Raw genomic sequence first — 144,179 nt, 5'->3', positions numbered from 1 at the left:
TTGTCCAATCAATGATGTTAACTAGATGTTAGTTTGGAGTACTAATTTCTGATTGTGATTGATGATGCAAAAACTAAAACCATGTCCCTTTTTCATACACAGGGAAGTCTCAGCCAGGAGGTTGCCGGGCCAAGCCGCCTGCCTGATATGCCGGTCCCTCCCCAACACCTGGAAAGAGAAGGTGGCAGGAGGAGGAGTGCCCTAGAGGAGGCTGCCATAGGCCTCTTTTGGAGGGCTACAGAGGCCCTGGGAGCACCACACACCGTGGAGGAGGACATTGCTGCCATCATTGCCTCTAAAATGCAGAGGATGGAGGAGGGACAACAACTCATGTGTGAGTCGCTCATATTGGAGGCTCTTAATAAAGGTATGAGGGGCCAAATTACATCTCAGACACACCTTTGCGAACTCACAGATGGTCTTCCTCCTCCTCCTGCAGGTCCTCCTCCTGCTCCTCCTCCTTCTCCTCCAGGTCCTCCCAGTCCTCCTCCTCCTCCAGGTCCTACTCCTCCTCCTGCCACATCTACAACAGCAGAGCCACAGCCCGGAATGAAGCGTGGAAGGAAGACCACAAAGTGAGGACCCTGGATCCAGTCTGGTCGGCCAAAAGATGCAGCCTCTTGTGGTACCACAGCCTGGGGACACAGATGTCATCTGCTGCTTTCTGGATCTCTGGGACTTCTGGACCAGACTGCCCTCCCTTACATATGGACTCCTCAGGCCACCAATTTTGATGTTCAAGAATTGATGTCTGCCCTGGGGGTCACAGGCTTCGCTAATTTCTCCTGCTGATCCAGCGTTGCCTCCCTCTTTGTTTGGTTCTGAGCCCTTAATAAAGGAATTTTGTTTTGAATTATACTTGCCTATGTGTGTTTTACTTCAAAAAGGACAGTTGGTTTGTGAGGATTCAGGTACATTTCAAAAATACAATGTGAAATTAACAAGGAACACCAACAACAAACAATCTCCTTGAGATTAAATAATAAAAGATATCAATGGTGTTGTGGTAACTTGACACACAAAACACACACAAAAATAGTCTGTAGTAAAACTAAAAAGAACATTAAACAAAGATCAGCCTTGGAAAAAATACAAACATAAAATCTAAACCAAAAATGGCTTGAAATCACAAAAAAAAGAAAACAAAAAAAAAAAAAAATTCTGTCAGATGTGACAAATAACAATATATTCCGGGAATCCCAAGAAAAAAACACAAAAGTGTGTGTGAATATAAGCAGCAAAACTACTTAATTCTTGTCACATTATAAAGAAGAAGAGAGTGCGCTGTATTAAACCATTTTTAACATTACAGCGTAACGAAAGTGCTGTATCCATTGCGAACGCTAATTTTACCTGACCGAGCTGTTCCGTGTCGAAATGTATTCTGAGCATGCGTGGCACTTTGTGCGTCGGAACAGGCCACACACGGCCGGAATTGACGCGATCGGATTTTGTTGTCGGAAAATTTTATCTCCTGCTCTCAAACTTTGTGTGTCGGAAAATCCGATGGAGCCCACACACGGTCGGAATTTCTGACAACACGCTCCGATCGGACATTTTCCATCGGAAAATCCGACCGCGTGTACGGGGCATTACACATCAACACTAAAGCCTAGTACACACAATGAGATTATCGGACGAATGATCGTCCATTTTTTTTGGATGCTAATCTCCATATCAAAAACGAATAGGTTTCTAAAGTACGAAAATTCTCGTACGACATAATAAATAATTTGGAAGTGATGTCACTCTAGTGTATTTGTATTGTATTTTTCAGACAAACTGTACTGATTAAATGAAAATCGTGCGATCTGGTATCGTACCAGAAATGTTGTGTTTGTCATATCGTAAAATTTAGGATGACAGCTGTGTACTAACGATCAGATTATCGTGCGATCGCTTTGAAAGCAGTATTTTTGGTATGATATTCTGATTGTGTGTACGGGCCTTAAGTGCATTAGCAACAATCAAACTACATCTACTGATATGCAGTGAAAACATGCATGTACATTAGCCCAGAGGAAGACATCTCTAAACTACTTGCTTATAAAAATCTCTTTTCTTTCCTATAACTTGAATACCATAGAGATGCATTGTTTCGACCCCCTTACGTAAAATCAAGAGGGTCCCAGAAGGAATTTTCTGATGTACCCTGATGGGAACCTGTCCCCCAAGGCACTTTACAGAGGCAAAACACAAACACTTTAGATTTGTATGGAGATCCCTTTTAGTATGAGATAGATGGAACTTACACATGAAGCCTGTGTGTGGGATGCCAGATTTTGCCTATAGTTTTTTCCTACACTCTATATTTTAGACTGAATGAGACACGTTCTGTCTGGAATCCCCACCCACATAGTTCCCCCTGGATCTCACACTGAGTCACCCAATGCCAACCAGCCAGTGTGACACAAATGTCACCAACTGGTCTTAGTTGGGTGTCTCATGTCACCAAATTACAAACTCCTCATCCAGATGGAAATGTAATGCTGATTCATACTCTCCAGCTGTGTATTTTACTACAAGCTGCGATTGTGTTAACTGTAATATTTAGCTCAAAACAGATATAAATATCTTTAAAAACATTTTTTTTTGGCTTTGTGGTCATTCGTTGCTAACTGTATGCTGTCAGACTCTATGCAACTTTAGGTGCAGCAGCAACAATATACTGGCTCTGTGAATATTAGGCTTAGATGCAAATACGGAATGTTACTTAATATACAGTCATAATACAGTCACTGAACATTTTTAAGGAACACCTGCCTATAAATGCAATTATCTAATTAACCAAGCAGCACAAAACATTAAAATCACTGTCCAATTTGGGATTGGCTTAGACTAGCAAAAACAGTGAAATCTTAGCACACAAAATAAATAAAGGGTTAGTTCACCCTAAGGCCCCTTTCACGCTTGTACGACCTGAAAGTTGCATCAAAGTCGGACCAGAGTATTGTAGGGACTACTTTGAAGTTGCTGCGACTTGAAGTCGCACAGCTATGAACGGTACTCAATAGAAATCACAGGGTACGACTTGTCATGCAACTTTACAGTCCCAAGTCACAGGACAAGTTGCACAAGTGTGAAAGGGGCCTTACCAAAAAATTGCCTGTGCAGATAAGGGTCTTTAGATAAAAAAAACAAACTGTGCAGCTTTGTCTAAATAATGCTCCTGGTGTAGGCCATTAAGATACCTCATAAAGCCTGACCTGAAAACTCCCAGATGTAGCTAAGTGACGCCCAGCTATTAGGCTTCATTCACACCTGGGGGTTTTGGGAACGTTGCAATTGTGCCCACAAGCTCAAAACGCACTACAAAGGCAGAAAAGGTTCGGGTGTCATTATTTTCAACGGCACCTAAAACATGGCATGCTTTTGCCGCGATTGCTAATCAATAAATCCTGCGACAATCTTGGCAAAACCTCACCGCATTTGACGTGCCATTGAAAATAATGGCACCTTAACCTACGTTTTGCCATTGTAAAGCGCCTAGGTGTGAATGAAGCTTTACTGTTCACCTTCTCTATCACAATAGTGAGCTCTCAAATGCTGAGCTTATGCTGGCAATACACTGTACGAAAAATCGGCCGAACACATTTTCGAAAAACGAACATTCAACCGTGACCGCAAATGATCGTGCCATCATGTAATGACCGATAAATCGTTCAGTGGACATAAATAATTTTTTGTTCGTTTTTTTTACATATACCTAGTGCAGACAGTTCGGACGGGAAAAACCTTGCAATTTATCGTAGGTTCGGCAGAAATTTTCCAAACTTGCCGCTCGTTTTTTTTCCACAAAAACGTCACAAACGATTATCGATTTGTGCCCATTAACTTGCCGAAAAACGAACGAAGTGTCTATATGAACGATTTTTCGGCCGATTTTTCGTATAGTGTATGGCCAGCATTAGAGCTACTGCATCAGGAGAGAGAAAGAGCATGTGAGGGGGTCTGAATCAGAAAAAGAGCTCACTCCTGTGATGGTGAAGGTGAACAGCTGGGTCTTGTTTAGGATTGTCTTAGCAATGTCCTGGGAGAGTTCAGGTCAGGCTTTATGAAGTACGTAAATGGCCTTCACCCATAGTAAGGGCATTATTCAACTTCAAAGCTGTGCAGTTTGTTTTTATCTACAGATGCCACTTATCGGAATAGGCAATTTTTTGTAAGGGTGAACTAACCCTGTAAGGGTAAAACAACTACTATCAACATGCATAAATTAAATAACTCTACAGCTACATGGAATTAAATCTTTATCATTTGTACCTTAGTTTTGCTACAAAGGCTAGGGGGGCTTAAAGTGATATTAAGGGCTATTTTTTAAATTGTATTTAAATTAAATTAAAAAGGATGTTATACTTACCTGCTTTTGTACATGTGCCCTGGGCGCTAGCGAGGAACATTCTGCTCCTTACTAACGGGAGTGACTACAGTGTCACCCCTGTCAGAAGGAGCAGTGGCCATAGCTGCTGGAGGGATGATTCAACTTTCCCCTCCCTCCAGCCTGCGCGGGGCATTAGAGAGCCAGCCCTGAGAATGAGAACTCACCTCAGTCTCAGCATGGCACCGCTGGCGAGTGAGTGCAGACTGCCCTTCCTCCTCTCTCCCCTTCTGTCAGATGCATGTGCGCTCCTCCTCCATCATAGCTGCTTTCAGCATCCTGGTTTTGGCTATGGCATGCTCCTTGTCTGTCTGTCCACCTGCAATGTGATTAATGTGGTCAGTCTCTGGGTGGAAACTAGACCTGATTTAAGCAAGCCAAACCATTATTCTCATGCTTGTGATAGAGAGTGATAATGTGTGTATTACCTGATCAAGCTGCCTGTTTTTCTGCCCTGCTCTGCTAGATTGGATTTCCCTGTGTATGACCTTGGCCTGTCTTTACCTGGACTGTCATTGAACCACTCTACCTGTCTGACCGCAAGTACCCGTTTGCTTGCTCAGTTCACGCATGCGGTAGCCAGGCACTATAGCATTGTGTATAAGTCTAGAGGCAACCGAGTATCGGTAGACCTACTTGCCTTATGGAAAAGGGGGCTGCTATAGGTGAAGAACTCAGTAGCCAACTATAATGTCTGACCACTTACGTTTGGGGTGTATTTACTAAAGGCAAATCCACTTTGCTCTACAAGTGCACTTGGAAGTGCAGTCGCTGTAGATCTGAAATGAGGGGAAGGTCTGCTGATTTTATCATCCAACCGTGTACAAGCAAAAATGCTGTTTTTTTTTTTTCCTTGCATGTCCCCCTCAGATCTACAGCGAGTGCACTTCCAAGCGCACTTGCAGTGCACTTGTAATGCAAAGCTGATTTGCCTTTATAACCCCTCCCCCACCCGTCATGTGACAAATCACATGACCAAAGTGCATTAGAAGAAGCTTCTTTCAAGGTCCGGGTGGGTACAGTCATCTGTGTCACCTATGAGTACAAAGGAAGGGAGATAGGGAATAACTCAGTCCCAGAACTCCTCTCTCCTCCTCAGAGCTCCTTAGTCTCCTCCCTCTCTTTGTCTACATTCACATTTGTGTTTTACAGGAACGCGCGCAAAATTGCGTGTGTTTCTGCAATGCACAAAAACACACAGCCCTTCTGCAGTTGTGTGATGGTGCCATTAATTGCTAATGCACCTTTGCTAATGTGTGCTCATTCACCTGTGCCAAAATGCGAGGTAACAAAGTACCATGAATTTTGGTGGAGCCCCATTTTTAAAAAAGGGTCACGTGCTTGGAACAACCCATCGAAATGAACGGTCTGCTCTAAATATGCTGCGCAAAAACACATATGCTCCGTCTCACCCTCATAGTTGTGAACTGAGCCTTATGGCTAGTTTACACTTCCAGTGACCCTCTGACAAGCAATTCACATTGGAGCACTCTTCAGAGGGCATTTGACAGTGGTGAGGAGGCGATATGTCACATTCTCACCACTTTTTTTTAACCTCATAAAATCGCGCACCACTGCATGCATTGCATATGGTTCCGGGGCAGTTGCAGCTCAGCCCTATTCACTTGAATGGGTTGCGTTCAGCAGGCAGTACTGCCTGTCAAACATGACGGGGGATCATTTTTGCAGCGCATGTGTATGCTCCCATATGCCTGCCTTTGCAGCTCGGGGTGGGGGGGGGGGCAGTTGGGAGTCAGTAAAAACACAGTTCAACTGCCTACTTTTACCATCTCTCCCAGACACAACCTTTTGCTTGGATGGCAAACATATGATAGTAGACCTTCCATGGTAGGGACAGTGTTTTGAGGAAGAAAGTGTACTATGTAAATTGTGTCATAGCGCTGCAGTGACTGGCGGGTGCTTCCAAAGGACATGGTTTATTCATTTCACATCACCACTTCCAGCATTAGCTTTCTTAGTGGCTTTAAAGATCAAAGGTACACAGATTGTTTACACTCTTCTTATGCCGCGTATACACGAGTGGAATCCAACAGAAAGAGTCCGATGGGAGCTCTTCATCGTATATTCCGACCGTGTGTATGCCCCATCTGACTTTTTCTGTCAAAAATTCAGACGGACTTAGATAGAGAACATGTTCTATATTTTTCAGACGGAAAAAAATTACTATTGGAAAAAACGTTCGTCTGTATGCTGTTCCGACTCACCAAAAATGACGCATGCTCTGAAGCAAGTAGGAGACGGAAGCTATTGGCTACTGGCTATTGAACTTCCGTTTTCTAGTCCCATCATACGTGTTGTACGTCACCTCGTTCTGGACGGTTGGAATTTGGTGTGACCGTGTGTATGCAAGACAGCTTGAGCGGAATTCCGTCGGAACTCAGTTGGAAAAACCTTCAGAGTTTATTCCGACGGGAAAACCAGTCGTGTGTACAGGGCATTAGAATTTATTGTACACTTCTCATTAATAACTTCACATAGTGGGGTACAACAGGACAGGGTAGGATTGACGCATTTTATGCTCTCACATCGCTTAGTCGTAACAGCTTATGACTGATGCCCCGTACACATGATCGGACTTTTCGACAACAAAACCGTGGAATTTTGTTCAAAGGTTGTTGGCTCAAACTGTCTTGCATACACACGGGTCACACAAATGTTGGCCAACAATTATGAACGTAGTGATGTACTAGACGTGCTACATGTTTTTTCAGCTCCTTAGCACCACCCTTTGGGATCCTTAAGCTAATTTTGGGTTAGTAGCAGTTTGGTGAGTGTTGATTCGCGCTTTTCTTTTTGCGTTTTTTATTTTGCGCTATTATTATTATTCTTGATATCACTTGAAAAAAAAAAGCCTTTGAAAATTTGTTTGCAATAACTCCATCAGTATCACCAGCAAAGCAGCCTCATTATTATCCCATTAAAGAAGAAGAGAATTGTGCACTGCATTTGGAGATTTCCTAACTTGCCACGTCACGAATGTTAATTCTCCATTACGAGTGCTAGTTTACAAGACCGGCCGCTTCTGCGCATGCGTGTACTTTTGTGCGCGGACTTGTGTACACACGATCGGACTTTCCGACAACAAAGTTTTATTGTTGGAAAATTTGAGAACCTGCTAGCAAACATTTGTTGGCGGCAAGTTCGACAGCAAATGTTTGATGGATTTTCCAACAACAAGCTCACAACCGACATTTCCCGTCGGAAAATCTGACCGTGTGTACGTGGCATTAGAGCTGTCAGAGCGTAAAATGCATCAATCTTCCCTTGTTCTGTTGTACCCCACTATGTGAAGTTATTAATGAGAAGTGTACAATAAAGTCTGAGAAGAGTGTAAATAATCCATGTACCTTTTGATCTTTGAAGTACGACTAGCGAGCTAAGCTAGCATGTGGGAGGATTTTCACAATGAATGCATGGTACACACTACAAGTTTTTTTTCATTCAACCAATTTGAACAAAAAAATCTGACAGCTCCGGTCGGAGCCACTATACCAACCATCCAAAAATAGTACAGCAGTCTCCCCTGCTAAACTGTTGTGTTCTGACAGGGAGACCCCCCCCATCAGAACTCTCGGATAAGAGCTCTCTGCCATAGGCTGAGAGTGCTAATCGGGAGTTGGTCGACTGCTAGTTTTCCAGCATGCTCATCCTACAGGAGCCAACCAAAAGGCCAGCTTTTGTTGGACAAATCGACATACACGTGGGCATTCAGCCTGTGTTTATGGGGCTTTAGCAGCTGTAAAATGATCACCTGAAGAGGCGCACATCTATGTTTCTTGGTGGCTCTTAACACTGACAATGCGGAGCCACATAGGAAGTCAGTGCTAGACCTACCTCTGCAAGATGCTGTAATTGCAGGGGAGCAGATAGCTATATAAAGCCCATGTGTTACTCCTGATTCCTCCCTGATTGGTCTACGAGTAGTGAAAATTCTCCATTTAGGGCCATCAACTCAACACAAAGTATTAGTCCTGGAGAGTCCCACAAACACTGTTGACCCTGTCAGTGAAAATTCACCCAGTGTAGCTTCCAGTGATAGGGTGGTAAAGATGCTGCACTTCTCAATTCAAAGCAGAGTTGTCACTGTCATGTAGGCTATGCCTGCTTGCACTACATGGGAATTAAAAATTAGGCATGTGCAATTTGTTTCGTAACAAAACGAAATTCGGCTGAATTTTGTATCTTTTGGACATTCGGATGCACCTGAACGTCCGAAGAAAAAAATAACGAATTTTAACTAAAACGGAAAAAATTATAATGAAAATAAGAATGAATTTGGCATGATTCGTTAAAGTTCTAATGAAACAAGTTGACTCGTAATGGCATAACGAATGATCTGAATTCAATCGCATCGATTCTTTTTTTTTTTCTATTAGTGAACACCTGAACTAGTGGAAAGGAATTGATCCATCCAAGTTAGAATTTTCTAGTCCAATCAGTTGATTTCTTTTGTGTTGGGGGCTGGATTACTGGCATGGAGTAAATCAAACGGAGTAAGTCAAACGACTTTCCGAATTATGAATAGTTATCACAAATAAATATACATACATAATTAACGAATTATCAGAAAATGAAAGAATTAAACAATAAAACAAATTGATTCATTATAACGAATCTATACTTTACAGAAATAACAAATTATCCGAAAATGATTTATAACAAATATAACAGAATGAAATTCTGTATTTTACGAATGAAAACAAAAACAAAACAAAATTTTACATTGTGCACAAAAATATTTTCAGGAGGTGTGGCTATCACCTTTTTCACTGCTGATTTGCAAGTCTGTAGCTTGTCCATCCGTCCCTGGCCACACCTAGCCATGACCACTGCTTCCTGAGTTGACAGAACTGCCAAAACCCTCCCACTGTGAGCTGCAGTGTCTGGGAAAGGAAACATCTGAGACAGAAAGAAAGGACAATTTGACTCCGGGAGCTAGGGAGGGTAAATCAAGTTTTGTTTACTTTATGATGCTTGTGCATCACATAAGAACCTGGATTTGGTACTTTTTTTATGATGTCCCACCGGAGACTTTTGCATTAGTTTAGGTTTGCGTGATATGCTAGAAAAATTGCATTTTGGACAAAATGTATTAACATAATCTTCTAGTTAACACCTAAACTGGTTCACCGACCCGTATTCATTGGTCCACAGCTTATGCCATGAAAGTATAATGTTTTGATTGTATACTAATTATGGAAGACATGAAGATATGAAATCAGATGCTTACATAAAGAAAACCTTTGGGGTTAGTGGAATGGGAATGGTGCATGACAAAGAAAGGCCCACTGGGATGAAAATAAAGAAAGGCCCACTGGGATGGGAATGTGATACCAAACACGATTGTGTGAGGGCAAAGCATCTCTTTCTTGTGACTGAGAGCCCCACTTGAATAACGAAGGACATGGCATTGTCTTCATCAAAAGGGTTCTCAGGAGATCCAGTTTCAAGGGGAAACATCGGCCTCGCCTTAATGTGAGGGAAGCGACAAAGAGAAGTGATAACTTTGTTTAACAAGCAAAGTAACTGGTCCTGGTTCTCACAGTGATAGGGGCAGAGGGCAACCCTGTGGTTTTCTCACATGATCCTAAAAGGATGTTTTCACTTACAGAAACATGATCAATGGAAATACCTTATTTCACTAAACCATAGCCTAGTGTTGTGACAGTGGACTATAGTAGGCTCTAGTAGAATGACAGTGGGTATTGTATGCTGTAGTAGTAGTGTTACAATGTGCTATAGTTTGCTGTAGCAGTGTGACATTGGGCTGTTTTGTTCCATTTTTTTACTTTTTACTTAGCATGGCTGCTCAACCTGTGGCCCTCCAGCTGTTGCGAGACTACAACTCCCATGAGGCAGTGCAAGCCACTGACATGTACAAAGACAGTGGCGTGATGGGACTTGTAGTTCCGTAACAGCTGGAGGGCGAGGGGTTAAGCACCCATGGGCTATAGTATGCTGTAGTGGTATCACAGTAGGTAAAGTATGCTGTATTAGTGTGGCAGTGGTATATAGTATGGTGTGGTAGTATGACAGTGGGATATAGTATGCTGTTGTTGTTGTGTGTCTTGCATTTACAGGTGGTATGTTCAAGATTGATACATGCAGCCTATATGAGGCAGTAGTATTTAGGTAATTGAGTTTTTATTCATACAGTGATTTGATCAGCTGTAATGGAGCAAACAGTGTCATGTACTATATTATGAACTGTGATTAGTGCCTGTGGTAATATGGAGTTTAAATGATAACTACACCTTTGAGAACATGTTACATGTTCTATTCGTTTTTAGGGTGGAACATGTAACACGTTCCCACTCTGCCTGCTCTAGTGACAGCAAGTGTGTGATCTTATCTCTGCACTGGCTGTCACTATTTAAAAAAAAAAACACTATTCAAAAAAATTTTTACAGCCCTGCCTGGTCCCATTATTTATTCACAGAGTTCTGTGTATGGGTACAAGTACCAACATCCTTTGTGGCTTGTCGGCGCTGTTGAGCGCTCTGGTAGTTCATTGTCTATCCCTTTCAGTGTGTATCTGCCTCAAGGGTGGCAAGAGTTCCTATGTCTGCACAGCTATCATTACAAGGGGCTTTGATTCTCCCTGTTAGGTTTTTAATTTGTTACATAGTATGTGAAAGGCAACAAGAAGAATGGAAATATCCCAATGTGAGCAGGAAGATAGACCAGCACCTTAATGCTGGAGTCCCCAAAAAATATAAAAGGCAGCTGGTGATTCAACCTATTAGACTTCAACTATACATAAAATATCACATATGGAATTATGCTTTAAATATGCCTATGTTGGAGGAGAGGGCAGTAGGGTTGGATGACTTGGGGAGCTATTCCTTGCTCTGCAGTGTTAATGGGTGCAGTGTACGTGTTTTCCACGCCTCACTGATCACTTGTGTATTGGAGCTATCTATCTATCTATCTATCTATCTATCTATCTATCTATCTATCTATCTATCTATCTATCTATCTATCTATCTATCTATCTATCTATCTATCTATCCTGTAGTGTTTTGCTCCTTTATGTTTTTAGCAGCATTAGTCAAATGGGCTTTAATAACTATATTGTGGTGCCATTGTCTCTTTAAGAATTTTCCATTTACGTACATGATCTTATCTCTGCTCCTGTGAAGTCTTTAGTATAGAACTTACCCTAATTCCAGCATCTCCTCTTGCCTTGGTTGATTGAGATCCAATGAGGTCTTTATCATTACAAGGAAAAAAAGGGGGGAGAAATACTAGGGACTTTCAGGAAGCCATGATCTGGTAAGATCATGTAATTCCATACCTAGGGACTTTAGATGATATCATGGCCCGGTGAGGTCATGGATATCCATCCCATTTATATTAGAAGAAAAAAGGTATATATACATATACAGAGGATGTGGGACTTTGTGTGAAGCATATGGCAGCAAGAGGGTAATTGGGTGAATAAAAGGAATTTTATTAAACATATATTGTACATACATATTACCAGGTAGCATAGATAAATAACATACATAAGGTAATGGAACCAATGAGCACAGTTCATGGTACATAAACTGGTGCAAAAGTATGCAAAAAACAAGGTAATAACCATAAATAGATACTAAAATGGTAGTTTCATATAGTAGAAATATTAAAAATTCCCAGGTTCACCACAACATATGAGTGTATAGCAATGTTTGAAAGTCCCTCATCCTCTGTATATGTATATATACTTTTTTTTTCTAATATAAATGGGATGGATATCCATGACCTCACCGGGCCATGATATCATCTAAAGTCCCTAGGGATGGAATTACATGATCTTACCAGATCATAGCTTCCTGAAAGTCCCTAATATTTCTCCCCCCTTTTTTTCCTCAATAATAGGGATGGAAGCATCTGAGTCAGCTCTACCAGTTTAGATATATTAGTCCTTCTGCCATGAATGACCTATGTTTTGTCTCCCCTGGATTAATTGTTTAACCTTGTAATTATACTAATTTGTTATTCCTTTTGAGATCTATATTTTTTACAGTCCAAATGTTCAATTAGTATGGTTGTGGTACTGTTGATGGAGGGTGTGCCGCACCGTCTTGCGGTCTGTTTCCTCTCCTATCCCGGGGGCTGCGACGCCATCCCCCCTCCCCCACCATGTTTATGGCCTGGGGGGGCGGATATGCCGTCAATGCTTTTTTCTTTCCCTACTGTTTTTTCCTCCCCCTCCTTTTGCTCCCCCCCCTTTTTGCCCCCTTTACCTCCCTTGTTCACTATTGTCCCCTCACTCCTAGAATGCCCTCGGTTGCCATGCCTGCCGTGATTACCGCCCCTCCCAGACCCGCGGGGCTGCCCACCTCAGCTCCCGATGTGGAGTTGTTTTCCAGACTGCTTGTAGGGCCTTGCCATTGCACCTTCAACATGCCCAATCTTAGTAAGTAAGCCCTGGTTATGGTGGTTCTGCACTCCACCCCTAACCTTGTCTCTACTATTCACAATTTCTTTTACTTTCTTTATCTTAATATATTTTTTATAGAAACCACACGTGCCTGCTCCTGACGAATGGCCGTAGCCACGAAACGCGTAGAGCTACTGATTGCCGTGTATCTACCTATTTTATCAAGATTTTCAAGTTATTATATATTTCGTACCCCCACAGGCTCAGTGAGGCCATAGGTCCTGCAGGTCATATCCTTTCAAACATTGCTATACACTCATATGTCGTGGTGAACCTGGGAATTTTAAATATTTCTACTATATGAAACTACCGTTTTAGTATCTATATATGGTTATTACCTTGTTTTTTGTATACTTTTGTTGTCAACAATTTATGCACCATGAACTGTGCTCATTGGTTCCATGACCTTATGTATGTTATTTATCTATGCTACCTGGTAATATGTATGTACAATATATGTTTAATAAAATTCCTTTTATTCACCCAATTACCCTCTTGCTGCCATATACTTCACACAAAGTCCCACATCCTCTGTATATGTATATATACTTTTTTCTTTTACCATTACAAGCAGAAATTAGGGTAGGAGAAAATAAGGTGAAAATACCTGAGCGTCTTTCATATAAAAAAATATTAGATGTTCGCCCCATGTGAATGAGATTTCTCAAAATAAACCACATATGTTCAGTGAACTATCAGTGAACCATGTCCTACTTTATTATGATACTGTTATTTGGAATTTAAAAAACAGGTCACCGAGCCATAAGATACAACAGTGTAAAGAGGCAACCCTACATACTGAGATTAGTCATCTCTGTTGGACAATTTTGGATCAAATTCTACAGATGTAGAGGGGTAGAGCAGGGAGCTAGTGTTGTCCATCAATGCAAAATGTTGCAAATAAATATGTATTGCAGATAAGCTGTAGGCTGGAGGCAAAGATTATACTAGTTTGGAATTACATTTTAATATCAATATAACAAAGAATTTTCTGTTTCTATTCCAGCCAATCGTGTCCTACAGGAATCAGGCTTTCACTGTTACAGCTTTATTTTGTCTAAACTGCTTCCGAATAGAGGTTTTGTGTAGGTTGTTAAGAAGATGTTTTAATCACTTATCGTAATGGATATATTATTAGGATTCAGTCTGACTCCAGTGTTTCTGTAGTATGCCAAAGACAATATATACACTATATTACCAAAATTATTGGGACGCTTGCCTTAACACGCACATGAACTTTAATGGCATCCCAGTCTTCGTCCATAGGGTTGAATATTGAGTTGGCCCACCCTTTGCAGCTATAACAGCTTCAACTCTTCTGGGAAGGCTGTCCACAAGGTTTAGGAGTGTGTATATGGGAATGTTTGACCCTTCTTCCAGAAGTGCATTTGTGAGGTCAAGGACTGATGTGGGCGAGAAGGCCTGGCTCGCAGTCTCTGCTCTAATTCATCCCAAAGGTGTTCTATCAGGTTGAGGTCAGGATTCTGAGCAGGCCAGTCAAGTTCCTCCACCCCAAACTATTATCCATGTCTTTATAGAGCTTGCTTTGTACACTGTCCAAATCATTTGGTGGAGGGGGGATTATGGTGTGGGGTTGTTTTTTATCAGGGGTTGGGCTTGGCCCCTTAGTTCCAGTGAAGGGAACTCTTAAGGCGTCAGCATACCAAGACATTTTGGGCAATTTCATGCTCCCAACTTTGTGGGAACACTTTGGGGATGGCCTCTTCCTGTTCCAACATGACTACGCACAAGGTCATACTGAAGCAGAGCATGATCCCCTCTCTTTGGAGACTGGGCCGCAGGGCAGTATTCTAACATGATAACGACCCCAAACACACCTTCAAAATGACCACTGCCTTGCTAAAGAAGCTAAGGGGAAAGGTGATGGACTGGCCAAGCATGTCTCCAGACCGAAACCCTATTGAGCATCTGTGGGGCATCTTCAAATGGAAGATGGAGGAGCGCAAGGTCTCTAACATCCACCAGCTCCGCAATGTCGTCATGGAGGAGTGGAAGAGGACTCCAGTGGCAACCTGTGAAGCTCTGGTGAACTTCATGCCCAAGAGGGTTAATACAGTTCTGGAAAATAATGGTGGCCACACAAAATATTGACACTTTGGGCCCAACTTGGACATTTTCACTTAGGGGTGTACACACTTTTGTTGCCAGCGGTTTAGACATTAATGGCTGTGTGTTGAGTTATTTTGAGGGGACAGCAAATTTGCACTGTTATACAAGCTGTACACTCACTACTTTACATTGTATCAAAGTGTAATTTCTTCAGTGCTGTCACATGAAAAGATATAATAAAATATTTACAAAAATGTGTACTTACTTTTGTGATATACTGTACATACTTGCTGTTGTATCCATTTCAGAACATAACACAAAAATCTGTGATCTGTGTGAACAGCAATTTTAACTGTCAATGGCTGTCTGCAGGCCTTCAGTCATTCACATAATAAACTATGGTTCCTGCAGGACAATGTGCACATCAGGCTTGCACATCAGCAGACACACAATGCTGACAACTGCGGGTTAAACTGGCTATATGAGGATGTTTCTCATCACTGCTCTATTTACTGTAAATGCAATCAAAGATTCACTTTGGTTTTGGTCAGCGTTCCAAATATTTTCATTTCACAACCAGAGATAGGAATTAGGCCTGCTGTCTCAAAAAGGTGGTGGGAAAATATTCTATTCAATAGAAAGTATGTAACTATGATTTTAAACTTCTGATCCTCTTTTAGAAGTTTAGAAAGAACATTTTAAAATTTCCTAACTTTGCCTTTACTATAAAGTGGTTTTAAAACTAATTCTTTTTTAACTAAAATAAAAAAGATGTTATACGTACCTGCTCTGTGTAGTGGTACCTTCTCCTCTGGGGTCCTATGCCGGCGCTCTCTGCTCCTCCTCCTCTGTGTGTGACCCCATAGCAAGCTGTGTGCTATAGGGGCACATGTTATTTTTTTTTATTGGATATGTTATATAGCAGTAGTAGTAAAAAATATTTTTTTTTCACAATTTTCAGTCTTTTTTCATTTATATCGCAAATACCACCAAGAGCAAACTCTATTTGTGTGAAAGAAAATTTTGTTTGGGTACAGTGTTGCATGACCACGCAATTACCAGTCAAATTAGTGCAGTGCCTAATAGCAAAAAATGGCCTGGTCATGAAGGCTGTAAAATCTTCCAGAGCTCAAGTGGTTAAAGCATTCCTCAAGCATGTTATTTAAATGATTTGTGTATTTTTAATGTTGTCCATTATGCTGCTTTAAAATACCTTCTGCTCGCTTCTCAGTATTTTTTAAACTTTTTTTTTATTTGCATTAGTACATGTTCCCCATGGCAGTGCCCAGCTACTCGTGCACTTTTGTTACTATAGTTTGCCAAAATACCTTTCATAAATGTTCTAAACTAGGAATAGTCCTGCTCCTGCTAACCAGCAGTAAGTATGTAGGATCTCATATAAACCATTATTCTAACACACACAGATATGAGACAAGTGTAGCAGCTATCATTTCAGCCTCCTGTTAGTAAGAAAAATGTGTTTTTTACATCTGTCTATAGTGGTCTCCACTGGGACTAGGTCCAAAGAAAACAAGGGTACTTGTGATGACTTTATCTGTCATGGCCATTATCAAGGCTGCATCCATATTGTGCATGTCCTAGTTTTAAACCTTAACCTATCATTACAGCTCTGTCTCTCGCTATGTTTATCTCCATCCTTCTTCCTTCAGTTTTTCTCTTTTTTTCCTCCTCTCTACTTTCCCCTTTTTTATTTGGTTCTCTATTTTATTTCCAACAGTTTTCTATTCTTCCCTTATTTGCCTTTTCTTCCCTTTTATGTCTCTTACTCCTCTTTTATTTTTCTGTTTTCCAGCTACTTCCTGCCCAAATGTGTTATCCCCACTGCAGCAAAAAAATTCTGAATTGTTGTCTGTAAATGTAAAAATGTTACGCAGAGCATTGATTATATTCATCATTTTTTTCTTTTGTTATTTTTTTTAACACACACTGATTATATTTTATTTCGTTTGCAGAAATGTGCAGCAGAGCATTATCTAATTGGGTTCATATGTTTAAAAAGGCCAATTTATGAAGGAGGTATAATGTTTGATGATGATATGCAGAATACACAAATTCAAAGTGACCAGTCAGATTGTTGCCTGCATTTATCAGATAAGTGAAACATGCAAATGAGCTTGATTGCTGTTTCTTTTGGTGGTATTCGATCACCTCTGTGGTTTTTATTTTTTGTGCTATAAACAAAAAAAGAATGACAATTCTACTATAAAACTATATATATATATATATACTATAATATCCAATAAAAAAAATTAAAAAAATCTAATTTCCTCATCAATTTAGGCCAATATGTATTCTGCTACATATTTTTGGTAAAACAAATCCCAATAAATGTATATTTATTTGTTTGCGCAAAAGTTATAGCGTCTACAAAAGATGGAATAAATTTATGGAAGTGTTATTTATCATTTTTTTACTAGTAATGGAGGCAATCAGCAACGGATCAGACAATCAGACACCTAATTGACACTTTTGACACTTTTTTGGAGATCAGTAACACTAATACAGTGATCAATGCTAAAAATATGCATTGTCACTGTACTAATGACACTGGCTGGGAAGGGGTTAACATCAGGGGTGATCAAAGGGTTAACTGTGTGCCTAGCTGGTGTTTTACTGTAGTATGGGAGGTGGTTTTACTAGGGTTGCTGCTTTGCAGAAACACAGGATCCATGCCTTACTTACTGACAGAACAGCGATCTGCCTTGCTTACATAGGCAGATCAGTGTTCTGCCTGTGTACCGAACGATCAGCGGGTGCCAGCAGGGAATCACAGCAGGAGCGAGTCGCCGGAGGCGACCCGACACCCAGAAGTGCAGGATCCAGTATATATACGTGATCCCATAAGCATAAGCACAGGGTGTGCCGGGTGTGCCCAGGCACACCCTAATCCCCCCATGCGCATTAGTGTTATCGTTCTGTATAGCAACAGGAACATGGGAAAGATCTCCCTCTTACCGGCTCTGCCATAAGAGAAGTGTTTATCATTTTCTCTTTCACTGTGCCAGCAGGGAGATCAATGTGCCGGGGTCATATATATGTAGATACATACACATGCATGTGTAATTGAGCTTAAGGGTGCACACCCTAATGCATTAGGCTGCGCACACCTATGCGTGATCCTGTGCAGCTCGGCCGCCCTGTAGCAGTAAAACTGCTATAGGGCGGTCGGCAAGTGGATATTGTTTACCGAAAGCCAACTTCCGCCACAGGCGTTTGATACAACTTCTAAACAGAGGCCAGCTAATTTCAAGGGAACTGTAATCTTTTTAATGCATGTTACAGTCCTCTTATGCCAGTGGTCATTGAAGACTATACACTTTTTGCTGTAATGGTAGGTAGACAGAATCACTTGGACTGTCTCCACTAGCAGCTGATGAACAACTGCCTTCTATTCATGACAGCAAAGAATCAATCATGATTTAGTAATGGTGAATATTGATTCATGCAATTAGAGAATTTTAATTATGGTCATTTTAAAAGTAATATATATATATATATTTTTATAATTTTTATTAATTTTAAAATGGGTGTACAACATAAAAAGCATATCATGTGCTTTTACCTAGTACATTTTCAAACCAACCTAACACAAGGTTTTCTTAAATGTTTGCCTGGCACATATTCCGAACCAACATTATTAGACAAAACCATTTCTTATGCACCCAAAAAGTGAATTGAGATGGCGAAATAAGATGATTATTATAAAAACAGAGACCTGTAAACCAAAAGGGTTTGCTACCACTATGACAATACTAATGTGAGCTGCTGCACACATAAACAGATACAGATAAATAAAGGGAATAAACTGGGTGGAAACAAGAAGGAAGAAGGGGAGAAGGAAAGGGCAAGAAGGGGTATGTAAAGAGATGTATACCATTTCTTCTTCCATCCCATAAGTTCAGTCTGTTACTCTATATACTGTACTATGTCTTCTGAAATGTAATGTATCCATAGGTCCTATATTTTTTTAAATAAAGGTAATTTATCTTGTAATGTGGCCTCAATTTTTTGTTTATCATTATCCATGAAAGCTTTGATTTTATAGTGAGAACTGGATACACGAGGACCTCCATGATCTAGCAATTGCTATCCTGGCTGCTAAGAATATGAATACAATCAACATTGTAGTATGTTTCAGTACTTCCTCTGATAGGCTGCCCAGTAAGACTTGCCATGGGTATTTTTTCAGATTCGTCTGGGTCGCAGAGTAGATAAAGTTATAAATTCGGATCCAGAATATCTTGACCTTCGGGCATGACCACCATAAATGGTTGTCTTTACCCTCTTGCCTGCATCCCCTAAAACACTTTGTTGAGGCGCCTGGAATATATGATGCTAGTTTTGTAGGTACCTTAAAGTAATATATATTAAAGTAAAATTAAACCACTAGTAAAAAAATACATAGAACTGTGAAACGTTAAAAAAATAAAAAATGTAAAGAATCTAAAATGTCCTCAAGTTCACATAATTTGCATTAGAGAATTTCTGCAATAAACCAGTAACAGATATTTGATGAGCATATAGCAAAATAGAAAAAGATGTAACTGAAATAAAGTTATATAACATACTGTATTCTGAATAAAATGATATGAATGTGGTGTTGGCAAACAAAGGGTGGCTGCAGTCACACTTGGCCCATTCATGTTCCCAGCACATTTACCAACCCTGCATCTACTGTAGCTACACTTGGGTCTCCTCTCTTCATAGGACATTTGCCTTCCTTTTATCCCCTGTAATGAACTGGAGTCTTCTGCCCTCATGGAACATTTGCCCCTGCTGCATCTCCTGTGCTCACATTTGGGCCCCTGGTCTGAATAGGGCATTCTCCACTTCTGCCTCTCTATTAGTAACACTTGGGCCTCCTCACCCCATGGAAAATTTGTCCCCACTGCATCTCCTGCAATCACACTTGGACCTGCTGTCCTCATGGGACATTTGCCCCTCTGCATCTTCTGTTGTCACACTTGGGACTCCTTTCCTCATGATATCTGCTCTCTTTGCATATTCTGTAGCTACACTTGGGCCTTCTGTCCTCATGGTATATTTGCTTCTTCTGGATCTCGTGTAGCTGCACTTGGGCCTCTGGTCCTTATTGTATCTTTGCTCCCTCTGCAGCTTATAAAATCACACTTGGGTCATCTGTCCTTTTTGGACATTTGCTCTCTCTGCATCTCCTGTAGTCACACTGGCAAATTGGCCCCATGGGGTTTTTGTTCCCTGTGAATTCCCTGTAGTAAGACTTGAGTCTCCTTCCCCTCATGAGACTTTTTACTTTTTGCATCACCTGTAGTTATATTTGGCCCTCCTGTTCACGCAGCTTCTGCATCTCATGTAGTTACTGTTGGGCCCCCTGTCTTCATGGTAGATTTGCTCACTCTGCATGCAGTCATACTCAGGTTTTCTGCACTTATGGGACAATTGCCTCCTCTGCATCCACTTTGGTGTTGCTATTGATTATGATGTCCTCTTCTATTAAGGACTTATACTATATATTATACATCAACTGAGACACATAATTGTAATTCTGTATTCTACACGTAGCACAGCCCCCTTGGGGACTTCTGAGAATTACCTGCTCATCTGCAAGGCCATGACCAAGTGAATCTTTCAACCCACCTGACATTCTGAGTTCAGACATCCTGTTAGTACTATAGAGCAATAATCAAGCAACTCTGTGATATAAGGTTCTGAAATATTTTACTTGAACCAAATAGGAAAAGTTATTTCACAAAGAAAGGAGTAAATCCGCTGAGTTGTGATAACAGTGCCAACTCAGCAAACAGACTCCTCCCCAAGACACAATGTTTAAACAATGAATAAAGTAATGACCCGGAGCAGAAGTGGAACTGGGAGGAGGGCCAGCATGACTGGGGTGGGCAGTGAGGCGGAGGGATGAGTGGGGGTCATAGGTGTGCGCACAGGGTGTGCTGGGTGTGCCTGGGCACACCCTAATCACCCTGTGCGACACAGATTCCCCTTGTTGAATGCCCCTACCCCCGTGGCAGCTGAGGTTTCAGAGAAAGGGACTAGGGAATCTGTCCTCAGTCCCTTTCTCTGCTATTTCACCTCAACATTGTAAAAAAATAATAAAGAAAATAATATTAAAAAAAAAAAAATGTAAAAAATACCAAAATAAATAATATAAAAAAAAAAAAAAATGACTGACGCAAATCTCATTGCTGCTGACACTGTCCACTGCTCTACTGCGCCTGTGTGTTTAAGCTTTGGGATGCACACCCTAATGTAATAGGCTGCGCACACCTATGGTGGGGGTAGGGAGAAGTAAGAGGCACTTACCTGGAATTGGTGGGCCTTGAGGTGTTCCCAAGGAAGCTGAGGGTGGTGGCAGCTGGCAGTGGTCAGTTGGAGCCTGGGGGACGCAGAAGCAGGAAGTTTTTTCCCACCCTTCCTCCCTTAATTTTTTGGGTGAAGTTGGTTTGGGGGTCACCTTTGTGCTTTCCTAAATCTGTGTGGTGCCTGATGATCCCCACCTGGTGGGGGGGGGCAGGCATTGCGGGAGGGGGAGTTGTGCTTACTGGTTGTGAATTTGTTGTTTTCTTCTTTGCTTGCTTGTCATAGCAGCGGGAGGTCTATGGTGTCTTTGAAGGCGGTGCTGAAAAATAATGGAGGTTTAGGGGGGTTGGGCCCATCTGGAGGTATGGGTGTCCCTTCCCTTAATAAAAAAATACTATGGTAACAATGGTGTGTAGTTGGTTGTATCTGGAAGGAAGTAACTGGTTGTCCCTGAGCTTGCGTAATACACGGCGTGGGGCCTTTATGGAGTGTACCGATACAACTATTTGGTTGAGAAATAATTTGCCCTTCTAAGACCTCTAGATAAGGCAGGTTTAAACTGATTTGTATTTGGTTTAAGGTTTATGTAAAAAATGTATTATATGCATTATGTTGTATGTTTTGTGTGAATTTTGTATTTTATTTTGTTGTAGTAAAAAGGCTGCTATGGCCATTCGACTCCAAAAAAATGTGTCGTCTGGTCAATGGTTGGTAAGAATTTAGAAGGGGTTGATAGTGGAGAAAACAGTAGCCTCAGTAATCCCTTAGTCATGCTATATACACAAAGATACACTGTATTCAAAACCAAAGTCACCTTCTAGTGGATGTTTCAGTTAACTACATATGTGGCCACACTGAGATAGATGTAATCTAGACAGCCTATGCTATTTTGCTATTTTAATGAGAGCGCTAATCTCACGCTGGTGTTTTATTTATATATATACATATATACATTTAGAGAGAGAGAGAGAGAGAGAGAGAGAGAGAGAGAGAGAGAGAGAGAGAGAGAGAGACTGTGAGTAATGTCAGTAGAGTTCCATGTGGCAGGTCTGTTATTCTTCGCTAGCTAGTTGGCGCTTGTTAACTGTAAACTGTTTGGTTGCAGATGAAACAATGGATTCCAGATGGTGTAGGCCTAAGGTGTCTGAGTGCAGTGTTCCAGCAATGCAGTAAAGTGTTCCTGGGAAGTGATGTGTACTCACTGTGTTCTGTAATGGTGGTAGTGAATAGATAAAGGTTGAGCAGCTTGCTCTCTCACCAACGACCCAACTCGATTTGCAGTCTTCTGTACAGGAACATGGATGGCGACACTCTGGCAGCAGATCCTCTGCTAATAACAGGATGTCCGACAGCGGGTAGCAGGACTAGCCTCTCAGGCCTCGTGGTGGAAGTAGCCTTCCGCGTGGTAGGCCGCGACCTCTCTCTCTCTCTCACAAAGAGGCCTGTCTTGTGTCAGGCCCAGTGCTCCGGCTTCTAAGCTCCTTTTATCATCCCTCCCAGCAACCTTCAGGCCACTGCAAGGGCCCCTGGGATTTGTAGTCTTAGGGTACATGGATGCATAGCAGCAGATTCATAGAGCACTATCCGCCCCATAACTCACTCTGTTGTTGCACAGGTATGAGGTCACAGGCTGTATGAATAATCATGGGGGCAAACAATGTTTAGAACACTTGAAGGTTCAAGGCTTTATGATAACAGTCCATATCACTACATCCAGATTAAAAAATATCATAATTGTCTGATTATGTGTGATATTTTTTGTAGTTTGCTTAATATTTCACCCTTGAAATACTGTATGTGTTCTGCAAATGTTATTGGTCCAATTTAGTCAAAATAATGCATGCTTTGGGATGTTGTGGCCACCAGGGGGCAGGTCAGTAACAGTAATAACTGTTGCTTTGCAGTACTCCCCTGTTATGTGGTTGATTTTTACACGTTAGATAAGAATGTGCTTTTACATCATGAATGAATTCCCCAAGGACAAATGGCAGCAGCAAAACATTCCATGGATAGAAATGATTTAGCTGCATATATGTTATCAAAATTTTAAGCATTGATTCAGACATACTGGAAAAATAAACAGAAAGATAAAAGATATCACATTTTTTATATATCAGACTCCAGAACATCAAATTGTGCATGGGACATGAACCTGATCACTGAGAGTGGCCATGAGCAGATCAGCAATCAGCAGAGATAATCAATCAGTCAACAGATCGAGCAAATTGTTGAATTCCATTTTTTTCTGTGAATCGTGAATTTCTGAATATGTGCTGAATATGAAAGCTGGTCAGTTCATGACTCCAAGAAATCAGTCAATTTGTTTACCTGTACCAGGCAGGTTAAAAAATGCAGGCATTCAAGTTCAAGAGGTTCATCAAAAGACTTGAGTCTATAGAAAATGACCTTTTTATGTTTCTTTTCTGCTAACCCCATGTAGATTGCAGTCCTGCTTGTTAAAGGGAACCTGTCACCTTCATACCTAGCTGGGTGGAAAGCCTGCACTGAGAGCCATTCTCCAACCCCTGGTTTCCTAAAAATTCTAAAACTAGCCATAGATGGGTCAAAATTCAACTGGTTTAGCTTGGACTGGCCAAATTTCAATCCATGAGTGGTTGTCCTTGTTCAACAGAAGTCGATTGGCAGATTGATGGAAATCAATCTGTTGGAAAAATTTTCAGAATCAGCAGGTGCAGACAATTCACTGCAGCCACTGATCACTGTATTCTGACAGTGGTGGGTGTGGCTGTCAGAATACAATGTTCTGCTTCAGTGGATGGAGGTATCCGTTAGTTTTCGTTCAATCCACTAGCTGAATGAAGAAAAACAATTAGTGTATCAGTCTAAGATGGATATAGAGTCATGGTTGTCAACTTATTAGCTAAAGGAGGCCCCAGATGCGGCCCCTGACATCACCAAAGAAATGCACACAATGTTTAATATGTGTAATGCTTGAGAGGACTGTCAGAAACTGCAGACCTTATAGAGAAAATGAGGGTCAGTGAGTTTGAATGCAACATTTTTGGCTGGGGATATGCTGCCGAAGACAATAGGAAACTGGGAACAGCCTGTAGAGATTAGGGTCCAAGGGGCGCACTTCATATCCCAAAGGGTCGCATGCAGCCCTCGGGTCACAGCTTGGACATCAGGGATGGAAAGCATTAAAAACACTGAAAAATTACCTTTCATGGAGAAAATGCTGCTAAAGACTTTTACCAGTGCTTGCCACAGGACCAAAAGCCAAAGTATTTTCTCTAGGAAAAGCAAGTGTTTCATGTCTATGTAGTGCCCACCCACTTAGGTGTGTGCTAAATTAGTCAGTTAAGATTAGTGGCAGGTAAAGTTGCCAGTGTTTTGCCCTGTTGGTTTAAGCCTGGTTGGGTTAAATTGGCTGGGAGAGATAACAGAATAGAAAGGGGTGTGTGACCACCTGTATTCTGTTTAATTGACGCCCTGTTCTTCCAGTGAGAGGTTCTGGAGGAAAGGTGGGTTGGACACAGGATGCAGTTAGTTTGTGTAGGTCACCCTGAACCAGTCGTTAATTTGAATGGGCAGGGACTATCAGGCCTATATAAACTAAGGTCACATGTTTCCTGGGAGTTGGAGATGGGATTTTGATCCAGAAAGGCTGCAAAAATGTGACCCACAGGGCTCCAGGCTTGAAGGCCTGGTGGTGTAATGCTCTCAGTGCTGGATAGCACAAGAACTTTAACCGGAAGGCCTGAGGGTTCAGAGACCTCACCACTGGATGGTTTATCCACAAAAGTCACCTAAAGAAACTCCGAGAGCAATGGATCAGACGTCACTGGCTGGGATGGTTCTGAACATGTGGAGCAGAAAGCGGCTGCCAAAAGGATGCAGTAGATCGGGGTGCGTCCGGACTTTTCCTGAACTGACCAGGGAGGATTGCAGGAGTCGAGATCATCCGAACTCCAAGGTGTTTTTCAGAGAGGCACCTGTCGGTTCATTAAGGGAAAAGTATAGAACTACTTTTAAAGGAACCAAAGATTTAGAGGCAGCTCATACTTCCTGAAGACACAGACTGTAAATATTGCACATTCTTTTCTATCATGCTGCAAGGAAAAGCATAAAGTTTAATATTCAATTGTTCTGGACTGTCTGCTGATGTGTTATTTGTGCAGGGGAGGAGAACGGAACGCTACTTACAGAAAGGTATGAACTAATAGCAGCTCACAAGGGAGTAGTGCGCTACATCTATATTTTTCGTTACAGCAAAGATTAAAAGAAAAACTGGTCTACTTTGAAGCAGAGCTCCACCCAAAAGGAAAAGTTTTGCTTTAAGGCCTTCTCCCTAGCTCCTGTTTGTGAAACAGAGCTTTTGAGGAGCGGGGGAAGAGTGGGTACCCGATTTTAACAGGTACCTCTCCCAATTTCGATCGCCCCCCCCCCCTTCCTCCCAAAGTATTTTGGGACATATGACAGGCCCCAGAAGACTTCAGGACCAGTCACAGAGCGCAGCGGGCACCCGGCTGTGAAGCCGCAAGCTGTCACAGCCAGGTGCCCATAGTAAAGATGCAGGCGCCGCCGAGAGAGGGCACAGGGTAAAATCAGCTGGGAAGAGTGCACCACTGGATCGTGGGACAGGAGAGAGGCTATATATTAAAAGTCAGCAGCTACACTTTTGTAGCTGCTGACTTTTAATAAACACAAAAATGACTGGAACTCCGCTTTAACTACAAATGCAAGGGAATGCAGGCTTGCTTTACCCAAGCGTCTATGACCAAGAAGTGGGTAGACTGTATGCAGAGTGTCTTATCGCCGGGGAATTTAGCATTTGGCTGGAAAAACAACTACCCAGTTGATCAACTGTTCTCTGAGATCATATGCCATATGCCACCTACAGACATTACAATCAACGACAACTACCATTTTATATCCAGGATTACACATGACATTGAACTTTTCATTTTAGATGGAATTTACTGAAAAAAAAAATATATATATATATTTATATTTCTGTTTTTGCGTTAGGCTACCTATACTATGAAGTTCCTGGTATACTAATTATTTCCACTTTACACAGGTCTCCTCTATGTCTCCATCTGATGCGGCGAGAGTGCTATTTATTATGTCTCCCTCAGTCATTTGAGGTGTTCACATTTGAGGAATACTGGATCCGCAATGTACCAAAGAAACATAAAGATCACTGTAATGAATGGCTGTCTGGGCCGTGTAAATGATGTAAATACAGACACCAGCATGATATTTACTTGACTCATTTTCCTACAAACCAAAAAAGTGACATTAACCAATTTATTTATATAGTGACAACATTGCCTGAAGACACAACAACAGTTTGTGATGGAAGTGTTCAAAGCAGATTTGTATTTGTGTTCTGGTCCCCTATTACTAATGTCATAGTCCCCGACTAACCCCTATTTCCTGGAACAGTCTAAGCTTGTCCCTGGAAATTTTAAACACTGGAAACTTACACATTTTCAGAGCTAAACACCAAAATCATACCACCCATACTTTCCTGTAATCCAACGACGATGTCATAGGAGGCCTTTAGGAAGCATCGCCTACCCAAAATTAATTCTGCACCCTCCTATAGTACCTTTTATATAGTGTTTTCTAGTATTTCTCCCATAATAATGGTGGACACTCCATTGGTTACAAATCTCCTCTCTGGTCTGTAATATCTATGGTATCAGCTCTACTATAAATGGAATGTATATCTAAACCCAAGAACTAAAAATTTATGGTAATGAAACTTACTGGTCCTTAGATGTGTTTGCTGCGTTAGTTTTCTTTTTAACTTTTTTTTCTTCATTTTATTTGGTAATCCTGCTATTAAAACACTTCCTTACCTAGAGTGATAACTGTACTAAGTAGCATTGTCGCCATAATACAGGGAGTGTTTTAGGACTACATAACACCTCCCACTCTTCTCTTCTTCATAATATAAAGAGGTGTTTTATAGTGCACAGAGATACCACAGCAAGTTATCAGCTCACAAGATTTCTGGCTGGATGAAAGCTTTTTTTTTTTTTTTTTTTGCACTTGTTGTACAGATATAATAAAAACGCTTTAACCTCTTCCCAGCCACGCTATAGCCGAATGATGGCTACAGTGCGGTCACACATTTCCGGGAGAGCGTCTACTGACGTTGTCTCGCGATCCCGTTCGCCGCACACCGCCCCCCAGCAGCGGAATATGTGATCATTGTGTCCGTCAGACACAGCTGATAGCAGATTGGGGTAAAGAGCCAATCACAGAAGCTCTTTGCCATGTGACCAGCTGTGTCCAATCACAGTGTAAACAGGATTTGCCGATTATCAGCAGTCCTCTCCTCATGCTGACGGCCTATCAATGCCGCCTATCAGTGCCCATCAGTGCCGCCCATCAGTGCAGCCAATCATTGCGTATCAGTGCAGCCTCATCAGTGCCCATCAGGGTAGCCTATCAGTGCAGCCAATCGTTGCGTATCAGTGCAGCTACATCAGGGCCCATCAGGGTAGCCTATCAGTGCAGCCAATCGTGTCATATCAGTGCAGCCTCAGCAGTGCACATAATTGAAGGAGAAAAATTACTTATTTACAAAACTTTTTTTTTTAATTTTTAGTCTTTTTTTCGTTTGTTTAGCAAAAAAATAAAAACCCAGTGGTGATAAAATACCATCAAAAGAAAGCCCTATCTGTGTAAAAAAAAATGATAAAAATTTAATGTTAGTATAGAGTTGCATGACTGTGCAATTGTCATTCAAAGTGCAACAGCGCTGAAAGCTGAAAATTGGCCTGGTCAGGATGAGTGTGAAAGCATTCAGTAGGCAAGTGGTTAAATGGTGTACTGTATTGTACAGACGAAAAAGGACCAAAAATTGCATCTCAGTAGTTGTCTCTATTAGTAGTAGTATCACAATAGCAGTTATTATTAAAGTGCCACATCACTATTATAAATATATTATATATTGTTATTGCTCTTTTTATAGGAGCAATAGAAATAGTAATGGTATCAATGTAATTATAATAGTATCAGAGTAGTAATATCTCCACAGCCATTGGAGTCTAAAGTCTTGGCTAGTTTATTAGCTCATTTAGATTCTATTAGAATTTATATGTAGTAATGAAATCTATCGGTCAGCTCTCCACTGTATTATCTCCTGTTTCTGACTCTTTTATGGGCTGCTCTCATCTTTGATGTCATCTTGTTTCCTTAGAAAACTACATTGTCAAAACATATATTGTCTATTTCCCATCGTAATCGACCTCTCTGCCTGAAATAAAAGTTACAGTAGATAATTCATCAGAATCTCCAGCATTTCAAGTTTGTTGCTTCTGTGGGGCAATATTGGCTTCTTCTACCTCATTGGAATTTCAATTCCATTCCCTACCTACCATTTCTGGCCTACGTCCCATTATTTTCTATCTCGTACCTTGTTTCTTGAAACTCTTGGTCAAGAACCCAAATGGGTCATGGAAGTGTTTACTTTGGGGTGGCCACATGACTGGGGTGGAGAAAATTACGCATACAAGGTTATTGAAAATGTAGTTTTGCAATGTACTGTAGTGTAAAGTGAATACTGTCTGTACACCAATCTTTTCTAATGAAAACTTTTTGTGGATAAAGAAAAAAATTCAATAAAATGTAAAAAAAAAATTATTTCTCATCTTTTCTAAAGCTGGCAGAAATGGTGAAAAGTACCTGCAATTTGTTATATGGCCATTGTTATGTGTCTCTGTTGGACCTTGCTGACATTTTGGTAAATTTCTCATCTATGGTAACAACTTTTTATTGGGTCCTTGGATAAAGAAGTTTAAACAAGTAATACTTAATGCAACCATAATTCTGATGTATTTCTGCTTTATATCCTGGCTTGACTCTTATTTTACCCTCCTCTGTTTCCCACCAATGAACAAACTAATTAACATCATTATTCCAAACGATCTTAAACTTTGCTGTTTAAATCATCCACCTCTTCTCCCAAATCTTCAAGTGCTACACATAGGGTTGGAATTACCATTAGGTAAAGTATGTCTCTGCCTATAGGCTCCATAAGCAAAGAATCAGCTTTGCCCTATGTAGTTATTGGCCATGTGTTTTACTCATTAGTGGAAGGGTAGTCATCTCATGTAAATCTATTTACACGTTATCACAATATTGTATGCCAGGTTAGCACCAAATAAAAAGCAGAGAATATTTGCTTTGAGAGCCTACAGGTTGGACTGATGGAAATCCCATCCTTTCAACAGGTATTTTCTTCATTAGTCCCTAGCCTGGCTACCAGTTTTACAAGAAAAAAAGGACAAAATCTTAACAAAGCTCACTCCTCACAGCTGCTCCATAAGTCACCTAAAAATGTCAAGATCACACCCCAAGTGCAGCTTCTACTGAATTTCTTCCCAATTTCCCATTTCATTCATTTTCTATATCTGCGTTTCTCAAGCTGTTTGGCACTCTCTAACCCAACCTTTCTCAATCGTTTCCCCCCCAGAGGAACCCTTATAATAACTTTCAGGTCTCAGTGAACTCCTGCTAAGATTAGTCCATCAGGGTCATTAGGAAGATGCCCTTTACATTGGTGGTAAGTAAGAAGAATGTCTCCCTTACAGTGGTGGATAGAATCCCACCATTAAAGTCACTTAAAAGATCACTGGTGTTATGCTACTGGCTCAGCCAATTGGCGATAGAAGTGGAACTATGCAGGGACCATCAGGTGGGAAGCCAACCAGCCACAACTCAAGGAACCCCTATGAACCTTTTGAGGAATCCTGAAGTTCCAGAGAAGCCTGGTTGAGGATAGCTGCTCAAACCATTCAAATGCAATTTAAAAAATCACCTCTACAGAAAAGTCTATGATTTGCCTTAAGGCATTCTATCCACCACTGCTTACTCTTCCAGTCTCTGTAGTGCATATGGACGCTTTATACACAAGTTCCCCTATCTCGTATATTTTTCTAAAAATTATTCCTTTAGACTGTAATATCTGATGGGCAGGGCTTTCACTTTAATATGTCTTGTTTCTGCTGCATATGTTTTGCTAGACAATGAAATGTACTTATTGTTCTGATGTTTTTCAACGTTCTGTATTAATTTACACTCTTTGTAAAGCACCAATGGAAATGATGGAAATCATCAATTAAATACCAATAACTGTTATAGTAGTAAGAATTCTGCAGCAGCTGAAAAGACATACAGTATCAGTGTAGCAGTAACATTATTGGTTGCATCACATTAATAGTATGAACTACATTGTAAATGACATACGGTGCCTTAAAAAAGTATTTATACCCCTTGAAATTTTCCACATTTTGTCATGTTGCAAGCAAAACGTAAATGTTTTTTTTGGAATTTTATGTGATAGACCTTCACATAATTGTGAAATGGAAGGAAAATGATAAATGGTTTTTAAAACTTTTACAAATAAAAATTTTTTTAGAAATAAATATCTAAAAAGTGTGGCGTGTATTTGTATTCAGCCCCCCTGAGTCAATACTTTGTAGAACCACCTTTCACTGCAATTACAGCTGCAGGTCTTTTTGGGGATGTCTCTACCAGCTTTGCACATCTAGAGAGTGACTTTTTTGCCCATTTTTCTTTGCAAAATAGCTCAAGCTCTGTCAGATTGGATGGAGAGCATCTGTGAACAACAATTTTAAGTCTTGCCATAGATTCTCAATTGGATTTAGGTCTGGACTTGACTGGGCCATTCTAACACGTGAATATGCTTTGATCAGAACCATTCCATTGTAGCTCTGGCTGTATGTTTAGGGTCATTGTCCTGCTGGAAGGTGAACCTCCGCCCCTTCTTAAGTCTTCTGTAGACTCTAACAGGTTTTCTTCTAAGATTGCCCTGTATTTAGCTCAATCCACCTTCCCATCAACTCTGACCAGCTTCCCTGTCCCCGCTAAAGAAAAGCATCCCCACACCAGTACTGTCACCACCATGTTTCACAGTGGGGAGGTGTGTTCAGGGTGATGTGCAGTGTTTGTTTTCCTCCACAAATAGCGTTTTGCTTGTAGGCCAAAAAGTTCAATTTTGGTCTCATCTGATCAGAGCACCTTCTTCCACATGTTTGCTGTGTCCCCCACATGTCTTCTCGCAAACTGCAAACAACTTATGGCTTTCTTTCAATAATGGCTTTGTTCTTGCCACTCTTCCATAAAGGCCAGATTTGTGGAGTGCACAACTAATAGTTGTCCTGTGGACAGATTCTCCCACCTGAGCTGTAGATCTCTGCAGCTCCTCCAAAGTTACCATGGGCCTCTTGGCTGCTTCTCTGATTAATGCTCTCCTTGCCCAGCCTGTCAGTTTAGGTGAACAGCCATGTCTTGGTATGTTTTCAGTTGTGCCATACTCTTTCCATTTTCGGATGATGGATTGAACAGTGCTCCGTGAGATGTTCAAAGCTTGGGATATTTTTTTATAACCTAACCCTGCTTTAAACTTCTCTGCAACTTTATCCCTGACCTGTCTGGTGTGTTCCTTGGCCTTCATGATGCTGTTTGTTCACTAGGGTTCTCTAACAAACCTCTGAGGGCTTCATAAAACAGCTGTATTTATACTGAGATCAAATTACACACAGGTGAACTCTATTTGGGTGACTTCTGAAGGCAATTGGTTCCACTAGATTTTAGTTAGGAGTATCAGGGTAAAGGGGGCTGAATACAAATGCACACCACACTTTTCAGATATTTATTTGTAAAAAAAATTTGAAAAACATTTATCATTTTCCTTCCACTTCATAATTATGTGCCACTTTGTGTTAGTCTATCACATAAAATCCCAAAAAATACATTTACGTGGAAAATTTCAAGGGGTAAGAATACATTTTCAAAGCACTGTAGGATTGGAATACAAGAATTACAAATTAAATGACTGCAGTAGTCGTATGAATGTAGAAGAAATAATATTAGCAGTGGTAGTAGCCACAGTAGCTGCAGGGGTGGCAATAGTAGCAGTATAGGTAGCTGTTGCAATATGTAACAGTTTACACATATATGTACCTGGATTGTTGTTTCCATTCTCCTTTCAGCTGGGGAATCCTCAGTAGATCTCCTACTGAATTGGAGCAGGACAAGCACTTTTGTGACATCTATACCCGTTCAGTTTTGTTTTTTTTACCACATTTTGAAAGTGGACTGTGAGGGCCCTGTGCTGGATCTATGGGCTGCCATATTTAAAATGGACTTGTGTCCGTTTACATCAGGCTACCTACAATCCGTCATGTTTAGGTCCAGAAAATGGAAATGAAGGCCCCTTGACCCTCATAGGGAAAACGAGCCTTTACTGATGTGGGCATGGCCAGGAGTTGGGCATGGTAACACGCAATATGTTACAGATGATTGGCTGCATGACATGGGCTGATGGGACTGGGCCTGAGCTTCTATAAAAGTTCTGCCTGAGGTAAAGTTTTTTGCCATTGAAGAGCAGCATCTGGAAGAGTTGCCCACCCTCCTTCCCTGCAAGGGCATTGCTAGTTCTTAAAAAGATCTGGGGCTAGGGACCATAGCAGCGGTCACCAACCTTTTTTCAAGCTCGGGGGGTGGGGGAGGGGGCACGCCAATGGTAAGCAATTTTTCACGGGCGATGGCTGGTGTTGGCGCTTCAATCATCATGGCACCATTGCTGATATGGTGTCAGGGTATTTGAAGCGCATTGTTTCTATTGTTACATTCTAATATATAATGAAATGGTTCAACTCACCATAATGCAGAATCAGTGGGAGCCCTGGGCGTGTCACTTGCCACATCTCCTGCCACCAGATGCAGCATGTCACTTGCCACCATCACCTGTCACCAGATGCAGCATGTCATGTGCCACCGTCGCCAGTCACCAGATACAGCTTGTAACTTGCAACTGTCACCTGCCACTACATGTGGATTGTCACTTGCCATGTTGCCTGGTACCATATGTGGATTGTCACTTGCCACATCACCTGCCACCATTTTCAGATTGCCACGTCACCTGCCACCATTTGCAGATTGTCACTTGCCACGTCACCTGCCACCATTTGCAGATTGTCACTTGCCACATCACCTGCCACCTGATGCGGATTGTCACTTGCCACGTCACCTGCCACCATTTGCAGATTCTCACTTGCCACGTCACCTGCCACCTGATGCGGATTGTCACTTGCAATGTCACCAGATGTAGATTGTCACTTGCCATGTCGCCTGGTACCAGATGTGGATTGTCACTTGCCACCAGACATGGATTGTCACTTGCCACGTCACCTGCCACCAGATGTGGATTGTCACTTGCCACGTCACCTGCCACCATTTGCAGATTCTCACTTGCCACGTCACCTGCCACCTGATGCGGATTGTCACTTGCAATGTCACCAGATGTAGATTGTCACTTGCCATGTCGCCTGGTACCAGATGTGGATTGTCACTTGCCACCAGACATGGATTGTCACTTGCCACGTCACCTGCCACCAGATGTGGATTGTCACTTGCCACGTCACCTGCCACCATTTGCAGATTGCCACGTCACCTGCCACAATTTGCAGATTGTCACTTTCCAAGTTACCTGCCACCGTGTGCAGATTGTCACTTGCCATGTCACCAGCCACCAGATGTGGGTTGTCACTTGCCACATCGGCTGGCACAAGATTTGGATTGTCACCACCAAATGTGCATTGTCGCTGCATTGGTGGCAGGCTGGCAGCAGTGGTCCATTTAGTGAGGGCAGGAGAGCGGTGATGCGGGGAGGGCAGTTAGAGATCATGTAATCTTGCTGCTCCCCGCCGCACCTCCGACTTAGAAGAGGCCCGCGTTGTGAGAGCAGAAGAGCGGTGATGTGTGGCGGACAGTGAGAGATGATGTCATCTCTCTGCTCTCCGCCACACCTCACTCCCACATTGAAGAGGCCCGGTTGTGAAGAGCGCTAATGTGGAGCGGGCGGGGAGAGATGATGTCAACTCTGCTCATCTGCCCGCTCGCTTTTCTCCTCTCGTCCGCCTCTCTCATGCAGCCTGCCTGCCGCAGCCGCCCCAGCGGCCTGCTGGTTAGGCAGGGACCCTGCAACAAGAGACTCGGGGGCTATGAGCCAGATTAAAGTGTGCTCACAGTACAACTGTGACTGGCTAAAATGATTTACATTGGAGAATTGTCTGTGTTTGAAATGAAATAAAGCTGTGGCCTTGTCCTTTCCAACGTAATTGTTCTACATGTGTTTCTTTTATGGGGGGGCAAGGTTAATGAATTATCAGTTGGGTTTCCAGGCCTTTGCTCCTCAGCAACCAAGGATGCAGTCTTTTTCTGTTTTTGTTTCCCTGGACATGGATGGACTAGAAGGTAGGCGGATATAGGTGGACACAACCTGCTCATAGACCTGCGTGAAAGTTCTGATCAGGTCTTGCTAAAAAGATCAGCGAGCCTGTGAGAAAGGGGCCTTATCAGATATTTGTACTAAGCCCCCTTTCACACGGACGGACCGTCTATCCGTTTTTCTTCCATCCGTCGACGGACGACAATGCATTCCTATGGGCAAACGGATGACCATCTGTTACTATCAGTTAACCTCCGCTTCCATTTTTATCCGTTTTTTTTAACGTACAAAGCTACGTCCAGATCCGTCAAAACGGATATTAACTGACGTTAACTGACAATGTCCATCAACGTCCGATCAGTTAAGATCCGTTTTGAAGAAATAATTCAAAGTTCATACTTTGACAAATAAAAAAACAAAGTGAAAAAACCTTTATTTTAAAAGGGTTATGCAGAATATTAAAACTAAAACTGTTTTGAACATATCATGTGCTTTTGTGTCTTTTTATGCTATCAAAACACAATGAAATACCCAAATTAATGAATTAATAAATTTAAATTTGCACTGCATTATTTATATATATATATATTGGTAGCCATGAAACTTCTCCTGATGGATGTAGAAAGTAGTCTGCAAATTGTTCATGCATGGCAATGTAGGATGGGTGGAGCAATGCTTTCTAGGTAATTTCCTTAAATGCAAAGAAACTGCTGTAAATGGATGAAAATGGATACAAAAACGGATATTAACGGAACGGATGACGGATGAAGACGGATGAAGCAACGGATAAGAACTGATACGTTTGTAACGTGGCTAAACTGACGGTGCCCGTGTGAAAGGGGCCTAATACTATGATATCAATACATGGTAAAATAACCATGGCCCATGTGTATATGTCCTTACAGACCATCTCTGAGCACAACTGGGAGACATTTATCACCCAGTAACAGGAAGTGCTGAGATATCGACCTTCATGACAGGAGTAACAGGTATTATTTTAATGAACTCTGTAGATTTAAAAACATTGAAGACACCTTTTGAAATTACAATAAAATATATTTAACCGCTCAGGAAGCTTTACCCCCTTTATGACCAGGCCATTTCTTGCAATACGGCACTGCGGTACTTTAACTGGCAATTGCGCGGTCGTGCAATGCTGTACCTAAACAAGTTTTTGTCCTTTTTTCCCACAAATAGAGCTTTCTTTTGGTGGTATTTGATCACCTCTGCGGTTTTTATTTTTGCACTATAAACAAAAAAAGACTATTTAAAAAAGAAAAAACTTTTTTTACTTTCTGCTAAATAAACATACCCAATATAAAAATGTGAAAAAATCTAATTTCGTCATCAATTTAGGCCAATATGTATTCTGCTATGTATTTTTGGTAAAAAAATCACAATAAGCGTATATTGATTAGTTTGTGCAAAAGTTATAGTGTCTACAAACTATTGGCTATTTCTTTTTAATTTTTTTTTTTTTACTAGTAATGGTGGCGATCAGCGACTTATAGCGAGACTGCGTTATTGTGGCGGCAGTCTGGACACTAACTGACACGTGACACTTTTCGGGGACAGGTGACACTAATACAGTGATCAGTGCTAAATAATATGCACTGTCACTGTACTAATGACACTGGCAGGGAAGGGGTTAACATCAGGGGCGATCAAAGGGTTAAATGTGCGCCTGACATGTGCTTTTACTACTGTGGGGGAGGTGTTTGTACTAGGCGGAGGCATAGATCGTTGCCCCTGCTTAGCAGAGACACAGTATCCATGACTTTTGTAGTGACAGAAAGGTGATCTGCCTTGTTTACATAGGCCGACCTCCGTTCTGTCAGTATATCGAAGCATCGGTAGGTGCCGGAGGACATGGATTCCACCGTACCCGCCAATTAGCTCCTGCTGTGTCTAATCACAGTGCGAGCGGGTCGCCGGCGGTGCCCGGAAGTGCTAGGTACGTGGTATGTGATCCTGTGCAGGAGAGCCGTCTTGCCACCGTATATATCTACAGTATATGGTCAGCAAGCGGTTAAAGTCAAAAAACTTTTTTTTAGATAGACTAATGAGGTGCTTTTAGTGCTGATTGCATCCTCTTTAAAGGGATGCTTCCTCTTTCTTTGTCCTGGTGACCACCTTTACTGGATAGAAAATTAAACATTTTGAATTGTCACAAAATCGGAAATAGAGGGTAAATCTTCCAATGGGATCACTACAGTGATAACAGTCTAATGCTGCGTACACACGGTCGGACTTTTTGACAACAAAGGTCCGACGGACTTTCGACGGACTTTCTAACGACCGGACTTGCCTACACACGATCACGCCAAAGTCCGATGGATTTGTACGTGATGACGTACGACCGGACTAAGATGAGGAAGTTTATAGCCAGTAGCCAATAGCTGCCCTAGCGTCAGTTTTTGTCCGTCGGACTAGCATACAGACAAGCGGATTTTTCGACCGGACTCGGGTCCGTTGTAAAGATTTGAAGCATGTTCCAAATCTAAAGTCCATCAGATTTTCGACCGAAAAATTCCGCTGCAGGTCCGATGAAGCCCACACAAGGTTGAATTGTCCGCCGGACTCGGTCCGTTGGACCTGTCCGGTCGAAAAGTCCGCTTGTGTGTAAGTGGCATAAAGGGAATTTCCCTCCGTTCTTTCCACTCTCTCTTGTTCGTATAGAGCACATAGTAATGGCAAAACAACCCGACAGTAGTTTTCAACCTTTCCATACACTATGCATTTACAGTGGAACCTCGGATTGCGAGTAACGCGGTTAACGAGCGTTTCGCAAACCGAGCACTGTATTTCTAAAAATCCTAACTCGGTTTGCGAGTGTTGTCTCGCAAAACTAGCAGGATTCAGGCCAAAAGCGGTGTGCAGTACCACTTTTGGCCTGAGGTGGGGGGCGCCGGAGCCAAACAAAGCCGAAAGTCGCCGATCGTCGGCATTCGGAAATGCCTGAAAAGGCCCGAGGACAGTTCAGCTGACCTCGGTGAACCTCGGAAAGGCTCGTGAACGGAGTCTTTCCGAGGTTTGCCGAAGTCCGCCGAAGTGTCCCTCTGGCCTTTTCGACCATTTCCGAGGCTCTCCGGCGCCCCCCGCCTCTGGCCGCATGCGGAATTGCATCCCATTGAAGTCAATGTGGAACAAATTATTTTCATTTCCATTGACTTCAATGGGAAAACTCGCTTTGATATGCGAGTACTTTGGATTACAAGCATACTCCTGGAACGGATTATTCTCGTAATCTGAGATTCCACTGTAAAAAAAAAAAAAAAGCTTTATCTTTAAAGTGTTAGTAAACCCACAACAGTAAAATCGTTCTGTATATGCAGTGAAGCATGCTTGTTATACTCACTGTGGAATCTAAGGGGTTAATCCTCTGCATTGTGTAAAAAAGCTGCTTGATCTTGTATGCACAGATCCTTCCCTCCCTGCACTCTCCCCCTGGACAAGTCCGGATAACACAGAGGCTTTGGAGTCAGACTGCACATGCTCAGTTTGGTGTGTATTGCTAGAGAAGTTTTTTTTTCTTGTGAGAGTGCATGTGATCAGCACTGTCCAGACAGAAGGTCAGGAGCCCAGCAGCCTCATAGGACAGTTCAGTGCAGTATGAAAAATCCTTATACAAGCTTCACCAGAAACTTTTACTAAATTAATTGTTCTGTGTACTGTGGAGATCAGATATAGTGAATACAGGGTCCTGGGTTTAGGGCCCATTCACAACACATGCTTTTTTTTCTGCATCACAAACGCATGTAAAGTAGGTTATATCTATGGATTCCAACCGCATACAGTATTTCACACCAGTGCAGTGCATTTCAGTGCTATTCAGTTCCAGAAAAAAAGTACAACATACTGCTTTTTTCCTGCACAGAACTGTACTGGAATGTAGTAAAAAGCATAAAAAATGCATCAAACATGCACCAGACCCCAGTACAGTGAAAAAAAAAAACAGGAAAAGGGAAGAAGAAAAACATCTGGAATGTATCTGGAAACGCAAGAAAAATGCACCGGAAATCATCAAAAACTAGTTAAAAATGCAAATGCAGAAACGCAACAGACCCGGAGGACGTTTTTTGTGCTGTAAATGGGCACTAAGGCTGGAAAAGAATAGAAGACACTTGGACTGCGGAAAACAGCTTTCCTGATAAAAGCAGGAGGAACTTGGGGAGCATCCATTCCCCGATCCCTCCAAGGAATGATCCAGGAGGTGACATGTATTATGTCACTTCTGGGGTCACAGTTCTCATTCCTTGGCTATTGTAGCTGAGGATGCAGCTATTCAAACACGACCTGTGCTTGAATGACTGCATTGGAGGGCAGGGTCTAATAAATCCCCAATGTCTTCATAAAAAGTACCTGTCACCTATCCATGATATCACATTTGGGGTTTGTCAGCCCCCTTTGTAATAGCAATAAAGTCAAATTAAAAAAAAAATTAAAAAATTACATAAAATGAATAACGTTTTTTTTTTTAAAGCACTCCTGTAATCCCCGCACATACCCCATATAAAAAGTGTAGTATAGGGCGGGCATGTGTATGTAAACATCATCAGTGCAACACATTTGAGGTATTGTTGCTAATGTTGGAGTGAGAGCAATAATTCTAGTGCCATAGTTCATGGTTAAATTGACATTAAATGTTCATTTTTTAAATTAAAGTAAAATACATGTTATATTTACCTGACCTATGTAATGGTTTTGTACAGAGCAGCCCCAATCCTCCTCTTCTGGGTTCCCTCCTCTTTGGTGAGTGCCCCCATGGAAAGGCGTTTTCCACGAGGGCACCCTGCGGGCGCACGCCCTAGCCGCCCTGTCTGCATCTGTTGACCACTGTAAAGCCCTGTACACATGAGCCAAATGTCGGGTGACATCGTCCGACTATTGTCCCCTGTTTACTGCAGCCGGTCCAACAGCCGACTTCTATTATAGGGGCGTGACCAAAAAAGGTCTGCTGACCAGCTCTTGGCGCCCGGTCAGTGCTCTTAGCCAATGGCTGAAAGCGCTGACTGGAGTGTTCTGGAGGGGGGAGGGGGGCCGTCACCCTATCAGAACACAATAGAACAGCAGGGGAGATCACTGTACTAACATCAGATAGTTAGTACAACGTCTTTGAAGAGAAACAAGCAGTGTGTACCAGGCTTAACGCTAAACTGTGAGCTGTAAGGCTTTTAAAGGGTGGCCTATGGACAATTTTGGGTACCGTAGTTTTTTTTATTGCAATTGTACGGGTATGCCAAGTTTAAGACTTGACATGTTTGGTATTTATATATGCGACACAACCCCATCTTTTATATTTTACCAAAACTTTGGATATAATATAGTGTTTATTTGCACTAAAATGTCCCCCTCCCCTCCCACCGGTGTTTCTCAGGCTTGCAATTTCCGCTTGCCTGAGAAACGATCCGATGGTGCCGTCAGCTGACCTTACAGGCGATAAAACAGTACATCCGGTTTGATTGCCTCTATGGCCTTTGAGGATCGGCGCGGCATCATGGCGTCACTTCCGGTCCAGGGTAAAGGTAAACAATTTTTTTTTTTTTTTAAAGCAAAAGTTTAAAATATATATATATATCCTTTGCTATGAAAGGTAAAGAAGAGATCTGAGGTCTTTTTGAGCCCAGATCTCTTCATAAAGAGGATCTGTCATCCTTATTTCTATTACAAGGGATGTTTACATTCCTTTTAATAGGAATAAAAGTGATCAAAAATTTTTTTAAAAAAATAAAGGGACAGTGTATACAAAAAAAAAAGAAAACATTTTTTTTAAAGCGCCCCATCCCTCCATGCTTCTGTGCAGACGCAAACTTATACGTAAGTCACACCCTCATATGTAAGCGGTGTTCGCACCACACATGTGAGCTATGGCCACAAATGTTGGAGCGGGAGCAATAATTCTAGCGCTAGACCAACTCTGTAACTATAAACAGGTAACCTGTAAAGGTGTTTAAAGCGTCGCCTATGGAGACTTTTAAGTATCGTAGTTTGACGCCATTCCACAAGCGTGCACAATTTTAAAGCGTGACATGTTAGGTATCTATTTACTCGGTGTAACATCATCCTTCACAATTTCCAAAAAAAATTCAGGAGTATATATATATATTTTTTTTTTTTAGATCATGAAAGTGTATTAAAAAAAAAAATTGTGTTTGCAAAGTACTGTGTGACATAAATAATTGCAATGTTTGCCATTTTATTCCCTAGGGTCTTTGCTAAAACATAAAAAATGTATAATGTTTGGGGGTTACAAGTAATTTTCTAGCAAAATTATACCGATTTAAACTTGTAAACAAAAAGTGTCAGTAAAAGCAAGTGATCGGATGTGTCCCGGGTCGGTGTGTCTAGTGATGGTGTCCATTGATCAGAATGGGACAGTTGGGTGACAATAGCGCCTCCATGGCGGAGCGCAGTGTGACAGCTTGGAGAGGGGCGGGGCCCCCGGACAGCTCAGCTCTGGGGCCAATCTCTCTCATTGCTCACCTGCAGCGCTCAGCACTCAGTTCTCTGCCGGGACAGGCAGACCAGGAGAAGAGAGGAGCTCCAGAGGGGCGATGAGATCTACTGACACCCCGATCTGTACACACACCTGACACCATGACAGTCACCTCCACAACAAGGTGTCACTGAGGTCCCAGGATGGTGGCCGGAGCCTGCGCTGGGATCGGCCAGTGATCGGAGGGAATCAGTCGGAGATCCCGTGCAGTGATCGGAAGGGATCCTGTGCTGGGATCGGCCAGTGATCGGAAGGGATCCTGTGCTGGGATCGCTCGGTGATCGGCTTGTTTTGGACTGTCCCATGGATGTGTGTTCCCTATAATTGGAAGGAGGTGAGTCGGCCGGCTGCAGAAGAGTGACAGGTCGGTGAGAGTCGGAGGGCGGACTCGGGATCGGCTGGAGTATGGTGCTGTCATCTGCCGGGGAAGTCATGCTGCTGCTCCTAGGTAGGTCCCTCGGTCACCTCTGATCGCACAGGATCGGGAGGAGGGTGTTCATTCTTTGATCATCGCAGGTCTGTGATGGAGATCTCAACTGGAGTGTAATGGGGGCCATACACCTATTGAGAAATCCCCCCCTGATCCATCTTCTCCCCATAGGAATAATTAATCAATAACCTAATCGATGTGCCACACCCAGAGAGTGGAATCCGATCAATAATTGGACAATACAATCACTGGACGACCTCCCAATCCGATTTCATTCACGACCAAATCTGCTAAGGTGCGACGGGATCAATACATTTCCACCCCGACCGATCGTCTCTCTATGATCAAATCTGATGTAAATCGGTCTGGGGGGAAGTTCTGGGTATTGATCAGAATCACTTTAATCAAATCGATCTGATACACAATCTATATATGTGTGTGTGTGTGTGTATATATAATTTTTTTTTTCACACATATATAGCCTAGAGTGGCCATACACACTTTACTTTTTCTTTTTTTTTTAATCAGACCAATAATTATTATTATTATTTTTATATATATATATATAAAAATTTATTGTTATTATTAAAAATATTAATAAATATATATATATTATTCATTTATTAATAATAATAATAATAATAATAATAAAAATACATATATATATATATCTATCTGCAGAGAGAGACATATAATTGGACAGTCTCCTCCCTATATGATTGGATACGCATTGATTGGATGGTTTAGGTGTGTCCTCACTCACCATAGGGCTGCCCTCACACCCGAGCGATCGCGTTTTGCGTTGCACGTTTTATCGCAATGACCCATTTTATGAATGGTCTGCAGGTCACAGTACAGACCCATCAAAGAAGCTGAAGTACCATTGTTTGGCAGCTGCTGCCCACGTTTGGGGTGATATGTAACAGAACCACAGACAGAACACGTTTTTTGTGTGTTTTTCATGCATTTCCAGAAATGCAGGCAGAAACGTTATTTAGTCAGATTGTATAGTGTATAGCCAGTGCTCTTCTAGATCTAATAAAACCTAAGCAAACATCGATGTTTCGCTGTGTTTGGTGATAAAATAAGACGTTTGTACACCCAATGATTTGTGTGTCTGCCAGGGCCGGGACAAGGGGTGGGTAAGAGGGATGGCTGCCCTGGGCACAATGGTTTATTGCAGGGATGTGGGCGCTCTTACCCTAAGGGATGGTGGTGGGGGGCACGGTTTGGAATCTTTGTCCTGGGCACTGGATAGATTTGTCCTGGGCACTGGATAGCCTTGTCCTGGGCACTGGATAGTCTTGTCCTGGGCACTGGATAGATTTGTCCTGGGCACTGGATAGATTTGTCCTGGGCACTGGATAGCCTTGTCCTGGCACTGGATAGATTTGTCCTGGGCACTGGATAGATTTGTCCTGGGCACTGGATAGATTTGTCCTGGGCACTGGATAGATTTGTCCTGGGCACTGGATAGCCTTGTCCTGGGCACTGGATAGTCTTGTCCTGGGCACTGGATAGATTTGTCCTGGGCACTGGATAGATTTGTCCTGGGCACTGGATAGATTTGTCCTGGGCACTGGATAGCCTTGTCCTGGGCACTGGATAGTCTTGTCCTGGGCACTGGATAGATTTGTCCTGGGCACTGGATAGTCTTGTCCTGGGCACTGGATAGATTTGTCCTGGGCACTGGATAGTCTTGTCCTGGGCACTGGATAGATTTGTCCTGGGCACTGGATAGATTTGTCCTGGGCACTGGATAGATTTGTCCTGGGCACTGGATAGATTTGTCCTGGGCACTGGATAGATTTGTCCTGGGCACTGGATAGATTTGTCCTGGGCACTGGATAGATTTGTCCTGGGCACTGGATAGATTTGTCCTGGGCACTGGATAGGCTTGTCCTGGCACTGGTGTCTGCTTACAACACGGGGACAATGACATTGTTTTGGAGATGTGTGACCACATCAAAGCTCTGTAATCAGTGTCAGTAATGTGCGGTGTAGACTGCCTGTAGTGAACATGTCTGCCGCAGTGCCATCGATTGTATAACGATTGAGGTTTGGTGATGTGTTGTGATGCTTTGATAATCTGATCATACTACCAATAACTATGTAATGTAAGGGCCTGTGTGATTGGTTAGAAATGGATTGGCTTGTATAGGTTTGTTCTTGGTAAATTTGAATGAGATTGTACAATCTCTGCGATCTCTACAATCATTGTAGTGTGTATGGCCACTTTAAGCTGGATGCACAATATACAATTTCCTTCAGATCTTTTTTCCCTTTTAGATTTACCAAAACCATATAATATGAGGTCAAACCTAAACACTTTTAATTTGTATACAATTAGGCGGGCCCTTGTACTACATAGTTGAAGGAAATCGACCAACCAAAGTTGTATAGTGTGTATCCAGCTTTTGATAGGGAAGGGTTGATCTGAGAGCCCCATTGAGAATTGCCATCCATGAGTAAGGTTTATAGTATGCTAATCCTCTGGGAAATGTTCTCATCACTGGGACTAATAATAAGTGCTGACATCACGGCTCATTAGACGAGGATGACAGAGAATAACACCCCCCACACACACCGAGATCACAGGAGACGTGGAAGATCTTCAGGCATCTCTGCTACTCTGACCTCAATGTCTATTACTAGCCCCAGCCTGACAGGTCCTAATGTGTCTCCTACTCAGGAAGATCGACATTGTCAGACATGCTGGGAGTGTTAGTCCCTCATCTGCCCAGACACAGATCTCTCAGTGTATGGTGTATAGAGGAGATTGTACAGATCTCTCAGTGTATGGTGTATAGAGGAGATCGTTGTCAGATCCCTCAGTGTATGATGTATAGAGGAGATTGTACAGATCTCTCAGTGTATGATGTATAGAGGAGATTGTACAGATCTCTCAGTGTATGGTGTATAGAGGAGATTGTACAGATCTCTCAGTGTATGGTGTATAGAGGAGATTGTACAGATCTCTCAGTGTATGGTGTATAGAGGAGATTGTACAGATCTCTCAGTGTATGGTGTATAGAGGAGATTGTACAGATCTCTCAGTGTATGGTGTATAGAGGAGATTGTACAGATCTCTCAGTGTATGGTGTATAGAGGAGATTGTACAGATCTCTCAGTGTATGGTGTATAGAGGAGATTGTACAGATCTCTCAGTGTATGGTGTATAGAGGAGATCGTTGTCAGATCCCTCAGTGTATGATGTATAGAGGAGATTGTACAGATCTCTCAGTGTATGGTGTATAGAGGAGATTGTACAGATCTCTCAGTGTATGGTGTATAGAGGAGATTGTACAGATCCCTCAGTGTATGGTGTATAGAGGAGATTGTACAGATCCCTCAGTGTATGGTGTATAGAGGAGATTGTACAGATCTCTCAGTGTATGGTGTATAGAGGAGATTGTACAGATCTCTCAGTGTATGGTGTATAGATGAGATTGTACAGATCTCTCAGTGTATGGTGTATAGAGGAGATTGTAGGAGTCGGATGTGCAGATCTGGAGAGCGTCCAATTCCTGTTTCCTGGTGACATTAGATTGTCATGTGGTGACTTCTGGTTGTGGTGGGGGGTTGGGTGGCGGGCCGTGTGTAGCCCAGTAATGACAGATTTCTGAATGGCTGGGATGTTTTGGAGGAGTTGGGAGACCTTAGAATAGACTTCTGTGTATATTGGAGGATTTCTATGTCTTCTGTATACCAGCCGTGTCTATCGGGGTTCCTGGAGCCGTGGTTGTCTCCTATTCAATGACACCGGCATAGTTTTGGGGACAAAGCCGGCAGCATGACACCAATGACCCTTTTAGCTGTCTGTCAGGCTGCGCTCACTCCTGTGCGTTTAGAAAACAGAAAGTGTGCATTTGGCGCACATTTCAGAAACGCTCAGCAATTGCGGGTCACATTTGCGGTGCAATCAGTTGATAATGGATCCCCAAGTATGGATATCAGACACGTGTTTTGCTACAGAACAAAATGCACTTCAAACATGCACAGACGCTGTGCGTCCGAGAAGGTTCTGGAGCTACTTTGGAGCATTAGTCGCACACAGGGCGCCCTCCCAGGTGCGATGCGCATTACGTTTGAAGAACACAAAAAAAACACAAAGTTCAGGTGTGAATGGGGTCTAAGGGCCCTTTCACACTGCTTCATTGAAAAACGCATACGCATTTTTGGTGCGTTTTGTGGTTGCCTGACTCCAATCATGCACCTGTGAGACATAGACATGTTACTCAAAGGCTGTATCATCACCTAGGCGTTTTGAATCACAGGCAGAATCGCAGAATTTTAAAACGCTCTGGTAAAATGTCAAATTGCACAAAGCGAATTTCAGATGCCATTCATATTAATGGTACCTAAAAACACGGTGCGCATTGTGTGAAGCTTGTCGTCCAAAAGTAGCTCCTGAATTTTTTTTTGGATGACAAGCTTCTCAAGATGTGGTTTGCCACGATTGCAGCACAATTTACCGTGTGACAATCGCGGCAGGACCGCACCACGTTTTTAGGTGCCATTAATATGAATGGCACCTGAGACTTCGCATTGTGCGATTTGTCATCTTACCAGAGCGTTTTGAAATAGCAGACAGAATCGTTGCGATTCTTCCTGTGATTCCAAACGCCCGGGTGTGAATGCAGCCAAAAAGTGCGCCAAAAACACAAGCGTGGTGCAATTTGTTTGTGTTTTCCATTCATTTCAATAGGGAGGTGCGTTTTTAGTGCACTCGTTAAACATACACGGAAAATGCAGGACTTTTATAAACGCACTGCACCCGCAGCACACTGGTATAAAGATTTCCATAGGTTTTAAAGTGATGCATTTTTCTTGCGTTTTTGTTCTGCTTTTTTTAAGCCCTAAAATGCGCATCAAAAACTGATCAGTGTGAAGAATCCTCGGGGTGATATTCTGACCACCATTGTCGGGGTGGGGGGGGGCATTCCTTCCACTGACTACCAATATAAGGGATATTTTTCCTATTGACCCCGGATGTGTTGGTTTTAGGTCTGGTTAACACGCGTGTGACTTCTGATGCGACTTGAGTCTCACAAAATCTCATAATAAGGGAAATCACATTGTTTTCAATGGTGTTCATTCTTATCAATGCAACTCAGCACAGTGCGGTTTTAGAAAAGGTTCCTGTGCTACTTTGCTGCAATTTACAGTCTCCATAGAATATGCAAAGTCGCACCGTATGATCGCAGTAGTGTGAAGTTTGCCTTAGTAAGGGTTCCTCGAGACCTGAAATTTTATTTTACAGGCTCCTCTGGGGTAAGAAGGTTGAAAAAGGCTGATCTGTACATTTCTAGGGTGTGATCATCCTATAGTGACAGCTGTCTGTAGATATGTATAGTCATCATAATCTTAGGGTCACCATACATGATATGATTTAGGTTGGCCGTACACTTGTACAATCTCCTTTTAGGTTATACTTTCTCTTGGTAGTCCCCCCTTTTTTTTTTTTTTTTTTCAGCCAGGGGATTCAGCAAGAATTAGTAGATTCCTGCCAGGGGCTGTAAACACTGCTTGCTCTTACGGTGTGTGACCGACAGCAGCTGTCAGATTCATACTCTGTACAAATCAATGGCAGGGGCTGCTGCTTTTCATATGTGACCGATCATTTGAGCGATTTTACATGCGAATACCGACCCTGGACACAGACGGTTTATGTCCAGATCGGCATTTCTCCTGAGTTGTGGCCACACAGTAACTGGCCGCATCTAATCAGCTAGTTTTGTATGTGGTCATAGCACAGAATGTGGCTGCATCCAATGATAGTGTTTAGCAGCCTCTGAATGCAGGATTTATATCCACTTCTGTACAACCAGCCTGCCTACACATGGATCGAAAATTCTGGGGGTCCCGGCTGAACCAGCTGAATCCTAATCCTAGTATGGCCGTCCTAATTGTGAGCACAGGGATTTTATTTTATTTCTTATAGATAGTTGCCAGGTAAAATGTAACAAATGACAAATGAAGCCGAGACTCAGCCTGCTGCTACTTTTATATATTGTACAATCCGACCTCCCGACCTCCACCTATCCCCAACTCTCATAAATCTCTTGATCCCTCGAGATTCTAGCACAGGGATATGCAATTAGCGGACCTCCAGCTGTTGCAAAACTACAAGTCCCATCATGCCTCTGCCTCTGGGTGTCATGCTTGTGGCTGTCAGAGTCTTGCTATGCCTCATGGGATTTGTAGTTCTGCAATCTAGCATATCTGGCCTCATGTGGATTGAATTTTGGCTGATTCCTGCTGAATCGGCTGACATTTGTTTGGTGGCTGGTCCTGTCTGCACCATCCGGCTTTTCCAGATGTGGCTGGGCAGAAGATTTGTACTGGGAGGGGGGATTTGGTGTGTGTGGGAGGATGTGTACTCGGAGGGGAGATCTGAGGGGTAGAGGATTTGTTCTAGGATTAGTGATTTTTTTTTGGGGGGGGGTTGTGCAGGGGTGATTTGCGTAGAGAGAAGATTTTAGCTGGGAGGGGGGCAAAGATTTGTGCTGGGGGGGGGTGGATTTTTCCTGGGAGGAGGGGGAATTTATGCTTATTGGGTAAGCATGAAGATTAGTGCTCACATTTTTTATTCTTTTTCTGTATGGGGGAGGATTTTTGCTGACATATACTGCCCATACATCTTGGGGGGGGGGCAGTTTGGCATGTCAAATAGAGCCCAGGGGCAAACATGCCAGACTATGCCCCCCCAGGATTTATGAGCATTATGTGTCCGCAAAATTCTCCCCACAAAAACGCTGAGCACTAATCAGCATGCTTCGCCCCTAAACATAAATTCCCCCTCCTCCCAGTACAAACCTGCCCCCTTGGCTGAAAGCCCCCCTCTCAGCAAAAATCCCCCCCCCTCCCCAAAGACTAATTCACCCCTCCTAGCGCAAATTCTCTTCCCCTAAAATTCCCCCTCCTAGTACACATCTTGTCTCCCCACCACATGACGTCACTCCTGTACAGCTCTGCAGAAGACGGCGAGCTGCCAGATAGGGGCATTATATTGCAGAAGAGACAATGCATGTTTCTTGGAATAAAAAATCTGTCTGATCGCTGTTTGTTACAGTGGAACTTGAGTGTTGCTTTAAGTTCTCTTTATAACTTCCTAGGACATTTTACATCCTATCTTTTTACTACGCCCCCCCCCCCCCCATTTATATTTCTGCGTTTTCTACTACGTTTGCTGTCGTGCTGCGCTGCTTCTTTTGGTGCAGTGCATATTTTGCTCCATAGATTTCAATAGGAACACCCCAGAAGCGTGTGCATGGACTTTTAGTGCATTTGGGGCAGATTGTTGTGTATAAAATGTAGTCTCCTTCTACAAAATGATGCATGAAGCGTGGAAAATGTGCCGAGAAACGAACTGCAAAAATCACTGAAAAATGCATCATCGTGCAGCGGCACCAGTGTGAACGTCGGCTAAGAGTGACCCTTCTTCCAGAAACGCTCCCGTGTATCTCTCCATCCCTCCACCTCCAGATCTCTCCCAGGAGAGGCTTCCTTCTGACAGCGCAGTCTGTGTTCTCCAACTCATATCCTTCGCCTCTGGACTCAATTTCTGCAAGAAAACAGGAAGTTCCAGGTAGACTTCGAGCTCCCGGGTCGTGCAGAAAGAGACCGATCTGGAATTCTTCACATTGACATCATTTTTCTGCAGTTTGTATTCGTTTTGTTTCTACATGCTAAAAAACGTATGGAGAATGATCAGGGCCGTCTAAAGGAAAGCAAACAATGGTTACAACCATGGCTAAAGGTTGGCATGGCTAAAGGTTGGCATGGCTAAAGGTTGGCATGGTTAACTGTTGGCATGGCTAAACGTTGGCATGGCGTCATGTGGATTCTCCGTTCTGGCATTGGTAGAAGGTCCTCCCAAGACGTGACATTCATCTGTTTAGAGAGGACTGAAAATAACCAGTACACAGAACATAGTATAATAATAATAATAATAATATAGATTAATAATGATAAAAATAATATGGAAAATAGTGATTGTTATGGCAACTCATGCATCCATTATGCGCTGATCAGCCATAACATTATGACCGGTAATGTGAACAATGGCTCCTGAAAGTGGGTGGGATATATTAGGCAGCAAGTGAACATCTTGTCCCCTGAAGTTTTGAAAACAGAAAAATGGACAAGCGTAAGCGACTTTAATAAGGGCCAAATTGTAATGACTGAAAGACTGGGTCAGAGTAACTCCAGAACTGCAGCTCCTGTGGGATGTTCCCGGTCTGCAGTGGTCAGGACCGACCAAAAGTGGTCCAAGGAAGGAGAAGCGATGAGCCAGTGACATGGTCCTTGATGGCTGAGGCTCAATGAGGCACGTGGGGAGCCAAGGCTGTCCTGAATAGTCTGGTCCAATAGAAGAGCTACTGTAGCTTGAACTGCTAAAAAAAAAAAAAGTTAATGTTGGCTCTGATAGAAAGATATCAGAACACACAGAGCATCACAGATCGTTATGGATAGGACTGAGTAGTCGCAGAGCGGTCAGGGTGCCCATGCTGAGCCCGGTCCATAGCCAACAGCACCCACAAATGGGCATGTGAGCTTTAGAACTGAACCACAGAACAATGGAAGAAGGTGGCCTGGTCTCATGAATTCAAGGATGGGTTGAGCAACACAAGTTTGAAGTGTTGACTTGGCCTCCAAATTCTCCAGATCTCAATTCAATAGATCATTTGTGGGATGTTTAAGAACAGCAAGTCCGATCCATGGAGGGCCCCACCTCACAACTTACAGGACTAAGCCCCCCGTTCACATTGGAGCAATGTCATTTGACTGGTCAAATTGCATGATAAGTCGCATCCAATTGCCAACAGTCGCACTGTTCAAAACTGTGTGACGCTGACTTTGCGGGGGGGCAGCATCGATTTGAAAAAGTAGTACATGCACTACTTTTGGCGGTTTCGGATGTGACTTGAATAAACATGTTTGCATTAGGCTGCACAGATGTCTTCAAAGTTGCACCCGACATGCGGCTTTGAAATCGTGCAATTTCAGATAAAGGTGCGCGATTTTATAAGCCGCAGTCAATGTGAAGGATCTGCTACTGACTTCAGATACTGCAGCATACCTTCAGAGGTCTAGTCCATGCCTTGATGGGATATGGTGGGTGGTCATCATGTTATGGCTGATCAGTGTAGTTTAGTGAATGGAGACTATAGAGTCTGAGAAGTCTCCGGTCTTTGTCCAGGACCACTGAGGGGAGGTATGGATTTTTCACAATACCGCTCCTAGGTCACACATACCAAATCCACAAGAAGCAGTGGAGTATATATAGAGGTGAAGGTCCGGGCAGGCAGGAAAGGATCAGAGCAGGTGACATTTGTACAGGAGCAAAGCAGAGATATGAGTGAAATCACTTGCTTACGTAATGAAATTCTTTAGACTATGATCACACTAGCTCACACAGGAAAACAGTATTTTACTTTTTTTTTTTTTTTTTTTTTTTTGCTATAGAACAAAAGGCAAAACCTTTTTCCAATATAAGAAAAAAAAGAGTAATCTTTTTTGCCATCGGTGTTCCATTGGGGGAAATCTTCCTTCACTTCCTGTCCCATAGCCAAATCAGGAAGTGAGCGGAAGTCCCCCTAAAGTATGAGAATCCCTGGTTGTCACCTGAACTAGTTGGAAGAATTCCCCTCTATTCCCGTGAAACTGGCATGTACATTTGTTCTGCGTGAAAAGGGCAAAATCAAAGGTTCTCAGGCATATTCCTCTACAGGTCAAATGTTCTTCATTCATGTATTGTAATAGAATCGTCTGGGCAAATTCTATATCGATTGGGCTGATGATCACAGGAAATTTAAAAAAAAACAAAAAAAACTTTTTTTATGATCTTCAGCTCCATCTAGTGGCCATAATGCAGTATTTTCCCAACCACTCTATTATACATGATTCACAAACATTCGACGCGTAGAGGAAGTAACCTGAGAACATTCGATTTACTCCATTTTGCACAGAACGAATGTACATTCCAGCTTCGCTCAATGAATAGTTATGCAATTCAAATTAGAGGCTTGTGTGTTTTCTGTTATATAGCTGTGTTCTATAGGTGGGCCTCCACTAACACGTATTACAGCCTCCAATCTTTACTGCTTCTACAGCTGAACGTGTCTTGGAGGCACATAGGTAACCTAGGTAAGGATATTATTATTATTATTATTATTATTATTATTATTATTATTATCATCATCCTAAGGCTCGGTTCACACTGGGGCGACTTGTCAGGCGACCTAGTCGCCTGACAAGTCGCCTCCCGTTCTGTGCTATGGAACCGTTCTAATTGGAGCGACGCAAGTCGCTCCGACTTAGAAAAAGGTTCCTGTATTACTTTGGGGGCGACTTGGGGCGACTTGCATAGACTTCTATGCAGAAGTCGTCTCGCAAGTCGCCCCGCAGTCGTTTGCAGGTCGCCTCGCTGAGGCGACCTGCAAGTCGTGCCGCCCATGTGTGAACCGAGCCTAACCCTCATCAGTTAGTGGGCAGGAGAATACAAAAATCTGGGTTGGAAAGGATGAGACGCTGATTTATAGCTTGCCGATAATAGCCAGTGTAATCGTTCCTAATAACTGCTTGTCCATTGCTTGTTTTGTTAACTGACTAATAAAATACCTAAAAAATAAAGTAATATTTTTTTTAAATGATTATAAATGCAGCAAATTTTTGTACTTCCCAGATGAGTAAAGATAAACATATTCAAGGTGTGATGTCATCGCTCATTCTATTGCCTCAGCCTTCTAACCTTGTCTGTCACTCCAAAGTCTTTACACTGTTTATTAAAGCCCAACTCCGGGGTGAAAAACCCTTTGTAGAGGGGCCCCTCCGCACCGCAAGGGTTAAATGTGTGTCGGGTCCAGAGAGATGGAGAGGCTGTACTACTTCCCTTTCCTCTTCTCTCCTCCGCTGTGGATGAGCCCCCAGCGTCATCGTGTACAATGCAGGGCTAGTAACCCTATGTTGTATGTGGAGGAGCTGACAACGCCGTAGGCCTGGTTCACATTCGTGTGAAGAGTTTAGAATGCGATATGAGGTGCGACTGTGCATTGCAGGTGCTGTGCAATTTTTGTGTGAGTGTTTTGCGATTGCCATGCCATTTTAGTGCGGTGCGTTTTGGACACAATTTTATGGATTGAGACTACTACTACTACTACTACAACTGTTTGTGGAAAAAACGCAATAAAATCACATCAAAAATGCATGAACATGAAAGTCTACGGACCACAAAATCGCACTGCATCGCAGCAAAGTAGAACAAGACCCTTCCACAAAGTTGCATTGGAGCTGCACCATGCGATTCTGTGTGACTCAAGTGGCATCAGAAATCACACTAATGTGAACCAGGCCTTAGTGAGGAGGCTTCTTGGGACCAAAGGTACGGATGGAGGGAGTCTATAGGAGCAAGGAGTATGGTATAAGGCCGGGTTCACACTGGTGTGCTGCAGTTTGGCTGCAGCATGGGTGTTTCCATGCGTTTTTGCTGCGTTTTAATCCTTGGTCCCATTAACTTCTATTAGGTTGCGTGTTTTTACATAGTTGATAAGGCTGAAAAAAAGACAATAATCCATCCAGTCCAACCTGTGTAGGTGCATACGTATCAGTGTAGGGCTGAAACAACTAATCGATTAATCGACAACTAATCGATTATGAAATTCATCGATTACTATTTTCATAATCGATTAATCGGCCAGTAACATAATGGGGTTAAAAAAAGAACTAAAATGAGCTCTTTATAGTACAAATAGAGCAAATAATCTCTACTGTAAATAAATTAATAAATAAATACATTTAGTTGGTCTACCTGAACGTGGTTTGGTTTCAACAGAACCCCTCATTTTCCACTTCTTGATTAGAGTTTGAACACTGCTGATTGGCATTCTCAATTCCTTGGATATCTTTTTATATCCCTTTCCTGTTTTTTTTTTACAGTTCAACTACCTTTTCCCGCAGATCCTTTTGACAATTCGATTTTGACCCCACTAACAATTAGAAAATCGAACGAACGTTCTTAAAATGACATTTTTTGTCATTTGTCGGGGAAGACATTGTTTGTTTTTTTAAATAAAAAATAGATCTCTGAGTCTGATATTTACCAGATTCACCCTTTAATAGTATATACAGTATATCTCCTCTAATAGTATATACAGTATATCTCTCCTCTAATAGTATATACAGTATATCTCTCCTAATAGTATATACAGTATATCTCTCCTAATAGTATGTACAGAATATCTCTTCTGTCTGTTATTCTCAGAGTGGATTAGATATTTTGCTCCCTAACCATATAGTTGGTTACTTATATTCACCACTGCATAGAGATATTTAAGAATAAATTGCCTTTTTTTAAAACTTTACATATTAACTAAATTATGCACCACACTTTTTTTTAAGGTTATTAACCGATTAATCGATTAATCGAAACAATAATCGGCCAACTAATCGATTATGACAATAATCGTTAGTTGCAGCCCTATATCAGTGTCTATAATCATTTCCTATATCCCTGTATGTTGTGTCCTTTAAGATATATAACAAAGAGTTTTTTAAATATATCCATACTCCCTGCATCCACCACCAATTGTGGGAGAGAGTTCCACATCCTTATTGCCCTGACAGTGAAGAACCCCCTACACGTTTAAGGTTAAACCGCTTCTCCTCCAATCTCATTGTGTGGTCCCCTGTCCTTTTACACACCCTAGGACTATATAATTGATTTCCTATGCTGGGATCCCCATTGAGGTATTTGTAAATCGCTATCATGTCCCCTCTCAAGCGTCTTTTCTCCAGAGAGAATACATTTAGTGTTTGCAGCCGGTTCTCATAATTAAGGTCCTCCAGTTCCCTTATGAAGGTCTTCAGTTCCCTTATGAAGGTCCTCCAGTCCCCTTATGAAGGTCCTCCAGTCCCCTTATGAAGGTCCTCCAGTCCCCTTATGAAGGTCTTCAGTTCCCTTATGAAGGTCCTCCAGTCCCCTTATGAAGGTCCTCCAGTCCCCTTATGAAGGTCCTCCAGTCCCCTTATTAAGGTCCTTCAGTCCCCCCCCCCCCTTTTTTTTTTTTTGCTATGTTTTCTGAAAATGCACCAAAAGTCCTGCATGCTGCCTCATTGATACACTCCTAGCACACAACCTGACAGAAATCTGGCGACTAAAAATGTGGCAAAAATGCACAGAAACCACACATACATCTGCGCTGTGCGGTGCACCAGTGTGAACCCAGCCTTCGGGCTCCTTCTAGAGGGCTCAGCATTAGGACTTGTTCTTTTTAGGGGGGCAGCCCTTGCTTGCCCTTCTAAAAAGTGGTCTGCAATGGATTGCTCTTCAGAGGGCTTTTAGCAGGCAGTGAGAAGGCAACATTGCGCCTCCTCACCGCCTGTTTTACCCAAATGCCGTGTACACATGGGCGGACTTTTCGACCGGACTGGTCCGAAGGACCGAGTCCAGCAGACAATTCGACCGTGTGTGGGCTTCATCGGACCTGCAGCAGACGTTTCCAGTCGAAAATCTACGGACTTTAGATTTGGAACATGCTTCAGATCTTTCCGACGCACTCGAGTCCGGTCGAAAAATCTGCTCGTCTGTATGGCAGTCCGACGGACAAAAAAAACGACGCTAGGACAGCTATTGGCTACTGACTATGAACTTCCTTATTTTAGTCCGGTCGTACGTCATCACGTACGAATCCGTCAGACTTTGGTGTGATCGTGTGTAGGCAAGTCCGGTCGTTAGAAAGTCCGTCGAAAGTCTGTTGTAACTCTGTCAAAAGTCAGTCGGAAAGACCATCAGACCTTTGTTGTCGAAAAGTCCGACCGTGTGTACTCGGCATAAAAAGGCTGAACCACCACGTCACAACTGCTTGCTTTGTATGCAGTTGCAGGGCAGTTGTGGCATGGCCCCATATACTTAAAAGAGTCGCATTCAGCGGTGGTTGTGCCTGCCAACTGTGACATGCAGTTTAATTTTTGCTGTGTGCATGACCTTCTTTGTTTGGACGGTCAGGGACAGTAAAACACCGGCTCAACTACCTGTTTTTACTGCCCCCTGTCTGCATGTGTGATTGAGCCCTTACTCCTTTTCCCTGTACCCCTAAACCTAGCAATTAACCCTCTCAGGCAGGGGAGGGCAACTGCAAGGCTCTTTTTTTTTTCCTTGTGCTCGGAGTTGGGCTTTAGGCATCTTCCACTGTGATCAAGTGTGGAGGATTCTTAAAGCTGGCCATAGATGATATCATTTTCTTTTTAACCCGTGGTTGCAGGAAAGAATGCAGTGTTGATGGAGGAATCCCTCCCCTGGAGCACCTGGGGGGGGTTGCGGCGACCGTCCCTGCCAGGAGAACACTAAGATTATTTTTAGCGGCTGTCAATAATCGCATCCTAAAAAACCGGCATGCTGGTTGTACCCAAGTTGATCGATGGATCAACTTGGGTAATCAGCCTGCCCATACTTGGTTCGAGTCATGTCCGGTCCCTGCTGAGCTGGCAGAGATTTATGGCCGGCTATGGCCAGCTTATGACTGTACTCCTTGTATTCATTGATACAAGGCATTCTGTGAATAGAGGCAGTGCAGAGCGAGTGACCCCCTGTGGTCATTGTACAGAGGGGAAGCGCAGGACCCAGAAGATCCAGCTTCCCCAGGGGACCACCAGGTATGGGATATGTATACTTGCATTGATCCAAATGTAAGTAAACAATAAAGATCATATCTGGAGTTCAGCTTTAGGCACCATGCGGAGAAGTACAGACAAGCCTCCTAAGCCACTTGTAAGGCAGACGAGGGAGGGCTAAGGATACCATTGTGCTTTGCCCAGTTACAAAGTGCCCAAGACACTGTGTAAGAGGCTTGAAGTGTGTGTATATGTATATATATTTATGAAACAGCTGTTATAGACTACATAGGATGAGGTTTCCTTTCCTGTACCCGGCGTGGTCAGCCCAGTTTTCTCGTCTGGCAAATAAAGCGTGCATATTTCTTGGTCCCATATCCCTGTGACTCAGAGAAAGGATGACACCAGAGGTGTGGCTCTTGTTTGTTTTTTAATTTGGAGATATTAAAACCGACACAACCACGGAGGAGAATGTTAACCCTTGGCTCTCCAGCTGTCATGGACATCAGCTCCCTCACTTTGTTTGCATAACATAATGCCAAGAGCTATGTAAGGGAAACTAGATTGCCCAATCAGTTGTCGGCATACAGAAGTGGAATGTAATCTGGTCAATAAAAGTTTACTTCACATTGGCTGCTTTGCTAATTGCACATCGTATAGGTCATGGGTGCTCCACCTGCGGCCCTCCGGCTGTTGCGAAACTACAAGTCCCATGAGGGATTGCAAGGCTGACCGTTACAAGCATGACTCGTAAAGACAGAGGTATGATGGGACTTATAGTTCCGCAACAGCTGGAGGGCCACAGGTTGAGCTTCCATGGTATAGGTAAATCTGTCCATAGATGGGTTCGAAATGAATCCGGTTCAGCAGGGATGGCCCGAATTTCGAACTATCTATTGCCAATCCTATTCAAGAGGAGTGAATCTAGTGATCATCTCCTCCTGAACAGGACTGCTCATATATTTTCACTCGATCAGTGTTTGCAGCCAATAGGCTACAGTGCTGATCAGTGTATTCTGGCAGCGGAGGAGTCCCGCAGATAGAATACAATAGCTCAGCTGGGAGGATTCCCCCATTCAACTCAAATGTGTGGATGGGGGGGTCCATTAGTTTATTTTTTTGATCAGCCTGCTTGCTGATCAGAAGAAAAAATGATCCACCTATGGCCAGCTTTAGAGTTACATACATCGTGAATCCCTATAATCGAAGGACAAGTTTGGAAATTTTCTGCCGAATGAATGATAAATTGAAAGGTTAATGTGTTTCCCGTCCGAACTCTTTGTACTAAGTATATGTAAAAAACAAAAAACAAAAAATGGATTCATTTATGTTCACTGAACGATTTCGTTTGCTCTCTCGGCCGAATGTTCATTTTTCAAAAATGGGTTTGGCCGATTTTTCGTATAGCGTATGGCCAGCATTAGTCTCTGTTTGATCTTCAACTGCCATGATGCTGCACATGTGATCAGGTATGACACCAGCTATTGGATGGTCTAATGCCGCGTACACACGGTCGGACTTTTCAGCTACAAAAGTTCGACAGCCCGTCCGACAGACTTTCGGTGGACTTTCAACAGACTTTCTAACGACCGGACTTGCCTACACACGATCACACCAAAGTCCGACGGATTCGTACGTGATGACGTACACCGGACTAAAATAAGGAAGTTGATAGCCAGTAGCCAATAGCTGCCCTAGAGTGGGTTTTTGTCCGTCAGACTAGCATACAGACGAGCGGATTTCTGGGTCCGGCGGAGTTACGACGTAAAGATTTGAAGCAAGTTCCAAATCTAAAGTCCATCAGATTTGCGACTGGAAAAGTCTGCTGAAGGTCCGGTGAAGCCCACACACGATCGGATTGTCCGGCAGATTTGGTCCGTCGGCGTCCGTCAGACAAGTCCGGTCGAAAGGTCCGACCATGTGTACGCGGCATAACAGTTTGGTAGAGAGCACAACCAATGTGAAAGTTACATTCCCAGCACGTGTCAAGAATCTGTTTTTTGAAACTGTTAAATGGGTTTAGTTCTGCTTTAATGGTGGTCAGAGGCCCTCTGAGATGGAAATCATATTGGGACCATAGGCAGACCCTTTACCAATGATAAACAAAACCAATAATAAATAAGAAAGGACACTTTTATTTCAAAATGGATTGAAATGACTGCAGCCCTTTATTATTGCTATTTAATTTAACCAAACCATTCAAATACATAACCAGTTCATCATATAAGATAACACATTTCAATTCATAAATGTAATTAATACAATATAACTTTAACCCAGCCATGACAGCTCAAGTTAATACAACACATACTTTATATATAAAGAACTTTCCCCTTTCAGAAGAAAGGGACAAAACCACCTAAAAAAGGACCACCATGGTGGGCAGGAGGGTGGGATGCTTGTTCTTCCTTCCTTACTGATCCACCGCCAGCTGTGGCTACTAAACACTTTAAATTCTTTATATAGGTGCCTGCACGTGCCAACCATTGAAAAATTTGAGATATGACAACAACCTAGGATAATTACATTTAAATATGCATATAACTGTCACCCGCTTTAACCTCCATAAATTTCTATGGTCTGCCACAGTCCCCAGGTGGGTGGTGCAATTTTTTTTTTGCCTCTCCCTTCATTTGAATCCTTAAAGTAGAATTCCGGGTATGGCAAATTTTGCATAGTTATGTACAGTCAATGCACCATATCTGTGGGATACCTGTGGAAGCTGGTACCACTGCTGGTACCACTGCTTCTACAGCGATTGCCTCTAGTTTCCAGGTCCTGCACCGTGAAGCTGCCCTGCTGCTTACTGAACAGAGGAGGTCACTCGTTCTGTGTGGAGCACCATTCAGTGAACATTTTCTTTTTTCTCAATGAATGCAAAGTGTTCTTTGATGGGGACGAGGTGGAGATTGTGATCCTACTGTGCCCGTCTTTCCACCTTGTCCAGTCAAAGAGCACTTTTGGGGTTGATTTGCTAAAACTGGAGAATGCTTCTAACTTCACCTTGTTCAATTAAGCTTTGACAAAACCTGGAAGCTGATTGGTTTCTATGCAGAGCTGCACCAATTTTGAACTCTCCAGTTTTAGTAAATCAACCCCTTTGCATTCATTGAGAAAGTGCAGAGCATTCTTTGAGTGGCACCTATGTTGAACAGCCAACCTCCACGCTATTACCTTCCAAGATATCGCTTCACATATAGGGGCCTTAATATGAACTATGGAGCGGAACCCCTCACATTGCTTCCCAGGTATAAAGAACACAGCTATGCAGATAACCAGTAAATATGGGAGATGTTTTCTCAGAAAATGATTCATAGAAGAACTATGCGGGGAAACGTAGGGCCACTGCAGAGACGCCCCATGTGTCCTCATCCGTCCTCTGCGTTGGTCCTGTACTGTGTTATTCTGCAGTAAATCCTCTTCATGTTTACCGTGTACACTGATAAGCAGTAATGTGGAGGCAGAAACCAGCCCAGACCCGGGCCCCCTCTAAAACAGAGGCCTAGTTGAGGTTCAACCACTATGACCCCTGTTTGCAGTCTGTAGTGGCACTTTGCCCCTCATTAGTGCCCTATGCATTGCTCGTGCCATTGTGTACATGAAACCTTAGCAGGTTGTTATCCCGCGCTTAGGGGGTTAAAAGCTGGATGACTTATAGTTTACTAGAGAATCTTAATTTTTAAGAGTGTGTATAAAATGAGTGACGTACGCTGGCTGAAGGCCTGGTTTTATGAGACAGACGCAGTAAAGACTGGAAGGGGTGTCAGGTAATGTACAGCTAAAGGACAGCCCCTCCCCGGCTTTAAAGAACTAATCACCTTGGCATTTTTATTAAGCTCAGGTGACTGAAAACTGTAAAATAAATGTATGTTATTACATAACTATAATTCTTTCAGGACTACACCGTTACGTTAGACTGTTGGTGATACTGCAGCCTGGAGGTGTGTCTGGCGCCTGTTACACCTGTGAAACAATGTACTTCAAAAGATACTTCACCCCCAAGATGGCTTTATTTTTTATATACTCCTCTTACACTTTTTGCTGGCTCATCCACTATAAACATACTCGCATGACCCACAAATCTAGCCTTGATCTGTTGTGATCCACTACTCCGGCACCGCCACTTGGCCTCTGATGACACACCGCTAGGTTCTGCCTTATCCAGCCAGTGACTGTGAAAGTCGATGCCCCCTGGGATATGTGACATGTATATCCCAGGAGGCACCAGAAGCAGGGTTCATAGCATTCTTGCCTAGGCGAAAATAAAGGCAGTGGCTGAAGCATGAAAAAAAAAAACCTTTTCAGTTGTGTGTGTGTGTGTGTGTTGGGGAGGAAGGGTGGCAAGAGGTGTTACAATGGTGCAAATCATTTTTTTTTAAGTGAAGATCTACTTTAAGTGGAGCTTGTTGCCTTTATTGAAATGGTTGGTTTGTATTTGTTCAATGTGAGAAGACCAAGTAACAAAGAGCCAACAGATGTTTTTGTGTTTTAGTAATCAAAACATTAAGTGTACCTCTGGAGTTCCCCCCAGATTGCAGTTCATAGGACTGAAATGAGAATCAAAGTTTTTGGGGTGTTGGAATAACTCAAGTTGGGAGTTGAGGATTCCAGAAAAATTGTTAAAGACCAAACCCTCCAAGTTCCTCTATTCCCGTTTTCATAAATTACCCCAGACTTTAAATGTAGGTACCAATGGCAGTCTTTTCTGCCCTTTAAGGCACCAGTTTCTTGAGTTCTTCTTATGCCGTGTACACACGAGCGAACTTTTCGGCAACAAAGGTCCGACAGTCTATTCCGACGGACTTTCGACAGACTTTTGACGGACTTCTGACGAACTTTCGAACGAACGGACTTGCCTACACACGATCACACCAAAGTCCGACGGATTTGTACGTGATGACGTACGACCGGACTAAAATAAGGAAGTTCATAGCCAGTAGCCAGTAGTTGCCCTAGCGTCGGTTTTTGTCTGTCGGACTAGCATACAGACGAGCGGATTTCTCGATAGGAACGGGGTCCGGCGGAGTTCCGACATAGAGATTTGAAACCTGTTCCAAATCTAAAGTCCGTCATTTTCGACAGAAACAATCCGCTGAAGGTCCGCCCACACACGGTCGGATTGTCCGCCGGATTTGGTCCGTCGGACCAGTCCAGTCAAAAAGTCTGCTTGTGTGTACAGGGCATAAGGCCCTCATGTACACTGCTGCTGGTAAACGGACGTTTAGGAGCAGTTGGGCATTTTTTATTTCCGCTGCCCCTGAACTCTCCTCTATGCGATCTCATCAGCACATGTACACTGAGTAGTTTATAGTCGTTTCCAGGCAGTTGAAGTTAGAAGCATTTTTTGGAAAGCAAAAAAATGCATTAAGGACGGATGTTCAGATGCATTTGAAACAGCTTGTAGACGTGGTAACTCTCATTTAGCCGCGTTTCGTTTATAGGCATTTTTAATGGAGATTCCCTGTCATTATTTATCCAAGACATTGAGCAAAATGCATGATCTGTTATTTTTTTAGAATTGATATCATTTCCTTCAGTAGAGTTATACTGTACTAATCCAATACTCGAGTCAAGTCAGACATTTTTAATGTCAGCTACATTGATGACATACTTGCGTAAAATTAAAAGCTATGTTATATAAGGTGCCATGTCCCCAGTTCATGTAACAGAATGGTATTCGTCATATCTTAGTGATCCATTCTGAATGAATCTGATAAGCTCATGTAATTGCTCTGGGCTGGATTGACAATTAAGCACAGTAAGCACGTGCCTATAGGTGGCAAGGTGGCTCTTTCCTGTATAATTCTTGGCCATGCATTTTTTTTCTTCCATTAGCAGTAGAAATAATTATTTCAGATAAGGGTTTTTTATGTATCACAAAATTCTAAGCCAGGTTAGGACCAGGAAAAAAAAGTAAATGCTTTGTTTAGAGGAGGTGACCCAAGCAGAGGGGCGACAAATGTTGTGTGCCTACAAACTTCAATGTTGGAAATAAGACTCTGACTGCTGTAATATTTTGCGACTTCATACGGATGGAGGATGGACCGACATGCACAAAACATTCAGCCTAGATAGATAAGAGAGCTGCACGATTAATCGTTAAAGAATCGAGATCTTGATTCAACCCCCCCTCACAATCTTAATCCGGCATTTCCACGATTCTATGTAAACAGTGCAGAGCGGTTCTCTGCTCAAAACTGTCAGAAAAAAACAGAGAAACATTGTAACATTGTGTTCTTTTAGATCAAATGGAAGAACTTCTGTCTGCAAATGAGGTGAGTTTAACCTCTTAAGGGTACTTTCACACTGGGGCGGTGCCGGCGTTAACGGTAAAGCAGCGCTGTTATAGCGGCACTATACTATTTTAACCCCTGCTAGCGGTTGAAGAAAGGGTTAAAAGTGCTCATGTTTCGGTGCTGCCGAAGCGCTTTGCAGGCTTGGGCAGCGCTGCCCATTCATTTCAAAGGGCAGGGCATTCTGGGAGCGGTGTATATACCGCTTCCGCACCGCCCCAAAGATGCTGCTTGCAGGACTTTTTTTCCCATCCTGCAAACGCACCGCCCCAGTGTGAAAGCCCGAGTGCATGAAATGCGCTTTACAGGCGCTATTTTTAGCGCTAAAACACCTGAAAAGCGCCCCAGTGTGAAAGGGGTCTAATAGTGACAGACTCACCCGGGACAGAGGCTTTTGGAGAGGACCCTGGCATTTATGGGCCCTGGCATTTGAGGGAGCTACAAGCATTTAGGAAGATGTTCTATTATGTAATGCAAAAGGACATTATTAAAAAGGCCATGAAGGTCTCTGCCAGCTTGGGACCCTTAGCTGATGTTGATGTCATCAGCAAGCCACCTTGTCTGAGGGCCCCCTGCCATAATGTGTTTATTGTAGGTCTCCTGCTATTGTCTGAAGGCTTGCTCTGTTTATACTTCTGATGATGTGTATTGTACTCAGGAGCTCTGTGACGGCAAGTCTTACCTGGAATGAAATCTCTGAATGGTAATGGGTGGGCACTCACCTAGTTCACCCAGATGGCTAATTAAGGATCCTCTGTGATGGGATTAGCCATGAGTCAGCTGTACCTCCGTTAGCTAAACCATTGTGTGATGTTTTGGGTAAATATTTTGGGTCATTGTTAAAGGGGTTGTAAAGATTTGCGTTTTTTCACCTTCATGCATCCTATGCATGAAGGTGAAAAAACATCCGACAATACTAGCCCCCAGCCCACCGGTTTTACTCACCTGAGCCCCTAAACCTGCTGCGCTCGCCCCCGATGTCCTCTTCCCGCTCAGCCTGGCCGTTGATTGGCTAGAGTGGATGGATTGAAAGCAGCGCAGCCATTGGCTCGCGCTGCTGTCAATCACATCCAATGACGCGGCGCGCCGGGGGGCAGGGCCGAGTGATACAGTGAGCGGCTATAGCCGCCGGCTGTGTCACAGGAGCGTGTCCGCAAGAACCACCATGCAAGAGAGCTCGCATGAAGGTGGTTAGTTCTTGCGGAGAGGAGCTAAAACAGCCAACGAGGGACCCCAGAAGACCAGGTTCGGGGCCACTCTGTGCAAAACGAGCTGCACAGTGGAGGTAAGTATAACATGTTTGTTATTTTTAAAAAAAATACAAATTTGCCTTTACAACCCCTTTAATGTGGTGAGGGACCTCCTTCTCAAATGTATAAAAGCCTGTATTCTTGTTCAAATAAACAGTTCTTATTCTGGTTTACGCCAAAACTGCTGTTGCCTAGTTCTTGGGGTAACTATAGCCAAATTCATTGGTTTCGTGTTCCAGAGCTGGGAAAGCAGCTTCTTGGTGGAGATACTCAGTCAGGGTGTCTGGAGTTCGTCACAGATGTCATTCCCTCCTAGGCAAGAAAGCCAGAAGTGGAAAGCTGGGTCCTGCAAAAAAAGTATTTTACATTTTTAAAAAGTGTAAGGCTGGGTTTACACTGATGCGAATTTCCCCACATTCAATTCGCATGACAGGAGAGTGTGACCGGCTCTCAATGGAGCCAGTTCACACACCTCCGGGGCAGCCATAGTCCGAACTGCAGAAGGGTCCTGTGCGTCTTCTGGTCCTTTTTTAGATGCAAATTCAGCCCAAAATTCCAACCTGATTCGCACCTGAAACTGTGAACAGACCCGCCCTGGACCCCCTGCTGTGAGTCGTGGCTGCAGCTAGTGTGAACCCAGCCTTAGACTGCTTTCACACTGGGGCAGGCGTTGACGGTAAAACGCCAGTAGTTTTAGCGGTGCTTTACCGTCATTTTTGCGGTGCTATTCGGCTGCTAGCGGGCGATTTTAACCACCGCTAGTGGCCGAATTAAGGGTTAAATACGCCCATGTAGCACCGCTGCCGAGGTGCTTTGCAGGCGCTTCGGAAGAGGTGCCCATTCATTTCAATGGGCAGGAGCGGTGTATACAATGCTCCTTCACCGCCCTTAACGCCCTGCCAGCGCATGGGCCCAGTGTGAAAGCACTCGGGCTCTCACACTGGGACTGCAGGGGAGGTGTTTTTCAGGCACTTTACGGGAAGAGTAGAGAGGGTAAATGACACTAGAGCGAACCATAGCTCTCATAGCCACAGTGGGACAGAAGTATAGGGAGAGCTGTACTTCCCAGTATGAATAAAACAGTAAATATAAATGACAGGGCAGCAACGCTGGACATGAGACTTAAAGTGGACCTCCACCCTCTTCAAGGACTTTCCATAACTTTTTGTTACATAGCACATTCTAATTAAAAAACTATTTGTCATGAGTTCTGCTTTAAGCACGTAGCCAGATTAAAACATTGGTTTGTTCTTTACAAAATGCAGTTGGATATGTATGTCTTACCTATCGCTCTGCATTCCTTTGATAACAAGCACGCAGTTTCTCACCAGTCCTGGCAGCACGTGGCTGGGAGGGGGCAGAGGAGACGATGATTAGGGACAACTCCCCTCTTTGGGAATGAGAGCAGAAGGAGGTGTATATAGTGAATCACAGGTGTAGGCGTGGACTGTCTGCTCTTCATCTCCAGACTCCACACCTTACATCCTGGATACAGCATAGAGATGTCATCACAGGTGCACTGCAAATGTACCTCTGATGATCAGCAGAACAAGGTCAGTCTGGCCCGCCTGCAAATCGCACTACTAAACCTGAATGTTACGCTGCGGTATTTACGCAGAGGCCAAAGCTGACTTTGACCTTTGTGCTAGCGTGTTTACCAAGTGCCATGCATCACTTTCCTTCCCGGCCTGTGGTGTACGGGTCTATACCGCACACCATGCACTCACTGTGTGACTGTTCAGGATTCGCCACAACAGCTGCTACAGTGCACTCACCTTAGAAATACATGAGAGGAACCCAATCAAGACTGACCTATCATTTCAGCTAAAATATATCGCCGAAATTTTCTGCAAAATACTCATTTTATGTACAGGTGATTGTTGATGTTCATGATTAACGCTTAAATACTCCTGTTATTCAGGACCAAGTTAAAAGGTGAACTTCAGCCAGGAGGAAAAAAAAACATTTTTAAAGTGCTTCCTTGGACAACCCAATAGGCTATCCCTTTGCTTATAGAGTGCGTTCTTACGTTCTTAGTACCCCTCAAACATGCCTCCATTTCCTGTTTTGGTTTTGCAACTGGGTACCGCTGTTTCCTTCCTATGGCAAAGTCATATTTTCTGCTTTGTACGATTACAGAAGGAAGCAGCAATGTGCTTTTATCAACTTCCTTCTGTGAACAGGTGCGATCTCCATCGCACCTGGTCCTGACCCAATTCAAAGAACAGCGCCCCCGCATGAATGCCAGTCCTATGGCACCATGAAATAAGGTGGTTTTCTATCCCCACCTAGTTGTACACATCGAATGTGACTTTCTCTGTCTGCCTAGGCACCAAGGCTAAAGGAAAAAAAAAATGATTGAAATTGCATTTAAATTGCTGGCAATAGAACATTTAAAAAAAAAAAGGCCAGGAAAGGGGGGGGATGAGCGAGGGCCCCCCCCCAATTATACCAGGTCACATGCCCTCAACATGAGATGGTGGGTACTTTGGGGCGCCTCAAAGCACCTTGTCCCCATGTTGATGGGGACAAGGGTCTCATCCCTACAACCCTGGGCTGTGGTTGTGGGGGTATGCGGCCATTGGACTTATAGCCCCATGTACCCCTACCCATTTGCCAAAAAAGTGTCAAAAACACAGAGGCGGTTTTTGACAATTCCTTTATTAAAAAATAAAAAAAAATAGTGTCCCCGATGTAAATTCATCGTCCATCACGATGCCCGCCGCACCGCCGGACCAGAAAAAGAAAAAAAAACTCTCCGCCGTCTACTAAGGCAAATTGCCGATTGCCTGGCTTGCTGTTTGACAGTTCTTATATAGGTAAGGGCGGTGCCACCTTGTGACGTGCCTAACCGGTGCATGTTGGGTCGGTGACGTCACAAGGGGGTGAACACCTGCCGAATGCCCTGCAAATTCAGGTGTTCACCGAACGAAACAGGCAATGTTTGGGCCGAACTTTTGCTCGGCCCAAACCGTTAGCCCAACTCTACCAACCACTATTACTGTCACCAATGTAATTGCTTGTTTTACGAGGTAGCCTTACTACAGGGAGATCCTTTGTATTGGAAGCCAATGACCTCACACAAAATCAAAGCATTAATTACTCAAAAAATAAAGTGGGTTTTTTGCATTTAAAAGCCCTTTTATTCTGGTTGGGGACAGCTAAGGGTCAAAAGTGATCAGGCTCCTGGGGTTCGGCTTTAAAAAATCAAAGTTACTTTCCAATTTATTTTCAGCTCTATTAGGATACTACATTCAATCAGTTTGGAGTTGCTTGGTTGTGACTGGTTTGACACCTAGGCATGACTAATGGCCCGTACACACGATCCGAAAATTGTATGAAAGATAACACTTTCGTCGCGACCGTACAATAATCGGACCGTTAGTACAGAGCTTTCGTGAGACGATTACGACAGTTCCTCAGATATTATTAGATCGGACATGTAGGAAAATTTTCCTTGTACGATTTTCGTTTAGTCAGTACAGTTGTCATCTGAAAATACAATACAAATACACTACAACACGTGACATCACTTCCCATTTTTTTTTTTTTTTTTTCTGTCGTACGAAAATTTTTGTGACTTTAGTAACCTATTCAATTTCTACTTGTGACTAGTAGGCGAAAAAAGTCAGACGATCTGTCGTCCGATTTTCAAATCGTGTGTACGGGGCATTAGACTGGGTTCACACTGTGTGTGGAGCGGCTCACAGCAGGGGGTCTAGTGCGACCCCATTCACATTTTCAGCCACACCGAGCCACAGGCACACAGGACTCCTCTGCTGTGTGCTCCGTGGCCGGGGAAACCCGCATCCAATTCGCAATAGTGTGAACCCAGCCTTACTCAAATATAACACATTGATTTTAATGCAGGAGCCTATGTGTTCATTTCTGACAGTTGCATTTGGTGCTATGTTCCATATTAATCATTTTACATGGTCCTTGCCTTAAAAAAAACGAAAAAAAAAAACCCTGTTCTCACTGGGGGGGGGGGGGCATTGTAATTAGTCCGTAAAGCTGGCCATACAAATAAAGATTTTTGTTCAGTCCAGAAAGCTGAATGAGAGAAATCTATAGACACCCCCACCCATCCATACTAAACAGCTTAGATAAACGGATCTCCCAATGCTTGTATTGTATTCTGAGAGCTGATACCTGTGGCTGTCAGAATACCTGAACAGTGTTGATTCATGCTGGGTGGTTTTGACAGGGCCTCCCACTGCTCGAATTTTGGTAGATTCACACAAAATCAAGCTTTGGATTGGGCCTTTTTTATGGTAGGATTGCTTTGCATTTGCTGGTGTTTAGAAGATAAAGTTCAAGTTGGAAAACTTCTTCTCAAATAACATAAACATATATATTGAGTGCTCAATCACATTGGCTAAATATTATGGAAAAATCCCAGCTCAACTTGCCAACCAGCCTGCAACTGACCGGTTGGTTGCAGGCTGGTTGGTAAGCTGTGCTGGGAATTTTCTTTTGTTTTGTTTGACATGCATTGTCTTTCCATGTGCTCCCTGCTGCGAAGGCCAGTTATAGGTGGGGCAGTGTCCATTTGTTTGTACTATTGGCTAAATATTACCTGTAGAGACCTTGGGTTCGATTTTACTTCACTTCAAATAATTACAAGCACACTGTCTGCCAGAATTATTTATTACAAATGCGTATGAATGTTTCAAAGAGATGATGTGGCCGGACCCCTGCAGACATACAGTACTTGCCCTATGTATAGCTTTTAGCTTGAAAGTTATTTTAGCAAAATTATCAGTGTTTGTTCTTTAGCACCATTGTTACTTTGGAAACATCTTTAGCCAATTCAGGGCAAAATAAAGTGGTCAATTAAAGTGGAACTTCACCCAAAAGGGGAAGCGCTGCTTGTCTGCCTCTTCCTCTCCTCAGTTTTGGTACTTCATTTTTTTTAGGGGTAGCAGGTACCTGTTTTTGACATGTATCTGCTCCCATTTCCAGTCGGATCGCCACAACGATCCAAGCAGAAGTTCGCCCTCCCCCCCCCTTTTTCTCCCTGCAGCCTTCTGGGACACGTCACAAGTCCCAGAAAGCTGCGGAACCATTCACAAAGCACAGCTCTGCTTAAGCATGCACAGTGGGAAGCCAGTTGTGAAACTCCAAGCAGCCACAGTTGGCTTACCAAAGTAAACATGCTGGTGCCTGATGGCCGAAGAGCTGGCTCAGGTGTGAACTACACTGGATCCTGGAACAGGTAAGTATCCTATTATTACAGTATTTTTAGCTGCTAATTGTTTCTGGTGAAGGTGAAGAACCGCTTTAAGATCTCCAATTTCCAACAGTACATACTCACCTTTAATTTCCCCTGCAACAAGCATACACTTCAAACTGACTTGCCGGAGCTTCCACAGTGTGAATATTAATTTCTTCAATAGCCACATGTAAAAGAACTTGGTGAATCACACATCAGTAATATGGTGCTTCTCTAACAGTTCTGCTTGTGACACTGGAACAGACACTGCAGGGTTCTTGTTAATTCTCACTTAAAAAAAAGGCTGACGTAAAAAAAAATACCAGACCTAGGACCTTCGACATAGCCACCATGGAGAATGAAGCTTGCCATGTGAATTTAAATGTGTTTGCTGATGTGGTACACAAGAGATAAGAAGAGACAAAATACAGGTTTCCTGGAAATTACTTCTATTGTCCTCCTTTAGGAGAAGCGTGCTTGTGCATGCACATAACAATAAGGACATTGGGGCTTATTAATGGTTTACCAGCTAACTGGACATACAGTGCCTTGAATAAGTATTCATACCCCTTGAAATTTTCCACATTTTATCATGTAACAACCAAAAACGTAAATGTATTTTATTGGGATTTTATGTGATAGACCAACACAAAGTGGCACATAATTGTGAAGTGGAAGAAAAATTTTATAAATGATTTTCAACATTTTTTTACAAATAAATATGTAAAAAGTGTGGCGTGCATTTGTATTTAGCCCCCTGAGTCAATACTTTGTAGAACCACCTTTCGCTGCAATTACAGCTGCAAGTCTTTTTGGGGATGTCTCTACCACCTTTGCACATCTAGAGAGTAATATTTTTGCTCATTCTTCTTTGCAAAATAGCTCAAGTTCTGTCAGATTGGATGGAGAGTGTCTGTGAACAGCAATTTTCAAGTCTTGCCACAGACTTTATATTGGATTTAGGTCTGGACTTTGACTCAACCATTCTAACACATAAATATGCTTTGATCTAAATGATTCCATTGTAGCTCTGGCTGTATGTTTAGGGTTGTTGTCCTGCTAGGAGGTGAACCTCCCCTCCAGTCTCAAGTCTTTTGCAGACTCTAACAGGTTTTCTTCTAAGATTGCCCTGTCTTTGACTCCATCCATCTTCCCATCAACTCTGACCAGCTTCCCTGTCCCTGCTAAAGAAAAGCATCCCCAAAACCTGATGCTGCCACCACCATGTTCAGGGTGATGTGCAGTGTTAGTTTTCCTCCGCACAAAGTGTTTTGTTTTTGGACCAAAAAGTTCAATTTTGGTCTCCTCTGACCAGAGCACCTTCTTCCACATGTTTGCTGTGTCCCCCACATGGCTTCTCGCAAACTGCAAACGGGACTTCTTATGGCTTTCTTTCAGCAATGGTTTTCTTCTTGCCACTCCTCCATAAAGGCCAGATTTGTGGAGTGCACGACTAATAGTTGTCCTGTGGACAGATTCTCCCACCTGAGCTGTGGATCTCTGCAGCTCCTCCAGAGTTACCATGGGCCTCTTGGCTGCTTCTCTGATTAATGCTCTCCTTGCCCGGCCTGTGAGTTTGGGTGGATGGCCATGTCTTGCTAGGTTTGAAGTTGTGCCATACTCTTTCCATTTTCGGATCATGTATTGAACAGTGCTCTGTGAGATGTTCAAAGCTTGGGATTTTTTTTTTTTTTTTTTTTTATAACTAACCCTGCTTTAAACTTCTCCACAACGTTATCCCTGACCTGTCTGGTGTGTTCCTTGGTCTTCATGATGCTGTTTGTTCATAAGATTCTCTAAAAAAAAACCTGAGGGCTTCACAGAAGCTGTATTTATACTGAGATTAAATTACACACAGGTGGACTCTATATTTACTAATTAGGTGACTTCTAAAGGCAATTGGTTCTATTACATTTTAGTAGGGGCATCAGAGTAAAGGGGGCTGAATACAAATGCACGCCACACTTTTCAGATATTTATTTGTAAAAAATGTTGAAAACCATTTATCATTTTCCTTCCACTTCACAATTATGTGCCACTTTGTGTTGCTCTATTACATAAAATCCCAGTAAAGTACATTTACGTCTTTGGTTGTAACATGACAAAATGTGGAAAATTTCAAGGGGTGTGAATACTTTTCAAGACGGTGTACGTGATAAATGAAGTGGTTGTCTATGTCATGAGCAAAACTCATTCAGCCAACCCTGGTTTAAAATCTGCCAGTGTTAAATGGATCCAGCACTAAACAGATAAATCACTTTAACTGAAGAGCAGAGGCAGAATGACCTAGATCATTAACATTCCTTGACTACCAGGCATTGGCCTGATCTGTGATATTTGATGAAGAATATTTTTTTAAGTTGGTTTTCCAGTGTCTCTCCACTTTTCCTTGTACATCCAAAGGAAAATGGAGTCTGAAGCTTTCATCTCACAAATAATTCATTTGATCTGCATGTGAGAACTGTCAAATAATTGCTACCTTTGAAGGGATTTACATTGCGCGGCTGGAATGTTATCTGTCAGCCTCGATAGGCAGACAGAATTTTATACATGCAAATCATAAGCCGGTTTCTTTGTCACTTATCTTATAAATAACTACCCTGGAATTCCTTATGAATATAAAGTTGACTGAAAATACTTTTCTGGTTGCTGTTAAGTGTAAAATTGGCTTTGCACTGCCAAGACCTGAAATGGGGTCTCAAACGAAACCCATTTTCAGTGCATTGGAAGCTTACCAGATGTCACGGTCATATTTTACCCATAATTCAAGTACAGGCAATTCATTTGGGGTTCAGAAGCCAGTGTGTGACATCTAAGGCTATATTAAATAGCTAAGAAACATTCTTTTTCACTGGGACCAAGAGGAAAGGCTTAGGTTCTGGTTCGATACATGGCCCATTAGACATTTTTCCAGGCCTGCTATACCAGCAGATAAAAGGTCTCATCTGGAAGGAAAGGGCTTAGGCTTTCTAAACCGTAGCTGACAGTCACAGTTTGAGGTGTGGTTGAGTACCAATCACTTTACTTGGTTTCAGGCATTGATCTCAAGACCAAAGCTCCTGAATACCATGTGGTACATAGTTACTTTTATATTTCTGGTGCCAATGGTTTAGCGCCCTGGTGCCCAATCTGCAGCCTGCGGGCCACATGCCGCCCTTTGGCACATTTTGTGCAGCCCTCAAAACCTTTTCGGACACTAATCTGTTTTTTCCTTTTGCCCTGTTGTAGTAGTGATTTCTCGCAGTCTTATATAATGTGTCTCCAGTCTATGACTGTCTCCTAATGTGTCCCCCCAGTCTCCAACAACTTATACAGCATGTTCACAGTCTCTGACAGTCACCTGCAGCATGTCCATAGTATCTGACCATCTCTTGTACAAAGTCCGCAATCTCTGACCATCTCTTGTATTATGTCTGCTATGTCTGACCATCTCTTTTATCATGTCCGCAGTCTGTGACGGTCTCCTATATCATGTCTCCAATCTCTGACCATTTCCTGTATCATGTCTCCAATCTCTGACCATCTCCTGTATCATGTCTCCAATCTCTGACCATCTCCTGTATCATGTCTCCAATCTCTGACCATCTCCTGTATGAAGTCTGCAATCTCTGACCATCTCCTGTATCATGTCTCCAATCTCTGACCATCTCCTGTATCATGTCTCCAATCTCTGACCATCTCCTGTATGAAGTCTGCAATCTCTGACCATCTCTTGTATCATGCCTAAAGTCTTTGCTATATCCTGTTGTGTGTCTGCTGTCTCTGATATTCATTGAATTTTATGTGTGACCCTTTGGTGATGTTGGGGGTCACACTGGAGGATCCCCATATCAAGAAAGTGAATAATACATTATGCACAGGCAGAGGGGAACTCACAAGATTTCTGGCAGGACCAACAGGTGTGTTTTTCATCTATCAAAGGATAGAAAAAAACACATTTAATGGTATTTTTAGCAGACCAAAAGAGAGCGAATAAGAGATTTGATTTGTTTTGTTCATGTTTACATATACCATAAGTGGCCATTTCACGCAGTCCTCAGATGGGTGAGTACAAATACCATGATTCTAGGGCTGGGAGTAATGTAGGACAGACTGTACTGAATGTATGGGGGATATACAGTAATACCTTGGATTACGAGCATAATTAGTTCCAGAAGAATGCTTGTAATCCAAAGCACTTGTATATCAGAGTCTCCTCATAGGAAATAATGGAAACTCAGATCCGTTCCACAGCCACAGCATGTCTATGCAGTACCGCATGTGGCCAGAGGTGCGGGGGCGCCGGAGACGCTTGGAGTGTCTCGGAGCATCACCGTTGCCCCCGCACCTCTGGCCAAATACAGTACTGCATACCCCAGAGACTTGAATCCTGCTCGTCTTGCGAGACCATGCTCACAAAGCGAGTAAGATTTTTTTTTTTGTTTTAAAAGATCAGCTCGTACTGCAAAACGCTCGTAAACCGCGTTACTCGCAATCCAAGGTTCCACTGTAATTAAGATATTGAGATTCTGATTTTTGCCTAGAATTTCACCTTATTTCAATCATACTTCTGTTTACTATATTTGAAGTTCCATCCACAAATGTGCACTGAGGATTTTGCTTCTTCTTTTTGCACTCCTTTATCGGAGAGGTATAGGGAAAACTACCGTGGTTCCACTGGTAGTTGAGTTTGCCAGACTGTGACATAGTTAAAATGCCTCAATTTGTAGGTCATCACTTAGTCAATGTTTTATACATGGTTACTTCTAGCCATTACATTATTTTCTTATTGTTATTCCTTTTCATAAGATCATAGAATTACACATTACTTTTCAAAATTTGTGAATACTGCAAAATATGCAACATTTATAGAATGGAAAAAATGAGTGAGAGCCCTGCTTGCAAGTGGTTGCATTTTGAAGGAACTGGGGGAAATGAGACATGAGGAATAGATATGCATTTTCTACGAAAGTCCAGCCACGGCTAATTATATAACACCATCATTTTATATTAAAGTTCCGTGAGCCAGTCACACAGCTAAATTTAGTGAAAGGAAAAAAAATAAACTGCAGTTACAGAGAAAAGGGGGATAGCACTGTCAGAAGGAAGTAAGATAACGGAGGATAAGAAGTGGTAGTAAAAAAAAAAGACACAATTTGGTAGGATATGTAATACCAGCACCACTGAAAACTACAGTGCCTTGCAAAAGTATTCACCCCCTTGGCATTTTTCGTGTTTTGTTGCCTCACAACCTGGAATTAACATGGATTATTTGAGGATTTGCATCATTTAATTTACAGAACATGCCCACGACTTTGAAGATGTGTTTTTTTGTTTTTGTTTTTTTTTTTATTGTTAAGCAAACAACAAATAGGAAAAAATAACAGAAAAAGTCAACGTGCATAACTATTCACCCCCTAAAATCAATAGTCTGTAGAGCCACCTATTGCGGCTATCACAGCTCCAAGTCGCTTTGGATAAGTCTCTATGAGCTTGCCACATCTTACCATTGGGATTTTTGCCCATTCCTCCTTGCAAAACTGCTCCAGCTCCTTCAAGTTGTATGGTTTGTGCTTGTGAACAGCAATCCACGTCTGACCACAGATTTTCTATTGGATTGAGGTATGGGCTTTGACTTGGCCATTCCAACACATTTACATGTTTCCCCTTAAACCACTCAAGTGTTGTTTTAGCAGTGTGTTTGGGGTCATTGTCCTGCTGGAAGGTGAACCTCCATCCTAGCCTCAAATCACACAGAGTGGTACAGGTTTTGCTCAAGAATTTCCCTGTATTTAGCACCATCCATCTTGATTGGTGTTCTTTGGGTGATGTAATGTTTTGGGTTTGCGCCAGACGTAGCATTTTCTTTGATGGCCACAAAGTTCAATTTTAGTCTCATCAGACCAGAGCACCTTCCTCCATACATTTTGGGAGTCTCCCACATGCCTTTTCGCAAACTCAAAATGTGCCCCCTTTTTTTTTTTTTGCTGAAAGTAATGGCTTTCTTCTGGCCACTCTGCCATAAAGCCCAACTCTATGGAGCATACGGCCTATTGTCGTCCTATGTACAGATTCTCCAGTCTACTGTGGCACTCTGCAGCTCCTCCAGGGTTACCTTAGGTCTCTGTGCTGCCTCTCTGATTAATGCCGTCTCTTGGCAGGTTTGCTGTTGTGCCATGTTCTTTCCATTTGGTTATGATAGATTTGATGGTGCTCCTAGGGATCATCAAAGATTTGGATTTTTTTTTATAACCCAACCCTGACTTGTACTTCTCAACAACATTGTCCCTTACTTGTTTGGAGAGTTCCTTGGTCTTCATGGCAGTGTTTGGTTAGTGGTGCCTCTTGCTTAGGTGTTGCAGCCTCTGGGGCCTTTCAAAAAGGTGTGTATATGTAATGACAGATCATGTGACACTTAGATTGCACACAGGTGGACATCATTTCACTAATTATGTGACTTCTGAAGGTAATTGGTTGCACCGGAGCTTTTTATGGGCTTCATAACAAAGGGGGTAAATACATACGCAGATGCCAATTATCAGTTTTTTATTTCTGAAAAATAGTTTTATGTATATATTTTTCTAATTTTACTTCACCAACTTAGACTATTGTGTTCTGATCCATCACATATAATTCAGATTCAAAAAACATTGAACTAAAGGCTGTAATGTAACAAAAATAAGGTAAAAAGCCAAGGGGGTGAATACTTTTGCAAGGCACTGTACATGGTTAGAGCAGTGTTTCTCAGCCTTTTTTCAGTCAAGGCACCCTTTAAAAATGATGGACAATCTTGAGGCACCCTTTAAAAATTATGGACCGTTTTGAGGCACCCTTTAAAATTATAGACAGTCCTGGGGAACCCCATTCTAAAATTTAAAAGCTATTCTTATAGTTTTACATAATGCAACAACATCCACAAGTCCAAGTAGGACACCCAACATTAGAGGTTTATTCTTCCAATGCAAATACACTTCTGTAAATTGGTACTGACTAGTATTCCAATGTTTCTCTTCTCCCTAATTTTTTCTCCATCACTCAGCTAATGTGACACCCAACGCTGATGGAGAGGGGCAAGGGAGAATAAAACAATGAGGAGCCGGACATCCTCCTCATCAACTGATGATGCCATGGGTCATTACATAGTTACATATTAGGTAAGGTTGAAAAAAGACAATAGTCCATCCAGTTCAACCTGTGTAGGTGCACATGTGTCAGTGTCTATAATTATTTCCTATATACCTGTATGTTGTGCTCTTTTAGATGCACATCCAAGAGTCTTAAAAATATCCATACTCCCCGCTGCCACCACCGATTGTGGAAGAGAGTTCCACATCCTTATTGCCCTGACAGTGAAAAACCCCCTACGCAGTTTAAGGTTAAAACGCTTCTCCTCCAAACTCATTGTGTGTCCTCATGTCCTCTTACACTCCCTGAGACTGAATAGTTTTTTTCCTATGCTGGGATCACCATTGAGGTATTTGTAGATCGCTATCATGTCCCCTCTCAAGCGTAGCTTCTCCAGCGAGAATAAATGTGCTTGTAGTTGTTCCTCGTAATTGAGGGCGTCCAGTCCCCTTATTAGTTTCGTTGCCCTTCTTTGGACTCTATCCAGCTCCAGCACATCCTTCCTGAGGACTGGTGACCAGAACTGGACAGAGTACTCCAGATGAGGCCTAACCATAGTTTTATAAAGTGAAAGGATTATTGTTTCATCCCTGGATTAGGACACTAGCAGCTAGAAGATTGTAATAGTGCACAATGCAAACCTGTGGCTTTGTGTAACTAAAAAGGCACCCTTCATCCACACGCTGGCTTATACACAATTTTTGGGCAATGTTTAGGCATTTTGCCAAGACACCCCTTAAGGAACCTCAGGGCACCCAGGGTTGAAAAAGGCTGGATTAGAGGACAGTCACGTTTTTTGGGGTACTGAATCCCATAGAATAGGTATAGGCACTGGAATAGTCTTTCCGGGTCTTTTTTGGGGTACTGAATCCCATAGAATAGGTATAGGCACTGGAATAGCCTTTCCGGGGCTGGCACAGCTTGCAATTCTCCTTGAGCCCAATACTACATCTTCTAGATAGGCAGCTGCCTTATAAAATAACAGAAGTGCTTGTCTGCACCTAGGTACTGTACACTGTACATATTCTGAGTGCAAAAAGGCCATAATCATGTATGTCTGTACAATTGTGAAAAGGGCCATCTTTGGCCGAAAGCAAGGTACAAGTTATCTGTACATCCACACGCAGGCAGTCCCATTCATGCCTATTGGGAGGCAGCGGCTGCACTGTCATAGCTGCTGGTCCCAAATTGACAGCTGTGCAGGTTCCCAGATGCGAGCAAAGATTGCCCTTCACACAGGTGTACATATAAGTACGCCTATATGAATGTGGCCTTAATCTGGCAATTCCCAATCCCTACCTCAACACATGAACTGCAATGTATGTTTGACTTACAGGGGCCAAGTGGCATGTTGACTTTTTTTTTTTAAGTTAAAGGAGATCTATGGTCACTCCGTACGCTTTCATTGTATAACATCAGCATTGTAATAGCAATACAAACAATAGTTATTAATGGAAATCCCAATTTAAGCTTACTTGAAAAATCTCCTTTAATGTTGTGGGTGCTGCCTGTCTGCTGGCCATCTCTTTCCACAACTTCCTGGATTCCCTGAATGCTTTGCAGCGTCTCCTCTGCTGTTTACTTTCCATTTCTAAGGACTACATATCCCATGGTGCCTTGCTGCCTGTAAGCTGTGATTCCTGTACTGACTCCGCCTCCTAAAACTCCTCCTCTCAGCTCTTCTGTATTTCAGAGGGTAGGCTCTGTGAAAAGTGTGCCTCTCAATAGGGCACAGTGAATATGTGTCACAGAATTCCAGTAAGTAAATGTGTGGGGATCTTCACAAAGTAAGTTTACAAACTTTAGGATCATTCACATTTTTTGCATAGTGGGAACAATGAATGGGGTGCCCTATGCACGTTTGTCACCCGAAAAAAGGCAAGCTTCACGTGAGTATTAAAGGTGTAGTTTGCTACAATTGCCGCGCGTCAATTGCAGCAGAATCGCATCGCATCTGAGGTGCCATTAAAGGACAATGGCACCCAAATGTGTGCCACATGTTGTGCTGCGAGTGCCACGCAATTTGGTGTCACGGGCAGAATTGTGGCAATTCTGCACGCAATTCCAAATCGCAAAGCATGAACTGAGTTTATAGAAGCAGGCTAGAAATAACTGAAATACAATTTACAAATTAATACATGTTTTTACATTTTGAACATAGATGCGTTTTAATGTAGACATTTCTTTAACCTCTTCGTGCTGAGCGCACGCAAATATTCATTCCTCTCAGGGGCCAGGCCTTGGCGCAGAGTGGCCGCATATTTGCGTGCAATAGCGCTGAAAGAGCTGTGCTGAGAGCGCACGCCCTGCATGCCCCCGACACAGTTACCAGCGGCTAACGGAAAGCTCCTGTTCGCTGCTTGTGAATGGGGTCTTTCCGATCAAGTCACCACCAAGACAGGCAATCACGTTGCTCACATGACCATAAGCCCCGCCTCCTGGCATTCTAAACCCCTTAAAGGGCCGGCAGGTGCCAGTTTTAGGGGGTTAAAATTTTAGAAGATCCTCACAAAATATTGTTGATGCAACTTCAACATGTTTTTTATGCATTTATCATTCACCAATAAATGACCACATCTGCCCATGTCTGACCATTTTATTCTTGACTAATTCTTATGTCAAGTCATACCTGTCTGCCTCTTCATGTTAAAATGATGGTCACTTTTAACACTTGAACAGCCAGGCTATAATTTTCTATTGGCCTATAAATCTGTGGACGCCTAGCCAAAAAAAGATGGGTTGTTCCTTCTCAAGGAAAAGAGGTAAACGATAGCAAACATTAGCTGACACTACTCCATAAAATTCACATTACACTTCTTGCAGCAAAGAGCTTGCGATTTAAATATGCCTGTCAATAAATACATTGCTCTGTAACTTGGCACAAGCCAAGCAAAGCCACTTCAAAGGCTAAAACCTGAAGTCCCAAGCGACTTCTTCAGCAGTTACCTAGAGCACAAGTAAAGCAGGACCTTTCTCCTCTTCTTGTTTGATTTGGCTACTGGCAGTGGCGTAATTTAGCTAAAGGAGACGGTAGAAGAAAAATGATCGCTGCATGGAGCTAGTTTTACCTGTATGAAAAAAAGTAAAATAACACATTAAGCTTCACGTTCACTCTGAAGTAGATATTCCGCAGAAGTGTTTGAAGATCTAAAGTCTAAATGTTCCCCATCCTATGTGTAGGTTTGTATAGTCTACTTGTAATCTGTAGATCTGTTTCTTAAAGCAGAGAACCAGCCAAAAATAAAAAAATAAAGTCCACCTTCAATCCAAAGCTGTCCCCACATTACTTATTTTTTGTCACAAGATGCCATGGGTCTTTTGGGTCAATTTAAAATGGACCTTTGCCCTAAATTATCCTTTAATTTTGTCCTGCCCCTCCCCTCTAATTTTTTTTTTTAATAGATTTCTTAGCCAACAAATTTCACATTTCTTGCCTTGACAAGAATGATGTTCCCCCCCACCGAGAATTCTGTGCATGCACAGATGTGCCACAGGGCTTTGGTTCTCTACAGAGCCCCACGACACCTCTTAACACACGCGGCCCCACCCTCTGTGCACGCGCAAACAATGGCTTTTGTGGAAGTTTACAATCTGTGCTGTGTTTGCACATGTGGGAAATCTCATGCGCGTGTGCAGATGTGTCGAAGTGCTCTGCCAGGACCTGAAGGCCAGGCAAAATCCCTTCCGTACATCTACACACGCACCATACATGAAAATGGTGGCACCGGAAGAGGGGATGGAGCCAAACAAAAGGAGATTGGATCCTCTTTAAGGCCAGCATCATTAAACTTGTTTCCTGAGAGTTTAGTTAGTCATGTACTGTACCTGGCTCCAGCCTTATTGGATAGTGAAGGAAAAGCACCACAGTGATACGCACTGATTCCTTGCCGGCCCAATAATTGAGCTGTGCTGCTTCTTTTTCCCGATCTGAGCTATTCTGTCAAATTCATGTACATTGGGTGCTTGCACTGATTGTACTATACATTGATCAGCCATAACGTTATGACCACCCATCTAATATTGAGTAGCCCCCCCCCCACCAAAACAACCTTAAGCTAATGAGGCATGGAAGCCACTAGCCCTCTGAAGGTATGCTGTTGTATCTGTCATCAGGCTGTCAGTAGAAAAACCTTTAGTTTCTGTAAGTTGCGAGGTAGGACCTTCATGAATTAGCCTTGTTTTTCCTGCACATCCCACAGATGCTCGACTGGATTGAGATGTGAAGAATTTGGAGGTCAACTCTTTGTGTTCCTCAAACCATTCTTGAACCGTGTAGTGTGGCATGGCTCATTGTTTTGTTGAAAGAGGCCACTGCCATCAGGTTATACAGTTTCCATGAAGGAGTGTACTTGGTCAGCAACAATGTTTATGTAGGTGAATCGCGTCATGTAACATCCACATGAATGGCAGGACCCATGGTTTCCCAGCCGAACATTGTCCAAAACATGACACTGCCTCCGCCGGCTTGCCTTCTTCCCATACTGCATCTTGCTGCCATCTCTTCCCCAAGTAGATAACACACCTGGCCATCCACATGATGTAAAAGAAAATGTGAATAATCGGAAAAGGCCACCTTCTTCCTTTGCTCCGTGTTCCAGTTCTGATGGTCACGTGCCCATTGTAGGAGCTTTTGGCTGTGGACACAGGTCAGAAGGGGCACACTGACTGTTTTGCGCCTGCACAGCCCCATTCACAACAAAATGCGATGCACATTTTTTTTTTGCTTTCAACATACAACTTCATGGACAACATGTTTATTTGGTGCCTAATATAACCCGCTGACGATGACCTTGTAATGAGATAACCAGTGTTATTTACTTAACCTTCAATGGTCATAAAGTTATGGCTGATCGGAATATTACACAGGCAGGGTACACTGTTTTTACCAGGAAATTGGTCTTGAAAACACCATGCAACCACTGCTGGAGTGCAGGTTACCACTGCAAAAACGCTGCAGGAGAATAGCAAACTGAAATGTAACAAAGCATAGAAAAAAATTACATTAATGAACACTGTATGATGTTTATGAAACATTGAGAAATGCTTTTGATTAAAGAAAAAGAACGGCATTCTAAGGCCCCTTTCACACATGCGGACCGTATGTCCGTATTTCATCCATCCATTTTCGGATGAAATACGGACATACATGCATCCCTATGGGATAGCGGGTGTCAGCGGATGTACATCCGCTAACACCCGATGTCGTCCGCCTCCGCTCTCGTCCGATTCTGCGGACGGAAGAAAATCCTATTTTTCTATCCGTCTGCAGAGCGGATCGGAGGAACACGGACAGACGGTCCGTGTTCCTCCGATCCCCCATAGGGGAGAGCGGAGATCTGACAGGGCGGTCCCTGCACAGTGTGCGGGTCCCGCCCTGTCATCTGCCTGCTCAGCTGGGGAAAACGGAGCGATCCCCGCTGAGCAGCGGATAAACACGGGGCGGATCAACACGGATCCGTCCCGTGTGAAAGGGGCCTAAGGCTCGGTTCACATATATGCGAATTGGATGCCTTTTTGAACCACATCTGGTTTGCATTAATTTCCATTGAAGCTGTTCACATATATGCGGTGTATCCTCAGTGCAAATTTAAAAAGTCCTATGTGTTTTCTGAGCACTGTGGTGCAGTTTAGGTGCAAATTCCAGGCTCATTGAGTTCTATGGGAACCCTTCTGAATCGCACATATGTTCAGTTGTGTTCAGGATTCAGATCAGGATTTCAGTACGGATTGCTCTCCTACTACGGGAGTTGACACCCTTTAGCTACTATGTATTGGCCAGCACTGAAAACGCAGCTGTGCCAAAAATCCAGTCCTGAGCCTTGGAAATTTGCATCAGAACTGCATAAAAAAGGCACCTGAACTGCTGGACAAATGCTTTTTTTATTTGGAGTGAAAAGGGACGTTCAATTCGAAATGGACATGTGTGAACCCAGTCTAATGGAAATCATTTCATATGTATAGTCATTTACATTTTTTTTTTTTTTTTTTTTTTTAATCCACACTCCTCACTGAAACCCTGGACCTGCTGCTTTGTCTGAGAATAAATGACCTATAGATTGTCTGTCTGTGGGCCATGTGTACATTGACCGTTGCAAGAAGAGTTAGAAGATAGGAACTGTTGAAGCCTTGGGCAAAGTCACTAAGAATAAACATTTCATCATGAATTTTGATGTCATGTTGTAATCTTTGCTGATGATTTATCCAGAAACTGGAAGAAAAGAACAAAATGTTACTTTGTATAACCTTCTATGAGTACCTTTCTACTTTTTAATAATAAATCTACGTCCAGCAGTATTTAGGCTATGTGCGTCCTTTGTCCCTCTTCCTCCATGGCGGCTGTATGAGATAAATGTGACCTAGAAATTAGGCATTTGGAGCCAGTGGATACCTTTGGTCGGAATCTATTGGACCAGATCCAGTTAACCGCAGAACACCTGGAAGTGTCAGTGTATCATGCTGGTTTGATCTCTGTAATTGAGGATCCAATTGATCCGGTAAGAGGCTTTCGGTATGGTGGAGGGCACTAGTCGGAATATGCAGTACGTTTCACGCTGTTGGTGGCTTTGGAGTGCACTATGTACGACATGATAGAAGAAATGGACTATTTTGTTGCCTCTTTTTTTTTCTGAACATATTGGTGACACATCAATTTTTGTATATGGACCATTATTTAATAATTATTCACATAATTGCATTGATTGGAATTTTTCACGTATTTTCTATAGTTCTTCATTACAATTTGCACTGTATTGGATTAATATTTTTGTCAGGAAGTGCACAATATTTTTCATATGTTTTAAAATCATTCTATGTATTCAGATGATCTTTGGGTGCAGCTCTTGCTGATTATATTACACTTTAGCCCAAAATAATTTTTATGCTTTTTAAAAGAATATTGCTTTTTTAAGCATTGTACATGTTCCTCCAATGTAATGATAGGTTGTCACTAGGAAAGGGGCACCGTCTGTCCAGGAAACAACTCATTCAGCTAAAACCCAGGTTGGATACTAAAGGGCGCTTAAAGGAGTGAGCTAGAGCCCATGCAGGAACCACAATACTTGAGCTTCATAGGCAGTTGGTAGGTTTTGAAGTGCACTGCTATCTGCCAATTCTAATCTATTCGGGCTGGACACAGCTTTAACCACTTAAGGACTGCCCCACGTACATATACTGCGGCAGGTCATCCCTTAAGTGCAAAATCATGTACCTGTACGTGACTCCTCTCCTTGGCTCTGGGGCGCGTGCGCGCGCCGCCGGACCCCCGCTCCCGCTTCGATTGGACACAAGAGAGGAAAAGCAGCGGTCTGCCTATGTAAACAAGGCAGACCGCCATTCTGTGAGGGAGGAAAATGGAGATATTGTGTTTGTGCTTAGCAGAAACCTGGATCTCTTTTCCTCCTGTCACAGCATTCCCCCACTGTTAGAAAGCACTCCCTAGGATCACACTTAACCCTTTGATTGCCCCTGATAATAACCCCTTCCCTGCATTTTTTAAGCACTGATCACTGTATTGGTGTCCCTTGGTGTCAGATGTCGCAGTCCCGCTAAAAATTACTGATCGCCGCCATTACTAGTAAAAACAATAAAAAAATCAATAATAAAGTCCATAAATCTATTGCATAGTTTGTGGACGCTATGCCTTTTGCGCAACCCGATCATTTATACGCTTATTGGGATTTATTTTACCAAACACATGTAGCAGAATACATACATATTGGCCTTAATGGCTGAAGAAATTGGATTATTTACATTTTTTATTGGATATGTTTTACAGCAGAAAGAAAAAAATATTGTTTTTTTTTTTTTTTTCAAAATTGTCGGCCTTTTTTTATAGCGCAAAAAATAACCGCAGAAGTGATCAAATATCGCCAAAAGAAAGCTCTATCTGTGGAGGAAAAAAAGGACATCAATGTTATTTGGGTACAGTGTCGCACGACTGCGCAATTGTCCATTAAAGCAACGCAGTGCAGTATCGCAAAAAATGGCCTGGTCAGGAAGGGGGCAAAACCTTCCAGAGCTGAAGTGGTTACTATTTTTTTTTTTTAAGGTTTTATTTTTGGATAACCAAAAAATACAAATGCAAAAAACTCAAGAATAAATAGAAGAACAGAGCTGGCTATGGCAGGGTTAAAGGGTTAAATCCAGCGTTGAAAATGGGATTAAACTGCAAGCTGGGAATTTTTTCCACCTTAAGGGGAAACATTCAAATAGATTTCTTGGAGAAAGATCAAACTGTTGCCGTTTTAATGTCTGGGTGTCTCAGATCAGAACATAAAAAAAAAAAATGTCATTTGTATTGTCCTCACCTGACTTCCTGTGCCAAGGAAATAATACATGTCAAATTATTATCATTTTTTTTCTATAGATAATTATACACATTTTTTATAGCACCAACCGTTTAAATAGCACTTTACAATAGGTTATAGTAATGGGTCCATACAAATTAGATAATTTCCAATGTGGGGGTATATATTTACTGCCTGTTATGTGCATGTATTTTATTTAGCATTCAGCCAATAGACATCTAACATGCTACAGAACTGAAAGGTGTATTCATGAATATTGGCTCATGCCGTGGTGTGGCTGCTTCTGTTTTGTGTAGCTGTAAAGTTTAAAAAAAAAAAAAGCAAAGCTCCATGCATGTTTTCATTATCTTTTGATATATTTTTCACTTACCCATGCAACATGGATTGTTTCCTTTGTAGGCAAGTAAGATCGTGTGTAAGCTCCCCTGGAAGTACAGCTGCCTCTGTACTTCCAGCCTTGCAAGTGACCCCAGCACTGTGGTCATATCTCCCCTCCTTTGTGCTCTTTCCTATTCATATTGAAAAATCCAGACTGTGATAACGCGGCAGCATTGAAAAACCCAGACTTGCCCGAGCTTGGGAGTTAGACACGGGGAATACATGGAACCAAAACTCATGGTTTCAAGCGTTCCAACGTTCTAAAGGTATCTTGAATGTCTCTCTAATTGAAGCTAATGTTAAACTGTTGACTAGATGGTACTACGTTCCCCCCAGATTGGCGTTGATCTTCCCAGATGCCTCCCTCTTGTACTTTAGGGGGTGTAGTTTGGAGGGCTCAATGTTCCATATCTGGTGGTCATGTCCTCGAATAAGGACATACTGGCATTTTCTGCGTGTTGAGGAAAATCACAGGGACTGCAATCTCTCAAGATCCTGCCATAGCCCTCTTGAACCACAAAGTTTGGAAGATTTCCAAACATATACAGGCACTGGTCTTCTTCATTCTCCTGGGAGCCAAGATTACACTTGCAGGGGCATGGAAAAAAAACTTATATATCATTTTTGGCGGCCAAGAGGAAAATATCCTGGATCATGTCCCAAGAGCAAATAGTCGCTAAACTACAGGATAAACTAGCAAAATGTGAAGCTATTTGGGAACCCTGGGCGATGTACAGCAACATATCCCTCTGTCCGAGCACCACAGATTCTGTTTGAGATACTCCTGGTCTCCTGCTTCTTCCCTCTTTCCTTTACACTTTCTCTCTCAGGGATTCCTTGGATTCCCTACCTCTACTTCTTTCCCTCTTTTATTATTATATAAGGTAAGTAGAAAACTAACCAAGTTGATTAGTTGTTTATAAGTTGATAATATAATAGCTTAAAACTATTCTTATCTAGACGCTTTGATGATTTACGTATCTGCTGCTTCCCTGCTTTGAGCTGGAGATTACTGGCCTCTGGTGAAGAGCCTGGGGCGCAGTGGCCTATGGCTTTGAGCTCCACAAGAGACACTGCACACCTACAGATTGATCCCACAGGAGCGGTGTGTTGATGTCTGCTCGGGTTCGGGAGCCGTGCCCATCTGCTCACCCAGACACTTAAAATAGTTCAGGATCTTTTGGCTTCTGGGCAAAGCTCAACATTTTTAGCCACGGAGGTATTTCTTTTTCCTCCAAGCTGTTAGTGTGTGTTGTTGTCTTCTAGCATACGATATAGTGACAATGACGACTGATTCATTTCACCATGATTTTGAACTGTAATATTCTTTAATAGATAGCCTTGCAGGCTGCTGTATGGATTGTTTACACTTGTTTTTCTATCTAAAATCCAATAAACGTATTGAAAGTTGAAAAACCCAGACTGCGATAATGCTGCATCATTGAAAGACCCATACTGTGTTATCGCTGCAGCGTCGAAAAACCTACCCTGTAATAATGCTCCATCGTTAAAAAACTCAGACTGTGATAACACCACATGTCTGGGTTTTCCAACACTGTAGCATTATCACAGTCTGGGTTTTTCAATGCTGTGGCATTATCACAGTCTGGGTTTTTCAACACTGCGGGGTTATCACAGTCTGGGTTTTTCAACACTGCGGTTTATCACAGTCTGGGTTTTTCAACACTGCGGTTTATCACAGTCTGGGTTTTTCAACACTGCGGTTTATCACAGTCTGGGTTTTTCAACGCTGCGGGGTTATCACAGTCTGGGTTTTTCAACGCTGCGGCGTTACCACAGTCTGGGTTTTTTTCAACACTGCGGTGTTCTCACAGTCTGGGTTTTTCAGTGATTATCTCAGTTTGGGTTTTTCAACGCTGCGGTGTTATCACAGATTGGGTTTTTCAATGCTGCGGCATTATCACAGTCTGGGTTTTTCAACACTGCAGGGTTATCACAGTCTGGGTTTTTCAGTGATTATCTCAGTTTGGGTTTTTCAACGCTGCGGTGTTATCACAGATTGGGTTTTTTCAGTGCTGCGACATTATCACAGTCTGGGTTTTTCAACTCTGCGGCATTATCACAGTCTGGGTTTTTTCAGTGCTGCGGCATTATCACAGTCTGGGTTTTTCAACACTACGGGATTATCTCAGTTTGGGTTTTTCAACGCTGCGGCGTTATCACAGTCTGGGTTTTTCAACACTGCAGCGTTATCACAGTCTGGGTTTTTTCAGTGCTGCAACATTATCACAGTCTGGGTTTTTCAACTCTGCGGCATTATCACAGTCTGCGTTTTTTCAGTGCTGCGACATTATCACAGTCTGGGTTTTTCAACTCTGCGGCATTATCACAGTCTGGGTTTTTTCAGTGCTGCGGCATTATCACAGTCTGGGTTTTTCAATGCTGCGGGGTTATCACAGTCTGGGTTTTTCAACGCTGCGGCATTATCACAGTCTGGGTTTTTTTAGTGCTGCGACATTATCACAGTCTGGGTTTTTCAACTCTGCGGCATTATCACAGTCTGGGTTTTTTCAGTGCTGCGGCATTATCACAGTCTGGGTTTTTCAATGCTGCGGGGTTATCACAGTCTGGGTTTTTCAACGCTGCGGCATTATCACAGTCTGGGTTTTTTCAGTGCTGCGGCATTATCACAGTCTGGGGTTTTTCAACGCCGCGGGGTTATCACAGTCTGGGTTTTTCAACGCTGCGGGATTATCTCAGTTTGGGTTTTTCAACGCTGCGGCGTTATCACAGATTGGGTTTTTCAATGCTGCGGCGTTATCACAGTCTGGGTTTTTCAACGCTGCGGCGTTATCACAGTCTGGGTTTTTCAACGCTGCAGGGTTATCACAGTCTGGGTTTTTCAACTCTGCGGCATTATCACAGTCTGGGTTTTTTCAGTGCTGCGGCATTATCACAGTCTGGGTTTTTCAACGCTGCAGGGTTACCACAGTCTAGGTTTTTCAATGCTGCGGCGTTATCACCATCTGGATTTTTCAACACTGCAGAATTCTCACAGTCTGGGTATTGCAGTGCTGCGGCGTTATCAGTCTGGGTTTTTCAACATTGCAACGTTATCATTCTGGGGTTTTGCGGTGGTGCGGCATTATCACAGTCTGGGTTTTTCAATGCTGCAGTGTTGGCATAGCACAGTTTGGGTTTTACGACACTGCAGTGTCATTACAATCTGGGTGTTTTGGCGCTGCGGTGTTATCACATCCTGGGTTTTTTAATGTTGCAATGTTATCACATCCTGGGATTTTCAATGTTGCAGCATCATTACAATCTGGGTTTTTCAACGTTGCAGTTTAAAAAAATAACAGACTGCTATGACGTTGCAGCATTTTGACAGTCTGTGTTTTCAGAACGATGCAGCAGGGTCATCACAGTCTGAATGGAAAAGAGTACACAGGACAACGGTGCCATGTGCAGGTGTTAGTTCATCCAAAATATTCACCAGAATCCAAGTCATGTAAACCTTTCTCCTCCTAAGATTTCATAGAATGAAATGCCTTTCCATAGTAATCTATGCTGTATTGTGACCACTAATAGCCCTGTTATATGGCTGCCCATATCTGCAGAGAGTTTATTTAGAGGAGATTTTTCATTGTATCTTGGATACCCTTTGTGCTTATTGGCATGGCCACGTATCTGTTGGAACAAGCAGAGTTTCGCTGACGTGGAAAACTGGTAAATTGGTAAGTATTTACATACAATACAGTTCCCAAGCAACTTGAGGTCTACACACAAGCAACAGGGTAGAATAGATGGCAAATGAAATTGTACGTCTTTTGTAAATTATTTTTTCCTCTGAGCATTTTTAGCACAGCCCTCTGTTCTAGCTCAAATGAAGTATGACTTTGCCACACTTAATAAATGTGATAACTACACCACTGCAGTTCTTTAGTGCTGTTTAATGCTCCCTTGATGAGGTCCGGACCAGTTTTAGACAAAATGGGACCATAAGTAAACATGAAAGTGGGGGCCCCGTGTGCTGAAATTCTGTACTGTACAGGGGGGCTAATATAAAGTATGTCACATACAACATATTGCAGGAGTATGAAGATAACAAACTATATAGAGCGCAGGGTTCAGGAGTGTGTAACAGTCAGGAGTACGGAGTTCAGAAGAATGTATCACACAACATAGTGAATAGGTGGCGGGGGTCATGCGAAAATATTTAAAGGTACAAACACCAACATTTTTCTCGTACGATACCAGAACATACGATATTCTTTTAATCAGTACAATATTTGTCCGAAAAAAATCAGAAGACCAAGAGTGCGCATGCTCAGAAAGGACAGAATACATTACAATACAACACATTACATCACTTCCAAAGTTGTATTCTGTCGTACGAGAATTTGCATATATTTTAATTTTCCTCTTCATTTTCGATACAATTCTGACATGCAAAAGAAAAAAAAAAGGACAATCATTCGTCTGATATTCTCATCGTGTGTACGAGTCTTTAGATGAGAGATGTGGGGCTAGCTTTGGTGTGGGCTTCCTGGCCCACTGAGCTTTATTCTCTTTGTAGAAGAATATACAATAGATTTTCAAAAAGAAACCTTTTTGATAACCATTTTTAGCAACATCAGAGGCTTGGGAGTTTGGTCAGATGTAACCTTGTCGGACATAAGATTTTCCAACACATCATGTCATAAATGGAGCTTGAATGTGAGATTCTTGGGAAGAAATAAGGGTTGGGAGCTAGCTAGAAGCCTATAGAGAAGTATGAATTGTGTCCAGCTATGTGGCTTGTGTCATATACGTATGTTTGAGCTTGTAGTAAGATGATGCTTGATTGGAAATAACAAAGTGCACAGCGGTGCATTCTGCTTGTGACACCCATGCAAATAAGCGTTTCCGGATGACTAATAACCACAAGGAAAACCTAGTTTACTTTACAAACAGTAGTGAATGGGTGGAACTAGGAATTTTACATATAGGATTCAATTCATTATTTTAGTGCAAAGACCTGCGATGGGCAGTTACTGATCCCATGTCAGCTTTTCAGCAATTTAACCCATGTAAACGTGTTTTCTGATTTGCTTTTTATTGGTTGGAGCAAATATGTGTTTGTACTTACCATATTTGAATAGCACTTCATAAGTAATCTTTTTAAGCTAGAAAAACATCTACTGTGCAAATTATTTTGACGTTGGTCTTAAGAAGTCATGTAAAAATATATTTAATTGCCAGTAGCAATTGGTCAGATATTTGTTTTTATTGTCAAACAAAAAATAAACAACATTTTCAATTTCCAGCAAAAAAATAAAACATTTCTTGCTATGGGGAACCCTACTTTCTTTTATTATAGTTTACACCTAGGGGTGTGTATTTTCATGATTCACTCTGTTCTGCATAAATGTATAACATTCAACCTGGAAAGAAAATTACCTAGTAACATTTTATTTTGCCCCCATTCAAACCAAACAAATGCAGTTTAAGAGCATGAATAGCGCTGCATTTTTTTTTAAATACAACACACCCCTTAGTGTTATAATATTTCTACTTTTTTATATTTTTATCCTTTATTTTTTTTTTGAGCGTCTAATGCAAGCTTGCTTGTTATGTATTTAGGTATTGCTAGTTTTAAGTTATCTGAAATAAGGATAAGGGAAATAGTTAAAGTGTAGGCATATGCAGTATCAGACCTGGATGAGAGCAGCGCCATTCTTCTCAGTGTAGGCTGCGCCTCCTGGTCTGGAGCGCCTCCTGGTCTGGAGGGCCTCCTGGTCTGGAGCGCCTCCTGGTCTGGAGGGCCTCCTGGTCTGGAGGGCCTCCTGGTCTGGAGCGCCTCCTGGTCTGGAGGGCCTCCTGGTCTGGAGGGCCTCCTGGTCTGGAGCGCCTCCTGGTCTGGAGGGCCTCCTGGTCTGGAGGGCCTCCTGGTCTGGAGCGCCTCCTGGTCTGGAGGGCCTCCTGGTCTGGAGGGCCTCCTGGTCTGGAGCGCCTCCTGGTCTGGAGGGCCTCCTGGTCTGGAGGGCCTCCTGGTCTGGAGCGCCTCCTGGTCTGGAGGGCCTCCTGGTCTGAAGCGCCTCCTGGTCTGGAGGGCCTCCTGGTCTGGAGGGCCTCCTGGTCTGGAGCGCCTCCTGGTCTGGAGCGCCTCCTGGTCTGGAGCGCCTCCTGGTCTGGAGGGCCTCCTGGTCTGGAGCGCCTCCTGGTCTGGAGGGCCTCCTGGTCTGGAGCGCCTCCTGGTCTGGAGCGCCTCCTGGTCTGGAGGGCCTCCTGGTCTGGAGCGCCTCCTGGTCTGGAGGGCCTCCTGGTCTGGAGCGCCTCCTGGTCTGGAGGGCCTCCTGGTCTGGAGGGCCTCCTGGTCTGGAGCGCCTCCTGGTCTGGAGCGCCTCTTGGTCTGGAGCACCTACTGATCTGTGGTCTGCAATAGGGCTATAAATTGCATAGGGTGGTAGTTAGGGTTATTAGGTAAGTATCATTTGGAACTGGTAATTTTAAATTACAGTTTTTATAAATGTTGTTCCTGCATAAATATGTTAGATTAATTTATGGGCTGGACTGATACTGACATCAAAGCAACTGTACTGAAAGGGTATCTAAATGCAAAAAGCAAAAATTTAATATACTGCAGCTTACTAGTCCTAGTGGCTGCACTTCTTTTTTTTTTTTTCACACCTTTTTTCTCTTTTTACCTTGTGATCCTGCTAGTAACGCTTCTTGTTTTAGGCCTCATTCTCATGAGGCGGATCCGCTACCCCGGAGTCCGCCTCTGTCCGCCAGCTCAGTGGGAGATCTCTCCGTTGATCTCCGCTGAGCCGGTGGATGACAGGTCCCTCTCTGCTCACTGAGCGGGGAGGGGCTTGTCGAGCGCCGCTGGTTGCTATGGAGAGATGGGACGAAAACGGACAGCATGTCTGTTTTCATCAGATCTCATCCGATCCGCCAGGGACCGATGCAAACGTAGGGCCATCCATCTGATTTTAGCGGATCGGACCGGGTCGGATGTCAGCGGACATGTCACCACTGACATCTGTCGCTCCATAGACTAACATGGAATGTCCGTTCAGGTCCGCCGACAAAACTGACAGGCAGACCTGAACGGTCCGTTCGTGTGAAAGGGGCCTAAATGTAACAATGTTCACTTATACTGTAACTGGATAGACTTGTGTCTTTTTTTCAACTATCTATGTAGGGGCAGTATTGTCACCCTAGGACATAAATTGATATTTTAGTTGTAAATGGAGCCCGGTGGCCTGAGTCAGCCCTTGATTTCTACTTTTTTTGGATACTTAAAGTGGACCTTCAGTCATTTTTTCATCTTTCCATCTATTAAATCTTTTGTCCTTGTTGTTTTAACTTTGGGTAGTAAAACATTTTTTTTTCTGCTCAGTAAATACCTTATACAGCCCACTTCCTGTTTTTTGTCTGGGAAAAAGCCTAGGCTTATGACATCATGCACAGCTCTCTCTCTCACTTTCATGAGAGTTTGCCAGGAAGGGAGGGGAATGAGTCATAAGAGGGCCAATGAGAGCTGCAGAGCTGGAGGCGTGTGTCTGTGTAAATCCTGGATGTCAACAGGCAGCAGCTTCAGCTGCCCACAGCTAAAATTGTTGCAGCCAGACTTAGTGGAGGGAGATTTCTGCAGCATATTTGGCAAGTACAAAATCACAGTATATATAAAATAATATGCAAAGTGGTTGCAGGAAAGCTTCAGAATGGCAAAGATGTTTTTATTACAAATTATGTGAGCAGACTGCACTTTCTCTTTAAACACAATGATCTCCCTGCCAGAAATTCAGACTCCTGTTCATGTACACCTTTCAATATTGGGGTTGATTCAATAAGGTATTTGTAACACATTTCTGGTGGTGTGTATGTAGTCCGAAAACTTGTGCCAAATACATGAAAACCCTACAGCGATTTTATTGTTGGCACTGATGTTTGTGACAAATTCAAGTAATTCTAAATGGTGACACTTTTTTACTGTATAGCACTATTGTTGCAACAAATTTATAAAGAAATGTCACCATATCAGTAATAAGGAAGATGGAGGAAAACAACACCTCTTTTCTGTTAGAGTAAATTATTGATTGTGTAATTATTGTCAAGACAATTGTGTGACAAAATTTGTCTTCAGGTTCCCCAGGAACTGATATTTTATACATTTCCTTTTAAACTGGCCATACATAGATAGAAATGTGTCTGGTTCAGCAGGTGGAATTTTCGACCCAAGCATGGGCAGTGTGGTTGTACAGAATCGATCTGCCGTTTTTTTTTTTTGTATGACCACCCTGCTGACGGCACTGATTGAGCAGCACCCTGCTAATCAATCAGTGCCGTCAGCTATAATGGCAGTGCCGGTCAGTTTATTCTGACAGCAGGGAAGTCTCCCCACTGTCAAAATACAAAGGCAGATCGGGAGGATTCCCCCTTCCAACTCAAATGTGTGGATGGGGGGGATCAAGCTCTTTTTTTTTTTTTCCACCCACTGGTTAAATGAAAATAAAAAGAATCCTCGATGGGCTGCCTTACTCTCCCAATGTTTTCTAAAAGCTTCTCTGCCTGTACAACTCACTTCGAGAGAGATGCTTGCAAATGTTCTGTCAAAATTGCAACAAATTCTATAAAATTTACGTAGTAGTACCGCAGGATTTATGACACGCTTCATGAATTCCATTCTAAATAGTATAGTAAAAAATGTTTTTAACATCCTCACACAGAGCGGAACCCGCTCATAATGGTCTCAGCATTGTACATGCATGTCCAGGAACTCAACTGCAGAAATTTCACTAGTAACTTTGTAGTACTCTCAGCACCTATCAAAAACTGAAATGTCTATTTTAATTGGAATAACCCTTTAAAAAAATGTATCATAGAAAAGTTTATGTAAAATATGTTCTTATATATATATATATTTTTTCTCTTTTTGTAGGGCTCCTTTTTGCTGCTTGCCATGCACTGGAGAACACAACAGCTGTGCTGAGTGGTAAGTAAGCTTATTTAGTTCATAAAGGTAGTGATCTTGGGTGTGGATGAGGAAGTAAGGTGGTAGTAAGCTACTGTATGGATTGCTATTAAAATTATAGAAACATCTTTAAAAAGTTTTAAGAATCAAGAAAGATTTTAGAAGCCAATATTCTTGAGAATTCAGCCTGATGAACCAGAGTTTAGGCCCCATTCACACCTGAGCATTTTTGTAGCTTGAAGCCTGAAGCTACAAAATGCTGGAGGGGAAAAAATCTATTATTCTCTATGGAGATGGTTCACATCTCCACTCCAAAACGCCTGAAGCCAGAAGCTCCAAAACGTCTGAAGCTCAAACAAGTTCTGAAACTTTTTTTTTTTAGGCAGATTTGGGCGTTTTTCTGCCTTTTACATTGGTGACCTTTTGACCTGTACAAAATTGCGGCAAAAACGTGCGACTTTCTGCCTGAAAACGTTACGCTCAGGTGTGAATGGGACCTTAGTGATGTTATTGGGGCTTTCTGAATGGTATGTATTGATAACACAAAGACACCAGTCAGTTGTCTATTTTTATACATTTATGTTGAGCGTGATGGAATTTTTTTAATCGGCAGCACAATCATAAAAAACAGTCACCAGCATGCTTAAATTAATGTAAACGATGGCCATAAACTTCTCCTGTTCGCTTCCATTTGGTCCGCTAAATATACCTTTCAAATAGTTTTGTTATATGTCTTCCAAAAGTATAAAAAAAGACCTGTTGATTTTGACATAACTCTTGAGAGTTGATAACGTCCTGTGATCACTGCCTGTGCACAACAAGGGGTTATGGAGATGAGGAGGAATTATGGAGAAGAGGAGGAGTTATGGAGTTGAGGCGAGGTCTGTGGTCTTTGTAATCCATCAGAAATGAAGTAGGCAGGGCTGACAACGCATGCAAAGACACCGGGGGCTAAAAATACACTGTGTTGTCATGTCAAAGAGGAAGGTAGGAGCACACCATATTTCTGCCACATCAGCAGTTATTTTTTCTGTACTTACAGCACGTTTAAAGGGCTAAAACTTGATGTACTATTTGTTTTTTGTTTTTTTCTTGCCTTGACATTTTTAAAGAGAACCTTTGCTGGGAACATACATAGGATGCTATTGCCAGGCGTCACTTTTGTAAATGCTTGTTGCTTGATTGTTTTATAAATCCAAAGGCTTTAAAACCCAACTGTATGAAAATGAAAAAATCCACCCTTGCAGTGCCCCTCTACCCACCAAGCTGCAAACTGCTCATTATGTCTAGGGGATTGCAGAACCTCGCTCCGACTGGCTCCAGCGCTTCCCTCTTTATCCCAAAGTTCCAGTCAATGGGCGGAGCCTCGGCATCATCCCAGACAATGCAGGGACAGTAACCCTGTAGTGTATGTTTAGTACAGCACAGCACACCAAAGCACGTGACATTAAATTTCGTGAGTTGCGGTGTTGCATTCATTAAAGTGTGCCTTACCACCGTGCAACAGCTCTGTTATAAGAGCTTTGCATCTCTAAGTATACTTGCTAGCTTATGATAGCTTGAATGTTTTATTTGCTCATGAAATACTGATGATCTGAAATTTTGAGACACATGATCGGAGTTTGGTTATGTTGTGTAGAGTCCATCTTTCCTGTCTCCTTCTTATGTTATATCAGGTTTCTTATGCTGGCCATATGTGGCTCTAATTTTGGCCAATTCAGTGGCAATTGGTCGAAAATTCAAGTCACGGGTGGTGCTTTGAGCACCACCCAGCTCCACAAAATTACAGCCACTCTTCATATATTCGTAATGTTGCAGAAACAGCGCCTGTCTAAATACAAAATCAGGCAAGGATGATACCTCCATCCACAGTGTTTACTGTGGATGGAGGTATCTGTTTGCTCAATCTATGTGTTTAAGGTTAGCTTTTGGCTGGGTGAGGCTACTGCAAGCCCACCAGTCACTTCTGTCCTACAGACGACTAGAAATTGTGCTACTAGAATTGTGTTTGTTTCTGAACCAAAGTGAGAAAATTTTAAGAAGCAGGATGGAACATTTTTCTTGAATTAACGCATTCATAACATGTGTATGTAGTATTAGTTCAGTAAAGTCCATTCATTCCAAAACCATATGTTAAAAGCAAGCTAAATCTTTTGAGCAACATGTGAATGTTCTGAGAAATTTCATACAGACTTTTCCTAAGAGTTTTTGTTTGAAATTCTATCCATATGACCAGCTTTAATCTGCTTCCAGCTGACAGTTTAATAGAAAGTGCTAGAACTTACTACTTTTGTCGCAGGGCCATTGTGTAGATATATGAGGAAAGCATAAAGAGCCCTCAATACTGTCCCATTATATGGGTTTATTATACATACAGCCCTAAAGACAGAAGACCAAATCCAAGCATGATGTCCAGCCCTCATCAGGTTTTCTCCAGGTAGCCCTCAAGCTTTGGTAGATGTCAGACACGGAGATCTCTGTACTGTCACATAGAAGAATGTATGGGCTGCATTCCTGACACAAACACTATACATTCACATAGGCTGTGTTACTGTACATAGCTGTTAAGCCAAACAGACTTAGGGAACTTGTAGAGATAAAAACTAAAAACTTTAAATTGTGTACTAAATTAATTGAAGATAAATGATGGCAGAGTTCTGTATTTTATCACTAAAGTTAATGTCAACCACAACAGTACTTAGCTGTGGATTACTGAATATCGTTGGTCTTTTCACCGTTTAATGAAAGACCAAGTCCATATATAATACAGTGTTGTTCTCAAACAGCCCTATCAAATTCCCCTTTTCTCCATAAAAAATCCCAGAGACTTGTAGAGGTTTATCAGCCTGGTGGAAGATGGGCCCTGATACAGTCCACCCAAAACAGGTTAATCCTTTATAAATTGATATAATGTGAAAAGTCTCCATTGAATTAAAATGCTTGAAAATATGCTCTTTCCAATTGTATTATGCATTCAGGCTTTTTTTTAATAGGTGCAGCCCATTGTTTTTAATGCACCAGTACTCACAGGAGCATAAACTTGTGCTGCAGATAGATCAGTAAAAAAAACAAAAATATGCATTGCTGAACAGTATTTTATGCGTGTACATTCATATAAGTACAAATACGCATGTACGACGCAATCCAAGAAAGGCTAGAAGAATTTTTACATGTATTTTGCGTTTGAATGAAAATGCGCAAATACATACATTTACTATACAGCCCTTCCTTGTGTTTTTCCAAAGGACCTTTCTGCCTTTTAAAACAACACTTAGTTTACCACAATCTGCCTAAGCCCGGGTTCACACTCCCCGCAACTTCCACGTGACCCCACTGCGATTTCTTTAACAGAAGTCAATGCAAGTTGTATCAAAGTCGGACCAAAAGTAGTGCAGGAACCATTTTTTAAGTCGGAGCAACTCAAATCACACTGATTAGAACTGTTCCATTGCAATACATGGGGTCCGACTTCTGATGCGACAAGTGCTCCAAAGTCGGAGCGCTTGTCGCATCAGTGTGAACCAGGCCTCGTTCTATAAAAAGTTGTTTTAGGTGTAGTAAGGCATAACAACTTGTCAGAAAATAAATCATGCTGATTCTTAATTGTTTAACATGCATTACTCTAGTTTGGAATTCGTATTCTTTGTGAATAATTTAGATAGTTTTAAAAAAAAATAAACTGTGCGTGTACACTGTTTTCCCTGGATCTGCTGTAGGCTGTAGAGGTTAAAGATCAAGGAAAATCAGTTAAATAAGAGGTCGCATTTCCAAGCCTATATGCCACCATTTTTGGCATATCCAGTGGTCCTGGTTGCACTTTTCCTCCAAGGCCCACATCTAGTTTTGAGGGCAGCACATAGAATAAATGGCCAGCAATGTATTTAGCCTTAAAGTGGTTCTAAAAGCAAAACATTTATTTTTACTTTAATGTATTCCCTGCGTTAAGGTAAAAAGTGTTTTACTTTTTGCTGTCCTCGCCCATGTCCCTAAATACTTACCTGAGTCTTCAGTCGATTTAGCGCTCTGCACAGTTGGATCTCTTCTCTTCTTTCTTCCTCTTCGCACAGGGACTTGGGCAGCAGCAGGAGCTAATAGCTCCTTCTGTCGTCAAATGCTGTGAGGAGGAAGAGGGGAGCTGGGCCAAGCTGCGCTGTGTGTGTCTATGGAGTGCGGCTCCATAGACACATGCAGCTCGGGAGTAAGCACGCACATGTGCTCCCATAACAAGCGGCTTGCTGTGGGGGCCTATGGAGTAGAGGAGCCAAGATTGGCATTGGGGGACCCCAGAAGTAGAGAATTGGGGCAGCTCTGTGCAATACCATTGTACAGAACAGGTGAGTATAACATGTTTATCATTTTAATTTAAAAAAGAAATGTAACACTTTAAGCTGACTATACTTGTTACTGATTTCTTATTATATAGATACCCCAAAACTAGAGTGTAATGCAACCTAATTAAACAATCCATTCAATTTCCTCATGAAAGTAATGAAAGCCCTTACACTATTTAGTTATTGGAAGATCTAAAGGACTTTGTACAGTTAAATTGTAACATGTTAGGTGTTTTTAAGCAAACTAATTGATACTTCATCCGGTTCAGTTACTAAATAAGTTTCAGGTCCAAAAGTTACGTTTTTACACACCTCAAGGTCAATTAGTGTGCCTACAGTGGTGAGAGCAGGTGGAAAGTAAGGTTGAGGGGCATTGTGTTTCACAGAACAGCAAAAGCTGGGGTGGATGGGCATGTGGAGTAAGTGCAGGGGAAACACACACAGTCATGGTGAGAGAAGGCGTACAGATATGATGGTAAAGGGGTGGCCAAAAAAGAGGGGTGGTGTGTGCAGTACAGTGTGGAAGGGATTGCAGGCTTGATGGATGGTAAAGGTAGAAGGACGCAGACATGGTAGATGGTGAGGGAAGGGTGGTGCAGTCTAACTGGCCAATACAGCGGAGGAGGTGCTTAGTGGAAGCGGAAGGAGGAGGAGAAATATCCACTGGAGGCAGAATCTTTCAGTAGCAAAATAAAACTCTGGCTTACGCATTACCCTCAATGGGGAAGTGAAAGCGTACTGTGAAAACCAAAATCTAACCTGGGCATTATATTATTAATCCTTAAAGGAGAACTATAGGCAAAACTTAGAGTAAGGGGGGGTTATAACTCCTGTAAGGTTTATTTTTGACATCTGTTTCCCATTGGGAAGATTTCCCATCACTTCCTGTTCCATAACCAAAACAGGAAGTAAGAAGAAATCCCTGCAAATTAAGAGAATCCCTTGGTGACCTCCAGGTCACCAGAACTAGGGTCCCCATAGGAAGTTTTCCCCTCTGTTACTTTTCTGGGGACAACCCAAAGTTTGGGATTTTCTTTTACTTTCACTTTCAGGGATAATGGTTAACAGGAGAAACAGAGAGGGTGAATCTCCCTAACGGGGGCACTGACAGATTTTCTTATCCCTCTCTACTATATCCAAAACTAAAAAATAATATTGTACCTTTTAAGTATACTTTTAAGTTTTGACCACACAATTTTTTAGTTAACCAGTAAATGACAATTTTGCTCACAGTTCTAGAACACCTTCCCATTAGTGCAATGATAAAGCCTTTGCCAGGATTAGTATGGGAACTAGGACAGATCTTTACCTCTGAATTCACAGAACAAACATTGCCAGCTTACTTAAAAGGTGCACTCTCATGTGTGTTTGTTCACGTGTTGTTTGGCTAGCTGGTTCTAGCTCTTCCCCAGGCACAGGTTTTGATGAGGCACTCTGCTTTCAGTTTAGGCTTTTCCTTCTTGGAGAGCACATAGTAAGTATCTATGCTGTGCCCTAACCATTAACAAAGAACAAGATGATCCTGTTGTGTAAATGAGCAAAATACTGATGTCTGTAAGAGGTTTTAGCATTCATAGTAAAATGCATGCTAAAACACATTGCGCTCCTGTTTGTGAAAACATCATGCTTTCAGTTTTCCTGGAAACATACAAAGTATTATATAACATTGTGCTTTGCATTAAAATGTATGCAAATATTTCAACTTTGGTCCTACATTCTGATATTATAAAGCCAATCTGCGACCTACAAATAGCGTAGAGGGCCATTTTGTGGTTGAATTATACCATAAGTTTATATGTTTATTGCTTAGCCTGCAGCATGGTTGTGTTCATTAGGATATAGGTAGTCTGAAATGTCAAGTTGGCCAAACACGGCTTGGGTTTCAGGCGATTCCTGTGAATGTGAGCTATGATTAAAGTTGAAGTAAAGTTCACATTTTGACTTGTACCTACAGGTAAGCCTATAATAAAGTAGAGTATAATTCCTGTGAATGGGCCAAATATTGAGCCGGGTGGAAAAAAGTCGGCCCGAATAGTAGCTGTAGTTAGTGTTTGGGTATTCCAATGGATAAGATGCTGGCTATCAGAATACAATAGCTGGCAGCGGGAGATTCATCAATCCACACTGTTTAGCGCAGTTAGGGGAAGCTATGGATCTTTCTCAAAACATATACAAGTATTTGCAGCTTAATCTACATTGCCAGTTAAAAAGTTTTAAATGTAATTAATTAGGCCTACATAAATGAGCCAACCAGGTACTTCTTCCGGTCAATTGCACCATCCATGGTGGTTGTTTGGATTTAGAGATATAGACTGTTGGTATAGATAAGGTGCCAGCAGAAGTGATTGTATTGAAACAATACAGACACACAGAACATATACACACAATCCTAGAATGCCTAGCCTGAGCATTCAATGTCTGAGTGATATCTGTCAGTAGGACACATACACAAACTGTTTATTTTCAGAGGTGGTCCAAGACAAACTTTCTATTCCAATTTAACAAAACTAGTGTAGCGCAACCAATATAAAACACATCCACTATATGATCAAAAGTCCCAATATTGTGAAAATTCCACCGTTGTGCAGCTCTGGGTGATAGTTCATAAAAATATAAAAAAGATCATGATTTCCAGTGACGTCAGTGACCACCTCTAGCTGGAATGCCTGCTTACCTCCAAATGATGACCCCCACTACAGAGTCCCAAACGCCTGATAGTATGTCATAGAATAACAAGGAGAAACCATAGTGCTCTCTGTTTTGAATATTTATTAAAACTACTCACATAAATATGTGAAAAACATGCATATCATCAACTCTCCACGTTGATATAAAAACTAAAAAAACGTCCTGAATAACGGCACCTCACACCTGTACACATTACGCCCTCTGTTGAGCTTCTTCAGCAGGTGGGGAGCCATCAGTAATTAGATTGCTGATAAGCAAGATATCTATATAACAATCTTCCTACAAGTGTGAACACCTCTACACTCAGTGTTCACACTTGTAGGAAGATTGCTGCATACAGGTGTGAGGTGCCGTTATTATTTTCTTTTTTTTTTTTTCGTTTTCGTTTTTACGTCAACATGGAAGGTTGATGATATGCATGTTTTTCACATATTTATGTGAGTATTTTAATAAATATTCAAAACCGAGAGCACTATGGTTCCCCCTTGCTATTCTATGGCCATACATGATTGATTGAGATCCCAAGAGGAGGTCAGCGTGGTCCAGGGATGCCAAGAGGGGGATTTATCCTGTGGCATTCTGAGAGACATACTATCATGCGTTTTGGACTCTGTAGTGGGGTCAACATTTTGGAGGTGAGCAGGCATTCTAGCTAGAGGTGGTAGTCACTGGATATCATGAATTTTTTATATTTTTATGAAATATCACCCAGAGATGCACAACGTTGGAATTTTCACAATATTGGGACTTTTGATCATACAGTGAATATGTTTTATATTGGTTGCCCTACACTAGTTTTGTTCATTTGTATTTTATTTGAGAGTCACATGTGGATACACTGTGATAGGTGTTGATAGCAATCACAATAAATCTAGTTGAAGGTTATTAAAAAATCTATTTGCTTTGTTTGCACTGAGTGTGTGTGTATATATATATATATATATATATATATATATATATATATATATATATATATATATATATATATATATATATATATATATATATAATTATATTTTGTACTAAGTTTTTCCAATACTGCGCTGATTATATTTTGTTTCACACAAACTTTCTATTCCGATCTTCATAGACACCATTACGCATAAAAAGGTGATTCCATTGCAGACTAAGGAGTTTATCACCATACTGTGATTTATCCTATAACATCCAACAATATAGCAAGAATACCATAGCGTTCACTCAATATTGGTTCAAGCCAGACAACCCAGAAGTGTTTTTCTTCTGGTTCTTTTTTGTATAATTCTGCATTGCTATGTGGACTCTCACCTGATATAGCCCAAAACTGCCATTGTAAACGTATACCCATTGGACAACACAAAATGGAGGTTTATGTTATTTAAGTGAAGTAGTGTGAGATGTCTCCATAGTGTCACTGTTTTTTAATGTTGTCTTTTTTTGGGTTTGTGAATATTACTGAAGCCAAAGAATTTCAGCTGGCAAATCGGCTTAAAACATAACTACAATTTTAGTTAATTACAAGTTGTAAGATCATTATAGTGTGTTTCCTTCCTTTATTTGTCCCTTAAGCCATGGAAAGCCAAAGAAAAGTAATTGTGTATTTCCCTTGTGTATCTAAGAACTGTCTCTTTCAAATAAATCAGCTTTTTAATCCCAATTAAAGGTTTCCCTGTAATATGTCTGTTAGGTCCCCTCTCATTACTTCTTCACAATCTCACTGATCCTTAATAATCCTGCGGCTAAACTGATTGGGGAAGGAAATGCAGTTAGTACTTTAAGGGAAAATTATGTCTGAGGATTTAACTGAGGCAGGGCTGGGTCTTAGGCTTGTAGTTAGTTGGGGGGATTTCCAAGTGCTGTATGAACGGTATAGTTGCTGAAGATTTTGACTTTCAATTGACCTATTTTGAACCGGTCTGGGGAAATGTAACTATTGGGATATTTTATGTTCTGAGACTTTTAGCCACGTCAATATAATCTGTATCTGATATATTTGATTCGGCAATGCAAAAATGGTAATTAAAAGACTGTTACCCATAACAACTATTCTGATTTCTTCTTTCACCAGCATAGAGCAGTCAGGATGGTAAGTCGAATGACAGGCAAGCAGCTAAATGGTGACATACTTTAAATAGTAACTTTTTTATCTACAAAAATAATTTTAATGCTGTGCAGCCAGGTTTATGATCAGGACACCCCTGCCAGGCAGAAAAAAATTCAGATCCCTTTTAGCACAACTTGATCCAAAACACACCCCAGCTTGCTGACTGGACAGAGATTCGGTAGAAGCTTAAAGCTGGCAATACACTGTGAGATTTCTTTTGTTTAGGATACAAGCTGAGTAAAAAAAAATCTAACCACATAGATGGACGAATTCCCCAGTTATGCTATTGTATTCTAACAGCTGACGTTGCCGGATGTCAGAATACTCAAACAGTCCCTGTATCTGATTGGATGCAGCTGCTGTTCAGTTGAAAATTTTCCAGCAGCTGACTTCAACAAAATTAGAATTTGAGTCGATCTTTTGTCGAATGGAGTGGATCAGCATGGCCACCCTCCCACCAGAAACTAGCTGAAATTGGCTCGGTGTATAGCCAGTTTTAAGAAACTGCCACTCTATTCATTCTGCTGCTTCCTTCTGTAGCATAGAGGTGACAAATCTAATCTACAACAAGCACTTTTAACAGTTGGAGGTTTTTATTGTGCCTTCAGATCTGCAGCAAGATTGAGCCTTTCATACCAGTTAGAATTTAAAATACAATCATTCCTTGTCCACAGACATTGCTTTCCTTGGATTCTCAACAGGGGCTCCAGTGTTTGACAGCAGAGTCAAATCCTAACATGAGTGCTGTGTGCTCTATGTGTACCTACCTTGAAGGACCACATCACCTGAAGGTGCCTATTTGCTCTGGAGTTTGATACTCCTAGTTAAGTTTTATTTTTTTCCCTTTGTGGTTATACCATTCTCCACAATTTGTGCACATTCAGCCAGTAAATATTTGTAAGGCCAGGTACTGATAAACTGATAAATCCAGCTGGCAGTTATGTGCCATTTATGCAACTCATTGTGATTGTAATAACATTCACTACTCAACGTTGAGGAAGGAAGGGGGTCGTTCCCCTGAAATGCTTTGACTGTATTTTGATGCTCTTAATGAATAAATGCTTCAAAACGACCTCTGAGTGATATGAACATTTGTACTAGGTACTCCCCGATACCCTCCCTAGGTACTGATGTTGAATGAAAAGACCTAGCTCGCAATTGGCATTCCAATTAATCACAAAGGTGTTTAGTAGAGTTGAGGTCAGGGCTCTGTGTAGGCCACTCGGGTTCTTCTATACCAGGGGTCTCAGTTTACTGTCCTCCAGACTTTAGGGGGGGCAGACTGTGCCCAGTGTGAATAAACAATGCCCGATTAGGGGGAGAAATAGGTGGTGTCATTGGAAAGAATAGTGCCCCATTTTGTTGTCAGTGAAAGGCATTATGTCCCATGGTTGGTATTATTAGTACCCCATTGTTGGTGTCAATGGCAGCAATTATGCCTAATTGTTGGTGTCAGTGGTAGGAATAATGCCTCAAGGGCCAGATAAAGACAAACAAAGGGCCGCATCTGGCCCCAGAGCTGCACTTTGGAAACCACAGTTCTATACCTTTAATATCGAACAACATGCAGCCCTCTTAGCCCTTCTTTGTGGTCCTCAGTGGTTTAAGTAATTTAACTAAAAGAGGGCCCAGCTATTCTCCAGTTGACAAAATAAATATTTCTGTACGTAATTTAGCTGTGTAATACTTCAATAAATTATTTATGGTCCCTTTCTCTGGTACAACATGTTGTAAGTTGCAGTTATTACTATGATATACCAAAGTGCTATAATCCTTTTTTGGGGGAAATTAAAGCAGATCTACACAATATCTGAATGCCACAAAACAAGAACATTAGTTCATAAATTTTCAGTATTCAAAGTAAACGTCCCCATTCATCCATGTCTCCATGTTTTATTTTGCTGAGAAATCATCTTAAAAAAACGCTTCCTAGCATTTCTGGCTATGGCCGTCTTGAGTAAGGGCAGATGATTCATGTAGCATTTAAATCCTGGAATTCATTTGCACTTAGCTCAGGCATGTAGGCAGGAGGGTGTGCTTTGCTGAGAAAGCCCCTCCTCACCTCCTGAAGACTCTTGGGATTTATGACATAATTTTCCTAGGCATGCAAACTAGGAAGTAACTGAAGAAATCAATGAAAAAAGTTTAAAACAAGTAAATATGATATACCTTCTTATTTCTTTACTAAGGATTGAAAATAGTCAATGTTAATTGAAAGAGTGGAGTTTTTAAGGCACAGGCCTCGATGAATGTATTGCGGCCCTCTTGAAAATTTGTTCCACTCCATTCAACTTACTGTTTCATTTGAGGTTGACATGCCTGCTCTACACCAAACTCATAAACTATTTCCTAATGGATCTGGGTTTGTGCCCAAGAGCAGTTATGCTGGAACAGAAAAGAACATTCCCCAAACCGTTTTCACAAGGTTGGACACAATTGTCTTTATATGTTGTAACAATAAGTACCCTTTACTGGAAGCACCTGAACTAAGGGATGTCTACATACTTTCGCCTGCTTAGTGATGGTCTGGTTTCTACAAACTTCTGGCCATGTAGTCAATCTTTGGCAATAACCATTACCAGTAAGTCAGCTGTGTTATATCAGGTTTCAGAAGTGGTAGCAACATTTCCTGGTGACCCTTAGCAATCGAACACTTGATAATTGAAAAACTAGTAACAGGTCACTCTTCTGCCGATTTGTGGAATCCATAGTCATATTTGGCAGAATAATGTAGGCATGTCATTTTCATTACTGTCACATTCTGCAATTGTGTGTTTTGTTCATATTTTTTTTCAACCAAAAAAAAACACCTAGCATTGTCTGAGAGCCTCTGTGTTTTTCACATATGCCAACAGGCGTGATTAATGACCCCCAGCTGTATTTGATGTGGCCGTACGCAGAAAATTTGGATGTAATTGCCTTGCTTCAAAGCAAGAAAACTTGTCCTGTGTGGGATCAAAGAAAAAAAACAGTGGCACACATAGATGTACAATACTACCATTTACAAAGAATAATTTAAAGAATTGTTATTGGACCTATTCAGTGATTCTTTGCATTAGACAGGTGCTCTATTACTAGTTTTCTCATATATTCGTATAGATGCTCCCTCTAGTGGCCTTCTGTATTAGGGAGTGCAGTCCGCATCCTTGAAAAAAAATTGCAGAAAACGCTGCACAGAGAATGACTTGTGGGAACTGGAATGGATTTGTCCAGTGACATTTAGAGTGGATTCACACTGTTGTGTGCTTGCAGCATGTGCGGTACATGCATAGGTGTAAACAGGCTATAGTTTCTATTTCCAAATCTACATCACATAGATGTGAACCAACCCCTTAGGAGAGAATGAGATTTCTGCTCAAAATTCTTTTTCTTGCAGCAAAATGCATGCCTTTTGTTGCATGAAAATTGACAAGTGTAGAAAAGGCCCAAAGCAAATCTGTATAAGCCAGCACTGCATGGAGATGTGTACTTAACAGGAATAAAAGAACAAGCATTAAGAGCACAGTTTGTGTACTTGTAGATTGAAAGTATTGTAGGGATATGTATTAAATATGCTTGGTTTGGTGTAGATCATCCAGTCTTAATCAGAGGTCCTTAGGGGATCCTTGTGCTGTGGCTGATTGACCAGCATAGTTCCAGATCTAACAACACTCGGCAGATCTTTTTAGCTGTCGGGCATTCTGATCACCATTGTAAGGTGGCATTTTTTCTTCTGACCACCAATGTAGTAGACATTCTTCCCACTGACCTCCAATTACCTCTTTTGAACAGGGATTCCCTGAGACCTGAAAATAGTTTTGAGGGTTCCTCTGGGGTATTGGTCTCCAAACTGTGGCCTGTGGGCCAAAAGCTACCCTTTGCTTACCTATCCGGCCCTTGGGGCACTATTTCTCCGACTGAGCCCAACAAGGAGGCACCATAATTTCCACTGACACCAACACTGGGGAACCCATTCCTTTTGTTTTATCCAACGATGGGGCATTTTTTCTAGTAAACCCTAAAACAGTGATGCCAGCCATATGCTCCTTCCATTCCCCTACTACATCACATAGATGCAAACCAGCCCCAGGCCCATGGGAAAGAATAAGATTTCATTGGAGTGGAATTACATGACTTGACTGGAGCGGGTTCACAACATGTAAGCACATACATCATTATTACACAGGTTAGGAAGCATAGGTGTTGAGGAGAGAGGCTAGTTAGGATTCAGCTGGATATTCACATTTAGCCCCTTTCACACAGGATACCATCTGATCCAATCAGCAGATTTGAGCAGAATGGGAAGGACATTACTTTTGGACATCCTGTGCCTTTTTTTAATTTTTTTTTTTTGTATTTACAAACCGGAGCTGTTTGGAGCCATGTTAGATTTGACTTTGAGTGGCCAGCTGAAAACTCTCAGATTGCTTAAGAAGACACGTTTCCAATTAATGAAGTTGGACAAGAAGCGATGTAACCATAAACTACGCAGGGTGCTCTTTACTTGTAGAACAGTAACGATGTGGAACTCCCTTCCACAATTGGTGTCAGAAGGGAGTGTCGATGATTTAAAAAATAACCCTAGATGAGCATCTTGGCAAACACAATATACAGGAATATGAGAAATGGTAGAGACATAAAAAAAACACATACACTTACACAGGTTGAACTGGAAGGACTGATGTATTTATTTAACCTTACCAACTATGTAACTCTGGGGGAGATTTACCAAAACTGGAGCACACTGAATCTGGTGCAGCTGTGCATAGTAACCAATCAGCTTCTGCGTTTTAGGCCCCTTTCACACGTGCGGACCGTATGTCCGTATTTCATCCATCCGTTTTTGGATGAAATACGGACATACATGCATCCCTATGGGATAGCGGGTGTCAGCGGATGTACATCCGCTGACACCCGATGTTGTCCGCCTCCGCTCTCGTCCGATTCTGCGGACGGAAGAAAATCCTATTTTTCTATCCGTCTGCAGAGCGGATCGGAGGAACACGGACAGACGGTCCGTGTTCCTCCGATCCCCCATAGGGGAGAGCGGAGATCTGACAGGGCGGTCCCTGCACAGTGTGCGGGTCCCGCCCTGTCATCTGCCTGCTCAGCTGGGGAAAGCGGAGCGATCCCCGCTGAGCAGCGGATAAACACGGGGCGGATCAACGCGGATCCGTCCCGTGTGAGAGGGGCCTAATTGTCAAAGCTTAATTGAAGAAGCTAGTTAGAAGCCGATTGGCTACTATGCAAAGCTGCTTCAGATTCTGTGCGCACCAGTTTTAGTAACTCTTCCCCTATGTAACCATATAACTATATAAAACAGACCTCCAACCCATCACATTTTGGTCTGCAAAAACAGAGAAGAATGCAGACCCTTTCCATTTTTTTCTCTGACCTTGACAGACCGATGGGTAAGCCGATGTAAACAAATGCACAGATTTAAACGAATGCACATCTGTTTGCAACTTCTTGGCCATAGACTGACATGGAGCTTTCTGTCACGTCTGCCTGAAAAACTTGACCTGATCGTACCGTTCATGTGAAAGGGGCCTTCTTTGCAGGATTGCAAAATAACAGAGAAAGCTTTACAAAATATATAATGAACACACAGCCAGCACATCTACAGACTGGCAAGCTGCAATATAATACATTTATGTTTTTGGGTTTAGATACGCTTTAGCTTTCTAGCATGTACAAGAAACTTCAATAACAGTTTTGAGTGGACTGACCCTTTAAAGTGGTTGTAAACCCTTACATGTACCCAGTAAAGTGACTGGCCTCAGGTGATACACAGAGATGAAACAAATCCACCTAGATATGTTGTATCTGTTTATCTGCAGTCTTTGCTTCTCTACATCCGTTCAAAGTACTGAATTAACCCCTTTGCGCTGGCGCCTCCTGGCACTTTAAGGATTTTCAGATTCCAGGAGGCAGGGCGGGGTTTATGATCATGTGACCACCGTGATTGGCTGTCATCGCATCACATGATTGGGAGCTTTCCATTAGCCGTTGATAACTGTTCCGGGAGAGAGCAGGGCGCTCACACTCAGCACAGCTGCGTCTGCTAATTGGTACGCAAATCTGTGGCCTCTCTGCACCAAGGCCCACCCGCAGAGAGGCCGCAGATGTTTGTACAAAACAAGACCAGAGAAAATTCCCAGCTCAACTCACCAACCAACTGTTTACCGACTGAATTAACCTGTCCAACAGTATGCATTAAAAAAAGGGGTTTAGTTAGCACGCATTTGCAAACACATGCATAAGCTGCAGAACCACGTCACAGCACCCGAGTATTATCTGTAGTCCTATCTCCTGTAAATATATGAGTCTCCACAGTGGAAGTACATGCATTCTAATGGATAGAGGACAGGTGGGCCTGGAGGTAGCACATCCCTTCTTAAAGGCACGGGGGCACACTGGACACCCAGCACATAACACAACGGCAGCAAACGTGTCCAGTGTGCCTCCTCACCATCAGTAACAAACAAATGGCCCTGCCACCATCTACAACTGGCCTTCACAGCAAGGAGCACATGGAAGGGCAACGCATGCAAAATAAAACCAGAGAAAAACCCCAACTCAACTCACCAACCAGTCTGCTTACCAACCAAATTAACCTGTCTAAGCTCCTTTAGATTTACCAAAACCATGTAGTGCAAGGGCCTGCCTGATTGCATACAAATTGAAACCCTTAAGGTTTGACCTCATATTATATGGTTTTGGTAAATCTGAAGGAAAAAAATCTACAGAAAATTGAATAGTGTGTATCCAGCTTTACAGTGTGTGTGTTAAAAACAGGGGTTTATTTGGCACACATTTGCAAACACATGCATATTTACGTTCCATCAGCACCCTGGGGTTGATAAAGCTTGAGCTTTCAGAAAAGGGGGCGGAGAGATGAAAATACACTCTGCAGAGCTCAGTGAGGAGAGCTTTAAAAGCTGATTGGGGGGCAAGGGACACACCCCCCTCCACACAGCTCACAAAAACAGAGCTGTGGGTGTCAATCAGCTGGAGATCCCTCCCCTGTCACCATTTTTCTCTTGGTGTCAGGAAAACATGTCAGAAGTGACTCAAGCTGATAGCAGATGAAGGAAGCAGCAGACAGAAATGACACTTAGTGCTCCTAACAGAGACAAGTACACACCGTAGAGGGGTATGCTTTGTTCAAATTTCATGTCAGAGGTTTACAACCACTTTAAGTGCCAGTCCAGCATACTCCATTGTATCCACACCTTGTGCTAGCAGCCTGTTTGTACATAGCCATCTGTCCCAGCAGCAGCCTGTGGTCCTGTGTTTTGTGTCACTTGACATGTATCAGATGCAGTGATATCCCTTCCAGGGCTCTGATGGCGTCTCTAGCAGGGAAAACATTAGGCCTGTAGAATGGTGAAGATCTGCAGCCTCGGATTGTAGCTGCACTGTGTAACCTATATGTTTTCACTGGGCGAGGACTCGGCTCCATAATCACAAGTGACATGCCTCTATACACTCTCCCAGCAATCACAGACTTCATTCATAAACCTCCCATCTCAAGTCAGGAGCTGAAATCCGAAACTCCTAACCGTTCTGTGTTTCCGATTATACGGCGCCTGCTTTAAAAGAAAGGGGTTTTCTTACGTCTTTCCTCCTCTAATAAATATGCAGCACTAAAGAGAAATTAAAATAAAGAAAAAAAAAAAACAGGTAATCCATGTTATTCTTCCCGCAGATTCCCCCATGGGCGGGAGGAGGGGCTGCTAATAAACGCAGAATTTCCTGACTTTTATTTTTCGGTTGATGCATTAAGGTTAAACAAGGCAGGCATGTACTCTTGTTTGTAGTCGAATTATTTTCCGAAGGGTTCAAAGAGCGTTTCATTAACAGCCCCAGCTTGTTTGCTCAGCGCGATGTTGAAAAGTAGGCTGTGTCTTTTGGAAGATCCGTCTGCAAATATGTCTGCTGGCAGGGCAATAAATAGGCCTTTTTTTTTTTTTTTTTTTTACAGGGTTTGGGGCATCCTCGCCTCTGAAAGGGCAGCCCGGGAACTTAAAGGGTTTAAAAAAAATAAAGCAACATTTCTTTCTCTGTTTTCATTTCAATCCCCTTAAATTTTTTAATGAGTGCGGGTGTAATGGCTTGGAATCCCCTCGCCCTCCTTGTCAGCTTCTCTAATGTAGTCTGTTCTTGGATAGGTAAAAGGGCTTTCCACTTTAAAGGGACAAGAAAGTGTGAGGTTCCTGTCTTTGACTGCAGCAGAATTTATATTATTATTATTATTATTCAGCATTTATTTAGCGCCAACAGTTTATGCAGCGCTTTACAATATAAAAGGGAGACAATACAGTTACAATACAATAAAATACAAGAGGATTAAGAGGGTCCTGGACACAAGAGCTTACACTCTAATAGGGTGGGGCAGGTGGTACAAAAGGTTGTAACTGTGGGGAATGAGCTGATGAAAGTGGTAAAAGATTAGTTGGAGGCGTGATAGGCTTCCCTGAAGAGATACGTTTTTTCAGGGATTGCCTGAAGACAGCAAGAGTAGAAGATAGCTGGACAGATTGAGGTAGAGAGTTTCCAGAGGATGGGAGAGGCTCTGGAGAAATCCTGGAGACGAGCATGAGAGGAGGAGACGAGAGAGCTTGAGAGTAGGAGGTCTTGAGAAGAGCGGAGAGGACGATTTGGGTGATATTTGTAGACAAGATAGTGATGTAGCTCGGGGCATAGTTGTGAATGGCTTTGTATGTTGTGGTTAGTATTTTGAATTTAATTCGCTGGGTGATTGGGAGCCAGTGTAGGGACTGGAGTAGAGGGTTGGCAGACACTGAGTGGTTGGTAAGGTGGATAAGTCTGGCAGCAGCATTCATGATAGGCTGAAGAGGGAATAGCCTATGGAGAGGTAAGCCAATGGGAAGGGAGTTGCAATAGTCAAGGGAGAGATAACAAGGGAGTGAATGAGGAGCTTGGTGGTTTCATTCGTTAAAAAGGGGTTCCTTTTTGGAGATGTTCTGGAGGTTAAATCTGTAAGCTAATTGACAACAATTGGATTTGGGACTGAAAGGACAGGTCAGAGTCTAGGATTACACCTAATACCCTGGCATGAGGGGAGGGATTGATGGTTGCTTGGGCACAGGGGTGGGAGGGGGGGACTATTGCCACTCGCTTTTAGGCTGGATTCACACCTGTGCATTTTTAGTGCTTTTTGCAGATTTGCACTACAGTCCATTTACCATGGTTTCCTATGGAACAGGTTGTGTAGTGCAAAATGCAAAAAGCACTAAAAATGCATAGGTGTGAAGGAAGTGGTGTGACATCCATGCTGATATGTCAGTTTTGTATAGATCACTGTCATTAAAAAAAAATCTAGGCAGATTTAAAGGATCTGTATTTAATTTAGTATTCAATAAAGTGTATCTAAACCCCAGTATAAAAATGTAATATTGCAGTTTAGGAAATCTTAAATGTGATGGCTGCATTTGATTTTCTTTCTTTTTTTTTTTCTCCTTTATTTTCCCCTAATGATCCGACCAGTTACATTTTTCTGTCTTGGGGTGGCTACACTCACTCCTGCACTGTATCTATATGGCGGAGCAACATAGCCATCCTTGGATAGTCCCATTATCTATCTGTAGAGATGGTAGTGTTAGCTGGACTAGCAGATTTAGTTAACACTTTTTAAGCAGTTACAGAAATTACAGGATAAAGGTTTTAATGAAATGAATAAAAGCTGACCATTGTAAGCAATGGTAAATGGTTTATCCCAACAATCTAAGTGCCATGTTTGCTGGCAGCTTGGGTTGTTAAAGGAAGTAGAAAAATAACAGACTTACTGGCAGGATCGACAGTCAAACATAAAGAGAAAAAAAAAGCCTAAAAAAGAAAATGAACGCAGTAACCACATCTAAGAATTGAGAACTTGCAATTTATTACATTTTTGTTTTTGTGTTTTGGATATGCTCAGGGCCAGTTTGCATTACATGCAGTCCACTACGGGTTTTTTTTTTTTTTTTCTTTGCATCAATAACTCATGGAAAGTAGGTTGTATGGTTTCCAATGGCATACTTCACTCCAGTGTGGTCAGTTCCAGAGCGTTCCGCATAAAAAAGAAAAAGTAGAAATGCTACATTTTTCCTGCACTGGACTGTACTGAAATGCAGTAAAAGGCATCAAAAAGCACTGAATTCATTGCAGTGGGAAAAAAAAAAACAGGAGGAAAAAAATAAAGCATCTGAAATACACCTGGAAACGCACTGGAACTCCTCAAAAATGCATTAAAAACATGCATGCAGAAACGCATTCCGGAACATATCTGGAGTAGGGATGAGCTTCGAGTTCGGGCCGAACTCATGTTCGACTCGAACATTGGCTGTTCGCAAGTTCGCCGAACAGCGAACAATTTGGGGTGTTCGCGGCAAATTCGAATGCCGCGGAACACCCTTTAAAAGTCTATGGGAGAAATCAAAAGTGCTAATTTTAAAGGCTTATATGCAAGTTATTGTCATAAAAAGTCTTTGGGGACCTGGGTCCTGCCCCAGGGGACATGGATCAATGCAAAAAAAGTTTTAAAAACGGCCGTTTTTCAGGAACAGTGATTTTAATAATGCTTAAAGTCAAACAATAAAAGTGTAATATCCCTTTAAATTTCGTACCTGGGGGTGTCTATAGTATGCCTGTAAAGGGGCGCATGTTTCCCGTGTTTAGAACAGTCTGACAGCAAAATGACATTTCAAAGGAAAAATGTCATTTAAAACTACTCATGGCTATTGCATTCCCAGTCCAACAATACACATAAAAGTTCATTGATAAAAACGGCATGGGAATTCCCCACAGGGGAACCTCGAACCAAAATTAAAAAAAAAAATGACTCCCTGGCATCGGTGGGAGTAAACCATGCCATAAGCTTGTTGGTCAGTGGGAGTTAAAAAATTAAATCTTTGGTATCAGTGGAAGGAATAGTGCCCCATCACTGGTGGCAGTGGGAGGAGTAGTGCCCCATAATTGGTGTCAGTGTGAAAATTAGTTCCCCATCTCTGGCGTCAGTGGGAGGAATAGTACTACATTGTTGGTGACGGTGGGAGGAATATTCCCCCTTCTTTGGTGTCAGTGGAAGGAACAGTGCCTCAAATCAGTGAAAGGAATAGTGCCCAGGGGGCCAGAAAAAGGCAAGCAAAGGGCCTCATCCAGCCCATGGGCCGCAGTTTGGAGACCAGTGGCGGCCGGTCCATATGGGCCCCTCTAGTTTGCATAATCTAATCATAGAACGATTTATTTTTAAATAACTGATAATTTGAATAACATTTTTTAACATCCTAAAGTTAAAAAATGTTAGTCATATTATCATTTATTTAAAAATCAATCGTTCCAGGTGTGTGGCTGTGCACTGTGCAGGGCACCGGACTAATACGTTTCTATTAGGTCCATCATTTTTTTACAAGCATGTGAGTAGAGCCTGAGTTTCTAATTGGCTTGTTTTATGTTGTCCTCGGGGCGCAGAGCACTGCACTGCAACCCCGAACCCTCCCACTTGTGATTTTAGCAAATCAATTTTTGCCATCGGTTTCCAGCTTCTTGTCCCAGCCAATCAGGACAGGAGGCTGAAGATTTAGAACCTGGAAAGCTGACCAGGTTAACACTGAAGCTGCGGCGCTGTGTATCAGGGGGGCCATGACCGCTGGAGGGCTTTGTAGGGTGAGTGTGGACCTGGAGGGGTTTGTTTGCGCCCCCCCAAAAAATTTTTAGCACCAGCCGCCACTGTTGGAGACCCCTGTACTAGTGTACAGTGCCTTGCAACAGTATTCACCCCCCTTGGCATTTTTCGTGTTTTGTTGCCTCACAACCTGGAAATAACATGGATTGTTTGAGGATTTACATCATTTAATTTACAGAACATGCCCACAACTTTGAAGATATTTTTTTTTATTGTGAAGAAAAAAAACAACAAATAGGACAAAATAACAGAAAAAGTCAATGTGCATAACTATTCACCCCCCTAAAGTCAATACTTTGCAGAGCCACCTTTTGCGGCCATCACGGCTCCAAGTCACTTTGGATAAGTCTCTATGAGCTTGCCACATCTTACCACTGGGATTTTTGCCCATTCCCCCTTGCAAAACTGTTCCACCTCCTTCAAGTTGGATGGTTTGTGCTTGTGAACAGCAATCTTTAAGTCTGACCACATATTTTCTATTGGATTGAGGTCTGGGCCTTGACTAGGCCATTCCAACACATTTACATGTTTCCCCTTAAACCACTCAAGTGTTGGTTTAGCAGTGTGTTTGAGGTCATTGTCCTGCTGGAAGATAAACCTCCATCCTAGCCTCAAATCACACACAGAGTGGTATAGGTATTGCTCAAGAATATCCCTGTATCTAGCACCATCCATCTTTCCCTCAACTCTGAACAGTTTCCCAGTCCCGACTGCTGAAAAACATCCCCACAGCATGATTCTGCCACCATCATGTTTCACTGTGGGGATGGTGTTCTTTGGGTGATGTGTTGGGTTTGCACCAGACATAGCGTTTTCTTTGATGGCCAAAGAGTTCAATTTTAGTCTCATCGGACCAGAGCACCTTCCTCCATACATTTTGGGAGTCTCCCACATGCCTTTTCGCAAACTCAAAACGCGCCATTTTGTTTTTTGCTGAAAGTAATGGCTTTCTTCTGGCCACTCTGCCATAAAGCCCAACTCTATGGAGCGTACAGCTTATTGTTGTCCTATGTACAGATACTCCAGTCTCTGCTGTGGAACTCTGCAGCTTCTCCAGGGTTACCTTAGGTCTCTGTGCTGCCTCTCTGATGCCCTCCTTGCCCGGTCTGTGAGTTTTGGTGTGCGGCTGTCTCTTGGCAGGTTTGCTGTTGTACCATGTTCTTTCCATTTGGTTATGATAGATTTGATAGTGCTCCTAGGGATCATCAAAGATTTGCATATTTTTTTATAACCTAACCCCGACTTGTACTTCTCAACAACATTGTCCCTTACTTGTTTGGAGAGTTCCTTGGTCTTCATGGCAGTGTTTGGTTAGTGGTGCCTCTTGCTTAGGTGTTGCAGCCTCTGGGGCCTTTCAAAAAGGTGTGTATATGTAATGGCAGATCGTGTGACACTTAGATTGTACACAGGTGGACATCATTTCACTAATTATGTGACTTCTGAAGGTAATTGGTTGCACCAGAGCTTTTTATGGGCTTCATAACAAAGGGGGTGAATAAATACGCAGATGCCAATTATTAGTTTTTTATTTCTGAAAAATAGTTTTATGTATATATTTTTCTATATTGTGTTCTGATCCATCACATATAATTCAGATTAAAAAAACATTGAACTAAAGGCTGTAATGTAACAAAATATGTAAAAAGCCAAGGGGGTGAATACTTTTGCACGGCACTGTATATCTTAAGTGTGAGAAGCACAAAACGTTGATAAATCAATCCTTGTTATAACTTGCCATTGGGTCTGGCTGTACTGTTAAATTTTGCTTTCTCTTGGCATATGAAAAGAAAATAAGAGAGCAATAAAACACATTAACTTCACTGCATTAAAATGCATTTTTACTAGAAATCCCATTCTTTCCTATGTGGCTGCTTCCTATCTACATGCTGCAGTTTACTGTGTTTTTTTTTTTTTAGAAGGAAGCTGTAAGGAACTATTAACACCTATTCATGTGTGCTACTAGGTGTGAAGGAGACTTTACGGGAGGGCCTTCCTAAAAACAAAGAGTTTTCATGTTCTCACTTGCATCATAGATCCAAAGGTTAATGGATGAGGACATGCAGGTCATTCCTTTAAAAAGAAGCTGTTACTGAAATATACCAAGTTTTTTGCTGTGGGGATATCTGAATTGGCGATATGGTATGGCTGGGGTTAAGTCCCGTATAGTTGCAAATGAGGTTATTAAGTAAGGAGCAAAGGGTTCAAAGAAACAGACATCTGTGATAAAGTTCAAAGCAGCTGTAAACAGGTGGCCACAGAGAGTTCAGAGTTTGCTTATCATTGGAATGTTGATGGAATGAGGAAAGAATAGGTAGGACAATACAACTCATAGGTGGCCTCCTGAACCAGCCAAGACCTCCATGTACATTGTACACAGGAAGGAATAAAGGGACAATCACTTGTAAAGCAAATAAATCTATCATCAACAAGAACATATTCAGGAGTTCCTGCTTCTACGGTTCCCCGTTCACACCTTGGCGCAGTGTAGTTATATTTTGGATGCAAATTGTACGTTTTTCATGGGTTTTTTCTAGTGTTGTTTTCCAACCCCTCACACAAATAAATGAAAAAAAAAAAATCACATTGTTCCAATGAATTATAAATAACATATATCTGTATACAGTATATCTATACGAGGTGGTATCAAAAAGTTTTGAGAACTTGAGTGCTTTATCTACGTTTACACACTGTCACCTTCAAAATAGTCCCCTTGCACAGCAATACAGTGATCCCAGCATTCCTGCCACTTCTGGAATGTGTCCTTGAAGGCTTCTTTTCGAAGCGTGTCAAGCACCTTTTGCTATTTGCGCTGGATCTCTGCAATGGTGTCAAAACGGTCAACCTTTGAGCTGGATCTTCAACTCATGGTAGCATCGCCATAAACTTGCCGAATCGTGACAAATGTCTCTGTGGTAGATTTGCCCAGTTTCAGGCAGAATTTATCGTTGCTTTTTGTTTCAACTTGCTATCCATGATGAAATCACAGATGTGGCAACACACGTGGTCAGAATAGCACCAGTTGCACAGCTCCCGATGTACACAAGACGATGTCTTTTGGCACGCTAACTTATGAAGGTTGTGCGCCCTGTGACTCTGCGTGTAGCCTTGTGCTGTGTTACAAAACTAGTCTTTTCTTCTTCTATTTTTTTTTTTTTTTCTTTTTTTGCATTACCAATTATTTATATAGGCTTGGCACATTTTGTATCCTTAAAATATTTGGGATTCTACTATCCTGTATTTAGCTCCTGGAGTTTGTCAACAACCATATGCTTTTGGGCATACAAGGGGAGCACATGATGCCTCCCAACAACCCCCCCGCAGCCCACAAGTCAGTGCCGGGACAGCCTTTTGTTTGGTCCACTTGTTCCCACATTGGGGTGAGGGGGCGTTTGCATAGTTTTACAGTGCCTTGAAAAAGTATTCGTACCCCTTGAAATTTTCCACATTTTGTCATGTTACAACCAAAGAAGTAATTGTATTTTATTGGGATTTTATGTGATAGACCAACACAAAGTGGCACATAATTGTGAAGTAGAAGGAAAATGATAAATGGTTTCCATATTTTTTTTACCAATATCTAAAAAGTGTGGCGTGCAATTGTATTCAGCCCCCTTTACTCTGATACCCCTAAATAAAATCTAGTGGAACCAATTGCCTTCAGAAGTCACCTAATTAGTAAATAGAGTCCACCTGTGTGTAATTTCATCGCTGTATAAATACAGCTGTTCTGTGAAGCCCGCAGATGTTTGTTAGAGAACCTTAGGCTGGCCATACATGGTCGAATTACGAAATAATTTTTTTTTCAAAATCAGAAATTTTGTGCGTTTTGTGATCCGATGGTGCCACCATTGATTTCGAAATTTGACCAAGCAAGCCTTCAATTTCACCTCCTGTTACAGAAAATCATTTTCATGGCTGGGAATCTTCTTTTCCTTCCGGGAATTTTCTTTTCTTGCACATGCGCATTTCTTTTTCGATTACATTTCTTGCAATATTCTCCCATCATTGATTATAAAATCGTTTGTTTTTCAAAAAATGTCCAACATGCCCAATTACTCAAATTCGATGGCCGCATGAAAATCGGCTGTTGCTTGGTGCCATGTTGTTTTGGCACAGAACAATCCAGGTCTTATCAGATGGGAGGTCAATCATCCACAGCTCCAAGAACCCCTAGCAACCTCCGGAGGAACCCTAAAGTTCCACTGAACCCTAGTTGAGAATGGCTGGTCTAACTGGTGCCTGAACGCACAGAATTTTATTATTTTAGCTTAGACAATTTTTATAAATTTGTCATCCTTAGTATAAAATGAATATATATTTTTATAGTGAGATTTCAGATGGCACCTAATTCACAGCAAATGGCAAATAAAACCAGTAATACGCTACACCGATTACCTATACCTTTATGACCACCCACCTAATATTAAGTAGGTCCCCCTTTTGCCAACAAAACAGCCTTGACCTGTCGAGACATGGTCATCACTAGTCCTCTGAAGGTATACTGTGGTATCTGGCCTCAAGCTGTCAGTAGCAGATCCTTTAAGTCCTGTATGTTGTGAGGTGATGCCTCCATGAATTGGACTTGTTTTTCCACATCCCACAGATGCTCGATTGGATTGAGATCTGGAGAATTTTGAGGCCAAGTCAACACCTAAAACTCGTTGTGTTCCTCAAACCATTCTTGAACAATTTTTGCACTGTGGCAGGGTGCATCATCCTGCTGAAAGGGGCCACTGCCATAGGGGGAATATCGTTTCCATGAAGAGGTGTACTTGGTCAGCAACAATGTTTTTTGATAGGTGGTACGTGTCAAAGTAACAGCCACATGAATGGCAGGACCCAAGGTTTCCCAGCAGAACATTAACAAAAGCATCACACTGCCTCTGCAGGCTTGTCTTCTTCTTATACCGCATCCTGGTGCCATCTCTTCCCCTGGTAAACGACGTACAAGCACCCAGCCATCCCCATGACAACATTATTGTAGGTGCTTTTGGCTGTGGACACGGGTCAGCATGGGCACCCTGATGGGTTTGCGGCTACGTGGCCCCATACACAACAAACCTACTTTCTGCTTTTAACACATCAACATCAGGGACAACATGTTTACTTGCTGCTTAATATATCCCACTTACTTTCAGATGCCATTGTATCGAGATAATTAATGTTATTCACTTTACCCGTCAGTTAAAGTTATGGCTGATCGGTGTATATTCCAGTACCTTTTGGCTCTGGTATTACTGTTGATACCAGTGTAGGTAGTGCCTGTATCAGGCCGTATTATTCAGATAACAGTCCTTTACCTGTTCTGGGGATGGCTGTCCCTTTTTACATACACCCTTTAGTCATGTGTGACAAGAAACTGACCCTGTAATCTTGGGAAAACAAGCCAAGTTTTGTAGCAGAGTTGTGGAATGTCCATGTTTCTCCCTGTGCATATAAAACAATTACTTATTTATCAGCTGCCTGGCCTAGGGAGGTTTTAAGCTGTTTAGCAAATTCCAATACAAAGTGTGGCCGAGATAATGACAAGGGGGTAAAGTTAACCCATCATATAACAGATACTGATGCAACTGACGCAACAAAATCCTCTTCATATAAAAGATATCTAGGGAGTTCCAGGGCCTTTCCAGTACTTTTACATCATACATGAGATATTGGAAAAACCCATTTCAATGTGCTAAACCCAGGGGAGCATTTGTATGGCAAAACGTTGCATAAATAAATAATGGTACCTTTAAAGCTGAACCCCAGGCAAGAACATAAAAGAAAATATATATATATATATATATATATATAATCAAAAGTATTGGGACGCCTGCCTTTACTTTATTATTATTATACACGATTTATATAGCACCAACAGTTTGCGCGATGCTTTACAACATGAGGGCAGACAGTACAGTTTCAATACAGGAGGAATCAGAGGGCCCTGCTCATTTAGAGCTTACAATCTAGGATGCACATGAACTTTAATAGATTCCCAGTCTTAGTCCGTAGGGTTCAATATTGAGTTGGCCCACCCTTTGCAGCTATAACAGCTTCAACTCTTCTGCGAAGACTGTCCACAAGGTCTGTAAAGACATGGATGAGCGAGTTTGAGGTGAAGGAACTTGTCCAACATCAGTGCCTGACCTCACATAAATGCGCTTCTGGAAGAATGGTCAAACATCCCCATAGATACACTCTTAAACCTTGTGGACAGGCACAAGGGTTATATATATTATATATATTATGAGTATGTATATATATATACATACATACACACAGTATACACAGCTATGCATTATGACCACTGACAAAGTGAACAATTATTATCTTGTTACAGTGGCATCAGAAAGTGGGTGGGATAAAATGGGCAGCAAGTGAACATGTTGTCCCTGAACTTGATGTGTTGAAAGCAGAAAAAAATGGGCAATTATAAGGATCTGAGCCATTTTAAACAAGGGCCAAATTGTAATGGCTAGACAACTGGGCCGAGCATCCCCGAAACTGCAGCTTCTGTAGGAGGCTTCCAGTCTGCAGTGATCAGGACCGACCAATAGTGGTCCAAGGAAGGAAAACCTGAAAACTGGTGACTGGGTCATGGCTAGCCAAGGCTCACTGATGCATGTGAGGAGCAAAGGCTGGACCGTGTAGTCTGATCCAGCAAAGGAACTACTGCTGAACACATTTACTGTTTTACTCCTGTAATCTAGAGTCAGCTGATAATTGGACTATGACCTGGTTTTAGCTGACAGGGCAGAGTTGCACCACATGCCAGAAGGATCCCGGCAATATTGTTAGGATCCTCCAGACTGCCTGATTGACCGCTGGTTCCTCCTTTCAGCACGTGGTGAGAGCTGTGGCCAGTCGCCCCTCCCCCAGCCTGTCACTTCATTGTGCGCTGGAGGGGCAGAACGGGGTGCAGTGATTAACAGTAATTGTTCTCCCTGGCAGCAGACCAACAGCTGATCAGCAAGTTAGTGAGTAGTATATGGATGCTGCAACATAAAGATTTTTTTGATACTAACCAAATAATTCTTGTCGAATTATAGTGTTTCCACCAACTTGTATCCTGCACTAACTATCCTTTATACTACCTGTATTGTATTATACATAACTGGATTCAATTCCATTTTTATGTCTGTTTGGAGTTTATGTTGAAACAGTTGTGTACCAATGATACAAAATTTACCTGTATTTATCAAAAATGTATTCTCTGCATCAGGCGACTCTCGGGCTCAGTGCTATCACTCCGCTAGATTTCATCCACTGGAGGAGTGCATCAACAATTGGCTGTCTGACACATAGACTTGCATTGTTAGAAAGGGCAGTAAAGGGCGCCCATTTTAGTACAGCACAGCAGAAGTATGCATACGTAATGAGTAAATATGGCACTTAAAAACATTTAAGTGATGTGAACTTTCATTATAGGTGATCCTCAATACCAACTCCAGAGTTCATCTTTCTACATGTACAACTAATTACCTTGAAAAAAAGTTTTGTTAATCCCCATCCATTTTCAGTCACTGTCTGTCTACATGCATTTACCTAATCTTCATATCGTTATTCTGAATCTGCGGAATGTGTGTCAGCCAATTGTAGTCTTCAACTGGAGTGCAATTGATAGGGTGACAGCTCAGGAGCACCGTTGAGAGACAGCTGACCTTAAAGTGATTTGTAAAGTTTAATTTCTTTGTTTAAATAACAAATGTGTTATACTTGCCTGCATTGTGCAATAGAATTACAAAAGTGAGCCTGATCTCCTCTTCTGGGTCTCCCACCGGCGCTCCTGGCTCCTCCTTCACTTCCTATTGCGGCACACCTGTGGGCTCCATCCCAAATCGTGTTGCCTGCATTTATAGACAAAGATATTGAGGCTTGGCTATGCTCCCCGCTTCTTTGTCACAGGATTTGACAGGACGGGACAGGAGCCAATGGCTTGAACTGCCTCAAAAAAGTCTGTGAGAGGGGGGAGAGCAGCTACATATGGGCAAAGTGCTGGATCAAGTGAGGGCTTATATAAATATAAGTGGGTATGGGAGCCGATATTACACGCATTAAGGTAAAAAATGTTTAGCCCTAAGAACCACTTTAAGTGGTAATGCTTATATGATATTTTAGTATTTAATTTAGATCTACTTTAAAACGGTTCGTTTTTGACAACCTCAAAGTCTTGATCTCTAATATGGTCTTTTGTATGTTTATTTGCAGATCCTCCAGTTGCAGCAGCAGTGAGATCTACGTTTCTAGACTGCACGGAAGCCCACAATGACTTCTGCTTCCACGGGACTTGCAGGTTTCTGGTGCAGGAGGCAGAACCATCCTGTGTGTAAGTCATTATTTTGTTCCCAGGTTACTATATTACCAACACTCATCTGAAAGCATGGAATGCTGCAACTGACAAATAAGAGGTTACTTTATTAGGCCAACAGACCCGCTGATCTCCTTCTGAACATGTCAGGTGTGTCAGAAAAAAGTCAGATGTTCTTATTTGCATGCTTGTTCCAAGTCAGTAACTAAGAAAGTAAGAGGGCCTGCAGAACAGCCAGGCAACAAGCATTTTCAAAGAATGACAGTCTTGAAGCATGCATTTTTAAAAGCAGGTAGATAATGCCCATCTTTCTAGCATGACAGGTGCCCTTTAATGCTCCTCACTAGAAGCTGCACAGCCACCTCTGCTTGCACAGGAAAATCTCCATTAAATTCTATGGAGAGGCTGTCTACCATCGGGACTCATAATAGACACTCTTCCTATAAGAATGAATTCTATTTCTGCATGAAACAAGAGTCTGGGTAGTAGGAGATTTTACTGCAGTGGCTTTGCAGTTATCAGCAGGACTCATGGAGTGATTTACCTGCAAATGATCGGCCCTGGACGCAGACATTTATTACATATATTCTCTGACTCATTATACTATAAACCCATCGGACTACCCCAAGGTACCAACGCAGTTAAGAAAAATTTGTACAGAACCAACATAAAGAGGAAAAAGGGGGCTTTAAATTGTACCGAAATAACACTTACATTTAAAAAAAATTCTAAATGTTTTTTTAAAAAAATTAAATCGGTGTTAAAAACATTACATATACAAATAATCCTTATGATCACATTAAGTAGAAACTCCAGCATGTTTCACCTACTGTGGCTTCTTCAGGGCGAATTAGTAACTACAAGAAGCAATCACTGTGTTTATAAAACACAAAGAGTTACAACATAAGGTTTTGTTTATTTTATGATTGTAACAGATACAGTTCCTCCACCCAAAACTCGCTCATCCATGTCTTTATGGACCTTGCTTTGTGCACTGGTGTGCAGTCATGTTGGAACAGGAAGGGACCATCCCCAAACTGTTCCCACAAAGTTGGGAGCATGAAATTGTCCAAAATGTATGCTGATGCCTTAAGAGTTCCCTTCACTGGAACTAAGGGGCGAAGCCCAACCCCTGAAAAACAACTCCACGCCATAATCCCCTCTCCACCAAATGATTTGGACCAGTGTACAAAGCCAGGCCCATAAAGAGATGGAGGAGCGAGTTTGGGGTGGAGGAACTTGACTGGCCTACACAGAGTCCTGACCTCAACCGATAGAACACCTTTGGGATGAATTAGAGCGGAGACTGCGAGCCAGGCCTCGTCCAACATCAGTGCCTGGCCTCACAAATGTGCTTCTGGGAGAATGGTCAAACATTCCCATAGACACACTCCTAAACCTTGTGGACAGCCTTTCCAGAAGAGTTGAAGCTGTTATAGTTGCAAAGGGTGGGCCAGCTCAATATTGAACCCTACGGACTGGGATGCCATTAAAATTCATGTGTGTGTAAAGGTAGGAATCCCAATACTTTTGGCAATATAGTATATGTATTTCAGCTGTGTATTTAACAGTTTGCCTGGAGTTCAGCTTTAAATATCAGAAGTTCTAAGAGCTGTTATAGAAACTAGCATAGTAGTAGTAATTTATCAGGGACAAACTCCACTTTGATCCGTAATAAACCGTTCTCAAAAAAATGCACTTGACGTACAGATACTGTGATATGAAGCAGCATCATCGGTATTTTCATTTATTCTATGTCTGTGACCTGCTGTATGAAAATCCTTTCGTCATGATCAAATGCACCGTCACATCAATTCTTCAGAATATCCCCAATAAAACGCATAACCTTTGATTATCTATAGTGACAAGAGCTATGAAAGCTCAGCAAGGATAAGGTTTTATGTACTTCTAGGTCATTTACTTGGCTACTGTTGCAGTTGTTTGCTTGTGTGGATGAAAAACAATAGAGAAAAATGTCACTAGACAGTAAAATGTATCCTTCACCTACAGGCAATGTAAACGAAAGAGGGGATTATTATTCACAGGTGTACAATTATATTACATGTATATAGTGTACACATTTTTTTAAAATATTTTTGTAAGAGTAAATATTGCATATGAAATTTCATATTTACAATTTTCAACTAGGCAATGGAACTCTAGGCTCCCTTTCACATGTTTACTAGGCTATTCATAACTGCCTTTCTGAGGAAAAAAAAAAAGGATGCTCATTGAGTTCCCTTTTTTATGTTTTTTTGTTTTTACAGATGTCTTCCAGGCTATGTGGGTATACGTTGTGAGCATGCCGACCTCCTGGCGGTGGTGGCAGCAAATCAGAAGAAACAGACCATTACTGCACTAGTAGTGGTGTCAGTGGTAGCCACAGCTCTGCTGATTGTTGCCTGTATATTAATGCAGTAAGTAAATCACCATCTACTTCAACAAGATTACATTTTGTTTCCTATCTTCCACCTACTTTTAATTTTTCTTTTCTGAAAGGAACGTATGATGCTTTGTATTGACAGACCACTTTTGGTACCTCTTGGCTGCATTTTGGTACCTTTTGGCTGTAGTACCCTAGTGTGGCCATAGTTAATTCCTGGTGCATAATGTGTGTAAGCCTTGCAAAATACATGCCCCCTTGCTTCTTAAAATGTATGTAAACCCTAACAATATATTTCTTTTATTTGCTCCCCTTTTTTTTGTTTAATACACAATTGAATGCATTTTGTTATATCTGTTGAACAAGTGCGGAAAATACCTGTTGGTCTTGTCAGAAATTCAAAGCTGTTCTTTGCTATCTCAAGCAGTATTATCAGCTCTTGTAGTTCTTATCTTGGACTACAAAACAATTAGTCCCTAAATTGTGGAGAAGGGAAGGGTTTCAGTAGTTGAGAAAAAAGACAACTGGGCAGGGCTGACACCATTGTATGCTGTTTTAGCCTACAAAGGGAAATTGGGAGCTGAATGCATTTCTGGCAATTGGGAGCTGAATGCATTTCTGGCATTTGTATTTTTCTGTACTTGAAGGGTCTTTAAAGGGTATCAACACGAGGAAATGTGCATGTATTGCAGAGATGTACTGTTTTTTTTCCCCCCATGGCATTTAGGGGTTGGTTTTACTAAAACGTGAAAGTGAAAAATCTGGTGCAGCTGTGCATGGTAGCCAATAAAATTTATTAACATGTTTATGTAGGTTGTTCTATCGCTGAAGACCACGTTTTGTCCTCATTCAGAATGAAAAAGAATAACGACTAGCCATTAAAAATCAGATGAATCCCACAAAGACAGGGTTACCTTAAATCCTAGTAATATGTGTACATGCTAGCGTAGCCCTAATATGCCAGCTTTCCAAATCAAGATCATAGTAAAAAGTCAACTACACCCAAACTGCCCACATTGTGAATAGCCCTTTCCAAGTGTAAATCAGGGTCTGCGTGACTATTGTACAAGGCTGGATGTTAACGAAAAAGTACAAGCAAAGCTCGTTCGACTGTACTTCTTCTATAAATCACAGGAGGGCAGTTTGTTCTGCACTTCTGTGACTTGTTTTCAGAGACAGCAGGCTGAAGCCTGCACTCAGGTGACATCACAGAGCCGGTCCATGCTCTGGGGAAAGATCGCGACCATATGGTCAGGATCCACCCCAGAGCCTGGACCAGCACCCAGCTCAGCCTCTGAGTGAACCGCTGAGAACCTGAGCCAGCCACTCCCATCCCCTCCACAGCCCAGAGTTTCAGTTAACACAGGGGGAGGGGGCAGAACAGAGACCCGGTGACTGACAGTCACCAGCTTTCTGCTCACGGAGAACTGAGCGATCAGCAGTGTTTGATTGCTCAGTTCTCTGCCTTAGACCCAGCAGTGGACAGACGCAGTATCATACCGATGCGGCATTCGCCTAGATAAGTATAATTTCTCCAAAAAAAAAATCCCTAAACTCTCTTAAGTCGGCCATACAGGGCGTGAATGTCGACCAATTCCTGCTGTGTCGGCACCACTCGTCGGCTCAACAATAGTTGTTTTTTTTTTTTGAAGGAGCTCCATGAAAAATTGTTGGCTGAATGGTTGACTGCATCCAGCCAAATGTTTAGCATGGATTGAGGAATCTATTAGATTTCTTTCATTCAGCCTGGAGGCTGAACAAAGGAAATCTATATGTATATGGCTAGGCTTAGACCAGGTGATAAAGAAGGGACAGTATTCAAGGTCCTTTATTGACTGTTCACATACATTGGGAAGTGGGCAGGTTCTTTATTAGCATGCTCTAACATGTGTCCAATGCCAGGATGGGATGCTAAAGAAATTAAATAAATCTCAAAATTTTGTCCTATACAAGTCTGTTTGTGTTTCTGTAAGTTATCAAGGTTTGCCTTTCAGCTTACCGTCGACTAACAATAGTTCTCTTGTGCTTTTGTAGCTGTTGTAGCTGGAGGAAACAGTGTGAGTGGTGTCGATCAGTTTTATGTCGACACGAGAAACCAGATGGTGTCTTCAAAGGAGGAGCATCCTGCTGCAAGTCAGAAACAGGTAAACTGCTAACCCTGAGTGGGAGAATGATGGTTATTATGCCATTTCACACTGTAAAACTGGGTGTCTGCATACAGGAAGAGGGTGTCTATTGCAATGCCCATCAAGAGGGGATGGCAGGAAGAGAAGGTAGGGGATCATATGGGGAGGGAAGGAAAAGGGGCCTGGGCGTAGGAAGGGGTGCAAGATCTCCATCCCCACCTGGTCACCCACCCAGAATTTGGAGAAGCAGGATGATAATCCAAGGCCTGGAAGTTACGTTTGTGAAGCCAGAGGGGACTTGTCTTTAAAGAAAAAGTAAGGGGTCCAGGTTTTCCAATATTTCTCACCCTGTTCCTTCAGTGACATTGTCAGGTCTTCCATTTACTGGATTTCCATTATTATACCTAGACAGTGAGATTTATTTGGCGAGACCGTGCTCTTCAATAGAGCTGGAATGCTTGCCTTTTCACAGCCGTAAGGAGATATTTCAAAAGTGAATTTTTATACTTTTTGTTAGCATATTTGGTTCATGATATACATTTGACTGTTGGATTCCTATCACGAGACACACCTGTTAGGACTTTAATTGTTTGTTTAACCATATTCCAAAATTCGGTCAGCCTTGGTATGTAGTAGAGTATCCTCCGACTTCCGACAACATAACACAAAAACTTTTCTTTTACTCATGGTTAGTGTTTGGCTGAAGCCATTTATTATCAATCAACTGTGTTTACTCTTTTTAAATCATAATCACAACAGAAACTACCCAAATGAGCCTGATCAAAAGTTTACATACCCCAGTTCTTAATACCGTGCATTGCCCTCTTTAACATCAATGACAGCTTGAAGTCTTTTGTGGCATTTGTGGATGAGGCGCTTTATCTTCTCAGATGGTAAAGCTGCCCATTCCCCTTGGCAAAAAGTCTCCAGTACCTGTAAATTCTTGGGCTGTCTTGCATGAACTGCATGGTTGAGATCTCCCCAGAGTGTCTCAATGATATTGAGGTCAGGAGATTGAGATGGCCACTCCAGAGCCTTCACTTTATTCTACTGTAGCCAATGATAGGTGGACTTGGCCTTGTGTTTTGGATCACTGTCATGTTGGCATGTCCAAATACGTCCCGTGCGCAGCTTCCTGGCTGATGAGTGCAAATGTTCCTCCGGTATTTTTTGATAACACACTTGATTCATCTTGCCATCAATTTTGACCAAATTTCCTGTGCCTTTGTAGCTCACACATCCCCAAGACATCAGCGATCCACCTCCGTGTTTTGTTGACTCCTCTCCAAATGTAGCATTTATGGTTGTGGCCAAAAAGCTCAAATTTTGTTTCATCACTCCAAATGACTTTGTGCCAGAAGGTTTGAGGTTTGTCTCTGTGCTGTTTGGCTTATTGTAAGTGGATACTTTGTGGTATTTGCGTAGCAATGGCTTTCTTCTGGCGACTCGACCATGTAGCCCATCATTCTTCAAGTGCCTCCTTATTGTGAATCTTGAAACAGCCACACCACATTTTCAGAGAGTCCTGTATTTCACCTGAAGTTATTTGTGGGTTTTTCTTTGCATCCCGAACAATTTTCCTGGCAGTTGTGGCTGAAGTTTTTGTTGTTCTACCTGACTGTGGTTTGGTTTCAACAGAACCCCTCATTTCCCACTTCTTGATTACAGTTTGAACACTGCTGATTGGCATTTTCAATTCCTTGGATATCTTTTTATATTCCTTTCCTGTTTTATACAGTTCAACTACCTTTTTCCCACAGATTCTTCGACAATTCTTTTGCTTTCCCCATGACTCAGAAATGTCAGTGCCGCACTGGATGAAAGATGCAAGGGTCTGTCAGGAGTCTAGAAACACATTGACCTTTAATACACACAGACACTAATTACAAGCAAACAGATCACAGGTGAGGATGGTTACCATTAATAGCCATTCAAACCCCTTTGTGTCAACTTGTGTGCATGTTATCAGGCCAAAATCACCAGGGTATGTAAACTTTTGATCAGGGTAATTTGGGTAGTTTCTGTTGTGAATATGATTTAAAAAAAGTAAACACAGTTGATTTATAATAAATGGCTTCAGCCAAACACTAAACATGAGTGAAAGAAAAGTTTTTGTGTTATCATTCATATTTTCTGAAAAATGGCCAAGAAATCATAAATTCTGCCAGGGTATGTAAACTTATGAGCACAACTGTAAGCAAAGAGTACCATTCAGTCTTGATTGCGTTCATTTTGAAGAGGTTACCTCTCACTCCCTGTTGTGTCTACAGGACAGGAAGTGATGGGAGATTTCTCCAATGGAACATCAACAGCAAAAGCAAAAAAACATATTTTAATATATTAAAAAAACCTGTATAATAAGTTTTAAAAATTAGAGCATCTGGCATCCTTGTCTCTTCAAATTTTGTAGTACTTTTAACTAGCAGTGTAACAGACAGAAGAAAGGGCTTTCCATGTATGCGGCATTTATTCAAAACCAACACGACATTTGCCGTACAGTGGAAAGTGGAAACCGGATGTTCTGTAAAATGGAGCCTGGAAGCCAGGGAGGTTCATGGTTTAGGGGGTGAAAAGGGCAGCTTAAACCATAAATCCATGGCATCTTGCCAAATGCAGTTAAAAAAGAGGTTACAGTATCCACAGGAGGAACGTTTAACTGCCGACGTGAAAATAACGCAGCCATTGTGAGGTCGAGTGAGATGGGGACTTGCACAAGGTTACTTTGTCTCTTATGGAAACATGTGGATATGTGGAAAGAGCCCTCTCCTTCCTGAGCCGCCGCATTTACACAAATGGTCAAATACAAATTGCTGTGATTTCATCTCCTCCTTGCATCAGCCAAGTCACACCTGCTGTTTTCCAGTTTAATGTAAAGATAAATGGAACAGTCACAACATGATTCACAGATCCGTCACCATGTATTAAATTACTTCTAAGTCAGGAAAATATGTATCATTCTGTATTAAAGGCTCCAGTCGGTTTTGCGGGGCTTCTAGGGAAAAAAATTTCTGGCAGTGTATGACAGGTACACTTTACTTACAAACAGTCTCTTTGCAAAAGAACGCAATGACTGTAATCTGATAATTGCAGTGCGTTCCCATGTAGGTGAAGTGAAACTAGATGTGAAGAATGTAGGAGCCATTTTTGAGCATCAGAAAAAAAGGTGTTCAAATATTTGCATTTCAGTCTCTCCCTCTCTCCAAATATACATTTATGTGCATTTATCTTTCTATCTTGTAATAATTATTTGCATGTACAATATGACAGCTTCTCTCTGTTCATGAGCAGATGTAAGCCAAGACGTAAAACTAGACAGAGAAAGATTGCACAGGGATGGTGGAACATCTTGGCCAAGGTGTCTTTCTTTATTGTTTACCAGCTCCGTGTTCTTGAATTGAGATCTGTTTAAAAAGCAGCCAAGGAACCATTCATGTGCATTTGTTGGCAGTTTGTCAGTTGTGGTATTTACCAGTAGGTTCTAAGGGTGGAGGAGAGTTTCCAGCTGTAGAATGGCTTAATAAACTGTTTGGAATCATTTCCAGTCCAGCTTTTAATAAGCTTGATGACACGCCTATAATGAATTTCCTATGTATTCTACACTAATACTGGCCTTTAGCTTAGACTAATTCTGAAACTACCGTTATATTTGCATGAAAACCATATCTATATAAGGATTCACCAAACACATGACCAACAGCATTAACTATTAACAAAATAGAAAACAATATTTTTTTCTGCTATAAAACCTATAAAATTACAAAATTAAGAAAATTACATTTCTTTATAAATTAAGGCCAAAATGTATTCTGCTACATGTCTTTGATAAAAAAAAAAAAAAAATCCCAATAAATGTGTAATAATTGGTTTGTATGAGTCTACAAATTATGATATATGTACTGGAATTTTTTTTTTCTTTTATACTAGTAATGGTGGTGATCAACGACTTCTAGTGGCAGGCTACTTCTTGCGGTCAAGCAATCTGACACTAACGGACACTGGGTGGGAACTGACTAACTGACACTGACATCACCATTGACATTAATACAGTGAGCTCTGGGCTGTGATTGAAGACAGCCGATCAGCAGGTCCCAGCCATGAATCATTGCAATCACAGCAGGAGTCAGCAGGTGGGGGCGCGTGCCCTGAACCTGGAAACAGGCAGCGAGGTACAGGTACGTCGCTGTGCCTGTATGTGCTGACCATTCGCAGTACAATGAAGGCAGGCGGGCATTACTCAAATCATGACTGATTTTCTTTAATGTGACTTGAACTAGTAGGACCTGAGTATAGGTCTTGGACTGGAAAATCAGATTTCACATTTGTTTTATGTTGTAACCTGTCCTTTAGTTTCTGGACTACTGATCATCACACATTCACAAAACCATATTCATTGATAAACTGTAGACTTAGTTTCATTTGTGTCTATATCCTCCACGCTTCTAAGAAGAATTTCCATGAGATTTTGGAGCATATCTTTGGGAATTTGTTCCAGTTATACAAAACAGAATTAATAAGGTCAGGTACTGATTTTGGGCTGGAAGATCTAGCTCAGAATTGACACTCCAACTTATCCCAAAGGAGTTTATTAGGGATAAGTTCAGGGCTCTGTAAAGACCACTCAAGTTCCTCCACGCAAAGCTCATCTTTATGGACATAGCTTTGTGCACAGGAGCATAGGCTTACTGGAATTAAAAAAAAGAACCTTTTTGAAACAGTTGGCATAAGGTTGGAAAGGCACAGTTGTCTAAAATGTCTTTTGCAAGGAAGCATCTGTAATCAGTAGTTTGGAGGAGTGACCACATTTAGGTTTAGACATATGCAAGTGTGATGGTCAGATATCCATATGTTTTTGGCCATGTAAAGTAATACATAATAACTTATAATTTTCTCTACTTCTTTGTCTTGTTTTTTAGTGGTCTGAAAGAGATTGCAAGAGTCCAAAGGCAACTTCTTGGCTACAGAACATTACTGATCCAGCCTGTTCAACTAAATTCTCAGACTACAGCTGGGACGCATTATTGTAACCGGACACATGTTGGGCTCTATGATGACTCATGGGAACTCTTTACCCAACGTCCCCTGCACAATGTGAAGCAGTGATCCTAGGAGGAGCTCACTTCACACTGGAAATTGAGACGCAATTGGATTCTAAGTAGTCTGGGTGGATCATGGAGTGCTGCCAGCGGTGGATGAACTGACCCTATAAGTGTTGCGTTTATTTTTGTTACAAAAGGGTCTACTTTGGGTTTGATAGTTCTTTTAACAATCCATCTGTTAGGTGGGCCTTGAAAACATTGCAAGTCATTGCCGTATAGGCCTACCTATTGGCAAGATGGGCAGAATATTCATATTTTATATTCTTCAAAAAGACTGCAAAAGTGTTGCTTTACATGGACCATTCTTTAATATACCATGCTGCTGGCATTTCAGTATACATAGATATATATCTAGGGACAGCCTGGTGATATCCACAGGAGTAGAAAATCCATTTTGAGTTAATTTTTTGAAGAGCAGAAAGTTATTTTTATGTCTTTAAACTCAAATTACCTATACAGTGCATTAGTATTAACTTCTCATACAACCTTTTAACCTGGTCATAGTTACAGTTCTAGCTAAACTTACAGAAGGCTTTAAAAACTGTTTAAAAACTGTTTTGGAAATATCCAGTCCCACCGAGTCTGCCCAATGTACCTCCTTCTAAGTTCGTCATCTGGTCTCCTGCAGCATGTGTTATTCACGGCTTTGGATTGGATCGTCACACACTAAAAGGCTTTTGATTGCAGTATGGACATTGTGGACTTGTGGATGCTTTTCAATCTTGATGCTTCATTTCTTAATTCCATGCAGATTGTTGGGTGGTAATCCCACTACAAACTTCACTCTAAACTATTCTTTTTTATTGTCTGTAATATTCATATGCTTTCTGCAGAATCTAGGTGAACCAGTTCAGGATTAGCAATAGCAGAAGTAGTGCTGGTAGAAGTTAACTTGTCCATAGCTTAAACATATTAGCGGTCAAACATTAATCATGCTCTGGAAGCATGCTACTAAAATGCAAGTTTTCTAAATCCTAGGGTAGAACCTTAGAAAAATGGAAAAGCAAAGTTATGTTTAAAAAAGAGGAAATGTCAAAAGCAAATAATATTCAGGCCTCTGCCTGACACACTTAAATACGTTGTGTCAGTACCCACCTTTTCTACTGCATCAGTGTTTCCCAAGCACTACCCAGGTAATGCCACCTTACAATTAAAATTTGCACACCTACTTGCTGAGGTCCAGTTAGAAAATTGTATTTTCTAAAATATCAACTGGAACAAGTACAAGCCCAGACAGCATCTTTATCCATGCCACTGATGGCTTACACTACAAAACAAATATTGTCTTGCAAGACCCTTCTGAACAAAAATGCAGAGCCACCAGTGATACAAGTTCCAGACCGTGGGAAACCCTACACTAAATTTTTCTAATTGAGCAGAACAGCTTACACTGACCAGCTGACTTTTTTTTCATAATGTCGAAGAAAGGTATTCCCATATAGACCTACGAGGGGTGCTCAAGAGTTTCTGCGCTTTTTTTAAATATTTAATAGGGTTTTTAAAAAGTGCAGAAACTTTTTGAAGAACGCTCGTACTTTTTATTAATTATTATACATATGACAGCTAGAGGTGTTGAGAACCAGATATTAATAAGGATTGTTCAAATTCTTAAACTATATTGGGGTTCTGTAATGCGGTCCATTTAAATGTACATGGCGCTGATCAGCATTCTCCTGTAAAGCAAGCCTAGCCTATGCACCTTTAGTGTAAACTGCCCCTTGTATTGTTCTATTATAAAGAAAGAAACATACTGATACAGTAACCAACATAAAAGTTACTATGTGTTAATCCTCCTGCCCCCCCAGGTTCCTCCTCTGCCTGCTGTGTGTTGGTCCCTAGAGCACTGTTTTCCCTGTATGACATTGCTCCACCAGCCTACAGATTCTTGTGACATGCAGTATTTTCTTGTTACTTGTTACTGGGACATCGCATAATCATTGAAGGGTAATGGAAGACATACATGAATGTTCCAATACCCATCATGACTTATGTGTTGCCATAGTATAGTGTCACCAGGCTGTAATAGGAAAGCCACTTGCAAGGCCTGAGAGGAGACACAGCATTTCTACAGCAACAAGAATGGCCTCCGATGTCCCTGTCTCTATTTTGGTAAAAAAATAACAGTACTTTGTAACTTTTTTTTTTTGCCTTATTATTTTATAGGGCATCATTGATGCATCTATCTTACATGGGAAAACTTTTATTATTCAGTTAAGTGCACTCTTTGATGTTTAATTGTTTAGTATTAATTTATGACATGACATTTGAATCACCGGTGGCGTATGATTCCTCATCCTCCCAACTGAAGTACATCTAAGATAGAACAATTATTTGCTATAACGATTATTATTTTCAACTACAGGAGCCAATGAACGCTAAAAAAGAAAACAATTGTAAACGGCTGAAATAATGACACTTGGCAAAATATATGCTTTATCTTTGTGAACATAGCTTCATATTAAACGACTTATACTACAGGAACAGTAAACGTAGGACCCAGAAAAATATGAGTTTGCAGTAGAGGGACTGTTTAATCCGTAAAGAAAAAAAGGGCAAAATACTTTCATGTAATTTGCTTTGTAGGTGATAGAAGTGTCATAGCTAAAGAAATGTGGAGTGAAATATATCAGGGAATACAGAGTAGACATTTATAAATAGTTGTGCCGGTTTGTTTTAAACAGAATTCAATAAAATTTACAATTTAATTAAATAAAATGTGAACCTCACTGTATACAGTTTAATAGCCTGCCACGTGCACTACTCCAGTTGACCGTTAGGCTGCCCATCTGATTGACCCGATAGGCAGCCATACAGCCAAGTGAAGGAGCTTGTACAGCAGATTAATAGCACGGCTGCTTAATTTTAAGGCAATAGCCTAGTGTTGTCGGCAAGACACTGGAGGTTCTGTCACTGGTAGGATCTCCGGAATATAAACTTTGCAACACGTTCACAAAAATGTGTTAAAAAAAACTGTATACAGTGAGGCATGGGGCCAAACACATTTAAAAAAAATACATGTAGGGATTACAAACACTTTATTTTATTTGTTTTTTTGCCAATTTAAAAGTTCCCCTGTCAAATTAAAAAAATCTGCCCGAAGGTAAGTCCAACTCTGTATATAAATTTCCCTGGGTTTCACAGACAGTTTTGAGTTTATTTTTGTAAATTCTCTATGGATTTTTAGACTGTGTCTTGCTGGTCATACACTGATTAAAATGTATCCAGTTCAGCAGGGACCAGACGGATTTTGTTCAGTGTTTTGCCGCCCTCGCTCAACAGAAGTCAGTTGTTTTGAATCCTTTTAAAGGGATGTGGTGGAAAACTTGTTGCTGATCAGTATATTTTGACAGTGGCGGGTTCTGTTGTCAGAGTACAATATCCTGGCAGGCGGGGATTCCGCCATCCACCTCGTTTGTGCGTATGGAAGAATCTATTCATTTTTTTCATTTAGCCCTCTGAACGAAAAAAAAAAAAACTAACTGTATGGCCAGCTTAAGGCTTCCCGACTCTTTGCAGATTCTCTGTCTATGCTCCTTCCCGACATTCATTATGTAAACTCCTCACATCATCATCACCCTTAAAGTGCATCACAAGTTTCAGCAGTCTTAAAGTTTTTGGCTCCAACCCCAGTAGACTTGTTTGATGCCTTATTTATAGTTTCATTGTGGGCACAGAAGAAAAGAAGTTGTCCAGTCATAAATAATAGGTTTTATCCTCCCACTCTAGTATGCCAGGCATTATAGGAACAGCTGTTTTGTTCATAACATGACCCTAATGTGGTCTACATTACTGAGTTCTTTCCCACCTAATGTTTTCTCCTGTCCATTCCAAAGACATGACGTGTGTCTGAGGTCATAGTCACTGCAGGGAAGCAGGTTCCAGCATGTCTGATAATGCCAGTGTTTGGGAGTCAAAGGATGAGTAGGAAACCTCCACAGGGGGATACATCATACTTTTATTTTGCTGGTAGATACAGTATAATGAAGTAAAAGATATAATAGAGCTTGCCTCTGCCACAATGGTGAACATTCGGAACATTTGTCCTCTTGACTGAGTGTATGAAAGAACAACTGGCCTTGTTTTCCAGAACAACTCAAATCTTCCGTTTCTTCATACATCAGAGACATAGAAGAGAGAACTGGATTGGCTGTAATAGTAATTGAAAGAGACCTGCCATCAGACACTTTCGGTTTTGAGGTCCATTGTGTTTTGTGAATTGTTAAAGGACTGTCGATATTTTATTACATTACTGTAATCTGTGCTATATCCCTGTAGTTTATTTATGCCAGGCCCATTCTGTGCTTTGTAGGTTACTGTACTCTAGGAGCAGCTCAGTGTCATAGTTTATGATATTAAAAAAACCTCTAATGTTGTAAAGAATGAGCTAAAACACTACATAAGATAAAACAATGCGTTTAGCCTATGTTGTTGATGGACATGTAGAAGTGTAATTAAACAACACCCCTTTTTAGGGAAAGCTTGCCTCTTGGGACAGTATATACAAAAATATTAGTTAGGTTTTGAATGTAATAATGTAATCCAACCAGTGACATTTAAAGGCTAAGTTTACCTTTGGGAACATATTACATGTTGCACCCATTTTTGAGGCGGAACATGTAACATGTTCCCACTCCTGCAGCAGTTCCCAGATCCGAGCCCTCTCTGTGACAGCAGCCATGGGATCTTCTCCCCGCACCCGCTATCACTATTTGAAAACAACGCGGTCGTGCGGGGCTCTGCCCACACAGCCGCATCATTCATTCACAAAGTTCTGAACTACACACACACCAACATCCTTTGTGGATGTTGGCTTGTAGTTCCTAATGAACTGCCAGGTCATACTTTCATGCAGTGAATTAAAGGTTTTAAAACTCTAGTGTAGAGTAATTATGACAATAACACTACCAAAATATTTTCAGTATATTAGTTTATTCTTCCCAAGAATACAGTTGAGATCCCCACCAGGATGAACTTTTCTCTCGTTATTTTCAGTGACATTTGTAAATGTTTAAAGTAGAACTATAGGCAAAACTTTTTTTTTTTTTTTTTATTTGTAGAGAGCAGGTGAGTTATAACCCCTGATTTTTTAATATTTTTTTTGCCATCTGTGTCCCATTGGGGAGATTTACCTTCACTTCCTGTCCCATAGCCAAAACAAAGTAAGATGTAATTCCTGCAAATTAAGAAAATCCCTTGAGCCCCTCCAGGTCACCAGAGGTAGTGTCCCAATTGGACGATTTCCCCTCTATTACTTTTCTGGTGACAACCCAAAATTTTGAATTTTCTTTTTACTTTCACTTTCAATGATAATGGTAAACAGGACAAATGGAGATGGTGAATCTCCCTAATGGGTTTACATACAGCAATAAAAACGTAATGGGTGTTCTAATCCATCTCCACTCTCAAAATAAAAAAAAAATACAAGTTTTGTCTTTTGTTATACTATAGACTACAACAAACATTCACACACTGCCTTGGTATATAGTGAACCGGTTTCCAAAACTGAAAACCTTTTTCCATCTGAAACAAAATTCTATTTGTCCTTGAAGTGGTTCAGGGGTAGTTTTACTCCAACACCCAGGATTACAGTTGATCAATATGTAGGCCTTCACCTTTACCTTCTGCTTACTCAGCTAGGTAACCTTTACTATCTTACTACTATCAATCTCACCACTGATGCAAGTGGAGCTCAGAAATACCTGCATGCTGTGTGTACAGTATGTTAAAGGATGGACAAATGATTGCAGCATTTGGAAGCCAGACAGCCAAATCTGGAAGCAAGTAGACCATTTTATAAGTCAGGAGACAGAACTGCAGCGGTCTCCTATGTGACCTGCTTATGTGTGGTATCCTATAAAGGATTACTATTGCCCCAGTTGTCTGCATTATGAAAAAATTTATTTTGTATGTGTCACCAGTTCCATTACTCAGCTCTTACACAATTGCAAAAATGCACCCAACATTGACAAATATCTCTTCACAGTTCATGATATGCAGTGTATGTTAAAGGATGGACAAATGATTGCAGCATTTGGAAGCAAGTAGACCATTTTATGTCAGGAAACAGAACTGCAGCGGTCTCCTATGTGACCTGCTGATGTGTGGTACCCTATAAAGGATTACTATTGCCCCAGTTGTCTGCATTATGAAAAAATGTATTTTGTATATGTCACTAGTTCCATTACTCAGCTCTTACACAATTGCTAAAATGCACCCAACATTGACAAATATCTCTTCACAGTTCATGATATGCTTATAGGATGAGTTCTCCTACATAGAAATACAACTGACAAAACGGTTGTCTTTTCACATTTGTGTAACAAATAGTATTTATTGAAGATATGGTATAAAATGCTAATTTTTCTACAAAAAAGTGTTTTTGTAAAACATTGTCATTATGCAGCAAGCTTAGTGGTGCAAAAGAGATATTTTAGTTGCTGTATCTGGTTGTACTCTTGTGGTTGGAATCATCTACTAGCATATTACATCTCTCAAGGACTACATTGAGATCTTAGCATTATGGTTTGTTATATCTTTACCTGCCATAGAGTTTTACTGTGCAGTAGCTAGAGGAGTCTTAGCACTCCTGCTGCATTCTTAACAGTATCAATTAAAATACCATCCAAGAAGAAGATATATAATGGACATGGCAGTTTGGTGAAGCTGAAAACCCAGGTGAAAAGGTCTTGTTGCTGTACACTTCAAGAGATATTAGAATTTGAAGTGTGAGTAGAATGACCCTCTTAAAGGCTTTAAAGGGGAAATCCACTTTTTAATATAATTGGCTATGCTGATTTTAAGGGCCAGGACAGCAAAATAATCAACTTTGTATTACAATTATTACCTGTATTGCTCTAGTTCACGTATGCATAGGTTTTGGCATGTCTGCTGTGCCCAAATCAAAAAGCTTCAGTAGCCAACAGTCCAGTTCAGTATGGAATGTTCACATGTGGCATTACATTGTGTCTACAATCAGGTATCAGCTGGAGCAAAAACTTCAACCAATCTGTAAAAAGGAGTACAGCAACATGGGTAATAAATATAATTTACCAACTGAATGTTTGCTTCCACAAAAAGTGTATAAAAGGAAATCATCTTTTAAAGTACACGTGTTATTGTTTTTTGGAGTGTAAAGTAAGAAAGGAGTTGAGCAGATGCCACCAGAAGGACTATGTACATTATGGTGCTTGGGCTTGATGATAGGTGATTCAGTGTGGGTGGAAGATATATGGATTGTAAAGGTTTGTTCCATACCTGGGACTACCTAAATGCAATAAAACCCAACAATACCGTTGCGGTTAGAGAGAGAACCTTATGGCTGCTGTCCAGTTTCATCCCAAAATGTACTCTGCAAAAACTCATCAAAGCTTCCTGCAACCCTAATTAATAAAATATTATTTTTTTGTTAGTCCAACCCACACTTTTCGTTTTATCATATTCTTCTGCCCCAGGTATTAGCAACAAAATGTTCTTCTGATCTTTTTTTTTTTTTTTTACTTTAACAAACCAGTCACTTTGTAGAAATGGTAACTTTAATGTATATCTTGCACTGAAAGAAAAGGTAATATTTAAAGTTTAATTTATTTGTATTCTAAATTAATTGCAATTTTGTGTCATTGTGATTGGCTGAATATTAGTTATTTAAAAACCCTTGGATATTAAACACCATTTTTGTACTCAGCTGTCTTTTTGTCTTCTGTTTATTTAAAATAAAATTAATAACTGTTTTAAACTGGAAGCATGTCAACAAATAACCTTAACATTTGTGATAATTTAAAAAAAAAAAAAAGGATTGCAAATAAAAACAAGAATCAAAACCTTACCTAATAATATGCAACCACCTCATTCTGGTTTTGATCAGCCAGTCCTTAAATAGTTATGCAACCTAGAATGAAATTCTACTTTTTTATCTTGCATAATAAAAATTCATAGATACTTGTCCGCTATGTAGAATTTCTCCTATTACAGGTAATAAAAAATGGCCTTCATTACATTATTTACATGCACTGTGTACTGCAGAACAGATTACAAATTCTTATATGTAACAGCATTGTTAAATTGTGACCTGCACTGGTAGGCAGATTAGCATGACTGCTGAGGCGCAATGGGCCCGGTACAAATTACATGTAACATAAATGGATAGGAAAACCTTCACCCTTGCCCCTTCACCCCATTAAATCAACACACTTACAACCATTAGGTTGAAAAGGGCAAGGCCACAGCTTTATTAAAATCCAACACATAACATGTGAACACTTTTAAACCAGTGCCAGTCACAGTTGTACTGTGAGCACACAATTCCAAAGGGGGCCTGTCCTTACCATAAGTGCTGGACAGACCGCCTACTTCCAATTTCCATCAAGGGCATAGCCCATTACAGCCACTTTTATGCTGGCAAGGTCAGGAAACCGCAGCAAGCTGTGACATACCATAGAAAAAAGGGGCGGAGGGTGGGCAGCTCTTCCAGCCACGTTCTTTCAAAGACCCAGAATTCCATGGGAACAAAACTTTTCTGAGCTCAGGCCCATCCCATCCCCCATAACAACCAATCCCTGGTGACTACTCAGCCACCTTGTCCTGCACCTGGCCAAACCCCCATCAGTCAAGGCTCTCTTTCCCTGGGGGGGGGGGGTTCAAGAGGCCTTTGTGCTCTCCAGCAGCCACTATGGTATACAGTGGTCACTACATTGATTGCCAATGAATATCTTCAACATTTCAAGATATGCAAGGATAGCCATACATGCTTAGGGTTTTCTCGTTTGGTTCCACAGGCTGAAAAAGAGAAATCAAATGATTTCCCAATTAAGTTTAACAGTGTGGGTGGAGGAATCTCCAATGACAACTGTGCTGCTTAAGTTGTAAGCACTTAGCATTGAAAAGGACAAAAGAAAATAAATTAAGTTGGCCCTGCCATTAAATCTTAAGGCTAGTGCACATGGCCAAATATCAGCCAGTATCGCCCGGTTTTCTGTTGGCTCATGTGTACAGCAGCCTGTCCGACAGAAGCCGGGTTGAACGGAAAAAGAAACTCGCCGTGTGTGCCTAGCATTACACTTCAGATAAACAGCGCACACATCAGTATTACCACATTGTATTTTTTATATCTTTTCTTGCTATGAGTGTATAAAAAAAGTTGCTCCTGAGCTCCCTCATATGTCTAGGCAAGAATCACATGGTCTTTTATCTACCAGAAGCATTGTGGGTGTTTTATGTCTGCAGAGTGTCTATTGTTTCCAGTCAGAAAGATACTGTTTGACTGGCTGTGCAATAGGATTATCAAGAATACACAACTAAGAAGCAGAACCTGCATGTATAATGAACAATTTTAGCTGCTCCAAACTATGCACCACTATGCACACCACTGAGAACCTGAGCCAGCCATTCCCACCCCCTGCGCAGCCAGCACACCTATGAGTGCTGGAGGGGAAGACCATAGATCTGGTGACTAACAGTCACCGGCTCTCTGCTCACTGAAGACCAAGAACTAAGCAGGCTTTGGTTGCTCAGTTCTCAGTCTAGAGTTGGAAGTCCACCTAGGTAGGTATGATTGTTTTTTTCTTATCCCAAACTTCTCTTTTAAGTGGGGAAGGGTTAGGTTGTCTTTGCTGTCTTTGTCCCTATTTCCCTGCCCCATTGGAGATATTCTTCTGATGACAACAGAAGAGGTTAGGATAAACCTCATCTCAGGTTCTATTTATGTATAGAGGTGTGACTACATTTTCACACTGAAGATACTGAGTTGTCCTTGCATACATATATAGCCCTACATATTTTCTAGCAAACTTTTGCATAAAAACAAGAATTCTTAGCCAACTGCATCAAAGCGATCCCTCCAGTCCCTGACAGTGTCCATTGGAACAGGCTGTGAGTGGAAATGGTCCCTGTGGAGAAACAGACACCAATCCTTCCCTCTTCAAATGGCATACTTTACATCAAATCACTTCATGCAATTTCTCTGTAAGTTCTATGATGCAGAAAATATGCAATGCAGTAAGCGGAAACAAGCCTTAACATGGGATTTAATTGATTGAATAGCATCAAATATTTAAAGCAGTGTTAAGCTCAGATTTCCTAACAAGCCCCAGCTGTTTTTTCTACCATTGCTCGTTATGTACAGTGCCTTGCAAAAGTATTCACCCCCCTTGGCTTTTTACCTATTTTGTTACATTACAGCCTTTAGTTCATTGTTTTTTTAATCTGAATTATATGTGATGGATCAGAACACAATAGTCTAAGTTGGTGAAGTAAAATTATAAAAATATATACATAAAACTATTTTTCAGAAATAAAAAACTGATAATTGGCATTTGCGTATGTATTCACCCCCTTTGTTATGAAGCCCATAAAAAAGCTCTGGTGCAACCAATTACCTTCAGAAGTCACATAATTAGTGAAATGATGTCCACCTGTGTGCAATCTAAGAGTCACATGATCTGTCATTACATATACACACCTTTTTTAAAGGCCCCAGAGGCTGAAACACCTAAGCAAGAGGCACCACTAACCAAACACTGCCATGAAGACCAAGGAACTCTCCAAACAAGTAAGGGACAATGTTGTTAAGAAGTACAAGTCAGGGTTAGGTTATAAAAAAAAATCCAAATCTTTGATGATCCCTAGGAGCACCATCAAATGGAAAGAACATGGCACAACCTGCCAAGAGATGGCCGCACACCAAAACTCACGGACCGGCAAGGAGGGCATTAATCAGAGAGACAGCACAGAGACCTAAGAACCCTGGAGGAACTGCAGAGTTCCACAGCAGAGACTGGAGTATCTGTACATAGGACGACAATAAGCCGTACACTCCATATAGTTGGGCTTAATGGCAGAGTGGCCAGAAAAGTTGTGGGCATGTTCTGTAAATTAAATGATGCAAATTCTCAAACAATCCATGTTAATTCCAGGTTGTGAGCAACAAAACACAAAAAATGCCAAGGGGGTGAATACTTTTGCAAGGCACTGTATGTGTCTCTTCAATCTTGTTTTAAATTGGACTGCAAGTATTTCTCTATTAAAAAAGGTATAGAAATAACAGCACCATATTTTACAGGTTAATGCCAGTAATGTAACCATTTTTCACATATATCCCTCAATGCTAAAGTAAACCTGTCATAGACTTTTTATTTTACATAGACTTTACTACTGCTTTAAGGAGAGGTTAGCAGCAATGATGAGCTTGGGTTCTGTCCATTTGGTTTATGTGGATATGTAGTACCTGGCCACTGAACAACTACCTGGGAATGGTCTCAGTGCTAACTGAATAGTGGGCTGGGTGCGAAGTAGAATCGCCTTTTCCTGCATTTTAAGCATGGAAGAACCCTTGAAACAATGTTTGGGCATCAGGAACCCCTGCTAAAATGTATTATAGCCACAGTTCATGGTACAATAGCATAACCAGCAAGTTGTAAATTTAGAAACATATAATAGAATAAAGAATGTGGTGTTAATTTAGCATGTTATATACCCATAGTGGATCACTCCTTATTGCGCTACCCACAAAAAATTATTTTTAGTGATAAATAATAATGGTCAGAAATTAAATTCGGACAGTGAAAACTGTAGTTTCCCTTTATATTGGTGGTCAGTGGAAAACTGCCTCCTTATCCATGTCAGTTAAAATGTGCCACCTTACTTACTAAAGTGTTCCTTTAACTTGGAGGTCAATGGATGAAGGCCCCCCTTTTATTGGTGCTGGCCAATGGGAGAATGGTAAATGTAAATTAGTGATAAGTGGATAGAATGCCCTGTTACATTAGTAGTCAGTGTTGTGTCCCCTTATTTTGATAATCACGGGTCTCAAGTCTCTGGCTCTGCCTTTTGATGGTTCCTCTAGTGCTCAAGGTACAACCTCTGGAGGAACCCTATGGTTTCACAGAATGATTGTTGATAAAGACTGATGTTGGTGCTGGGAATCCCTCAGCAGATGTGGGGCAGAAAGGATACCAGTCACTGAGAACCTAACAAGTGAGATAGAGAGATAGGGTCTTGGTAAGCCGGGTACCTCCAAGACTGACAAACTGTCTGTCTGTGTCTGAAGATTCTTTTCTGTAG

General features: G+C 41.9%; 1 protein-coding gene across 1 annotated transcript; it reads left to right on the top strand.

Moving 5' to 3' along the window:
• Positions 1 to 40,903: 40,903 nt before the first annotated feature.
• Positions 40,904 to 139,801, top strand: TGFA (transforming growth factor alpha). The gene is made up of 6 exons (XM_073622004.1): positions 40,904 to 41,393; positions 93,425 to 93,478; positions 122,421 to 122,538; positions 124,788 to 124,937; positions 126,938 to 127,047; positions 131,943 to 139,801. The coding sequence occupies exons 1-6, from the start codon at positions 41,351 to 41,353 to the stop codon at positions 131,948 to 131,950; spliced, it is 483 nt and encodes a 160-aa protein (XP_073478105.1). The 5' UTR covers positions 40,904 to 41,350; the 3' UTR covers positions 131,951 to 139,801.
• Positions 139,802 to 144,179: the final 4,378 nt, after the last annotated feature.

Source organism: Aquarana catesbeiana, linkage group LG03, assembly GCF_042186555.1.
Source record: "Aquarana catesbeiana isolate 2022-GZ linkage group LG03, ASM4218655v1, whole genome shotgun sequence".
Lineage (NCBI taxonomy): Eukaryota > Metazoa > Chordata > Amphibia > Anura > Ranidae > Aquarana > Aquarana catesbeiana.
The sequence above is the reverse complement of the archived record's forward strand: the minus strand, read 5'-3'. Positions and strand labels throughout refer to the sequence as shown.

Excerpts from the sequence above, each read along its gene's own strand:
- TGFA (XM_073622004.1), top strand. The coding sequence starts at position 41,351 with ATGGTGCTGTCATCTGCCGGGGAAGTCATGCTGCTGCTCCTAG. Across the intron at positions 93,479-122,420 it reads CACAACAGCTGTGCTGAGTG|ATCCTCCAGTTGCAGCAGCA; the intron begins GTAAGTAAGCTT and ends GTTTATTTGCAG. Across the intron at positions 124,938-126,937 it reads GTTGCCTGTATATTAATGCA|CTGTTGTAGCTGGAGGAAAC; the intron begins GTAAGTAAATCA and ends GTGCTTTTGTAG.